This window comes from Ostrinia furnacalis, unplaced genomic scaffold (genome assembly GCF_004193835.3).
Source record: "Ostrinia furnacalis isolate ACB-3 unplaced genomic scaffold, ASM419383v2 OfSCF5989, whole genome shotgun sequence".
Lineage (NCBI taxonomy): Eukaryota > Metazoa > Arthropoda > Insecta > Lepidoptera > Crambidae > Ostrinia > Ostrinia furnacalis.
Genome location: NW_021136228.1, coordinates 323,802 through 447,009, shown reverse-complemented (window position 1 = coordinate 447,009; position 123,208 = coordinate 323,802). Strand labels below are relative to the sequence as shown.

At 37.5% G+C, this 123,208-nt stretch overlaps 1 protein-coding gene across 1 annotated transcript; it reads right to left on the bottom strand.

The window, feature by feature from the left end:
• Positions 1 to 1,546: 1,546 nt before the first annotated feature.
• Positions 1,547 to 70,211, bottom strand: LOC114361746 (uncharacterized). The gene is made up of 9 exons (XM_028316893.1): positions 69,765 to 70,211; positions 69,567 to 69,676; positions 69,385 to 69,484; positions 8,385 to 8,592; positions 4,392 to 4,588; positions 3,632 to 3,793; positions 3,360 to 3,494; positions 2,616 to 2,829; positions 1,547 to 2,497 (listed from the first exon to the last, which is right to left on the bottom strand). Exons 1-9 carry the CDS (start codon positions 69,831 to 69,833, stop codon positions 2,349 to 2,351), a joined length of 1,344 nt encoding a protein of 447 aa, XP_028172694.1. The 5' UTR covers positions 69,834 to 70,211; the 3' UTR covers positions 1,547 to 2,348.
• Positions 70,212 to 123,208: the final 52,997 nt, after the last annotated feature.

Sequence of the window (123,208 nt, the reverse complement as noted above, 5' to 3'; positions counted from 1 at the left end):
AACCTAACCCAAGCGCGAGCGCGTGCGGAGCACGCGCGAGCGTTTGGGCGACAGAGTGATTTCTAGCTAGGCAGGCCGCGCCCCGCCCCGCACCCGCACGTGCGCGCACTGGCGGTTCTCGTTTGTCACTGGTCCGGTATGATATCCTTCAAAGCATGTAATTTTGTTTGAGTTTATCTATTAAAATTGTGTCTCAATATGGTTAAATTGGATATTCTTAACTAACAAAATGTATATTTTCTTGTAAATAAATATGTTGATTTAAAGTTTAAATTTTTAAGTAGCTTTTAAAGAATTGTATACTTATCTATAAAATTCTCAAAATTTATTTATTTAAACAAATACATACAGTAACACTATAAAAATAATAACAGATTCTACTTATATTATAAATGCGAATGTTTAAATTAATGCTAACGTCATGTTTGTTCTCTATCATGTTAAAACGACTGAACTGATTTTGATGCAACTTTACAATATTATTGTTTTTACATCAGAATAACATTTAATTTATTTATTATTTATAGTGATTATGTGAGAAAAATATTTATACGCTGGTAATATTCACTATAGGCCGTGGTAATTTTATGATTCAGAAAAGATATAAAGAAAGGGAAGATTGCTGCATTCTACAACTACAAACAAAAACAGCGCACTCACCCGTTCTGCAATCCACCAGCACCAGCAGTTTCAGGGGCGTGAACCGCGGTTCCCAAATCTTGTCTGACCTCGAAGATGGAATATAATGAAGGACATTATTATTATAAAGCGCACTTCACAAAATACACTCCACAAATATTTCAGTTCTCAGCGTTGGCTGAACAGTTCAGGCCTCCAAGCCCAAGCCACTGCACTTGGCGTGGACTTCGAGAGAAGGTTCCAGAAAAAAGAGGCCGTGACTTGTGCCGTGACTCCGATGCAGCGCGACGGCGTCCGGAGTGAGCCACGTCAGTTCGTAGACTATGAGAAGCAGCGAATAATACCGGGTAAAATTATTTAGACAGAAGCGGGTAGGTGAGAAAAAAGGAAAAATACGAATGCCCACATTGGCATGATATAAACTTCATACAAAGATTATAATTTTTAAACCAATTGATTAATTTTTAAGCCGGGTAGTTTTTAAAAGAAATATTAAATAATTTGTTGGTCTCTCGCGCTGTGTACCGAACATCGTGACCCGGCTCCAATTAAACTGGTTTTGTTTCAAACACACAGTACTCAGGACAAAAGGCGAAGTTATGCGTAGTGATGGGGTAAGTGCCGTAAGTACCTATCGATATAAGATAAATCTTTTATTTTATTTAGTTACTTATTATTTTATATCTTGATTGAAAATAAACAGATGCTAGAACAAATTACCGTATTTCTGTTTTGAAGGATAATTAATTAATGAAAAGAATTTTGATTAGGTAGTTGCGTTACTTACATACACAGTTTTAAGATTATTAAACAACGTTTTTGGTGATATTTATAATAGTACTTATTTGACAAGCACTTTAGGTGAAAATTGCATTTATACTCGTTGCACACGAATAAAACACGCTAATTAATTCGAATTGTTTTGTATTTTATTTGTGGAAGTCATGAGGGACAGGAGTCATTAACAAGAAACACAAGCGCGCTCGTCGACCGTGCCACGTCTCAGATTCTTTCGTATCATTTTAATATTGCTTTAGGGTACGAATACAAAAATCAAATTATACCACTGATCAATATTAATTAAATAAGAGGCAGCTTGTAGTCAGCTGTAGTTAAGTACAGTTCGCGAGGCGTAAGCTGAGCTTAGAGCTCGGTCGGCTGAGCTGGGACACAGGCGGCGGGCGCGCAACCTCGACTTAAAGAAGTTATTATTTACACAACATACGATCGATGACAATGGTTTGTGATTCCTTAATGTAAAACCTTTATAATTATTTATAAATGTTTCAATAGATTTGTCGATAATTAACTCACGAATATTTACACAAACGTTATAACGTCTCTCCACCAGACCCCGTTTCGTTACAGTAAGAATACGTATGTACAGACAATTTACATCCATGCAAATTACAGGCAATGGACTGAAGATTTAAATTTTGTGTAATTTTATAACAGTAACGAGAAAATAAACAACAATAATGCGTTATTTTGTTATTATCAAGGTAAATAAAAATGTATTTTCAGTAAATTCGATGTGTTGCGTTATTTACTTGAAAATATAATTGAAATTTCTGATAAATAAATAATAAACTGATCAAATATCTATTTCAAACAACCGCTTATTATTGAGCACGATCATGGTGTGTGCTCCGTAAACAATCACTAGCATCGCCACTAAGCGTCCGTTTTCGTCGCAGCTGTGTCCACGCTCAGAGCCCTAGCGGCGGGAGCGCGCAGGCACCGCGAGCGTGCATTCGCGCGGCAGCGGCGAGCACGAGCGCGGCGGCGAGCGGCAGCGCGGTGGCCAGCGCCCGCTCCCCGCTCCTGTTGCGGCTCAGCGTGGCTGCCATTTTGTCACCTGTTGGTATTACACATCATCTATTAGATGTTGTTACTGTCTTTTAAATCAGATCATCATTTCAAAGGTACGGTGGAGTTCAGAGCGGGAAGTGGCGGTAAAGAAGCGCGATACTGACTGCCCTCGGAGACGTAGACGTAGATGTGCGCGGGCTCGGTGTTGGCGGCGCAGCAGGTGTAGTTCCCGGAGTGGCGCGGCGCGGCGGCGCGGATGGCCAGCGTGGACTGCGTCTTGGGCCCCGGCTCCGTCACCACCGTCACGCCGCGCGCCGCGTCGTAGTTGATCATGCGCGAGTTGTGGTACCAGAACACGTACTGCGGCGGCACCGGGCTCTGCGGGGAACAGCGCCTTCGTTAGTGGTAGCACTAGGGCACCATTAGCACACAGTCTGTAGGTCAATGTCCCATATGTCATGTAGTGCTTTGCGAAACATGATGGGCCACGCGCCAAATTAACTGTTAAGAATCATACTAAACAACCCATTATAGGTAGCTGACAACACTCATGCTACGATCATCATCATCATCATCATGTCAGCCATAGGACGTCCACTGCTGAACATAGGCCTCCCCTAATGCTTTCCATGTTGATCGATTGGTAGCGACCTGCGTCCAGCGTTTCCCTGCTACCTTTACGATGTCGTCGGTCCACCTTGTAGGTGGACGTCACACGCTGCGCCTTCCGGTACGCGGCCTCCATTCCAGAACCTTGCTGCCCCATCGGCCGTCAGTTCTGCGTACCTACTATGTGCCCTGCCCATTGCCACTTCAGCTTGCTAATCCGTCGGGCTATGTCAGCGACTTTAGTTCGTTTACGGATTTCCTCATTTCTGATTCGATCAATACGCTGAACTGATGATCACCTTTTCGATGATGCAGACGAGGTTGATGGTGGAGCCGGCGTCCACGTGGTGCTCGTCGGCGCCCAGGATGAAGGCCTCGGGCACGGCGATGTGCAGGTGCACGAGCCGCGACAGCGTGCCCGACGCCGTGGACACCTGAAAACACAACAACACGCTACGTCAGACATTGTTAGCCCAATTCACTCTACTCATGACGTATTATTCTTTTGGCCATATTCAAAATGAGTTCAATGTGAAACAGTAATGTAATATCGTAATCATTAAGCAGTTACCTGACATTCGTAGGTGCCGTTGTCGCGCTTCTGCACGTACTTGATCTGCAGGATCCAGTCGTCGGAGCCCTCGCTGTGCAGCACCTGGAAGCGCTCGTCGTTGGTGTACATGAGCACGCCCGAGCTGATGATGTGCCAGTCCCGCCTCCGCACCCATGACACCTGGAAACGGAAACATAAGAAAAATTTGTGAAATTCCGATAGTAGGTAGTTTATTTATACATTTATTTGTTTATTTGTAAGGCACAGCTAACTTATAGATAACAAACTAAATAAAAATAGGTTTGACACAAAACGTACTCTCTTAACTTCAATACGCTGTACTGGATTTTGTAAAAAAATATCTTGAGTTTTATCTTATCAGTTATACACTAATAGATTTGCATGGCAAACTAAGTACGAGACATGTAAATCAATAAAAACATGCATGAAGGCTTTTTATTTATACGCACCCTCTGGGATCAATCACAGCCTCACATTTTTTATGTATGAAATTAAAATAGGTGTTACTCCTACGTTACGAGTCGAGCAATAGACAAGCGTGGTGAGATATTGCGGTTAAAATTCCTGAAGGAGTTGAAATCTGAAGAAACCAATTTTATTTCTGGTCATGGATTGAAATCATTATTGGCATTCTTTTCTTTCCCCCTTTTCCTTAAATAAAATCAAAGACGTAGTTAAAAAATCATAATTTCATACCTATTGCACGTCTGTTTAACCACAAAATGATGTTTAAAAATGAAGTAGAATGGACACGTACCCCCCGCTCGCCGAGGTTGCGCACGGGGCAGTGCAGGAAGGCCACGGCGCCGAGCTGCGCCAGCACGTCCTCCTGCGTGTTGTTGATGCTGGGCTCGCGCAGCAGGCGCAGCGCGTCCAGCGAGCCGTACCACAGCTCGCGCCACGCCGGCACCTCCGCCATCTCCGGCAGCTCCGCCAGGTCCAGCGGGTGCACGTCTGCGCGCCGACACATTACTTTTACAACTCACACATCATCGTCATCACTATACGAGTGCCTAAAAAGTGTAAGGTAGGCTATTCCATGCAACACGTTAACGGTATAACGAAGACATAGTCCGTGGTTATCTACCTGAATTGATAATGACCTTCCGAATAGAATTATTGTAATGTTTGTGGTAATATTTAATTATTATTAATATTATACACGCTTAATAATAATTTATCAAATCAAAATAAATTTACTTAAATATCTATTAAAGCATGGTTCCATAGGTAAACTACTCGTACCTAGCTACTCACGATAAAGTTCGAATCACAGTTACTACTTAAACTACTACGTAGATGAGCACACGAGAAGAGAAAAATATCGAAAGAGGTTCAGAAAAATAGTTAATTAAATACGCGAGCTCAATTAATTACGATACCTTATAATTAAATTATATTAAACTGCTCCTACGCAGCTGGTCGAGCCATAAACCAGTGTGTTGTGATATTGCAGATAAATTCTTGAAGGCGCTGAAGTCCGCATATGGTTTAATCATCATTTTCAGCTTATTTAGACTAATGTAGGATTAAAATCCTCTCTAATTTATAAGAAGGAACCCATCATGGACTGGCCCTAAGTTACCAGGCTCTCCACGCACTGACCAGACAGCTTGTGGAGGTTTGATTTTCGTCTTTCACGACATCCAAGGGATGAATCAAAGTATTCAACTCAGCCGGAGTCACATGCTCATTTCACATTGTTATGTAGTAAATTATNAACACCTGTGTCAGTGGGCACCGGGCCCTCCACCTCGATGACGGAGCGCGGCGCGCGGGCGGCACGACGCTCGGCGCGGGGCTCGGCGCGATGGTCGGCGCGGGGCGCGGCGGCGAGCGCGGCGAGCAGCGCCACGGTGAGCGCGGGCGCCGCGCGCCTCATGCCGCCTACTGCCGCCGGCGGCGCCCGCGCCGAACTACGCTCCTGCAACCACAAATTATTTCATCATAAAACTAGCAAAGAAATCTCCTTGTTACAATCTGTTGCCGCATTACGCACCCGATTATTAATAATACCGATAGTCGGGACCCCGAATTACCCTATTAGCGCAAGTAGGTACAATGCGGAAAATTGGACAAAACGTACATATTAGTGTAAACACCATATCGGTTACTTTCTCCTTCCCCCACCCGTGCGTTGCCCATACCTCGGTGTGCGATAATATCTAGCTCTTCGTCTCAGTCATTTTTCCACATAGTGTACCTACTTACTTGCGCAATTCAATTTCAAAAGAACGTTATTCTGACTGAAAACGATTTTAATTGTAACATTATAGAATGACTGTAGCCCGAACCGCTGTAAGCAGAACGAATTTTTGCCTGTCATATTTTCAGCCTTGAATCACAGCTTACCTTATACCTTATAGTGATACCGACTTCATTTTTAACACCTGTAATATGTTATTTACCTATGTTCCACAAATAAACGAATTTGATTTGATTTGATTTGATTTGATACCTAGTAGGTAGGTACCTAGTTACTAACCATCTTGAACATCTATTTTCCAATTTACAGAAACAAATTACTTTGTTCGAGCCTTGCAGACGCGATGGAATTTTATAATAATTAAACTCGGATTACTCGGAAACTGCGTATTTTGTTGTATTCTTGAGACGTTACAATTTTGATGTAGTTCGATCGGAATCCAAAAGAGAAGTGAATTTATACAGTGGTTATCTAAATTAATTGACTGACAAAAGTTATGTGGAAATTACAGTAGAGGTAAATTTTGCTATTAGAATATAAATAGGCGTGAGTAGGGCCGCCGCAACATGCATAATGGTTTTGATTTTCACAGAGTGTAGGTAGGTACCTACTTACTCAAGTCAAGTAATTATTTGAACAATAATAAGACTAGTTATAATTTCTAACTCGAAAAGATCTCGGCACTATCAGAGGTGTTTGTTCGCGCGTCAAGATGGAAGGGTTGGAGCGCGGCGGCGCGGGCGGATGAGGGGCGGGGGGCGCGGGGCCGGTGATTGATCACCGCTCGCGCCGAGATTGATGTGTTTTTTACGAGCCCGTGCCAGTACAGTCAGGTGCGCAGTACGAAAACACTTTTTGACCTTACCCCGATGGAATAAGGACGGAAACTGTAACACATTACTGAGGCCGGGCCGCTCGCTGTTTTGTGGATTTCTCTAAAAGATGTCATAATTTTGAATGATCTGAAGAGCCCCTCTAACGTGCGTAGACATTTTTCATGTGTCAAATCACGGAAAGTTTATAGGCTTAGCCTAGAGTACTGATGCTAGTGAATTTTATCGTTTCATCGAGGCTCGGTACTATCCGTTCGCGCTAAGTTTGCCGCTGGCGGTATGACGTCACTGGAAGGGTAGCTATCTATAACTACAACAAACTATATTTAAAATTTGTTTTATTTATTATTTACAAAAATTGTGTAAAATAAGGCACATTAATTGCGTTTAATTACTAACTAATTGCGTTAAATCGCGGTTGGAGGAGGGGACGCGCATTCCACGGACCAGCAAACTTTTGAGAAAAATACAGGTTGAGCGTGATCTTCTACTCAATGATGAATTTAATAATGAAAAGTTTATAATTAAAAGAGGAGGTAAGATACCCAGTTCTTCTGTGGTTGAGGTTCCGAGTGATGTAACCTTCGTCATGATTTCCACCAAGTGATATTCCCCGTAAAGAGCTTAATGCTGGTAATGCCCTTTTGAATTTTAACATCAGATTGAAATTCTGCTTTAACAAATATTAATTACGATTACGTCCGAACAATTGGTTACCGACTGTACATTTGTTGATTATTTATGTAGTGCGGGTAGACTGAGATTTTTGTCGCGCCAGCCGGGGCGACGCGGCGCGTCTGTGCCGTACGTTCAGTCTTTTCCCGCGCGTTTACAATGCGCCCGCGCCGCGTCGTGTCAATAACTTTCATGCTTTAATTATGTTCTTATAATAATTTCAAGTGCAGTATTAAATAGTGATAAGTACAAGTAGTATTTGTGGAGTGGAGAGTGTAGCGCAGCGTTGTGAAGCTGAAATAAATCGAGAATAAGCCAGAGCAGACATTCGTGATGCCAGGTATGTTTGCATGTTTTATTATCGTTTTATGTAGGTATTCTACCATTATTATACCATTTTACTTCTACAATACCGATTGTATACTATGAAAGGATCGTATTATAACTAGTGGTATGGTACAAAGGTCATGTTAATTATCTGTAATGTATCTGCTATTGATTGAAATAACGTAATGACCGTAATCAACGATAATTATTATTAATTAATAGTTACCTACTACGAGTACAGGCAATTTTAAACTGTAAAACAATTGATCATTTCGAAAATCCGATTCAGAAATTTTTCCTTTCTACACGTACGAGTGCGTACGAGTATAATACGTTATTGCATCTACTTTAGTTTGATGTCTTGAAATGAACAACGGATTTTAACATTTATGTTAATAATAATTAACCCTCCTTTTGGCGCAGTCGGGTAACAACAAACTTACCTACCTATTGTTTTTTTTTAAATGCTATGTAAAGTAACACAGTCATAATATGAACACTAGCTTTCCGCCCGCGGCTTCGCCCGCGTGGAATTTGGTCTGTTACAGAAAAACTTTATCGCGCGCGTCCAAACCGGGATAAAAACTATCCTATGTCCTTTCCCGGGACTCAAACTATCTCTATGCCATTTCATCAAAATCGGTTCAGTGGTTTAGGCGTGAAAATAAGACAGACAGACAGAGNATTATATTAGGATAGTTTGACTCACCTATAACACCTGTGTCAGTGGGCACCGGGCCCTCCACCTCGATGACGGAGCGCGGCGCGCGGGCGGCGCGACGCTCGGCGCGGGGCTCGGCGCGATGGTCGGCGCGGGGCGCGGCGGCGAGCGCGGCGAGCAGCGCCACGGTGAGCGCGGGCGCCGCGCGCCTCATGCCGCCTACTGCCGCCGGCGGCGCCCGCGCCGAACTACGCTCCTGCAACCAAAACAGGGACGCGCGCGATAAAGTTTTTCTGTGACAGACAAAATTCCACGCGGGCGAAGCCGCGGGCGGAAAGCTAGTAATTTATAAAACTGATAATTTATTATAATAATGCATCAGATCGTGAGGCCGCAGAGTTCCCTTTTCGGATGAGATAAAAACTGCACATTTTATAATTATCCCAACTAATATTATAAATGCGAAAGTAACTCTGTCTGTCTGTCTGTCTGTTACGCTTTCCCGCTTAAACCTCGCAACCGATTTTGATGAAATTTGGCATAGAGATAGTTTGAGTCCCGGGAAAGAACATAGGATAGTTTTTATCCCGGTTTTTGAAACAGGGACGCGCGCGATAAAGTTTTTCTGTGACAGACAAAATTCCACGCGGGCGAAGCCGCGGGCGGAAAGCTAGTTTATTATATATTCAACCAACGCCCCTGTTAGGAATAGTACCGGAGAATAAGAACTATTTCTTCATAAATAATATTGCAGTCGCAAACCGTGTCTCTCAATGATAATATACGTTTTCGGTCTTGAGGTAGGTAAATAAAAATTACATAAAGAAATTTTTGTACACACGTAGAAACAGAAAGTTAATAAAATTATGTCACTGTAAAAATCATTTTTTACTATCTAAAGGCACAAGAACTGTTAAAATTCTATTGTAATAATTATGTGTAAACCACTTAGGTATACCATGATTATAATTATAACTTATAAGAAATTTGGGGAAAGGGAAGATCGAAACCTCGTAATATTAAGTCTACCCATACTTATTCATTGTTTCACTTAGGCCCGGTTTTTTGATTCGTAGTTAAAATAACCAATAGTCAAATTTGACAGATGTCAAATGACAAGTGGTTAAATATCAGAAAAAAATGTTTTTCGAACAATGGTTAGCTTGACTTTTAGTACATTTTTTAACTATTTGTTAACATTTTGTTAATATTTAACCATTAGTAGCAAAATTTAACAATTTGTTATTTTAACTATGAATCAAAAAACTGGGCCTTAGGCCCAGTTTTTTGATTCATAGTTAATTTTTGATTCAACGGCCAAGTCACACAACATTAACTATATATAAAAATGAAACCCGTTTCGCGTTGTCACGGCATCACGTGTGAACGGCTGAACCGATTTCGATAATTCTTTTTTTTAAATGTTTGTGGAAGTCCAAGGATGGTTCTTACGGAAAAAAATATTAAGAAAATCTCTACGCTAAGGCGGTACGAAGTTCGCCGGGTCAGCTAGTTAACTATAATAATAAAGAAATCGCAGTAAGGAACCATAGACTTGGCACGACTTTGTCTAGATTTCATTACTTTTTAGAGATAAACAAGCAGCTCCATCGAGACTTGGCTAGTTTTTTACAGAATGTTTTTGGTGGGATTTGTTTTACACGATTCATGTATCATAATACTCAATACTCAATACGTTTATTGCTTCCAAAATAGTAATAAAGGTGTTACAATGTGATTAATAATTAATACCTACATAATATTTTTATTTAACGATGACCTTTTAACATTTGCCGCAACACAGTTGTATTACTAGCGCGGAGGGTAGTTGTCACTCTCATCTACCAATGCACTAAATTAATTTATAACCTACCTACCTACTTACTTTAACATCACTATTGTTTGGATAAAGTTATTATTTATTATTCGTTTCATAAACGCCGAATCGATAGAATTAGAATTTTCTCACACCTTTACGCATAATAAGCGATCGAGGGCTGCTCATAAAACACCCTAACGCCAAAATATTTTATCTCAAACATTTCGTTGGGTGTAAGGTAATTTAAATAATCGCATCCCCAAAACGCCCGTGAACCATTTTTTTATCCATGTTCCGGGCTGCAGTGCCGCAATAAATTTCTAATCCCGGTTTTTCCGGGAACGAAAAATCGTAATCTTGTTGAATTCCGGTCGGTACTTGCAGGCTTTGCCGCGGCGCTCCCGGGCTTCAACTTTTGGAATAATTATAGTCGCGCACAAGAACCAACGCTTTTACTAAATTAGGCTTAATGTAGATAGAAATAACTGTGTTTATTTAGAATAGCAATCAAGCTACGCGGAGGCTTCGAGAGAAACACACGTTTAGGTTTACCATGCTTAAAATAATATACCTAATTAACAGATAAGAAAAAAATAAATTACTATTACGAGTAATATTAAAGACTAACTTTTGCCCATGGCTTCGTCCGCGTGAAATTCAGTTTGTAATAGTTCCGTTATAATACCGTTGTTTCATCTAAATCCGTTCAGTACTTTTTGCGTGAAACAGAAAGTACTGAACGATTTTGATGAAACTTTTAAGTAACAAACATAAATCATCTTCACTTTTCGCATTTGTAATAGTGGTAGGATTGGGAAACCTAGAGTAACATTCGGATACCTAATTCACGTATTTAGACAGTCAAGATCTCGCTGATGTTCAGAAGACGTCGCATTGAAAAACAGTTCTAAATCCGTATTCACAAGGGTCATTTCGATTGAACGATTTATCGATAGGATCGCAACTCAAGAGATTTGTTGTCGTTGAAGTTTTGTTACGTGAATAAGGCTACTGGTCTCAACGCGACATTTCTAATGCACTACAAGTCATGTAACGCTGTCTTGGTACAGCCGTGGTCACAAGCACAGTTTAATTGCAATAAAACGCAAAAGCGTGTTAAATACGTGCGTATTGGTAGTTTTAAAATGTCTGCCATGTCGTCCAAACCGTGAGCAAGTGGATAGTTAAACCGACTTCCCGACAACACGGAAAGCGCATTCTTAACCCGTCGCACTGGACCGCGAGCCGGGGCCTGGCGTGTCGGGGCCATCGCTTTTGGACGCTCTTCCGTGTCCAGCATTCAATTGACATGAGACGTGAGATCGTATTCAATATAATCGCTCTATAGAGCTCAAGGGAAAATCTAGTCCATTTATCTAAAAATAAATGTCGTTTGGTGTAGTAGTTCAGAAAGGACAACTATGCCGAGAGGTCCCGGGGTCGATTCCCGGTCAGGCAGAAATTGAAATGATGAATTTTAATTTCTGTGACTGGTCTGGGTGTTACTATGTACCTAGGTATAGGTAATTTGTATGTATTTACAAAAAAAAAGTATTTAAGTATGTTTATATTCGCTGTCTAGTACTTACCCATAGTCCTACAAGCTTTGCTTAGTTTGGGACTAAATGTTACGGCTCCTGCACACATACGTCACTCGCCATACTCATTTATGAAACATTGCCTTAGTAAAATTGTAGGCGTTTAGCCAGTTACTGTTAGGCTGAGTTGCACCACCTAACTTTGACCGTAACTATAATGTTATCTGGTGTTTTTTGTATGTAGTTTGACAGATTTTTAACACAGGCAATGTCAAGACGTGTCAATACATTGCCTGCGTTTAGGCAAACCTAAAGGGAAGTTCCTACCACTAACTATCTTTATACATAGACTAAGTTACGAAAATAAATTTATTATTTATTTATTTGCCTTCCGATCGTCGCGAACGCGATACGCACATCATTTTGTAATACCAATTTTCTATTAAACTTGAAGCCAAATAAAACTCGGTTTTTTTCAGATTTTTATCCCAAAATACCAGTTTTATTTGGCTTCAAGTGTCAAGCGAAAACGGCTAATAATTTATATTCATATTGTTTTGTGTAGAAAATAATCTAGTGCTGCCAAATTATTAAAACTAAGTAAACATTATGTTTCGTCCGTGGTTTCGTATATGACTACTTACCTCTATACAATCTGAAGCTAAATTGAAGTTAATTCAGCGTAGGTACTACATCAATAATTTTGAAGGTTAGGTTAAGCTGGTATTTACTTAGGTACTAATTTACCTATTCCAAAAAATGTATTAAGTCAATGCTGTTACTTTTAAAATACATAAAAATCTACAAGAAAAGTAATGCATTTATAACCGTAGATAGTGTAGTTCTCATTTTGTTCCACGAAACATAACGTTTTCGTTCGGTAAAATCTATTATTTTGCTTATTATTTAGTGAATACCTATACTTACCTACCAATATTTAAATGAGAACTGAATGTTGTAGCTAACTGAGAACAGAAAGTTACAAAAATACAATTATTACGGCTACCACTACTCCAATATTAGTCATATCCGTTATTTGCTCTTAATCTGTTAATGTCAAATAGAGCATTATTTAACCGTAATGCAGTAGTAGTTTATTTCCATTTTTCCTTAGTTTACGCGTTCGCCCCTTGTAGACGCGATGGAATTTTATAAAGCATTATTTCGTTGTATTCTTGAGACGTTAAAATTTTGATGTTTTTCCATCGGATTTCAAAAGACAAGTGAATTTACACAGTGGTTAACTCGTAGATAGATAGAGGGCTCAATATAAAGTACTAGCTTTCCGCCCGCGGCTTCGCCCGCGTGGAATTTTGTCTGTCACAGAAAAACTTTATCGCGCGCGTCCCTGTTTCAAAAACCGGGATAAAAACTATCCTATGTTCTTTCCCGGGACTCAAACTATCTCTATGCCAAATTTCATCAAAATCGGTTGCGAGGTTTAAGCGGGAAAGCGTAACAGACAGACAGACAGACAGAGTTACTTTCGCATTTATAATATTAGTTGGGATTGACTGACAAAAGTTATGTGGCAATTACAGCAGAGGTAGATTTTGCTATGAGAATATCAGTAGGCGCGAGCAGGGCCGCAACATTACGTAAATACCAATCCACATGCTTCGACAAATCTCACCAATATGAACAAGCATTTGAGCAATTACACCATATTATAATAATTATTGACAGTTTTTATTTATTTATGCTATAATGCCAAAATTTTAACATTAGGCGAACATTTAACCACTAATTAACTCCTGATTGCTGTTGCTTTAGTCCCTAATGTATTATGTATGTTGTTTTCACCTTTAATTAAGTTTGCATTTAACAAGTTCGTTTTTGTAAGTTTTTCTTATTAATTTTACAATGTAACCTTGTTGGTGATCAAAATTAATAAAAATAGTTTTTTATTAAAAATATTTTATTTACTAATGTTACTGTTTTTCTACGCCAGATTTCCTTAATAATCTTTTTGTCATCAATAAGACTAACTAAAATCATACTCGTACTGCTAATGAAAGTAACAATTAATGACATAAAAAAACATTCAAGATTTTTTCTTGATTAAAATAAAGGCTGGTGCGGTTTGGGCGGGCGGCCAACGCAACTCGCCCCAGCCCGCCCTAGTGCGTCATCGCCGCCCGCCGCGAAGGGATTATGTTGCATTAACTCGCACGATTATAATTCGTTGTGATGTGGATTACGTCGGGAGATCCTTGCCGATGCTGGATTGGAAGGAATAGGCGGTTTATAATCGATTTTACAAACCAAAAATTATGAGACTGTTTGCAGGGTTCTTTTTCAAATGGATTTGATTTCAAATTGATTAAATTAGGTATGTCCATGTCTTGTTCACGCTTCTTCTCAGCACTTGCCAAATGTTTGTCTCGAAGCGTTGGTATGACAAAAAAAGAATGAGACATTTATAGGCTCCTTAAGAGCATTTAATTTTGACGATTTGTAAGTACTAATTTAATTAGTCTAAACAAATAAAGATAATTTTGATTTTGAAATTTTTTGGAAAGGCTTGTTGTATTCTTGTAGCATAGAACTTCATTGCTTTTGTAGCAACCACCAAAGTCAAGCAGAGCACGCTGCAGAGCGACCACATTTGGCAGCATTGTTAAAAGTTCTCCTTGTTTTCTTTGTCATCGCGTTATTGTTGTCGGATTTCGGCATGTCGCGTGAGCATGATCATCACGAAGTATAAAAGACGTAGGACGTTCACTTGTAAAGTTATATTTATTTTTAAGCATCAAATATGTACTTTATAATTGCGAGTTCGAACAAATTAAATGACTCCGAAAAGGTAGCAATACTTATTTGTAGCATATAATGCAGCAAATAAAGTCATTGTTTCGTAGAACATGGTGCCATTTAATTAAAACACTTTCTTTTACGGTTTTACAAATATATTGAAACCATGACAGTTCAGTACAGGCAATAGCAAGAGAGAAAAACAAAAGAAGTCCTAAACTAATTAAAAATAAAACGCCGCGCCGCACATAGATTAAAGAAAGGAGGCTGAACGCCGNTTTTCGTGAATTGCTCTATATTTTTGCGGACATACGAGTATAAAACGTTTTCATAAATGAACTGTGAAGCTACTGTCAGTATGTTACAATGTAACCTTGTTGGTGATCAAAATTAATAAAAATAGTTTTTTATATATTTTATTTATTAATGTTACTGTTAATTCTGTTTCTACGCCAGATTTCCTTATTAATCTTTATGTCATCAATAATTTAATTTGCTTCGATCATACAATTAAATGATGAGTATAAGTTGCTGAGAAAGACTAACTAAAATCATACTCGTACCACAGCTCGTACTGCTAATGAAAGTAACAAATAATGACATAAAAGAACATTGAAGATTTTTTTCTCGATTAAAATAAAGGCTGGTGCGGTTTGGGAGGGCGGCCAACGCAACTCGCCCCAGACCGCCCTAGTGCGTCATCGCCGCCCGCCGCGAAGGGATTATGTTGCATTAACTCGCACGATTATAAATAATTCGTTGTGATGTGGATTACGTCGAGAGATCCTTGCCGATGCTGGATTGAAGGGAATAGGCGGTTCATAATCGATTTTACATACCAAAAATAATGAGCCTGTTGCAGTGTTCTTTTTCAAATGGATTTGATTTCAAATTGATTAAATCAGGTATGTCCATGTCTTGAATTTTTTTGGAAAGGCTTGTTGTATTCTTGTAGCATAGAACTGCATTGCTTTTGTCCACCAAAATCAAGCAGAGCACGCTGCAGAGCGACCACATTTGGTGGCATTGTTAAAAGTTCTCTTGTTTTCTTTGTCATCGCGTTGTCGCTGTCGGATTTCGGCATGTCGCGTGAGCATGATCATCACGAAGTATAAAAGACGTAGGACGTTCACTTGTAAAGTTATATTTATTTTTAAGCACATGTACTTTATAATTGCGAGTTCAAACAAATTAAATGACTCCGAAAAGGTAGCAATACTTATTTGTAGCATATTATGCAGCAAATAAAGTCATAGATAGGTTCGCTACTTTATAACACAACAACAGCTTTTTACAAGCTAGCTTTTTCCCGCGGTTTTGTAAGCGTAATATTAAGTTTGTCTTGAAAATTATCGTTGCAATTTCGCCTAGAGTTGCTAAAGAGTAACAAACAACCATCTATCCACCTATCCTAGATTTATAATAATATTAGAAAGGATAAGGTAGTTATGATGTCATGTAATTTTTATAGAATCCAATAAGAGTGCGACAAAAGCCTCGTCAATCGAAGGCACCGTAGTCTTTGGCTAAAGTAGTTCCACAATCACATAGACTGACACAAGTATATGGCGGCTATTAATAACCGAAGTAAATCGCCGGAATAATAACAAACTTTGGATGGAAAAAAGTTTTTCAATTGGATCGCTATCACGTTGATGCTAATGCAGAGTATGTTCCTTTTTACGAAATCATGTTGTAGTCAATATGGTGCCCCGAGGCGACGTCGCGCGGAGGCGCATGACCTTGCATTTTTATTAGATCCGTTCAGCGATAGGGCGGGCTGAGTCGCGTTCCCTAATTTGATTTATTCAGCGAGCCCGAAAGATTAAAAGTTTGCAGCGAAGATGCGGGCGGCGTCGCGCGCGCCATTAGGCGAGCGATCCATCAGCGCGGCGCGATAACAACGACGTCGGATGTCCTGTTCGATTTAACTTAGACGATTTTGCATTATGAAACTCCAACATTTTTCTGAAAAGAAGTGCACTTCCCAGAAAAGTAGCCTTTACAATTTTATTCATTTATACGTTGCTGGTCAAAATAGTAAAAATAACGTTAATAGCCCAGCGGTGACAGTGTCGGACTGCCGATTCAAGGGTAGGTAGTTCGAATTCAGTCGCCACTAGACTATTGTGGCGAGCGAAAGCTTAGCTGAAGGGAATAACGAGACTAATAATAAATATTAAATTTGTTGAATATAAACTAATACTTTAACACAGATATTCAATGACCTTCAATATTTTCTCAACTAGGTACTACAAAGTGATGAAAATGTGTTCAAAATGTCAAGCAGTTTAAGCGCGGTGAAGTTTGAGCTAGAAAGTTCAGACAGCATTACAGGAAGGGTAATATTAGAATTGAGCACAGTCAATAATTATAAGCGCCTGGCCAAAATCACGCGCCGGCCGCGCTCCTCAGCGCAATGGAATATCGCCCCCTAGAAACACTAAAATTACCGGAATGCATATCCCAAAGGAACGGCCTGTAGGTATTGCACGTCTTAATCATAATCATAATATCTTTATTGCTTCATGTGGTACAAACAAGGTATTAAAAATAAAATATTAATCATTGGAATTCAATTAGTTGTGTGAGATTGTTGGATGACTATTTAAGTTTACTCTTAGGTAAAATTTAAGATGGATACAAAGCATTAACTTATACAATGTGTCCGGGCATGTGATCAAACTTTAAGGGCGTAATCTATGGATAATTTTATCGATGAAAATACTTCTGGGGCTTGACCCATTTCTCGCAAAATTACGAGGATTTAAGTTTTTAATTTTTAGGTTTCTTCAAAACAAGTAAAAGCGTGGGTAATTTAACACTACAAAGCAAAGATTTTATATCATGCGATAGCCAATAAAGTTATAGTCATGTAGTCGGAATAGGTTGTGTGATACTTTCGGCCTAAAACCATTTAATAATAATAATANTTAACTTAGACGATTTTGCATTATGAAACTCCAATATTTTTCTGAAAAGATGGTGCACTTCCCAGAAAAGTAGCCTTTACAATGTTATCCATTTATAACGTTGTTGGTCAAAATAGTGAAAATAACGGTACCTAATATAGCCCAAAGTTGACAGTATCGGACTGCCGATTCAAGGGTAGGTAGTTCGAATCCAGTCACCACTAGACTATTGTGGCGAGCGAAAGCTTATAAAGCTGAAGGAAATAACGAGACTAATAATAATAAAATATTAATTTGTCCAATATAACAATCCTTTTTATTTAAACAACACATTGGTATTTCTTGATAGGTAATCACACTTTGTTATGGTTATCAACCAAAGTGATGATAACATTTCTGGTGTGTTTCTGTTCAAACGAGTGCAAGAGTGATATTCTAAATGTCAAGCAGTTTAAGCGCGCTACAGGACGGGTAATATTAGAATTGAGCACTGTCAATAATTATAAGCGCCTGGCCAGAATTACGCGCCGGCCGCGCTCGTCAGCGCAATGGAATATCGCCCCCTAGAAACACTATTACCGGAATGCATATCCCAAAGGAACGGCCTGTAGGTATTGCACGTCTTAATAATTGGAATTTAATTAGTTGTGTGAGATTGTTGGATGACTATTTAAGTTTACTCTCAGGTAAAAATGTTGATGTAAGATGGATACAAAGCATTAACTTATACAGCACAAACTTATAGGTTAAAGGCCTAAAACCATTTTCATTTAACGGGTACGTTATTATGAATAGTTTAATTGTTGCATTTTAATAAGTTTTGTTGCCGTCATTTTCCCGTTGCATTGCGACCACATGACAAACAAGGTTGCATGTAAGTTGAGTTACTTTACGGCATCCGAGATGCGTTTTCGTGCAGCCAATTTCTGGAAGTTCGCGTGACTAGTCGGCGGGCTTATTCGTCAGCTTTGCTTAACACACTTTATCGTAAAAACTTAAATGTTTTCTGAACTAAAAAAGGGTTGTGGGTATAAAATACTTAATGATTTAATATTTGATTAGCCATACCTACGAAAAATATTGCGATTTAATGAACAAGGTACGGTTTGAAATTTTCTCGTTATTAGATAGGAACTTGTGATAAAGTGTGATCGACCCAAGTTCTCGTTCTCGTCATTCATTGCATTCATTAGCGTTGATAGTATTCAGAAAATAAAAAATTTGAACTCGGTAACTTGCAGCATTTCTTATTTAGTTAGTTTTCTTTAGCCATACGATGTGATCACCTGCACCCAGCTGGGCTATGAGGGCAAAATGCGCCAGTAGTAAAGCACAAGTCGTCGTAAAAAGATACACATACACCCAGTGCTTCACATCGTGTACGATCGTGGTATATTTAATTGTATCACGTTTATCTATCAATTGACAACGAGGAAGAAAATTAATTTATTCACTCAAAACTAACTCTAATAAATACACAAAACTCAAAATGAACAACAAGTTATTTGCCGGTTGGCAACAATCATGGAAGTTTAATTCAAATACAAGAAGTTCGTATAACTCGTGTTAAAGTTGACTTAATGAATAGACCTCAGGACTGCCCTTATTTTACGCACAATTTAATTACTGGGAATATCAATAATGTCGTTTAGAACTGAGCTCTTTTTATTACTAAGATTAAACCTTCTCGTTATCCACCGTATATTATGTATATGCATGTATTTATGTAGGTATATATGTTACGGTCAAAGTGATAAATGTGAAAATTATGAATAATCGCCGGTTATTATGAATAATTACCGCATGATTTGGTAAATGTGATTAATATGAGGTCATTTATGTGTGTATAANTAATTTAATTTAATTTATCGGGCACTATATTATAAATAGTTTAATTGTAGCAATTTAATAAGTCTTGTTGCCGTCATTTTCCCGTTGCATTGCGACCACATGACAAACAAGGTTGCATGTAAGTTGAGTTACTTTACGGCATCCAAGATGCGTTTTCGTGCAGCCAAATTCTGGAAGTTCGCGTGACTAGTCGGCGGGCTTATTCGTCAGCTTTGTTTAACACACTTTATCGTAAAAACTTAAGTGTTTTCTGAACTAAAAGAGGGTTGTGGGTATAAAATACTTAATGATTTAATATTTGATTAGCCATGCAAAAATATAGCGATTTTAAAAACAAGATATGGTTTGAAATTGTCTCGTTATTAGATAGGAACTTGTGATAAAGTGTGATGGACCCAAGTTCTCGTTCTCGTCATTCATTTCATTCATTAGCGTTGATAGTATTCAGAAAATAATAAATTTTAACTCGGTAACTTGCAGCATTTCTTATTTAGTTAGTTTTCTTTAGCCATATGATGTGATCACCTGCACCCAGCTGGGCTATGAGGGCAAAATGCGCCAGTAGTAAAGCACAAGTCGTCGTAAAAAGATACACATACGCCCAGTGCTTCACATCGTGTACGATCGTGGTATATTTAATTGTATCACGTTTATCTATCAATTGACAACGAGGAAGAAAATTAATTTATTCACTCAAAACTAACTCTAATAAACACACAAAAGTCAAAATTAACAACAAGTTATTTGCCGGTTGGCAACAATCATGGAAGTTTCATTCAAATACAAGAAGTTCGTATAACTCGTGTTAAAGTTGACTTAATGAATAGACCTCAGGACTGCCCTTATTTTACGCACAATTTAATTACTGGGAATATCAATAATGTCGTTCAGAACTGAGCTCTTTTTAACACTAAGATATAAATACTTTACAAATAACTTACGAATCCTCTATTATAATCTCGAACATAGACTCCCAAAGATTTCAATCCAAAACATGGCACAGTTTGTTAGAAAACAATTGTATAACGCACATGGTACACAAGTGGAAGTGGTCACAGCGCATACAAATCACGGGATATCACATGACTGTCACTGGGTCACTGTCACGGCGCCGGGCGTGCGGCGGGCGGCGGGCGGCGAGCTAGGGCGGGCGGCGCGTCTGCGGGCTGGGGCGGGCGGCCGGCGACTGGCGGCGAGCGGAGCGCGCCGAGCGGCCCAGTCCTTGGCTTAGGGGCCCTGTGCGCAAAACATACCCTTCCAAACATTCGTTTATGAATTTTACACCAATCAAGTTGCAATTAAACGCTTAATAATTACTAAAGCAAATATTTCCTTCAGCAGGCAATGAAAAAACAATGTTGCAACCTGCTTATCATTAATGAGGTGTCAAGGACACCAATACATACCTACCAGGTATCTACCAGATGACTTTAAGGAAATTGAGGTACCTATGACACTAACTTTTATTTTTTGATAATTGAAAATAATCCTTATATTATAATTTAACATTTATAATATATTTTTAAACATTTCAAACCACCTCCTTTTTTGAAGTCGGTTAAAACACGGGGAACATAAAAAAGGTCTACAAGTTGGCTGATTAATGGCTGATTAATTAATTTTAAGTCATAATCACTTATCACTGTGAAATCGAATACTGTTAATAATTTCGCCTTTTTCCATCTTACGTTTTGCTAACCTAGATTTTCGAATAGGAAGTTCCTTCTGAACCGTCTTCACAGGCATTGGATTGTAATGGGCACCCAGCTCCCGGCCTATTATAGCGCCCTTATCGACTGTGTGCGGAGGGCGGGCGGCGCGGCGGCTCCGGGCAGGGCGGGCGCGCGGCGCGTGACGTCACGCAGCTCCGCGCGGCATTCGGCGAGCGGGCGCTGGAGCCGTCGCACGCTTCGTTGGTAATATTACCGAATAAAAACGAAATTGTAGTTTAATGTCTCACTAACGACCCGCCTCCGCTTCGCACGGATGTAATGACATGAACATTTTCAACGAAAGCTCCCAAACCACTTGCTTTTTCTGACCTTCGCCATATTTCAACGAATTTACACAAACCCTAACGAATTATAATATCAGCCCTAAGGCTATGAGCATCAGTTCTGTGACGCTGTCATGTAGAGTGGCTTTCCGGGGAACTTTTCACTCGGCTACATGGGACTTTGAAGTTAACTCAAGTCGAGGAGATTTAGCAGTATTAAAAGATCTGCCACACGAATTCACGAGCTTTTTTAACTATTGTATCATAAATTATATGCGTATTCATAAAAATAAGCTAATTGTTTTTGTAATAAAAATAATAATTATTAGTTCAATACTAGGTTAGCAAATAAAACTCAAGTAGGAAAATTCATCGTTTAAATTGAATTACTATCAACCATCATTATTTTAACCCTACGCCTAAGCTTCCACGCTCGTTGGCGATAAATGTACAATTAAAAGCCTTGCAATAAGCGCGGGGGAGGTAAGAGGTGTCGATTTGAAATATAATTACCAGCCGCAACTGTATTGAAGTACACCATTTGAATTGCTGATAATGAAAGCTTCGATTCCCACCGCTATTGTAATAAATTCCGTGGCTATTTAATATAGTCTTTTCGTTTATCACCGCCCCGCTCCGGCGCGCACATTGTGCGTACGTGCGCGATAAAAGGCGATGTATTTTACACCTGTACTTAACATACGAACTCCATGATATCAATGTGATACTCCTTCAACGATATAGAAACTCTATACTGTAATGATGTCAAATAAAAAAAGAATAACTTGCTTAACTTTATCAATAACCTATTTCGTTATGGAAATGTCAGAGCCAGTAATCGGAACGCCCTATGAATAAGCCTATGAAGTATGAACACCTAGAATTAAAGCACCAATGACTTACGAATAAAAACGATTTAAATTAAACGAAACTTTATAAATACTCGTCTAAATAACCAGTATATAAACGGGGTTTTCGGAGCAACATTTGAAAGAAAGAAATAACATTTATGTTAACATTCCGGTTTGCAAATTGCAGAGCCGTCAAAAAGACCAAACTCATTCAAATTCAAAGCCCGCATAAGACAAGTGAGAACAGTGTCCAACTGTGTGCCTACCATGAGTTTACGTTAGGTGTGTTCGCTAGCGACTGCGTAAAAAAATGACATTTAAATGTATGACATATTGTGCAGCGCCCCTAGTGGCTACTTTCAAGAAATAAGATCTTCATAGAATTTTTTGACGTATTCGCTAGCGAGCTCACCTAACGTAAACTCATGGTAGGCACACAGAAAATAGTTGTGTGAAAGGCGCGGTGACGCGGCTGCGAGCTCGACTGTAACGTGCGCTGCAGTTTTCACGAACTTCCCCGTCACGTCCGCTTTTGTCTCGTGCGGAGAGCACACACTCCGCGCGAGCATGATAAAACTTGGAACTAAATGTTAAGTTGACATTATTAAGCACACTGACGGAGCGCTAAGGTGTGCCGTGTGTGCTGCTGCCGCGCTAAGAGCGCGAGGGAGTACATTTCTGGAGCTCAACCACAGCTGCGAATAAAAGCAAATGGACAAAATGTATCGATATACGAAAAACATTTTTCTTTCTTTTACGCTGATTTAAACTCGTCAAAATACTACAATTATTTATACATACTAGATAATAATAGGACGTATGCTTGTCTTCATCTAGACTACATCAGGTGTGATTGTTTTGAAATATGCAAGTACCTACATTAGCCATAAGAAATAATAACATTTACATTAAACATTAAATGCCTCTCAATTACAAAAATGTCTGCCTGAGTACATTTCTTTTTAAAATTGTATTATGAAATAAATAATTGATTTATTTATTGCACGAGTAAGTTCTATAAGAGTTTCAAATGTAAAAGTATTAAAGAGTTTCGTCGATGAAGTACTTTTCATTCAATTACAGTAAATCAGAGCAGTCTTGACAATGATGAATTGTGTCGTTCCCTTTTGTGTTTTATTTTACGTTTTCCTGGTTGCTCATTACTTTGGGAGTCGGCAATACAGTAATCTTTATTTCTAACTCAATTTTGCGTTACCTGAGTGAACTCGGCGTTTTGTTAATTCATTGAATTTGATTGGATGGATTAAATTATTTTTTAATCGTATCACCGCGGCACCGGTTAAACGTATCTTTGTTAATAAAAATCCCTTTATTTTAATTTTTCAATAATGGTTTACTTCGTAACAATTAATTTCATACAGTTCAATCAGTTTCATCATCATCATTTTCAGCCATAGGATGTCCACTGTTGAACATAGGCCTCCCCCAATGATTTCCACAGTTCATTCAGTTCAGTCAATAAATATAAAGGTGTCTTAACTAGCAATAACCTCGGCCAAGTCGTCTATATTCCGAGTAAAGTGGCCAGTTCCGGGTGTCAAAGCGCTGAGTGAACAATGCGCTAACGGTCGGTCCAAGCGCAGCACTCCGCCTCGGAACTAGTTTGGAAGATGCACATTAAAAATTATCGGAGACAGGTACATTTCCTACCTGTGCTAATAGGGTGATCATTTTCTCCCCGGTTTATAGTTTCCATACGTTTGTCGTTTACCTTAAATGTCTTTACAGCTTACTGATGATTGGATCTAATGAGAAATAATTACCAATCAGTCGAATATGAAATACATATCATGAATCGCTTACAAAACAGGTGATAAATGCATCCCTTATGGCTGATTTATACGAATTGAGTTACAGGCAATTTGATCACTTAAAATTAATTTAAATTAGCTACTTAACTACCTAATACATGCAAATATGTGGATACTCAATAACTGCCTAGTTTGCACAAGTGATCGTGGGATTACTTGTGCAAAATAGGCAGTTATTGAATTTAGATACACCGAGTGTTATCTGATTGTATAATGGGGTCGTTTGACTCCAGAATATTAGTCGAAAAAAAATAAACCACTATTAAATGAGATTGGCTTCTACAAGTAACCCGGAATTAACTTCCCATTCAAAATGATTCTGGGCTCTGACTGCAGGTAGCTTGCAGTGCGAGCCCGCGAAGCAGCCGCCGCGCCGCGCTCCGGCACACAGTAACGACGTTACAGCACGTCCTGTTTCCCTTCTGAACTTATTTGTCATAGAGCTCATTCGAAATGTACGCCGGAACAACAAACGATTTTCCTTTTAAATTACGTTTCCTCGTGTTTCCCTAGAGAACGCCCCGCATAAGTAATCTGACAACAAATGATTGACGACCTCTAAATAGGTATACTAATATGTGTGCTTTGTAAAAGAAAAGCGCTTCAAAATAATTGTTCCCGCGAAACGCTTGCCATAACTCTTATCTAAACAGAAATGGTTTATTTAACTGCGCAATAGTCGAGTGAGTTGTAAAAACATCGGTTGCGGCGATATTGTAGGCGGTAATAGCATCCTTTCGGCCAAATTATGGTTATTATTACCGGCCGGTGACTAAACGGTTCCGCGCGGGCGGCGACAAAGCGGCCGGCACAAAGCGCGCTTTGATCTCGCCGCTTGACTTGCCGGAACATTCTGCGCTGGGTTCCTTCGGATCAATAAGAATGTTATTCGTTTGCGGATTACGTGGAAAGGCAATTCGGGCTCACGTGCACCCAAATAGTTTCGTCGTAGAGTTGAGAAGCCGTGAGTGTGTGGGGAGCGGCGAGGTGGCAGCGGGAGGCACGCGTTGCGGGCGCGTCACGCGGACGACTCGTGCGCGTTGCGTAAGAAGCGCTTCTCGCGACTCCGCGCCTTTGAGATGCAATCTGCATTATTTAACATTCAGGCGATTCGTAACACCTAAATGTACTATTAAGGAAGCAATAAACTTATTGAGTATTGACGTATGTCCTCCTTATCTACCTGATCTTAGGCATTGATTAAACAAACTGAATTTGTGTTAAATGTTCTCAACATCGAACACCGTAACCGGTAGACGGCTGTGCATTGTTGATAAATTGTTAGATATCCACGTTGTTCCTGTTACTTTGTATTCAGTGAGAATCTATCATTTTATCACAAAACACGATAGGATAGAGGGCTTAAATTTGTGATTGTTTGCTTATAGGCTGCGCAGTTTCGTCAAAATATCGGGTTCAAAGGGTATCCGACGTTCCCGCAAGTGATTAACTGTAGCTTTAAATAATGTATTAGCACTGCTCCCGCCCGCGCCGGAGTTGTAATCTCCGCTGAAGGTTCTTAAGCCGAAGCCCTGGCTGTAAAGGCTAACAAAAACAAACATTACCCTAAAAACTATTAAAATTATTTTCAAACACAATATTGACTCTCCCGAAATCCGTGTCAATCACAAAATTCAAAATATTTTATTCAGCTTAGACCAATATTTTGGCACTTACGATTTGTTATACATTACATTTACATTTGTATAAAGTTACTTATTCATTGAATAAATGAGACTCATATTGTATGATTAATTCTAATTTTTTTTTTGGAATAATTAAAGTCGTCATCTTTGTATCCTATGAATTCGCAAGTTTAATCCTGTCAGTGAATTCGTGCCGCGGCCTACGACACTACGACATTACAGCGTTACGACATTATGGCGCTACGACGCTATGGCGTTACGACGCTATGGTGCTACGGCGCTATGACGCTACGGCGCTTCGGCGCTCCGGCGCTACGGCGCTACGGCGCTCCGGCGCTACGGCGCTCCGGCGCTACGGCGCTCCGGCGCTGCGGCGCTACGAAGCCACGTGCCGCGCGGCGCCTCTTACTTAACTTTGCATAACAATTACGCGTGCAACTCTTGACTCATCGTAATATGGAAATAGCTTGCAGTTCCACAAGCCTTCCATAACGACACAAGTCGCAACTTGGCTGCCGAGTTTACTTTTGAGTTGTTGAATATTCCATATCTATTTACTGTACGATGTTTTATTGTGTATTAGCTGTACCCAGCGGTGTTACCCGCGGCAAAACGTAGTCTTTGTGTTAATCCAGGGTGTCAGCTAACTCCATAAAAAATTTTATTACAATGGCTCCAGCCGTTTAGACGTGGAGAAGTAACAAACATACACACTCTCAAACTTTCGCCTTAGTTATAATATTAGTGTGATTATCTTTGTGACCATGACATCCATAAAAAATACTTTAAAAACTCGTACACGTTTTTAGTCTTAATAATAAAAGTATAAAGTGAATCAGTATTTCAAATTCCATGGCTATAATGGATGTTACCTGCGTCTAGTTTACTTTATTATGTAAATTCTTGTATTATAAGATTATGTAGTAAAACGTGACTTTGAAGAAATTAAGACTGTATCAAAATAGATAATGGGCCGAAAAATTTAGGATATGGATGGGAAGATATGAAATTCGCCATGGTATATTTACACTAACCTATTTGCAATAGAAATAGTCAACGAAGAAAACTTCAGTAATAAAGGAGTAGCCAGTAACAGCCATAATTGACACCTCGGGTCCGACGCGACAGGCGCACGCCTTTATTAATCACCACCCAGACTCGCACGGGAGCAAAGTGAACCGTTATTAACAAACTTCTGTTTGCAGGAAGTTTAACGTATGGCCATTTCTACACTTGATAGTTTCCCACAGCGTGAAATAACATCTGTATTATTTTTTATTGGCAAATGTTGCCCTAAATCGAGGCAAGTCGAGCGCGGTCTGTCACGCTCTATTTGCTCGCGAGTGCTCGGCAAACGCCGCGACCTTCCCTTGCGGAGGGGGCGCCTCCTCACAAACTTATTTTGAACATTTTTGGTACTAAGAACAATATTTAATTTCAAGTTCTTGTATTCGGGTGTATTAATTTATGTATGTATGTATAAATTATATTTCAACAATTTAAAATGAAGTGATTGCTTGCTACGTATAGGTTTCTTCCTATAAAACATTTTTCTATTGTAAGTATTGTGTGCTGAAGCAGCTTTATTAGTATTCCTCTTGGTAAGAGAACCAAGAATCTTCAGCTGTAAGTTTGTATCTCAAACCACTAAGCACGAATGTGTATAGCGCTGGAACAACTTTTATAATTAAGTCCCACTCATGTTGAAATACTCCAACTCAACGGCAGGTGGGCCATGGGTCCGGAGTGCCGGGTATATTAGGCCGGCATGGGGTTTGCATAATTTTACCTTAACTTTCATGTACCCTCTTCACTCAAGGCAACATTAAAATTAACAGCTTAAATACGACAGGAAACCATGTGCGTGGAAGGTATCCACTTAGTACAATTACAATTTATTATGACGTGGTCAAAAGTTGCTTGTTTATTCGTACTGGCAATATGATTTAAAAGCAATAGTAATTTATAAATATGAAAGAGAAAAAGACGTTGATTTTTTATTATTTACCCGACTGCGCCAGAAGGAGGGTTATGGTTTTTACTACAAGTCTTATATATTTTAAGCCTGCATTCTTAACTTTCTGGTCTGATTAGATTTTTTTCTCTTTCTTACATCTATTGCCCTATAGCTACTATTGTCCTTTGTTGTCACTAGTTCTTACGAACTATTCACATAAAAGTTCCACAAAGAAATGCTTTCACTAAGCGCGTGTTCCCAGTTCGACGGCATTAACGAGCTTTTTGAAGAGAGAGATAGAAATATAATACAAATATTTGCTTTATTCAATGTATTAGGTAAGATAAAAATTTTACTTGTACAAGGCAAGCGGTAGGTACAGTAAGAAAGACATTATGGTAAAATATTGTATCAAATTCTCAAAATAAATATAAACTTTCATTTCCTACATCACCCACTTCAGGTTTTATTTTGCGACAGAAAGCTTTGTGTCAATCTTCGAATTCTAACAGACAAGCAAAGTACCTATATCTACATTTATAACAATGTATACTACCTGTGCTTGTGACTTCGTAGGTACACGTGAAAACCCTTATCACCAAGAGGTATAAAATAGTTTACGTTCTATTCTCAGAGTGAAAATACACATCACCAAGAATATTATTAAAATATCATTGCATTTTAATACCAAATACGTAGTGTAGGCAAATGCCCGTCACTGTACATAGTAAACGCACAATGTGTATTCGATAGTCGCTTCCGTCGGAGCGGCAAACAAAAAACAGGAAACTATAATTTAGCGAGCGAAGGACACAATAGAGCCTTGGATGAAGGGATTCGAGACCACATTCTGCAATACTATTTCAATACAATAAAACTATGTTTTGGTCCATATAGGATCCACTTACCTATAGCTACCTACATTAAGTGGATGTTTTTATTTTTAATGTAGAGCAAGCAAACTAAGAAAAAGGCTATGGTTTAGTTTGGCACCCTGGTATTTTGGGCAATACTTTAAAAACGAAATACTGATAAAACAGTTATTTCATATTATTTTTTAGATTTTTGTCTAATACTCATATAGGTACATAAGTGAAAGAAACAGTAACTAAATCAACGTATATTCTCCAATACAAATATCCGATGAACCCAGATGAACAGTACAAAACATGGAGGCATCAGTAACAAAAAATGAGAAGTTTTACACGAATTATTCACGTGTTTGTAATTTTTTGTGTTGATATTTTAAGTAAAACATGATTTTGTATTAATTATATTCTCATGTATTAAGCAAAATAATAAAACGATAACTTAATATATCCCTGAAAGCCAGAAAAAGAATTGACTAATTACCAGTGTAGCTTTTCTAAGAACGTGTTTTTATGTTGTTCGATTATGGAATATTGTATGTAAATAAAAGCAATGGCTACGCGTAGATTCCTACTGTCAAACTCGTATTGCTTGGAATATATTTTGTGACGAGAAGGTACACTTAGACGATCGAATGATCATGCTATGTGCACAACTTCATGTAAATCGTGCATGTAAAACACGTCACATCTCCACCCTCAGCTACCGTAGCGTATTATTTTATCAAAATGCACTTCGCATTTCAGACGTCAGGTGGCGCGGCTCTAACTTTTCACATCTGAACAGTTTTCAAAAGTTATTACTTTATGCTCAATCTGATTTAGTTTTCATCGTGAGTCGAATGTGATGTGAAAATAAATTCCATGCACCTCCGTTTCCTGAAGCTGCGATATCGATTGATTACGTGAGACACGGGGCTGTGACGGGGCTGGTGGCGTTGAGGGCGTGCCTAATCTCTGCTGCGTGGAGCCGCACTCATTTATATTCCAAATTTATTATGAGTCGGCAAATAAAAATCACGATGATGTTTTACGAGCCCAGCCGGTGTCCCGCCACATTTTATCCTTTCGGGCGGATTGGATTCCTTCGTGAAGACGCCCTCAAATTTCGCACGTTACCTGAGCGAGGTCGAATTCTGCCGAAATATATTTTGCAGGAATGTTGCACAGGTGCTCTTAATAGATCCGGTTACAGTTCAAATAGAATATCATATAGCGATTTATTTCATTTCGTTTGTACCTACCAGCTATTAAAAGAAAAGTATTATTACGACAGTAAAGTATTCAGTCTTTGTTTAACTTAATTATTTATGATTGTAGGTAAGTTGTAGAAAATGTTGGCTTAAACCCTATAAGTGAGAAAAAAGATGGTTGTGTGACACTTCTAGTGTGTGACGTTTTTTGGGCTTAGCTAGTTTCACGTTATATATTTTACCTGAAATCGGTCCGGTACAATCACGAATTCGTTGACGCACATTGCGGCTTATAAATTCTGACCTCAAACGATAGCTTTGTTAGATAGATAAGAAAAGAGTCAACCATCCGAAGCTTTCGTTATTTCTGGGATGAAAAGTTAATTTCGAAATGTAAATAAAATCCAAAGACAAAATGTACATGCGTTTTGTACATTTATTTTCGTGACAGATCGCTGGCTACAAATGTCCGTTTTTACAACTTTAGTAGCGCAGTAAAGTGACCTCACAGACATTAAATGTGGCTGCTATTCAAATATATGGAAATTTTTATTTGCAAAGCTCTCGAAACCTCTGAGTTAGCGCGTATGATTTACAATGCACTCATGTCCCGGGCTAGCATATGCCTGTACCTACTTTAGGAAATTACTAACCCACGTTTTATTTTGCAATTTGCGGTGATGTGCTATTTTTGGAAGTAGAATAATTGTTGTTAGTTAAGCAGCCACAGTTCAGAATATCATTTGTTAAGGTGTGCCGGTGTTCTGCTAAAAATGTACAGTAGCGCCGTTGTGTGCCTTTTGTGTCGCATCTTGTTCATATTAGTGGATTAGAAGGAGCGCTTAAATAAGTCCAAGTTTATATTTGCTGACGCGCGTCACGTTTTGTTTGTAAGTGCAACAATTTAACCGTGAGCTTTATTTATACAAATGTCAATTACGGAAAGATATTGTGTTGTAAAATATTGTTCTAACCGGAGTTAAGCCGCGGTTGTTATTGCGCGGCAAACACGCCGCGACATAATAGTGTTTGCGCGGCGACACACGCGCGGCAAGTCGCAGTCGCGCGCGCGACTTTGTTGTTGCAATAAACCAATTCATAAACTGGTACCAAAATCTGTAGAATATAAAAGCTCTGCATGTTTTTGTGATATACTAAAGCTTGAGAAGGGTTTTATTTCTCTTGACCCCTCAACCCTGGCAGAATGTTTCTATGTACCGGTTTTTCTCGGTTTTATACAGTTGACGAGTTCTTATATTTTACTATATTCGTAACGTAGTATATATTATTATATATCAGATAAATTAACTCACAAGCTGCAGATTCGGGAGACGTTTCGCCAAGCCAAGATATCGGGCGTGTGCGGGCCGCGTCGCCGGCGGCGTCTTTGTCGCGTAAATGCCGCGGGCGGGTTTAATTAACTGTTTGTATTTATGAAACATCTTCAGCGCTAATAGTGAATGTTTCCTCCTAATGAATAGTGATTGCCGCACAATGTTGTTCTATGCCAGCGGGAATTGCGTAAGACATAATAACTGTTATGAAAACGGAATTATTAATGCCAACGTGAGCGGTGTTCGTGGTTAACAAATTAAGTGTAAAATATTGAAGCTCAAAAACATATTATTCGTAGGGTCTCATCATTCGTCTTGGATTGAGAGATGTTTATTTCTGGTCTAAGGTTTTGGTACCATACATCAGAAAATCAATACATTGTATTGGTTTGGATAACCGCGGCTCTTTTGGTAACTCTTTGCATAATTTAAATTGTAGTTCGCACAAATTGTTAAGAATAAAATAAATATTTTATGTTCGGCAAGAAGTCGATTCGATACAAATTGACATTATGGACAAACTTATCATATTTTAGCTGTTACCTTGCCCTAAAGTATCATTGGAGTTAGACCTTAGCTTCACACCCACTTGGCTTCGTAATACGTAGAAAAGAACATCATGCTAAATTAAAAGCTACTCAATGGGGGCAGCTCTTGGGCTTAGCGTGTAACGGTATAAATTAAGTGGAGCTCAGTCGATCGCGTGATTGATCGCGCCGGGCGTAATGGACGAGCGCTTACACGCGACAGCGGCTAATTACGTCGTCGACGCAAAGCTGCGAATTAAAATCTCCGATGTTCGAGCACGCGCCGCCGCGAACAGCTCGGATATTTGATGCGAACCGCGTGATGAAAAAGCTAAGATCCTGACTACATTATTAGAATACCCAACATGTTTCCTCAAATCTTGATTAAATAGTGACAAAGTGAATTAGCTACTCATCACAGACATACATTAGGAGCTCATAATGTATCAAATGTACGAGAAGGAAATTACATGCCTTCTAANCGCCTTCAGTAGGTGTTTTGTTGTAGATCAAAGAGAATTTTAATATTATAACACTGGTTGATAAACTCGTACATTTGTGTCTGGAATTTTGAACATCTATTTACTCGTGTGTATTGCTCAACCCTGTATCCAAAATTACATTAATGCATCGGATTGGAACGTCGGTATTCGACACGACATCTTCATCACATACATGATTATTTTTGCCACGAGTACAGTCTACCGCCCCGCGCCATGCAACATCTCATTCGTACGCCATGCTCAAGATCGGCGCCATGTCTGGGTGGGGGTTGTGTGTGAAGCTGACTTCCACCAGCGTGCACCTATTAATACATTTTGTAGCGAATTACGGATAAAACAAACTTGTCGAGCGTAATCAATCGAGTGTTGCGAGCGCTACCCGAGCGTGATTGATTCGTAATAAGTGTTCGCGCTCAGCGTGGCTCAATCCCGCGCACAGTACACGGGTACATGGCGCACCTCCGCCGTAAAATGAGCACCAACATATTATGAGATATCCAGCGATTACATTCAGTCGATGACTTCACTGTAGAATAATTTGCGTATTGTGGATATGGGATGCAAATGAAATAATTAAAAGTTTAAACTATGAATGTTTAATATGACATAGAACGCCCTACAAGAATATGATACGACTGGCTTCAGACACGTCAGTGACTGGTTGCCCTGGTTCTCGGAACGCCCGTTACAGGCACAGGGAATATGATATTACAGCGATTGAATTGCCATTTACTTTCTTAGTTACAAGCCATCATTTCCAAATATCTTACCCACATGTCATTATTCTGCAATTTTTGTAAATGTTTAGCTGCGTTTTGTTAATAGTTGAACCTGTGTGCTTACCATGAGTTTACGTTAGGTGTGCTCGTTAGCGACTGCGTAAAAATATGACATTAAATGTATGACATATTGTGCAGCGCCCCTAGCGGCTACTTTCGAGAAATAAAATCATCATAGATTTTATTGACATATTCGCTAGCGAGCTCACCTAACGTAAACTCATGGTAAGCACACTGTTTTTTTTTCAGTCCATTTGATCGATCACGTTACACGCAAAATAAATAATTGAAGTCAAAATTGGAGATATTTACGTTCAGTTTATTGCATCTATGTTCAGATTGTTCAGCCAGGGAAATACATTTTAATAGCTTCACAATTTCAATATTTGCTTAAAAGTAATATCGCACAGATATTGAAACGGATTGTTAAATAAACTAAACCTGCGAGGGTCCGCGTTCGTTAGCGCTCTTTGACGACGGAATACTAATGAGCTTTATTATGTCGGCAATTTAATACAAGCTGTTTCAGTTCAGGCTTAGTTCATCTAGGCATCTCTGCAAAAAATTAATACTTATTCATATAATGCCTTTAGAAATTTTAATAAAGAAAGATTTAGGTCGGCAGGCAAGATAACTGCTAAGGATTAATAAATGATGTTGCTATTGATGTATAGTTTTTATCATTGACAAAACATGTTAAATGTACCTAATAGGTATTTGTGTTATAATACACCGCACCGAAAAACTGGATGTCAAAATTGACAATCGTCATGTTATACGAGTACATTTAATTACTAATTATATTTCATATTGAACATTTAAATTGAAGTTTCTTGATCTATGTCAAAAAAGATATGTTTGCTATTGTTATTATGCTAAAATATGTTATACCTAATGTTAAATATTTATGTATGCATTTCACTCCAAAACGATAGATACATATCAAAGTACGAACACAATAAACAGCAGATGCAGATAAATTCAACGATGACACATACCTACTCGTAGTGTACGTAACAATAAATTACTCGAGTTGTCTCTCACAATCTTAAAATACAATTTCTATGAGTGACACTCAATTTCTTCTTTATCAAAATGCAGCAGAATTTAAAGTGAAAACTTGCTACTATGAATTCCATTTTATAATCAAGTCCGTCCCTTTTATTGTTTGTTCATTTTTCTCCTCAGTTTGCGACATAAAAGAAGAGCTACAAAATGTAATGCGTAGGAAATATAAGGACGTTTTAGTTAATAGTCAGGGCAATATATTGATTATTGAGTTAGTAGCTTAGAAGGTAAAGCTACACAAACGCTTAGTTCTATTCAAAACCAAAACCGATTGTGTGGAGTTTAATACAACCAAGTCAGTCTGTACCGCTTTAGTCTATCCAGTCATGACTCCATCGCAGTTGAGGACGAGTTTCCGAATAACCTTGCTGCAAACATCCTAAGTTAATCCGTCCACTGTCCGCAAACCCCGGTACAATAGTCAAGCAATGGCTGTAGAATATGTGCCGCCTCCAACTAGTCGTGTGAAACTACTAAATTCCACAAGATTTATATGGAACTAACTTTATGGAAACACTAAGGCTTTATAATTCACATTGACACCTGAATCTTTGAATATTAAACAATATTACACAGTAGTAACGTAAAGATTGACTGTCTGTTCATGTGAAGTCTTCACATGAACAGACAGTCAGTGGTTAGAAAAACAGGGTTTTTTTTTTATTTAGATAGGTAATGCGAGCCTGTAAGTTTGTATGTTACAAAATGTTCTGTCTATCGCCTATAAAGGTCATTAAATCTATAGATCCAAGGCATTTATAATTCGACGAATAATACGAGTAGTAATAGTAGGTAGTTGTAATTGAATCCTCAGACGATATACTCGTACGTACTTTACAATTTCAAAAGGATTATTTCGCTCCGCTCGCGGACACAAAGCGAGCAGACACCATTGACATGGGTCGTCCTTAACACATCACTTCGAGCTGACCTGACGCAGATACTATTCAATACCGGACAATGAACACTAGATTTAATTTAAACGTATAGTATATTGAGTATGTACATGTTACGGTCAAAGTGATAAATGTGAAAATTATGAATAATCGCCGGTTATTATGAATAATAACCGNACAGTACATGGGTACATGGCGCACCTCCACCGTAAAATGAGCACCAACGTATTATGAGACATCCAGCGATTAAATTCATTCGATGACTTCACTGTAGGTAGAATAATTTGCGTATTGTGGATATGGGATGCAAAATAAAATAATTAAAAGTTTAAACTAAGACAGTTTAATATGACATTGAACGCCCTACAAGAATATGATACGACTGGCTTCAGACACGTCAGTGACTGGTTGCCCTGGTTCTCGGAACGCCCGTTATTACAGGCACAGGGTTATGATATCTCAGCGATTGAATTGCCATTTACCTTCTTGGTTACAAGCCTTCATTTCCAAAGATCTTACCCACATGTCATTATTCTGCTATTTTTGTAAAAGTTTAGCTGCGTTTTGTTAAAATCAAAAATAATAATCAAAAATATTTATTCAGTTTAGACCACAAGTGGCACTTATGAACGTCAAAATGTAGTAAAAAATAGAAAAGAAAGGTAGCCCTTATAGGGCACTTTACATGTCTCCTTATCTTTTGGGCCCTACCAGCTTATTAGCTTAATAGTTGAACCTGTTTTCTTTCAGTCCATATGATCGATCACGTTACACGCAAAATAAATAATTGAAGTCAAAATTGGAGATATTTATTAATACCAATATTTGTTCAGCTCATTGCATCTATGTTCAGCCAGGGAAATACATTTGAATAGCTTCACAATTTCAATATTTGCTTAAAAGTAATATCGCAGAGATATTGAAGCGGATTGTTAAATAAACTAAACCTGCGAGGGTCCGCGTTCGTTAGCGCTCTTTGACGACGGAATACTAATGAGCTTTATTATGTCGGAAATTTAATACAAGCTGTTTCAGTTCAGGCTTAGGTAGTTCATCTAGGCATCTCTCTGCGTAGCGGTAAAAAATTAATACTTATTCAGTTAATACCATTAGAAATTTTAATAAAGAATCTAGGTCGGCAGGCAAAATAACTGCTATGATTTTGCTATTGATGTCAAGTTTTTATCATTGACAAAACATGTTAAATGTACCTAATAGGTATTTGTGTTATAATAATAAACAACGCACCGACAATCGACATGTTATACGATCAAATCACATTAATTATATGATCAAACGAACTTACCAAGTGAAGTTCGATCTGAATTATCCTGTTTTCGCCGAAGAGATTTATTTTACCGTGTAGTACCCCTGTACGACAAGCCAATCCGCACACAAGTACCCCTGTACGACAAGCCAATCCGCACACAATATTCAGCGTAGTAGTAGTAAAAAACAAAAGAGCGGGCAACCCCACCCCTACCACGCTGTGGGCTCGGTGTCCGAGCGGTCTCATTATATTTAGAGAAGAGATGACATTGACGTTTACCTCTAGGGAAGAAGATATAGAAATCTTCGGGTTGGGAGGGACCTTAAATCTCTTCGGCGAAAACAGGATAATTCAGATCGAACTNCCGTAACATACATACTAACAATGGTTTATATTGAAACATTCGAAGCACAAACTGTATTGCAAATTTTGGTATCGATTCTAGTTACCAAGTGAGGCTTTGATAGGTAAACCTTACTTACTTGCATCTCATTTACTTTGATCAAGTCCACGGTTAAATATTATCTACAGTAAATGACTAGTTATGCTGAGTTCCACACCACCATATTTTAACCGTAACTATAACCATAACCGGTGTTTTTTGTATGGAGTTTGACAAACTTTTGACTTTTGTTGAAGTTAAAGTAAGATGGTGCAACCCAGCTTTAGCGTTTTGCTTAGCCTATAACAATATCCCAAGGGAACTTTTTTTTTCTTCAATTCATCCAGACTCATTTCCAATAAAATTTTGTCATTTTTTTGGTATCATTCAGCACTCTACACACACCCACACAATTAATAAGTATCTAATCTTAAAGCGGAGTTAAAGCTGAAAGGAGAACTTTTTAAGACATCTATTGAAACGACGAAGACAATACGTCTGTTGCCGATCCTTGAAATTTGAATAATTTAATTGTTGAAAGATTCTGAAATACCTTTTTGTCTGGTTAATTACCTCGTGATTTTGTTCAAAGAGCAATGGTCTGGAAATGCTCACTAATTGTTCGGTTTTGTCTGAGATAAGCTGTTTGAATCGAATTAGTATCAGTTAGCCCTGCTGAGGCCATTGCCCTAAAAGTCTCGCTTAAAACGATATCTCATATTTCAAGGCAAACTGACGATCTGCTACTGTTAAAACTTTAAAATTATTTTAACTCGAGCACTGCTAATCATACTTAACTTTAATAAGTGTAGTAGTGGGTAGTGGCTAGCGTATTACACATCTTATACCTATTCTTGGAAGAAGTAATTTTAGCTAACAACAATCGTCCCTTAAATAAATGTATTTTCTGTGTAAATACACCAAAATACAATTTATAGGATGTAATCTTGGATTACAAACAAGAAACTAGCGGGTATTCTATTTGTCCACTGCTTATTAGCGGCGTTAGGCGTACTGCCCTTAGCGATAATGGCAGGGACGGGGCAGGTACATGTAATGACGGGGCCGGCGGGACGCCACTGGACCACACAATACACGCAACAGCGTGTTGTGTAATGAATAGCTTCTTAATTACAAATATATCATTATTTTATTATGTTAAAGTATCGATGACATATTTTCATTATCTCATACCAGAAAAAGCGAATGCTCCGTCACTATATACTTCTACTATCTTACTCGTAGAAATCGGGTGACCTAACTCTTAAACCAGTTCACTATAGAAACGTTAACCAATAAATTGATGTAGGTACCTAACTAAGTACATTTGATTCATCAACGGAATTGCTACAATTCTACGTGCTACATTGTTTCGTAGCATCTCGTAGTCGTAATCTTGTAACGTTTGACTCGACTACGGAATTGCTACAGTTCTACGAATCTACGATTGTTTCCTACCGCCAAGCCAAAGCAGTACTATTATTATTCTGTGGTACAACTCAAAGATATTTAATCTTATAATTGCGAATTGTAGGGAGGTACGTGGTGTGATTGGAATTTGTCATACGGGTAACAGTATAAATGAAGGTCGATTTTATAATCTTAAATACTATTATGATATATTATTGTGTAAATAAAATTGTTATCTACGAGTGAAGTAATATTGACTGATAGATTTTTTCTTCAGATAGGTTATGAATTAATATGACCAACTTTCACTATAAATATTTGACACATTCATAGATTTTGTATAAAACTAATTCAGTTTCATTTGTGTCTTTGATGCAAACAATTTTTTTATTTTAAGTAAAGCAACCAACTTGTAAGTAGTAATTTCTATTATGTAAGACTAGCGGCCGCCCACGACTACGCACGCGTGGTTCCCATTTTACTCCCTTCATCTATCTTACGCGGTTTAGATTTTTTCATACAAATGTTTTTTTCCGCTAACTCATGTTCCTGTGGGAATTTTGCAATATCCTGTTGTAACTTAGCTTTAAGTTTACTAAAGTACCTGCATGCCAAATTTCAAGCGTCTAACTTAAGCGGTTTAGATTTTTTATACAAAAGGATTTTCCCACTAATTCCCGTGCCTGTGGGAATTTCGGGAATTTCTTTCTTAGTGCACCTCTTCGGTACCTAAGCTACGTCCCTTCTAAATGTCAAGTGCCTACGTTTAGCCGTTTAGGCTGTGCGTTGATATGTCAGTGAGTCAGTTTCTCCTTTTCCTATATTTAGATATCACTTTAAATAGAGCAAATTGTAAGTAGTTTTATTTGATTCACTGGTGGGGGCATTATTGTCAGAATAGCTACAGTTGTGTTTTACCCTGCGCTTCAACTAAGTCAGCAGGTAAACTGCGTCCAGTCAATTCGCACGCACTCGCGTCACTCCATAACGTCGGCGCCACACGGCGACGAAACACTCACGTTACAGATGCGGAATACATCGCCTCAACAGGTGCCGGGAATGCTCCTGTAAACTTTCTTAGCGAATGCAGGAGGTGTTTTGGGCAATTCGCCGTGAGATATGGCTTTCCTGGCAGGAATTTCTATTGCCAACGTTCAGAATTGCTGGTTTCGAGAAGGAAAGCTACGTGAATTGCAATAGATTACTGTCTAGAATTGTGACCGTGTCTTTAAATATGTTTTAAGATTTTAAATAATTAAATTGTTTTGTAACACGTTAACGAAATCAATATGATTAGGTACTACCTACATCGCATGAAGCTTTCAATATACATATCCAAAAATGTTTTAAAAATAAAAATATGCACATCATTGTAAGTATATTTTGTATTAATGAAATAAGATACAAAGCTTGATTCTTTCATATCCTATGTGTTACCATTTTAAACCATAACTTTATGGACCTCATTACTAAACGCCATACCAATATCTCTCAATCATCATCAATGTAACTCACCAACAAACTTGCACAATCGTAGCTGCACTGTGTCTGAGGTGGAAAATAAATATTTAATCCACTTGGCGAAGAGTTCTGTTTTCTCTCACTTAATCTTTACTTGAACTAACAAGTCGTTCCTCTCCGTCCGGCCGCAAATTAACGAAGCTATTACTCACACACAAACAACCCCACAGTGGGGAAAAGGCAAAGTCATCTTTCCTCTATTATTCACTTTAAATCAATACTATTAATATTATAAATGCGAAAGTAACTCTGTTTGTCTGTCTGTCTTGCTTTCACGCTTCAAACACTGAACCGATTTTGATGAAATTTGGCATAGAGATAGTTTGCCCTAGTAGCGCTGGTAGGGCCCAAAAGAGAAGGAGACATGTAAAGTGCCCCATAAGGGCTACCTTTTCTTTTTTATGTAAATAACATTTTGACGTTCATAAGTGCCACTTGTGATTTAAATTGAATAAATATTTTTGATTTTGATTTGAGTCCCAGAAAAGGACATAGGATAGTTTTTATCCCGGTATTTGAAAAAGGGACGCGCGCAATAAAGTTTTTCTGTGACAAAATTCCACGCAGGTGAAGCCGCGGGTGGAAAGCTAGTTATTTTATAAATTATAGCATAACTACGAGCTGACAAAACATTAGTCCAAACAGTCCTTAGATCTCACAAAATAAGATGACCAAATTATGTAGAGTTGCTGTCTTCTTCTTCTATCGTGCGGGTTGTAACGGACACACTGAGCCACAGAGGCGTAGGGTCTGTAATGGAGTCGGGGTGTTTTGCTGTCTACGTAATTAAATAGTTCAATCAATATTATGGTCGAGAAAAAAATTTCACCGTTTCTACTTCAGTTTGATCACTGGGTATATCACAACGCGATGATGTAGGTTTTTCCTTAGAGATTACTTTTCGTAAAGTTTGTAAATAGATGTCTCTATACGAGTACATAATTTATCTATTTATGTTTGTAAGACCAAAGCTTCGAAACAGACATTTGACAAAAGCACCATTAGTCAGTCAGACGGGACCTACCTTATTTACCCCAGCTGTGTCTTGACCCCCGCTCACAAGCTTACATACCTACGAACCAATTTATGTGCACATAGTAACTAAGCTTTCAATGTCTAGTCCAGAGCTTAGTACATAAAACGAACAACCTTTGAACAGCAATAAAATAGAAACATACTATTACCCTGCCACATACAAACGTACTTAATTTATTTCTAATGTATCGTGACCACACAAGTTCTTTGTTATTTGGTGTCAAACTGTCACATTCGCGAAAGCTCGAGGGATTATGAATGAAGTCCAATTAGGTAGTACCTAACCGTCTAGTTAGCGTATTAAATTTTCAAATACATTGTAATGTGTCTACCTACTAGAATGTAAGGAACATAAGGTGACCTTTTTTAATAACATTGTAATCATTAATTCCTTATCTTTATTAATTATCAGTTTAAACAATAGAATAGGTAAACCAAAGTAAATAAAACTAGAGTAATAATAATATTCGTCAAGCAACTTCGTTTTGATAGAACAAAACAGAGCACCTCGTAATATTTGTAAAGAACTTTGTTCGTGACAATGATGATAGGCGATTCCAACGGGACCCAAGAGTCCTGTGGTTGATTCATCCAAAGGCATTAGATAAACACAGGCTCTATAGATATTAGTGAGTACTAACTACTATAATCAGAGCTCCAAAAATGTATTTAGGTAGTAGCGAAATTGCGCGTATTCGTTGTAGAGCTGCGTCGAGGGACCGGGCCGGCGCGGGCGCTCGCACATCTGACAGTAATGAGCTCTTTTCAGAGGACATTTTCTATTTCATATTCGTGACATTCATTTCACGTTTGAGTTCATATTTCTAGTCACATAACGAAAGCAATTATTTGCGTTAGACCGTTTCGGCGCAAATGAGGAGTTTTGCGCACCAGCAAAAATTATAATGAAAGCATGTCAGCGCTATGAAGTTACTTTCACGAGTGAAGGATTTTCAAAAAGATTAATTATTGTGCTTGATTTAAATTAATTCCTCTTTTGTATGAAAATAATTAGGTAACTTTTATAAAATGACTGAAATAACAGTAAATATTTATTTATTTATTTAAAATCTTTATTGCACACATAAAAATACAGTGGTACAACAGGCGAGCTTAATGCCATGTGGCATTCTCTTCCAGCTAACCAGAAAATTAAACAAAACAGAGAATTTAAGTAGGCGGTGCAAAATAGTACAAATACAAAAAAAAATGCATAAAGATACCAAAAATAATGTTATCTGTTTTTAATTGTATTTATGATTCCTTGAAACTTATAACGCTTTTAAACTCAAATTGTATATCTTCACAAAAACAAAATCGAAGCTTTTAACTGTGTTAATGGCTGCAAAAATAATTAAAAGTAAGTTGTTCTTGCGAAATGAGCAGTTTTCAAAGTGGAAAGTCAAACAGCTAACCGAGACTGGATTGCGCGAGCATCCGCGGCTCGGGGGCGGCTCCTCCGCAAATCGATGCGCTCAACTTTTAATTATCTATTAACGTTCATTTCATTGTATAATTGAAGAAGAATTCAGCGTAAGGTTTCACCGAGGATAATTACAATTTTAATTAGTAAATGAATTCGTATTTTATTGACGCAGCGTAGAAGAATAGACGACTAAACAAAGGGCACCTTAGACAGTCGCTGTTGAATTACGGGTATAAACGATCCNAGTATATTGAATTCAGATAGAATGTTTGGTAATTCTTCAATAAATACCTACTATAGATGGTAATGTAATAATAATATGACGTAAATCAAAACGCAAATAAAGTGAATTTGTTCAGTATTCAGGTTCATATCCAGTGAAGCCGGCGGGAATATCGAGCGCGGCCAGTGCGCGGCGACTGTTAACGAGCGCCACAAGATTCGCTTTATTCATGTAGGCATTACGCATTCCAACATCTTGGGCATAAACAGGACGCTGTATGAATTATGTTAATGTTAAAAAGCTTTCTGTGACTCCAGTACGTGAAGATATTACTTATTTTTGATATAACATTTTTAAGATTAGCATCTCGTGGCTTGCTCTGAATTAAAGGTTGCGGCCTTTACATAATAATCGGATCCGAGAACATAAAAGCTAAAGCCTGAGTTAAGTTAGTAAATCTTCTAAACTGCAATTCTCTCTTTACTTAAGTGAATTAAAGCCTCTGCTTTAAAGCAGATCTATTGTGGTGACTATTTAATTAACCATATCTTACTCCGTGGCAATGTAGCAATAATTGTGGTTTGGGTCATACGTATTTTAGTGATGACTAGCACGCCTTACGCAGATTTTGTAAATTAAATATTGGAAAGTTTCAAGTTCAATATAGGTACTATCATTATAACACACGTACTTCCACTGCACATAACATAGCTTTACGAATATCGGAACATCGTATTCACAATGTAAACAAACTTGCGAAGCTTTCGTGAATCAAGAATGTGATACCGCACATAGGTCGTTTCGGCACGGCCAAGTGATTCATGTCCAGTTCAAAGGGCTTCCGCTCGGCTGGAGGAGCTCAGTGGCGGCAGCCGAGGCGGGCGCGCGGGAGCGAGCACCTGCGGACGCGGTGGTTGACGGGAGAGCCGACAATACGTGGAGAACGGGTTATCGTACTTTACGAAGTTTTGTACAAAACCGTTTATTTACTTACTTGTTTACCTTCAAAACTTTCTGTTAATTTACGAAATATTATGTAGGTAACTAGTTGCAATGATAAATATTCATCCATTTTTTAAAACTTAAACACTCATACACTGCTGGGAGGATCTCTAAGATCTCTGATAGGCACATACCTACATCATTATTGTAAAATAAAAAAATGGTAGGTACAATAATTGGTAAGGTAACGATGTTCTTCGACAAATATGTTACGCAACCCTAAATTGTGACATTTAATTTTATGCGACCCAATTTGGTTCGGATTTCAGGCAGTCATTGAAGTATTCAATCGAGTCGTGAAAGTCCTGTGAAACGGAACGTTAATCACGAGTCACCGGGGCCAGGCGGGCGCTGGTGCCGCAAACTACTCGAGCCACCGTAATTAGCAAATCAGTGGGGAGGGGCGACCAACCCCTGGAGCAGTGATGTATGGAGCTGCTGTCCGGTAGGACAGTAAAGGGAAATATCCGTTTCTCAATTTTGCAGAAAAACTAACTTAGCGACTTGACTTGGTAATTTGAAAGCTGTCCGTTCGAACGTCTGGTACTGATATGTCAAAATGCATCTGGAAGCTCTAATTACTCAAGTTAGAGCGATTCGCGCTCATTGCTTTATCATGTGATGAATGTGTATTTTAATTTTGCAAAACCTTAACGATACCGACTTAGCAAACATAAATATCGGCTTTAAATAATATTACTGTTCCTTAATCTCTTCTTTATCTATTTATCATAATAGGTAGGTAGGTACTTGCTAACAAAATCAAAGTTAATTTAAGCATCAAAATGAGATAGAAAGTTGAAAGAAACAATGTCGGCTTTCTGAAATGAGATCTTATTGATATTTCATTAGAGTACATTCGGTTTCCGATCGAGATTAGATTCTGATTTGGCTATCACGAGGAAATGAGATTAAACTTGAAATTAAGTAATAAGGATTAAAGTACCGTTTGATTCAATCCGCAAGCCAATATCGATTCGAATTTACAATTAGATTAGCCTGCTCATATTTGCCCCAAATCTGGGCTAAGAGGTCTTTCAATTCGAGCCTGGAGCGAATTATAAGGTAAACGGATTAAAATATCTAAGCGTTAATGGTCAGACCGCAGTTTGAAAGTAGGTATAATTGTTATATCAACATTTAACAATAGATTTACTTAAGTTTCGTATGTTTCCCGGTTGGGTCGGGCCCTCCCTCCGGTCGCGGCTGCAATCGCAGCAGCGGCCTGTATACACTCGTCTCCACTAATTAACGCGTGCACCGATACTGACGACATGTGCCCGTTTGTTTTAGTACCGCTTGACCTTTCGGACCAACCAGATGACAACTTATGACTCACACCTTGCAATCTTTTGACGACGAGTGCTATGACACGTTTTAAAAATTATATTCTTTACTAAAGAGTTTGTTAAACTACTTCTTTCAATGTAAAAATGTAGAGTCCCGTCTTTTTTAGTCACTCACTGGTCCATTCCCCCACTCCCCTCCACCTGAATCTATGTGGCTAGTTGCGATTGAATTCACAGTAAACACAAGAGCCCCCGGGACACGGCGTGGTTTAGATTGATCATTATGTCGGTAAACAGGTTATCTATTTTTGTATCTCGTTCTTGATATTATTGCCTTTCCGTCACTAGTTACTTATTTGACCTGATTTATTGACTAACTTGTCTCAAATTTCACCCCATAATGGTAGATTACAATAACTTGAAGATAGACAGAGAGAGGGAGAAAGAAGAGAAAGTTAAATGAAAAAGAAAACTTGTATTAAGTTAACATGAAACTAATTAAGCTGATCATGATCAAACGTTGATTTATATTTATTTTATGTGTAAATTGTAGTTAAAAGCTAGCAGTAATTATTACTAAAGACTGAACAAGTAAAATCTAAACTTCGGCGAATGTCAAAAAGTTAATTTATCGAATTGATAAATTGACATTAAATTATAAGCAAGTCTACAAAGACTAAGTTGTTTCTCTGTTATAAAATATAACTTTTAAATTACTTTCGGTACTTTCGTAATTCAGTGAAAACTGCCTCGCAAAAAGTGTTAACTTTCAACAGCCATTCAACTTTAAAAATTCATAAAAGCCTCCAGCAAAGTTTTAATACAATAAAGGGACCCCCGAATAACGTATTTATGAGAGCCTGTAATAATGTCTTGAACTAGGATCGCCAGATTGTTGTAGTTGCGAAGTTTTCTCGGGTGGATTTGGTAGTTTCGTGAAAGGGCCAGGCGGCGGTCGGGCGGGCGACCTGCGAGCAGCACGCGGGCGCGAGCCGCTCAGACCTGAACTATTTACTGCTCCACTTCAAATAAACTCCGACGCCAAATTGCGATTCTGGTATATTCAGCGAAGCCATTATGTAATCCTTGGAGATTGCTTTTACAAGATCACGCACAGTTTCAGTTTCTTAAAACATTGTTATGTCTATTATAATTACCTACAATGCAGAGAACCACACCTTTCGGCGTATTAAAATTTTTTGAATGCTTCGTTGTTTTATAATCCACTGCTGTGAGTAGTCTTAATACATATTATTCTGTGTTATTACTGCCATACAACATACAATGCATGCTATAAATATCTGTGTTCATCTAAGTTTTGTTCGCCGCGGAGAGCTCACACGTGTACCGTGGCGGCGGCTCCGCCATCCCGCGGCTCCGCACATTAGTATGGAGGCTTTGAAGGCTGCTAACGGCTCAACTTCTTATCGCCCCGAGCGACTTACCAAATTGATGAACTAACTTCACGTAGGCTTGGCTGTGTGCGAATTAATTACACTTAGTAATTACTAGCACGCCATTGTGATACACGACAAAGGCGTATGTACATTAAGAAATTAGTTGAACGGTTTGTAAGGTTCTCTGTAAACACAATTTGTTAGGGAAACAATGTTAGTTAATAATTACTTCGTGGATTGTTTAAAATGGAAACATGTTATGAAAAGGGATATTACGAACTTATTTACGCTTCTGTTCCTTTTAGGTTCCAATTTTCCTGTCTTCACACAAGTTCTTGCCAATCATGTTAAAAGCTTTTTAAATTGTAGGAATAATTTTGTTCTTGTTGTTGATAAATATATTATAGTATTTAATCAAACCTGGCGTAACTATTATACTTAGGTATTAGTGTGTTTGTAACACACAAGAATAATTTTAAATTAAAGATACAATATTTATTTCTTTTTACAACGACAAAAGGTTCTATTAAGTGATACTGATAAAATATCTCTTGAATTCTTTCATTAATTCTTCGCGGAGTAAACATGGAGACAGTATAATGGGTATATGCATGGAAACTTATCAGTTTCAGTAAAACTGAGAATACAATGAAGCCGGTTGTATAACCAGAGCACAAACTGGGTGAGAAAAACATTTCCCAAAGCGCTCTCCGTAAAGTCGGTTGTCAGGTATTTAGCACGGGCTCGCCCTCGTTGTTATTCGGCGCCCGCTCTAACTTACAACTTGCTCGAGGAGCAGGATACAGCCGCAGCTTAGCCACACCCAAAGTGGGGCAGCATAGTAGATCACATCTGTGCCCGAGCATGGAGCTGATGTCTCGCAAAAGACGTGACTGACACATCAAGGCAGCCACAATTTCCTAATCACGCAAGTTGCTTGCACAGGGTAGTAGTCCTGTAGGATGTGAGTCACGATTAAGAGTGTCACTGCCGTTGTCCAAGCAACAACAGTATTATGACTCTGAATGTTGTAATAATGTAATGATAGCTGTTGTAACGTGAATCAAAGTACTTATTTGAGATACTCGTACTAACCTCAAATATAAAGATTTTGATTGCGATTCTCATGATACTTACTTATTTCTTTTACTGTGGCTTAATGGAATTGGCCGGTATTGTAAAATATCCTTGGTGATATTTAACTACTTAAAACAGGGGTATTCACCTAAAAAGAGCACACCTTTTCTCGAATTTTCGGGTCCAGTTTAATGGGGCGTTATCCCAGGCTTAGCATGGACGATAACTTTCGGAACTTTGTTACTAGATAGTGCAGTAACTATGTAGTTAGACAAAATATGAAATCGTATCTCGACTGGGTTTAGATATTAAATCTAGCTTAATGTTCTAAAATAATAGTATCCGTATTCAGACGAAAGTACTCGAAGCAGTGTAGTTATAAAACAAATAAATATATGTACTCGTACGTATCTTAAGTAATCATAATAATTCAATTGAAATTTATTCAAAAATCGGACTCAAGTTTGCAAACACTAATTTAGAGTTTCAAAAGCGTTCACCACTAGTCCATAATACTCACTAACCACAAGTGCGAGTCAAATAAAAGTTTAATTCACCGACGTCATACACTGCATTAAAGCTTCTCGCTTAACCTTAATTATGAAGTAAGCTATAAACATAAAATAGTTCTAGCCATTTCCCTGTATTTGGGTCTCGTAGACTAAAGCTTAGGCCGAGGGACTATCATAATCCCGATAATAAAGTAGTGTAAAGTAACCTTTTTCACTGGAAAATATGGTAGTGTTTAAATGAGAAATTTCGGGATTTCTTTCAGTGATTCCCAGAGATTTGTTACAAACAATCATAATAATATTATTTAATAATATTTTAATATAAGCTTTTACTCCTTTGATAAAAAGTTACACGTGTTTTGAACACTACAGGCTGAATGATATTTTTATACAAAGTATAAATATAAAAAGGCGTTTAACGCTCGTGTAACTTTATTAGAAAAAGGGCTAGTCAACTTCCAATCTCCTGGGTACTAATTAAAAGTCACCAGGTAACTAAAAAAGCTCGTCAATAAGCTTCACAATGGCCGACAAAATCATAGTGATACCTACTGAGTTAATATTATTATTATAGTTACTGCTGACGGTCAAAGTAAAAGTCAAAATTTCTTTATTTGTATGGACTTAATAGTCTATTTAATGATAGTTCTTACAAATCGTCAAATATTTTGTTCTTAAGGAGCCTCTAACTGAGTGACTGAGTTTGTTGCGGCGCTTCTTCTCAGCACTTGCCAAATGTTGGTCTCGAAGCGCTGGTAGGGTAAAAAGATTATGAGACATGTAGAGGCTCCTTAAGAGCAAAATGACGATTTGTAAGAACTATTTATTAGTCTAAACAAATAAAGATATTTTGACTTTGACTTTTGACTTTGACTTTGACTCTACATGTCTCATAATCTTTTTACCCTACCAGCGCTTCGAGACCAACATTTGGCGGTAAAGTAACCGTAACTGAGTTACAGTCAGCCCTGAGATTTTCTAACATGTACATTAGCGTTGGTATTAAGTAATATTAAGGGAAATAAAATATAATAACTTAAAAGGTTGCGACAAAAAAGGCGAGGGAGTGCCTCGAGCAAGGAGTGACACAGAATTTAATTAGCGCCGGAACACGCGCCACTCCGCAGCGATCGGCCCTTTCAAGGGCGGCTACATTGGACGCGAGAAATATTTGTCATGCTCGAAGTATTGACTCCTCCAACAGTTGAAGAGTATCAACCGTCTTAGCGCTAAGTAATTTATAGGTTCGAGATAAGAATGGCATAAGTAGAAAGACGGTAAACCAGACGGTAACCAGGGGTCTTCATTTTGGGTGAACTTTCATTTTCGGCATTTCTGGCAGGCAGGGTGCGCCTTATTATCCCTTATTTTGAGAACATTGATAATTTATTAGTTGCTCTTGTTGGTTGTCCTAATAAATAACAAAACAAAAGCTGTTTCCTAGTAATTCTTTGTCCAGTATAAACGCATCTTCCTCATCATTATCAGACAGCAGACCCCTCTGCATAATAGCTGCGTTAACCACACGCTTTGTTTAGAACGCATTCACTAACAAAAGAGGCACGATGACAATCAACTTTATGTGCAGAAAGAGCGTCTGCTTTCATAATATACATTAGTATTTACTTACTAGTTCTATCTACATTATGTATTTCGCCAAGACGTTAATCTTTTTCAACGAATATAGCACCTGTATTCTGTAAAAACGCTCATTTCAAGCATCCTTGAAATTTCATCCAATCACAGGCCAGTTTGCTTGTAAAATACTTATTCAATTTCGTAAATCGGTTCACTGACTCCTAATAACTGATTATCAACTATCATATTTAATTAAGACAGCTGCTATTAACGTTAAAACGTGATTCATAGAAATTAATAAGGATCCATTTGTTGATGAATTTCCAAGAACTGTTAAATACTCGTGTAGTGTTCGATCTCATTCCAGCGTGTAAAGTTTAATAAACACTCGTAATTGTGGAGACTATTCGTGGAAAATAATGAGTAATGAGAAAAAATTCTACTACCTACCCGTTATAGAGTTTCCAGAAAATATTCCAGAATGATTACCTCTTGCACAATGCATCCGTGGAAAAGTTAATCATTTCAGGCCATTGAAGTGCGGAGATATAAATCAGCGCGGCCATTAGGCCGCCGGACGAGTCGCGCCTTTGTGGCGGACGCGAGCCATTTATTATTATAGAAATTCTACATTCAATTGTGTTTGCTATTCACGAATGTATAAAAATGTAACCTGTTATTTTTCTCAAGGGTTTCTATATTCCTGAAAACTCTGGGTTCATAGCAGGTTATACGTGTAGCTCTATAGAAGGTACGTGAATGTCACCAAAAACAGCAGATCTCATGGAAAAGTGATTCCCATCGAGCGTGTAGCGGTTGCGTTGACTACGAGCCGCCATAAAGCGGCGGCTCGTTCGGTTCGCGGAAGGCCCGGAATGCGTACTTTTATTTTATCTTCTTACTTGATTTTCGCTCGGAACTATCAACTCCGTGGAAGTTTTCCTTAAGCTTCCATCTCTAAAAATACGAACCGTTGGTAAAGAATTCGAGAGCTATTAGAACATAAGTACCTACTTGTTTCTTTTTGAAGTTCTTTAGTGGCCTCGTTGATTTTTAGTTAGCTATTATCGTATTTTTTCACCCATTTTATAATAGTTGATAGAAATATTTAATAAAAAATATATTTATAAAAACTTGGGTACCAGAGGTCTTAAACATGGCACCATAATATACAGTACAGATATTAAAATGTTCTTATACCTATATTAAACTCGTACACAGCACTCTCTTTCCTGTGGTTGGCTGAATAGAGCGGCAAAACGGCAAATCAGAATCATTTATTCTAAGGAATTTCAGAAAAGAACGGACGTTCAGTTTTCCATAAAATAACCGTAATTTTCAAACGCACAAAAGATTGAGACGTACCCAGTCATAAAGACGACAAAGCTTTCACGTCGTTAGCTTCAACGGAGTTATAACACTCCAGCGTTTAATGCGCTGCTTGCGGGGAATAGCCGCTGGAATGGATCCGCGATGCTCGGGCTCGAGGACGACAAAAACTGAAGCTGCGCCAGCGGTTGAGCATCGGCTGTCTGTCTGCTCACAGCGAAGCGTTTGCATTTATCTCGAGTTTCAAATCGTCAGCGTATTTCTTTATGGACACAGTTACTGATACTAAACTATGACTTCAATCTTTAAAAGCTTTCGTTTGTAATTAAATCAAATTACCAATCTATTTTTGGAATGAAATAAATCATTTGAAATGTGTTTGTTCAACTGTAAGCGCGTTTAATTGATAGGAAGCTTAGGGATAAAATTAATTTTACCCTGAATCGTGCCTACATTAACGAACCACATGACTCCCACAAGCGCCAGCTGCCGGTATTTGTATAGCAGCCGTAATAATGCGCTGACCTTTTACCGCTGCGAATAGCCTGATGTAATTAAAATTAAGCCGCGGTGCTGTATCCTATACTGCGCAATATCTATAGCAATTACTCGTATTACTAGCTAGTCGATGATGATTGAAATCACACTCCACTTCCATTGATTCCACTTCACGAATTGTGAAAAATACAACTATGTACGCTTAGCCTAATTTACGCAATTATAGGACAGTTATTTTCAATTTAAAGAATTGTGTGATATTTATTAGATAAATATTTAAGTCACTCTACTCTACACTGTGTCTGAGGCGGAGCCGCGAAATAATGTCTAGGCCGTTTAGCTCGGACAATAACTATGTGTATAACAAAAGTGACATTATTCGTAAGTTAACATAAAAGAGAACAGGAAAAACACTAATGAATTTAAAAACGATTAATTTCAACTAACACGTAAATAGATTTAATAACACAATATTAATTATTACAATAAAAAGCTTTTCGTGTTTTATGTCTAAATAGAAGTCCACCGTTTTGATACAAGTAATTCATTTATTAATAGGTACCTACAAGAACTTAGTCACAAAAAACGCTTTTTAAAAGGCTCTGATAGTATAATTGTTTCTGCGAATGTGCTATTAATTTTGATTGGGCTAAGCTCTGCCCACGGCTACCGCTAAAAGAAAGTGTGATGTGTAACTTTCGGGCCTTCATTAAGAATGTATGCACAAGGGCTGTCGCGTTAGCTTGTCACGCTATGACGTAAGAGGCGTACTATACGACGAGCATTATATCAATATACTGTTGATTTCCTGTAAATGATTAACTTCTTATTTCATGTTGCAACAAACATTCTTTTATTTTTGTTTTGACTACATATCAGTGTAATTTGTATATGTATAAATATCGATTTCCGTTTTTCACAACTCTTTACAACGGTACCATGAGTTGAATTGGACTGGAACTGGAACTCAATGGGAACCCTTCCGTGTGATTGATTCGTTGCGACTTGTTACGATGCCGTCACGTATCAGACTGTTGTGTAGTTCTTGATTTATAGAGCTACAGATAAGAAAGGGGCTCATTACTTACAAGTTGGATAAAAATATTGTAACTCGTGTGGAGCTGTGAATAAACATCGCCCAAGTTTCCCTTCGAATAACTCGCACTGGTACTACTGGTCCCAAAAACATTTCGCAATAAAATTTCGATTGCAGTTGGAGTGCAGAAGTTGTCCTCAGAAAGTTTACACACATTTTTGTGCGAGCTGTAGCGGTGGCACTCCGGCGCCTCAAAGGGGCGAAAATAGTATTTGTAATTCCACAATTTCGGCTCAAACTCCGTCGGCCAAAGTTGGGCGCTCCCGCGTGCCGCGCACAATATTATACCAATTTGTGATGAAACACAATTTCTGCGGCAAAAATGGAAGTTGTATCCGCGTCATTATCATTTGGTAGTTGGCGTAGTCGGAGTTCGTCCCTAACGAAGTAAGGCGCTCGGCGCGACTCCTTGCGGCCGGTTAAATTGTCACTGCTTTCTGAAACTTTGACTGTTAAGGGCGTAGGTGTTTACTGTATGCAAGAAAATAGTACACTGCTAATGTTTTTAAACGCTAACGGTTTTAAAGTTTTCCCTACATGCCTAAACGATAATAAATAACACTAATGTTAAGCAATTTATTTATTTATTTATTTATTTATTTATTTATTTATTTATTTATTTATTTATTTATTTATTTATTTATTTATTTATTTATTTATTTATTTATTTAAGGATAGTACACAGCACAATATCAATCTGTGATAACAATGTTTTTTAGTAGATTTGGAGTTAAAATCATCCATTTTTTACGTTTTATTTTGCGAATTTTGTAAAGTGCCAGTAAACTGAGTTAAGTACCTAATTAGATTTTTAAACGAAGTGCCTCTATTATTAACATAAATAATTATACCTAAAAGGTACGAATAATTAAATTGATACACATGGTATTGTTTCTATTCAAACATAAGTTAGGTAGATATTACTATTGTTAGATGACAATGATATTAATTATTTCTTGTAGGTACATAATATTCACCTTTGTGTTTTGTATTATTATTTCTCATCTCATTGCGCAAATCCATTTGCCGCACATTAGTTCATGCTAAAGGATCGAGGGCGGCCATTTTTCCCGGGGAATGTTCTCGATCTGTCAGGAGATCCATACAAAGCAGCCATGAGACAATTAAACGGTCCTACGCACACGCGAGAGATGACGTCGAGAACAATCTCCTGAAGTACGGCTAAGGGCGAGGCCACACCGTGGGGAGCAGACGTTAATAACTGAATCAGCCTTCGATGAGTGGCAAAAAGGTGTGGTAATTGGTCCTCAACTCATAAAAACTGAAGTTTTTTATATGGGGACAAAATAAGAAAAATAAACTTTAGAACAGATCTTTGAAAAAAAGTGTTCCATAACTTTTCAATGGTGAAAATGATTTGCTTTTGGTAGCAGGGTACCAATAACGAACGAAAGATAATCTCTATTATTATGAATTCTATATTAATATGTACTCGTATATGTGGGCGGGGCACATAGCTCGTAGAGACGATGGCCGTTGGGGCAGGAAAGTTCTCAAGTGGCGACCACGGGCTGGAAGACGTAGCGTGGGCAGGCCTCCTACTAGGTGGACTGACGATCTGGTAAAGGTCGCGGGAAGAGCCTGGATGCGGGCAGCGCAGGACCGTTCATTGTGGAAAACCTTGGTGGAGGCCTTTGTCCAGCAGTGGACGTCATTTGGCCGAAACGACGACTAATATTAATACAATAAACTCCTGGAAAAAGAAAAATGCCTACTTCCCCGTGTTGGTTATGAACAGGCCCCAATGAGCTCTATCCCGCGCCGGAAAGCGACGACGACCTCGCTGAGAGCTAAGAAATTTCATTTAGTTCTTCTTTAAGGCCACTTACGGGGCTATATTTCATTAAATGAATGAGTTTTGCTTGGAAGTTACTACGCTCTGAGCTGTTACGAACTGATGTGTGATGTAATTTAGTGAGTACAATGTACACTTGTTAAATTTCTGAGGCAATTAATTATGGTAATTTCTGTAGTTTAATATTCTTCAAATACGAGTAAGTACGAGTATAATTATGTGTTTTTATCAATTCTAAAAAACTTTATCAATTCTAAAAAACTTTAGTCTCTTACTGCCACATTAATTAACTGAAGACGATATATATTTTGAAGATAAGTTCTGCGTAATTGGATTTAATTTAACTGTTTAATGCGTACTTATACCTACCCAGCAGATCATGATATGAACGTAGAGTCGTCAGCAACGCGAACGTTTCAAATATGGCCGCCACGACTGAAATGGCACAATCATCGCACCGCGACCGCGTGCACTTAGAGCCACAACGACTGCGGTCAGCGTTTATACATAAGTGCGATGCATTGAATTTAATACGTGTACAATTACTGATACAATCGAGTTGAACAATATGTTCGTGATATACGAGTAGTATGGATGGCTGAATCGTGTAAACAAAGCCGCTTAAACTCGTTACATGTGTTTTTAAAATTTGCAAATCTGAAATCTTTCAGCTAAAGCGTATATAAATCAGCGCAGTGGCAAAAAGCACTTTCAGTTCTTTAAATAGCTTGAAAGGGGATTTACAGCTTTTGTTTTACTTGTTTCACTTAAAAGGAACGGTTTGAGCGCATAAATCTTAGTCGAGTGTAGTCCTGACTGACGCGAGTCGCTCTTTATCTGCGGAATTGAAACTCGGAACAAATACACTGCGGCGCTCTCCGTAGTAAAGTTACCTCTCTGCTCTCAGATACTGAACGTTGCTTTAGAACTGAAATTTAAGACAGACTGCTTGTTTATCTGACAATATCTAAATTAATATCTTAAAGTGATAGATTTAGATGTGTTATTGATCGTACCTTTGTAGCTATTCTTTGGAGCTCGGATCGGAACTGATACCGGAAAATCTTTCGACAATAAAAGCTCAGAATTTCCAAGTATCCAAACACTATTTCCGTTTCCTAAGGGATTCGATATAATTCCACGCAAGATGGAGACAGAAAACGCTAGTTGTCAAAGCAGTTTGGTTGCTATCACATCTCATGTAAATAAAAACTGAATTGATAAATACTACTTATTTTTGATTGTTTAATATTTAAATGATTGTTTAATACTGTATCTCATGTTGATAGCCCAATAAAATAAATAAATAAATAAAACTTTTAACTATACCGGCACAATAATTATAATTAACGAATTGTGCGCATCCGGCTCTATCCTGCGTATGAAAAGTTAAATTAAGCGAGTGACATCGACGAGAGAACTCAACCCGTTATCATCAGGCCATCGATTTGATTACAAGCTGAGAGTGAGGTCGAAGTAATTAAATGTATCGAACACTACAGCTCACGTACACAATTGCTGTCAATATTGTCATCAAAGTGGGTTAATTAAACTACGATCAGCGAACACACCGCTAATGGAGAAGTTACTACTCGTGTGAGCTGAAGCCTAGACGTGCAATATTCATAAATCAGCGCTGATTACGGAGATTGTGATGAGGTGGGGCGGTCAGATCGAGCTCGGGCGGGCGGGGCAGCGGAGTATTACGCGACTGGCATAAGTTTGATTCACTTAAAGATAATTGTACAATTATACTATACTAATTCTATGAACGTGAAAGTTACTGTCTGTTAAAATTTCACACTAAACTGCAGAACTAGTTTGATGAAAATTATAAATAACTTGAAAAAATCGAACTGCCTAAGGCGGGAATTGAACCCACGACCTTTCGCTTGCCGGGCGACTGCTCTTCCATTAAATTAGTTTGAGATGCGACTCTTAACGCTAAAAATTAAATAACTATAGTTTGATGAATATAGGAATATAGTTTTTGGGTCAATAGTACTGAGAAGAACATACATTGTTAACTTAGGATAGGATTGTGATCTGAATAGGGTCCCTAATTGTCCTTGGATACTCCGCCCGTTGGCTGCGTGCGTGTGGCGCCGCGCTCGGGCGACGCTGTGGGTGGCGATTGTTTCCCGATTTAGTTACACAACGACCTAATCAATCAAGTATCTACTAACCACATTCCTCGAGTACAACAGCAATCCATTTTATAAACTCTTTTGACCCTGACAGAAAAACATTTTCTAACACGCATTCACGCCTTGAGCGATTATGCGTAAAAATACTCGTATGTGAAAAATATCTCTCTGAAATGGTATTCCTTATAACAATAACAATTCTCTAAACATATTTGTTTACCGTCAGCAAAAATACGACGTACCTAATAAAACTGTATTCCCAAATTGGCTGACAATATCCCCAATACGGAATACGCTCGGCTCTATCGGGGGATATTTACGGCGCCGCGCGATAAAGATTGGAGCTCGCGACCGAGCGGGCCGCATTGCGCTCGCGAGCCCGCTGGGAACATGACAAAAGGAGTGCACTTCTTTCAGAATTAAATTTAACTTTTAACATATTTTTCTTTTATTAAAAACTAGCAGTGCCCGCGACTTCGTACGCATGAAAATCATTTTTGCTCAGCACCTATTACTCGAAGCGTAGGTTTATAGCCTTCCTCGATAAATGGGCTATCTAACACTGAAAGAATTTTTCAAACCGGACCGGTAGTTTCTGAGATTAGCGCGTTCAAGTAAACAAAGTCTTCAGCTTTATAGATAACTAGCTTTCCGCCCACGGCTTCGCGCGCGTTGACTACATTATCTACATATTTTACGGAACCCAATTTTTTTCCCTAATAAAATGTAGCCTATGTTACTCGTGGATAATGTAGCTTTCGAATGGTGAAAGAATTTTTAAAAACGATCCAGCAGTTTTTGAGCCTATTCATTACAACCAAACAAACAAACTAGAGATGAAACGGATAGTTGTTTGGCCGGATACCGGATACCGGATATCCGGCCAACTGCTAGGCCGGATAGCCGGATATCCGGCGGCCGGATAGTTGGCCAATTGTCTCGTTGCATGTCGTGACGAGTTTAGCTCCGCACAGGTGCTTCGAATGCGATCAGTGGGTCTATTAGTAGACTAGACTAGTCACACTTTTCGAAAATCGAATCAGTCCGAATAGAATGTCAGATTTTGCCACTTGTCTAGGGGCAGATCAATTCGGGCGANCAAAAACCACATTTTCATAGGATTCGATGCAATGCGGAGACGCGGTTGGGGTGAGTGTAACTTAATGATTGTTTCAAAATCAAAAATCAAAAAATCAAAATCAAAAATATTTATTCAGTTTAGACCACAAGTGGCACTTATGAACGTCAATAGAAAATAATAAAAAAAAGAAAAAGGTAGCCCTTATGGGGCACTTTACATGTCTCCTTATCTTTTGGGCCCTACCAGCGCTTCGAGACAAACATATGGCAAGTGCTGAGAAGAAACGCCGGAACAAACTCACTCTCGTTTGTATTGAACATAATAATACATAATATGATGCTAATACCCAGTTTCTGGCCTGGGGGGGGGGGGATAAGTCANCCGGATATCCGGCCTACCGGATAGTTACCGGATATCCGTTTCATCTCTAAAACAAACAAAGTTATCCTCTTTATAATATTATATAGTGTAGATACAATGAAATATTTAAGGTTACATAATACGTTCGTTCATACAGGAGTTACTCATGCATGAAGTATAAATCAGAATAATTATATTACAAGGAGAAAAAAGCTCGGCCGGTTATGCTAAGGTAGTAATAACTCTATGCTATTTTATTACGTTCTTGAATTGCCTGATGTTAATCTCCTGCTTGTGGTTGTTGAAGCGCAATAGTTCTTTTTGACACGTCTGGGATTAAAAGCTAATAATAAGTATTAAAGTAAAACAATACGAATAACCTTATTGTGTCCTTGTTTAGGTACTTGTACCTAATTGTACCATTGTTTCTAAGTCAGTATACGTCATCACTATCTAAACTTAACATCTACATCGCCTTTAGCCAATCAGTACCGCCATGAGTCTAAGTATTGCAGTAACGGCTAACACGTCGTAAGCAAATTTTAGTTGTGCTATTACTCCTGCAGCTTAATTGATGGGTCCATACAATACATACACGTTTAGCATAATATTATTATGTAGNCTCTCCCCTAAGTACGTGAAATACAATCTACTCGTACTGTAAAGACGCAAAAAAACGGTGTTTATGAGTTATGTGTGTGAAATAGCTCAGTCATTTTTCAACACCCTTATGTAATTTTCTTAATCTTTGAGTGTGCTGTCTAGCCAACGATTCCAGAACTTAGTACTAACATTTGGTTGCAGCAACCACCAACCAGCCCAATCTCGGCAATCAGCCGCGACGAGTCCATTGCGGCCGCCGTTAGCGCGTCGTCAGCAAACTGTTAGTGGTCTATTACCGCTGTATGGTTAATTGATTCGCCGATGTGCGATCCGCACAGTATTAATAATCATAGTACACTGAATGCAGCCAGCCCTTCTGTTACGGTAATGCTATATCATTAACAGTTTTATATAATGTAGAAACAGTATAGTATTATTACGGAATGATCGCCTGGAAAATAAAGTATTGAACAAGTCCAATCTAAACATGAAAGTAATACGAGCATGATTCAATTAATCTACATTATTTTTACTTTGAGTTAACTTACTTATCATAAAATTACTTTGTACATTTTTTTATGTTAATTATAAATTAATTGAGTGGCGACCACGAGCTGGAAGACGTAGCGTGGGCAGGCCTCCCACTAGGTGGACCGACGATCTGGTGAAGGTCGCGGGAGGTACCTGGATGCAAGCGGCGCAGGACCGGTCTTTGTGGAAATCCTTGGGGGAGGCCTTTGTCCAGCAGTGGACGTCTTTCGGCTGAAACGAACGAACGAACGAACAATTATTTGTACAAAAATGCCTTGGTTGGTCTTAATTTGCTGTTTTGTGAGAAGTCTGTGTCATAGAGCTTAGCAAGTAGAGCTGACGTCACGATTGCAATTCTGAAACAGGATCAATGCATACAAAATAGAGAGCTTAGATTGTATTTCTCAAAGATATTGCGTAGATATGGAGTAGGTACATGAGTATTTGTTGACGATATAACGACGTTGGAAAATTACAAAGCAGCGTTTTGTGTGCTGCAATGTCTAAACACGATATGGTTGACCAATTTTGGCATAAGATCACTACCACATAATACTTTGCTCGATTAGGGGTATCCATTTTATTTCGGTAAAAAAAACGGTTAAGAGAATCAAATCAAGGCATAAGCCATTGTATAGTAATAAGTAATTTACCTATTAAAAGTATTGTTTAAAAAGTGTATTTTAAAATACATACACTTTATACCAGGATTAAAGTATTTTGGTCGAACATCACTGTATCAACGCAGCAGCAAATTCAGAGTACTTTGCAGCATCATCATTTGTTTCAGCGAAAAATTTCACGCAGTAAATTGGTACGGAGTTGTGGAGTCGCTTCAATCAAGACTCTGAGGCCATAAAGTACCTACGCATATTTTTGCGTTGTTTGCAGCGGAATTACCCAGTAATGGGTGAATTTATTTTTTGTACATTGTGTGCTTCAGTTCAAATTCAGTCTGCTGGAACCAATACCTAGCTGGTTTCGACTTAACTAACTAAGGGGTTCAAACATTTTCTATTGAAGCTGGCATATCCACGTGCCGTCATTTAGGTTTTTTTCTTAAAGATTCCGCGCAAGATAACCATAATTTAACAAATAAAAAATGACAAGTATCTACCTAATAAAGTAAAGTATTTAATAAGTGTATATTAAAACCGGCTACTTATGGATTCCCCGCTCGCTCCGCGGCCACGCCGCTAATTTGTGCCATTAGGCTGAAATATCGTTTAATTATTTATATTAATTTGTGCGTCTCTAAACATCCAACGTTTTAACCTAATTGTTCCATTATGTCTGCTCTCCGCTCAGAAGATGGCCGCCGCGCCGGAGTGGGAAATACATAAATTATTTATATTAAGTACCTACTTAGCCTTTTTTACTGAATTACAGTAAGGCAAAAAGGACCGAGACAAGTAAATCGAATTAAAAGTTAAAATATCCTTAGAAGAACAGCTGAGAGCTGAGATAGTCGAAATAGCTAAGCAAATGTGAACCTAAATAGACAGTGACAGGGCTCGTAGAAAAAGAAACAAAAGGTGATAGAGAATATTTTAGTGAAAAATACTTCCGACGAACTACTACTATCGACGAACGAAAGATTAAAGTTAGTTTTCGGGTTTTAATGTAACTTATTGATACCGATATGTTTTTATGACTCAGTAACTATGTTAGCATTATCAATTCTATTGAAAACAATGTCAACTCTAATATAATATTTGTCGTAAATTACAGTGTTGTGCAATCCTGGCGTTGACCTAATACAGGTATAAATTTATTAAAGCTATATCTAAATAGTCAAACGGATTTTTAAAATGGCGCTAGGGTGTAATCACCAAAGATGCTGAAGCGTGTTGCCAAATATGATAGAGTCATTTTGTATGCAATAGATTTCAGACATATTTGTTGTGATTTGTTATTATTGTGTGGGTAGTAAATGGTTCACATGATACATACCCCCATTAATCGAGTCAGGAGCTCAGCAGCGATCACGCAGCAAGCTGCCCCGGCGCATCGATAAACAAGGACCGCCGCGACCTCTATAATTCTTATTGTTCCCGAAGGCTGATTTATGCGGCGAACGGAATTAGGCACAATATCTGCCTCCCTGGCTGCGATAGAGACGCTCGCCTCTATATTATTGTGTGGGTCAGACTTCGATTGACTATATGATTCTGTTTTTGTTGGTTACTCATTTTTCATTTGTGGCGAGCGACTTCCTTATCCACTATATCAAATCTACAATAACTCGAAACGATCCAACGATTATGGTACATGTTACACAATTTCTTCCTCGCTGTCATCATTGGGCTATAGTAAAAGTTGTTTTGAATCAAATGCCCTCATTGAAAAGGCAACTGTTTTAATATGGTTCTGTATACATATACAATGAATTCTAGATTAAGACAGTATTCAAAAATTTGTACTGGAAAATGAGCATAACATAATAAAATTTTTATTTAAACAAGCTAAAATTATTTTTCTAATATTATGCTTTGTAGTAATTTTACAGTTTACGTAATTAAGTAACTTTCAGTCTCGGAAGGAAGGTTGCTGGGAGTTACCAAAGAAGCCGTAATAAAAAACTTGATTCAAATTCAAATCAAGCGGCGCCGCAGGAGGAACTAATCCTCTTTCTTTGAAAATATAATTGAATTTTTCCAATTAAGGTATTAATGCCGGGAGAAAGCGAACTTAGGCGCAGCCTGAGAGTAAACAGCTTGTCAGGTTTTATACGATTTACGAAATTATCTAAATAATGAAGAGCTAGCATATTATAGTAGGTATGTATGAACTAAAGAAGCACTAAACAACTGTCACTTCATAGTAAATAGAGTGCTTTCAGTAATTTCAGTTGTGCACTTATGAAGATTTGTAAGTTGAAAATACAATACAGCACCTAACGCTGAATAATTTGACGGCTTTAGTCGCACCTAAACTGAAAATGCGATTCGGTTCATTAAAATTTGAAATCTAGTTCTTCCTATTACAAACTTTTTTGTTATTTTCATGCGGTAGGTACTATAAAAAAAATCCACAAATAATACATGTGGGTGCTGAAAATGGAAATTTCACTTTTGCATATTGTACTTACCTACTGGATGTGGCGGCACATGACTTGGCCTTTGTAATCCAGCTGTGCTCTAGTGAATTGTATCGCTTAATCAGCGTAATACAATTAGCGAGTCCAGCTCCGATTAATTAAGCTAATGAAGGGAATTCTGCCAATTTTATATCGATAATAATATTCAATTGTTTCGAGGAGTTTTTATGATACCGCGGTTTAGTAAAAACGAATTTAAGGTTTTTCTTTGAAGAGATCGTTTTATAATTAAATCAAATGGGAATGCAGGAAAAATATGTCGATGAAAAATAATAAGGTGGAGTTTCAGATTTTGTAAGTACGTTGTTTTTCAAATTATTTTTATTTAACTCATTTGTATTTTAAAAACTATTGTTACTTTGGTTTTCCTGCGAAAATATAATAAGTAGGTACTAAACTTTTTATCGGCCATTTTAGTTCGGAATACGATTCACCAAACACTCATTATACATAATAACAACATGTAGATCGGAATGAACAAATAATGGCTTACCTATTGTAACCCAATTTCACCAAAATGTTGCTAGAACTTATTTTCCTTTTACGAATGCTTTGATGATAATTCGAAACCTTTTTATCCATTTAATTCTATTATCAAGAATTAGGAATCCGGATAAGTGACCTCATATCAAATACCATTGTACGCTGTGTACAAAAGTCTCGGATGTAGCTAATCTGATTACTAGTAATCAGACGTACCTATACGTCTCTAGAGTGGAGGTGGATCGGATATTCGGCGAAGGAAGGCGGCGCAGGTCTTTGTCAATTACCTATGACTTGAGATGTGAAAACTATAAGCCTTTAGAACACGTGACACGTCCTGCCAACGCACAAGGTCGTTCGCTAGATGATCAAGAAAACTTTGTATTTTTTTAAATGAATTGTTCCAGTGAAACTTGCATAGTGTATTTATTTCTTCAAGACTATAATACAGCATAAACTTATATTTATACTTTCTAAGATTCCATCCATTAACAAGAAGGTACGACTTCAAAATTTTGTTCAGAAGCCATCATAATAAATCACAATTTAGTATTCTAAGAATAACAGTCGGATTTGTAAATTCAAAGCCCTTTTACTCGTAGATTTAATATTGTCAATCCTGTCCTCAAGTGACATCCAAGTTCAGATTGACAGCTAAAAATACCTTTCAGCTCTCAAAGGGTGCGCACTTCTGTTTGGGAATCACTTAATTTGGGCATTAAGGTCTAATTGGAGTTGAGTCGGCTTCGAATATTTGGAACAAACCCGATTATCCTGAAACTTTACGCCTGTTATCTCTTCGGGACCTAATTTTGAGGATTTGGAGTAATTGACCGATTTTTGTTAGAGCGGAGGTGTTGAGGCCGCGTTTGATTAGAGGGCGCGGCTGGCTGGCTCGCAGTGCGTTAAATTCCCGATTTCCCTAGGAATACGAATAATTTTGGCATTTACCACCTACTTTTTTCTATTTTTGTTTTGTTGATAAACAAAATTAAATTATAGTCTTTTTAAAAGATATATGTTCCAAAAGGGGCTTTTCTTTGCAGTTTCAAACAAGCTTTACTAATTTTACTGATAGTAAATATTGACTGAGTGTTTGGCCCTTTTCTTAGCGCTAGTTCATATTTCATGATGACAAGGCAACCTATGAAGTAAGACTTACAATCAGAGATTGGTTTGACTCAAAATTTTATGAAGCTTAATATAACTGGCGCTTAGTCGGCAAGAACTCAGTTCAAACTCACTCAGATCAGCTGAATCTGAGTTGTGATCTAATTCTGATTATTCCTCATATCGGCCTAAAATTTATAGCTCAGCATCCGCCCAAACATGGCAGCCATGTTGGCCGCTGCAACTAAACTAGTTACAGATTGACCAACTTCGAGATAATCGCGAGACAGTAACGCGCAAGATACGGCCAAGTTTAATGTTATGATGCGCCGGCGATAGGTAGTGATGTGGCGTTTCTGAAATCTATATTTCAGTACCGCATATAAGTAGGACACTCATGTCTGAATTGTTAATGCAATAATATTGCATGCGCGTTGGAAATTATTAGATAGCGGCACACTTTACTCAGAGTGAACAATACATAAATGTAGTACCTACTTAGTTATAATGTAAAAAATAATGGGTTATCAACATGAGTTACAGTAGCAAACACAATAAAAAATTAAACAAAAGTGCTTCAAGCTAACTAATTACACAAAAACGATAACCACGGCACGGAGCTAATAAAGCCTTTCTGAAATAGTACGAATCTGAAATTTTCCTTTCCTCTAATATAAACTCACAACTTTGCCACTTTATTAAAATTACAAATCTTGTTGTTTGCGAAAACGGTGCTAGATCACAATAATTCTTTGACAGTAAATATCAGATTCGGCACATCTCTACGCTTTACTGTAGGAAATTCAATCACGAACGGGTGCTTATGGTTAACTGGGGTACTGCGATCTATGAGTTTCAATTAGGAAAACTTGGCTCAACTTAGTACACACAGCGCGTTGTTTGTAGAGTCTCTGGTAAGGCCGTGGCTAAGTCAATTTTAACATCGCAATATCTATTCTCTAGGCGAGATAGAGGTGGAAATGGTCCCGTTACTGAAAATATTATTTACTTTTTTTATTGCCTATTCTCATTATTTTATCCGTTAACTTTCTTTATTCTTGGGTTAAACGTTATCTACTAAAACTGAGAATGTATGCACAACGATCTACCCTTAACTAAGCTTCACTTTTCCGTGCCAATCAGTGTAACCGGCTTTGAGGCATGGTTTATCCTAGCGACATTTTCAAAAATCTAATTTTCAATCCCACTACAACGTACCGAGTGCCCCGAGCAGCCGGCCGGTGATGCACGACCTTTCGCCTCGCCGGCTCCTAATTTTAAAGCGGCGGCCATTTTGTTTCGACCTCCAACATATTTCGAAAGGGCTAAAGTCCGGATTTCTGGGAAGGATTAAGTAGGTGAATATTAAACACATTCAAATTGATTAATGGTAGTTTGGATAAAATCATTTATGTTCAAACTTTAAGCTATTCCAATAAGTGCCGAATTAAAGTGAAAATATATTATAGGCACCGTTCACATTAGAATTTCAAAGTAATAAAGCATTATTAATAACTTTTACAAACTCATTTGTTTTGTTAATAATTTACGAATTGAGGTATTTAATTTTATTCGTAGTTAACATCACGGCCTAGAGGCCTTCCCCAGTCCAGTCTACTAAGGCACTTCAGCTATTCTAGGTATTTCATCGCTTCATCTTACTATCTACCTACATTAGGTAAGTATTTTATTTCCAGATACGCTTCATCTGGAGTATAGAGTTTTCAGTAACAATTTAACCATCATCATTTCTGCCACGCCTTTCGGTTGACTGCTAATAAAGGTCTTTTATAAAATATTTTGGTGCTTTGGTAAATAAATTTAGTCCTGAATATACCAAAAGAAATGAATTTGAATTTAAGAATTCCCTACAATATTGTGATGATTTTCGCAGCCTAACAAAGTTAAAATACATTCCTAAAGATATCAAAATAGGTACTCGAAAAATATTTATTTTATACGAAATGTAAATAACGTAGCTCTCGCAATCAAAATACAGATAAGCACGTGTAATAATGCTCTATGATGCTTCAAATATTTTGTTTGCTCGTTGGAAATAAGCCGGATTCATTACATTTATTCGTAACATGCTTTGATAATTTTGAATAGTTGAAATATACAGTTATTTTTAAGCCTTATTCAAAAATATTTTGATGTTTCCCTAAATACATACATCGAATAAGCTTATGTTGCTATTGTGTGAATTTATTGATCTGTTATTTCTGTATTAATTTATACGGTAGGTACTCAGTATGTTAACAATAATTTAAGGCAACGGCCAAATCAAATCGAGTGGTTTTGATGGCTGACAATTGAAAAAAAATCGAACGAATAAAATGGAATAATCTTTTCATTGGGACAAAATATAACAATTATACACAGAATTAGATAAGACAGTTTTCTTAATCGTCTTGAATGGGAACCTGTGACCCTTACACCGAGCCACTGCGCCTCCGCTCCCGCCCAGCTCACCTGTCAACTGCACGACAGCTAATTACTGGATGATAAGCAACTAATCGCAAACTAATTACATTTGCGTCATTCGGTTTGACGGGAGGTGAACGACAGCTGAAACCTATTTGAGCACTTGTACACTAGGCCCGCTCCCTGTCTTCACTCGGTTGTTAAACTTCGACATTTCTGTGGGTAATCTTCTAAGTTTTCATAAACTTTTCGATATCGTGCAAGCAGTTACTAAATATATTTTCATTAGCTTCTAAACTCCGTGACACCCTGAATGTTTTATTAGATGTTTTAAAGTTTGATAATGTCAACCTCGAATCTTGAACTCGTGAGACGTGAGTTCAATTTGTGAGCTTTAATTAACCAGGAGTAGACAGACGTTAGTGTTCCAACGCTAAATCTGAATAAAGCTTGTACAAATAACGGCTCATTTTCTTCGTTAATGAGGCTCGGGCCTGCTGAAGCGGCTCGTATGCTCGCCCCCGGTAGCTTGCTATCGGCCGGCGCACACGAGTGCGAGCACAAGCAGATGATTAGGAGTGTTCTCTGTTATCGAGCGGCCGCAGAGTTCGCAGTTAATTACGATATCGACACGACCCTCCATGTTCCGTGTGTGGATCATTTGCAGTAGGGCTAGCACGCCACAGTCATATTCATTACAATACTGCTTGAAAAGACGTACATTTTCTGGCTTCAAGGACCTTTCATGTTTCTTCTTCAACGACCTCCTAGGTATAGGGTGTATCAAGTAGATTATTTATTGACATCAATATAACAACATAGACAATAAAGTATCTAACAAAAAAAATAGAGCAATTCGAATAAGCCTGTTAATCTGGGTATTAACATAATAAATTAGGTAGGTACTTCAATTTACTTTATCGCCCGCAGCCCTACAGTATACAATCTGTTTCAATGCGGCGTTTGGAATGCTCTCATCTGGCGGTAACTAGAGTTTAACATAGCATATCTGTTACTGGGGTAATTGCGATGTTTGCGAGGACACCTGAAGCTATAATGTATTTCCTACTAATTGTAAGTACCCGATCAAGAGATCTACTTGTAAGTTAGGCGACACGCCCGAGCTTTGGCCGAGAGCTAAATGCAGGACGTGAGCTCGTGTCTGTGAGCACCTTGTATTTACGAGTATGCATATAGGCGCACGTGAGATCAGTATGCCTCTGATATAGATACAAGACTGATATTAATACATATTTTATATGATATATCTACGTCAGTAAACTCGTTAGTTATCTTAAAAGCATCAAAAGCGTACGAGTTAGGTTTTACAGTTTCATGATTATTGAAATGTCTCTGATTGGGGCGATGCCAACCTGGTCCAATTTAACGCGTCAAAAACACAGGCGTGTCTGTTCTCCGCAAAACAAAATCCATTTCTTATGGCTCCAAAATTCCGAGGTGTGCCTATCAAAATCACCGAGCGACTGCAACTCTTGTCCAGCAAGCTGAACTTTGGCGAGTACATCGAATCCATAGCGAAAACTGCTGCCAAAAAACTTGGTATCCTCTCGAGGGCAAGGCAGTACTTCTCCAAGAAGCAAAGGCTGCAGCTTTATAAAGCACAGATCCGACCTTGCATGGAATACTGCTGCCACCTCTGGGACGGCTCTGCCAAGAAACATTTGGCTGCTTTGGATTCGGTGGAAAGGCGTGCCAGAAGACTTATCGACAGCCCCACCCTTGTAGAAGCGGCGCTCCAGGAACTTGACCATCGCCGTAAGGTAGCATCCCTATCGGTTTTCTACAGGCTACACTTCGGAGAATGTGCGAAAGAATTACATGAATTAATTCCACCAGCCCCCTTCCATCATCGGGGAACCAGACGCAGGTTAGCGTACCATCACTATATTGTTGACATTCCACCAGCTCGCACTAAGCGTTTCGATGACTCTTTTATAATGCGAACTGCTAGGGACTGGAATTCGTTGCCTGCTGCTGTCTTTCCCGAAAACTATAACCCGGGCCTCTTCAAGGCGAGAGTGAATAAGCACTTACAGGGCAGATATGTACCATCCTAGACTGCATCTCACTTAACATCAGGTGCGATTGTGGTCAAATACCTGCCTTGTTATGCATAAAAAAAAATATTATTGCCTCAAATGATGTCGACATCAGCCCTAGAGGCATAAATACGCTAATTTTAACGTTTTTAACGTACTTATGTACCAGCAAATGCTTTTGTCTGATAGGGCGTAACGGTAACCACTGGCCACGAGGGGCCACTGAAATTGGGAGGTAATCAAATGTGAAAAAACTATTTTAAATTAAAAATACTTGGTCTTAAGATCACAGTTTGGATTACAGTTCACAACCTCAGACATCTATTGTAATCTTCAAAACATAACGATTCGAATAAAACCAATAAGCCAACCATAAAACAATGTTAAATACCTTTTAACTACATTTTCGGAACAAAGTTAAACAAAAGGTGTTTTTATCAGGAAGTTGTCATATAATAGTAATAAAAGACTTCCTTATGTACTCAGCAGCAACCAATTTAATTGTAAAATTATAAACTCAAATACCTACCCGTTTAAGTACGTACCCACCTCAAATCCACATTTTGTAGCCATGTTTTATCAAAGCCATTATTGTTCTTTATTCTCGCCTAAAACAAAGGATTTGGTGGCTGTAATGAAACGTGTAGGGACGAGTACAGTCAGAACAAAACCTCTTTTGTATCTAAGTAAACAACTTATTTTTGTTATGAACTACGCGTAAGCCTATTAAGTTAACTTACTAAAAATGTTATGCTGTCTCAAGCTTCTGCTATGCAAGCCGCGTGAATGCGATGCGGTTTCTACAAGTTTTCCTAAATCTTTATGCATATAAAGCGCTTACGCTAAGAGGCTTTGCAGGCCCCGATAGGTCTGTTTAATATTAAGCTCTTTCATTGAAAAGTTATGTAAAAATTGGCGCCATTGTCACACGAAAAAATCGCAGACTTGGGTAATTGACACGTGAGCACGTAGTATCAGCGGGATAAATACTAACGGTCTTATTCATAATAAAATGCTAATATAGGTTTAAAACCTACATTAGCTAAAACGTTTGATAGGCTTAAAACACTCTTATAAACCTCTGATAAAAAACGTTATTCATAATCGTTTACAAACCTTTGATAGCTAAAACAGAGTTTAATATTTTCTTTCCACAGACTATACAAAAAGAATGAACGAAAACAGCTTTTTTGGTGATTTAACTTGGTGGACCATGTAAAATCATAGACAAATCGCAGAAAAAAAAAACAAAAAATTGGCAGCTGTGACGTTTTACTTACTGACATTGACATTTGGCACGAAAATTTAATAAAGTTTTCGGTTTTTTCGATCAACTCCCAAGTTTTATCAAACTTTTATAAAACTTGGGATTGTATGTTCTGGATTCTGTACCTCTTACCCTGTACTCTGCAATAAGCTCTTACGACGACCCGGCTAGTTACATCGGATACTAATTATGTCCATGACGAAGGAGAACAGACCGCCTANTGTGTGTGTGTGTGTGTGTGTGCGCGTGCGTGCGTGCGTGCGTGCGTGCGTGTATGTGTGTGTGTGTGTGTGAAAAAATCGCAGACATGGGTAATTGACACGTGAGCACGTAGTATCAGCGGGATAAATACTAAGGGTTCTCGTTCACCATCTCTGAGTAGCAATTTCACCATCTCTGAATAATACTAAAATCCCATCAAAAACAATACTTGTCAAAAAAACCAAGTCTCGCAACTCAGTTGTTCTACGGTAAAAAGTTGTGAGATCCATGTAATACCAAGTCCAGGCCAGGAAATCTTTAACGTTTTACATAAATTATTGACTTGGCCATCGCACTAAATAATTTAATTTACACGTGTTTTCATGCGATGGCCAAGTCAATATATTTATGTAAAACGTTAAAGATTTCCTGGCCTGGACTTGGTATTACATGGATCTCACAACTTTTTACCGTAGAACAACTGAGTTGCGAGACTTGGTTTTTTTGACAATTCTTCGCACTGATTTTTATGAGGCTCCATTGCGATTTTAACTGGGTAATGGAGCGGTTCATACCAGCGCACATTGAATTAAACCTGAAAAAGAAATGACAGGATTTTGAATTACAGGTAAAGGCAAAATTTTATATTGAAGGCAGAAATCAAAAGATGTACCAACGTTGTTTGTAAATCAGCCCAAGCCGCAACCTTCCGTTTATTCGTGTTAGTGTCTGTATTTTTATTTTCGATTGCATTTACTCTTTCTTTCACCAACTCTTTCAGCAAATACTGAAAAGCAAACACTAGGCGTCAAACATAAATAAAACCATGCTACAAAAATTAGTAGGCACTTTATCAGGCTAAAAATAAGTACTACCTTATCTTCCTCCAACCAGTTTTCTGATCGTTGCCTTTTAGGCGGTCTGTTCTCCTTCGTCATGGACATAATTAGTATCCGATGTAACTAGCCGGGTCGTCGTAAGAGCTTATTGCAGAGTACAGGGTAAGAGGTACAGAATCCAGAACATACAATCCCAAGTTTTATAAAAGTTTGATAAAACTTGGGAGTTGATCGAAAAAACCGAAAACTTTATTAAATTTTCGTGCCAAATGTCAATGTCAGTAAGTAAAACGTCACAGCTGCCAATTTTTTGTTTTTTTTTTTCTGCGATTTGTCTATGATTTTACATGGTCCACCAAGTTAAATCACCAAAAAAGCTGTTTTCGTTCATTCTTTTTGTATAGTCTGTGGAAAGAAAATATTAAACTCTGTTTTAGCTATCAAAGGTTTATAAACGATTATGAATAACGTTTTTTATCAGAGGTTTATAAGAGTGTTTTAAGCCTATCAAACGTTTTAGCTAATGTAGGTTTTAAACCTATATTAGCATTTTATTATGAATAAGACCGTAAGGGTTCTCGTTCACCATCTCTGAGTAGCAATCGCCCATCTCTGAATAATACTAAAATACTTCTTAATTTACTTGCTAAGTAGTGATAATCAGGAAGTAACTAATTGGAACTTCACTCGGAGATTGTGAAAGATTGTGTTAATTTGTATCAATCTTGGAAATTGCTTGATATTTCTGTTCGATAAATTAAATTATTTTAGGTAACTAACCCTTTTGTCTCCAACTGTACCGGTGAAGTGAAATGAAACATTTGTATTGTACAGGCGCGGACACAATCCGCAAACAAAAGGCCGTTAAAATTTTATAAATTTACCGCCCGACAGTCTCCGGTTTGTTCTGATGGAAATCCGTTGTTCGCGCGAATCGCTTTTGCTGCGCCGTGTGAGCGATTGTGGCGCAGGATTGGAAAACCGCTTTTGTCCCAGTTCAGTATCTAAACAATGATGAAAAACATGCCACCATCCGAAAATTACCAGCGATCACAGAAAAATGTAGAATCGTAATTAAACTGCTCCGGCATTCGCAGTTTTATTGAGAATTTCAGGAATCTCCTACATTACTACACTCATATTCCAATTTCCAAATAAATTTCAAATAAATGAATCGGTAAAAATTTCGCACATACGAAAGTGCGCTGTCTTTATATGAATACGATATATCACTCTTACGTCGTTCATATTATAACAGTTCTGGGAATCGAAGTCGTGGACGAGTGCTCAGTCGAACTGAAGGGGCCACTCGCGTCCGGGCCGCTGTTGGCTGACGATATTGGAATATTTATTATTACTCCACGTCGCGGAAACTGGTTTTTGATGTGAGAAATATATCACAGTGGATATCGATTTATCACTGTGCTCTTATTAACTCGTCTGTAGAATGAACATTACATGAAATTACATACAATTAAGTAGCAAAAACTGCTAGAAACTGCTTAAGACAAGTACAATTACCCGTACTATGTACATGACTGCTAGAGTAATAAGCTTTGCACAATGATTAATAACTAAAGTTGTTGTCTGTGATGAAATGAAGTAGTTAATATCATCCATTTAGGGCTCAGTGGGGCAAAGTTTCAGTATTAATAATACATCGCGAGGAAATCTAAAAGTTGGGCTCTGCTAAGGAGCGTCAGAGTTGTTTATTCGCTGCACCGCATGCGGCCGCGTATTTACGAAGTATTTATGTACTTTTATGATATGCACTAATGATAAATGGACCCTATTCCTACAAACAGGGTAAATGTAGCTCTTTGAGTGTGGTGTTTTTACACCTACTAAGTTTTGCTATGCAGTTTTATTCCAAAGATGCACAAAATGGGAAACTTCGTAGTTTTCTAACATTGCCATTGGACACCTGCTGAAATCTTTTGTAACCACACCTGGAAGAGGTTGAAATTTTTAATAAGAAATCAAATAAGCGATGAAATGTGCTGAATATTTGGCAAATACGCGATCCAAAGTAAGATATTGCATATCTGCACCTGCCATCGCACCTGGCTTTTACAGCTTGCACCAGCGGCGGGTCGCGGCAACTAAATTGCACCGGCGAAGTCGAATATTTAATTAATTGTACGTATTATTGAAGCAATTACAACATTTGTGGACGTCTTCTTACTTCGAGGTAATTATTGGCTTTGTTATTAAAGTTTGGAAATCTAGCCAAGCCTGTAGTGTAGATTAAATCGGTATTCCAACAAATTCATAAACATAGCTCTACTTTGTAAAATGTGTATATAAATAAGAATCTCTATTGTATATGTATTTATTTTCAGACATGTATTTTTAATTTTTATTCGACCTTAAAGCTCAGAGTAAGCTAAAGATAAAAACACAATTTGATAAAATAGAAAAGCTCTTTCAGATTACAATATTTTCGGCGCTTTTTGGCAAACGAGCTTACAACCGCGCTACATTTCGGGATTTTCTCGAAGCGTCGTCGTAGATGGCTCACGTAATGTGAGCTTATTAGAAGAAGAACGGGGAACACGTGCTAAGGATTGAACTAATACGAGCCAAAAATGATTATTTAATTAATGATTAATTAATTATATTCATATTTTGGGTCAGATTATATTAGTTGCTTATTTCAATAGGTATAATTATTGTGTTTTACAATTTACCTGGAATATTGAATTGAACCAATATAAATCCCTTGGTGTAAAGTGTGTATTACGAAGTAGGTAACATCAGCGCTTCCGCTGAGAGGATCAGATTAAAATGGACGTAGTTACGTCATTGTTTGCGAGTTAGTAATATCGGAGGCATCTTTCTTTGTCGCCCGCGAAATGAACTCCGCTCGTCACCTGAGAACTCAGGGTTGCTAGTCTGCTTAAATAAAATATTATGTACTTGAGATTTACTTGTACACCCTATTTACCTATTTAGGTCTAAGAGACCATAACATAGTATAAAAATCGACGCGTGAGTTAATATTAGAGCAAAGTGAGTTTTCTCTTTCTCTCTCTCTATACATCTTTTTCATTATTGTTTTTAAAGTGATACCTTTTTTTACTTAATTTCATGCAATTGTTTTGTCGGCCGTTTGGTGTAGTGGTTCGGAACGGACTACTATGCCGAAAGGTCCCGAGTTCGATTCCCGGCTGGGCAGAAATTGAAATGATGAATTTTAATTTCTGTGACGGGTCTGGGTGTTCTACTATGTATATTTTGTATGTATTTAAAAAAAGCATTTAAGTATGTATATCCGTTGTCTAGTACCCATAGTACAAGATTTGCTTAGTTTGGGACTAGAAGCGTAGTGTAAAATGTCCAAAGATATTTATTTTTATTGTTGTATGTGATTATTACCGGCTACCCAGCTGGTAGTCAGTCGTCACCCCTGCGTTTAATCCGTCGCCCTGCCAGCGGCGCCGAGACGCGCCCAATATTGATAAACTTTCGCTCGCACGCCCCTTTCATATCCCGTATAATGCACGCTTGTACGCTCCCACTTTCGGCTTTATGTAGCACACAAATTGGTTTTAACCTTAATCTTTTTTAATTACGAGTATTTATTCCGCGTCGTTTCTTTTCGACGTAATTTATTCAGAATACCACCAGCAACATGGTACATATGTTACAGGAAATGTATGAATTCTAGGAATTGTATACTATTCCTAGGAAATGTATAAAATATTGCTTCAGAGATTTTTTAATACGCACATATCCTAGGACTACTTTTCCTAGGAATTTTATAGAATTCCAATATTGTATTAGGAAATGTATAAAACTAAGCGGCACAAGCGAGGTCGTGTGATCGGGTGCCCCACAGTACGCCTAAAATTTCATTTAGCCAAACCACATTGGCGATAGGTACTTTTAACTCACAACTATTATTGTTCAGCCTGAAAGTTGTTTTCACACTATTATACTTTGGCTGAAAAAAATATTTGCCTATTGGCATACCTTTCTTTTGGCATCACGCATATTACGCTGAAGTATTGGAAAACCCTAATTTTAACATCTCTTTTATTAAACTATTATTGGCATGAAGTAATGTACCTACCTGGCTAATGTACCTACTACTACTATTTCTATTTATTTATATTAACCGGCAGACAGTGGTGACTGAGTTTGTTGCGGCGCTTCTTCTCAGCACTTGCCAAATGTTGGTCTCGAAGCGCTGGTAGGGTAAAAAGATTATGAGACATGTAGAGGCTCCTTAAGAGCAAAATGACGATTTGTAAGAACTATTTATTAGTCCAAACAAATAAAGAAATTTTGACTTTGACTTTGACTTTGAAGGTTTTCACTTTTGATACTCCTGTAGCTGGATAACAAAGTCTCAGTTAGGTTAGGTTAGACTTGCGACCTTACACATACACAGCGGCCGCGGCGCGGTAGCGCCATTTAAGTTTCGGAGAAAAAAAAGAAATCTTAATTACATTTCCGATTGCTGTTTAGGAAATGTGTCTAATATAATTTACATCACACATTTCCGGGTGATTTTAGGACTTATACACAAATCCTAGGAATTGTATACAATGACGGATTTCATACATTTCCTGTAACACATACATACTTGCAGGTCTTACCTCAAATAGATGGGAGTTAGATACCGTGGTTTCAACTTCTTATTGAGATCTTACATGTATCAGTGTTAATGCTTGAGCGTTATCATTGCTAAGATCTCAATAATTGTAATAACAAAAGATAATGAAAGTTTTTTCTAGAGATGTAAAAAAGAGGCCAGAAACAACAACCTGCAGTGGAAACATTACAGACTGAATGACGGTTCCGCCTTATATGCGTAATTTGACTTGAAAGCTCAAAATACACGGAATCTTAATCCAAATCTAGCCCGCATAGTGTCGGCGGAAAGCACGGCGATTAAGAAAGCTTCCGTTTTTGTTTTTCTCTAATTATGACGTAAAGAAGCAATGATCGCGCCGTAAAAGCCAGCGACAGCAGAATCGCATTAGCCGTAATGACTTCGTCCTTTAATTAGGCAGTGGAATAACGCCGCTGCTCCGTTTACAGCCGCTGCCGCAGGCTGGGCAGAAACAGATTCCTCACTTTCCAAAAGAATCCCATAGCGAATCGAATATATCGTGGTCGGCAGGTGCCCCAACAATAACACCTGTGTTTTTCGTTTCAGCCAAATGGCATCCACTGCTGGACAAAGACCTCTCACCACGGATTCTTCGCATCGACCGGTCCTGCGCTGCCCGCATTCAGGTCTGTGTTTTTATTTTATTTTATTATTTGAATAATTAATCAAATCAAATCAAATCAAATCAAATCAAATCAAATCAAATCAAATCAAATCAAATCAAATCAAATCAAATCAAATCAAATCAAATCAAATCAAATCAAATCAAATCAAATCAAATCAAATCAAATCAAATCAAATCAAATCAAATCAAATCAAATCAAATCAAATCAAATCAAATCAAATCAAATCAAATCAAATCAAATCATTTATTTGTAAAACAGGTGAATGTGGAATTCATGTGGTACATAATATAATGGGTAGAGCTCTATGTTTGGCCTATTTTCATACACCTACTAGATAGCAATAGCTTGATTACAAAATTAAATGATAGTAAAAAACAAATCGTCGGTTTATTCGTCTCTCAGCAAATATGTTTTCAATGCGATGGCTGTGTTTCTTCTGCTGTGCCTGGGTATGGTCGTTAGTTTTTACTATTCGCCCGCACGACTCGCGCTTGTCCATAATTAGCGGCGCTGACCTTAATATTGTTCGGTGATGTAAGCCGCGGGCGTGTTGCCTGCACTGAGTGTGCTTTTATTGCATAATATTTGCAAAATACGTCACGATTGAACATTTATTTTTATAAGTTGAACTTACTCTATTTAAAAAGATACTTTTTCGATTAAAAATGTCATTGAAATAGCTATACTTAGGTACACTTCGTTATTTTCTAAGTTGAAAGCAACTGATCGTAGAATAGGTATTTTGTTTGTTTTATGAATCTTTATTATAGCCCTGNTAGCCCTGCTTTGCATTTTTTTCTTTCATATTATTTCATCCCTAGGCGTGCACCACGTTCGCGTTTAAATTAGTACGGCATGAGGCAACTAGAATATTTTTTATTATATATGTCGCCGCCGGCAGCTTATTATTTTTCGAATTCCAGTTACCTAGTTAGCGTCGAGTTTGTAACCTGATTAAAAACTGAGGGCTGTCGCAGTGGGCGACGAACAGGGCCGCTGTCGACGACAAGGGCCCTGCAGCCTGCAACAGGCTTTGAAGGCACTTACAATGTACCGAAAGTAGATTACTCATTTAATTTTGATACCATCGATGGATGGAGACCACCATCGTTCAGCAAATATCCTTTAGCAAACTATAGGTTATTATTTTGACAAACTCCATTCTTGTTTTCGTTATTTTATCGTAGACTATCTTTATAATCTTGTAATACTTGGTTTAGGAACTTATTATGGTGTCCAATATAAAATAATCTCAACACGTGCCCTAAATCCGTCTCTGCTTAAACACACTCCCGCAGCAACTAACTACTTGCATTCAATATTTTAATGATCGTATTTTTACTAGCTACAGCTATTGATTTAGATCTTTATTACATCAAGGCGAGCGCATTTTTAGCGTGAAATATCATTTTCATTTTGCTCTCATTCTTTTATAGAAAACTTTATTAGAAATAAGGTATTTCAGTTCAATTTTCCAGTGTCGCTGTCAAAGCTGAGGCTAAAAAAACGTCTGCTATAAAAAACCTTTATCACCGGGTGGACTACGTTCGCTCGCATTTTTTAAATGTAATTAATACACATGTCATGTGCTACTACATATTGCATATTAATGTAGAATTAACGAGTTTTGTGTGTAACGGAATAGTAGAATGATTGGTCTATGGAGGAAACGGAAGAGTTCAATGAGGAACGTGGATTTAGAGTGAGAATAGTAGTTTAAAAGAGGAGTTATGCTGGGAGTGTGTTGTGGAAGACGGATGACGGACGAGTTGTGTAATTATTATAGTAAAAGACGTGTAAGCTGTAATAGTTGTGTAACGAACAAAAAAAACGACGTTGGTAAACACCCAGAACTCCCACTTCCCACATTAATAGTATTCTACGTGAATAAATATGTTAAATAAAGCATAACGAAAAGAGGACATTCGAAATTGAGAATTGTATTGGAACTCGCCCTGTTTATTTTGAAAACATATTAAAAGGATACCAGTCTTATTTATTTGTAAAATAACAAGCAAGTAGCAAAAAACTTTGTCTTGGAGGAAAAACCTGCCTGAAAGTGAAATCAGGATGTGGCTCAAGAGCCACTTGAATCCATACGTTTAAGCACACGGAGCTTCCAGCCTGCGCCATGAATACAAAAAGCTCCTCTTGTTTATATAACTTGTTGTGTACAGTCAGTAACATGTTTATTTTTTCTTCGCTTCATTGAATATTTTCGTGATAGTGAAATGAGATTGAATATTCATGTAATCTAAAATCATACAAAATTAAAGCTCTATCGAAAAGAATCAAAGAATCAAAAGTTCCAACCCAAAAATATGTTTTGTTAGTAATTCAAACTAATTTTTTAATTATAGGTGGGTAATCTAAGAGCGGGAAGAGCCTGGATGCGGGTTGTGCAGGACCGGTCGCTATGGAAATCCTTGGGGGAGGCCTTTGTCCAACAGTGGACGTCATTCAAAATCAAAATCAAAATTTTCTTTATTTGTTTAGACTAATTAAATTAGTACTTGCAAATCGTCAAATGCTCTTAAGGAGCCTATACATGTCTCATTCTTTTTTTGCCCTACCAGCGCTTCGAGACAAACATTTGGCAAGTGCTGAGAAGAAGCGCCGCAACAAACTCAGTCACCATTGTCTGCCGGTTTAAAAATATAAAAAAGTAGGAAGTTACAATACATTCAGAAGCAAGTTACTTACCACGCGCTCCCGACGCCCATCTAGCACGAGACCGCGTGGCAGTTTTGAATATATTTATTTAGTGCCGTGCTAATTTCTAGGTTAATTGTTGCGTTTTGATACATTTATATTTTATGTCAGGTATATCTTTCCTTGACCAGTCCCCGAAGGCAGCGCCTGTTCACAGACATGACGTGTGAACCAGCCATCGCTTCACTCGACCATATTGTAGGGAATGTAGCGACCCGCCTCACACGCCACTACCCCAAAGACATTTTAGTGAGCATGACAATTCGGCTGAAACGATACGATACGAATCTAAGAGTTACCTACCTAATTTCCATTAAAAATTTACCTATTGCTCCCAAGCTCTGTAAATAAAAATCATGCCATATTAAGAGGGCATGTCAACAGTTTTACGCCAGCATTTCAACCGGACTTTTAAAAGGAGACAGGAATCTGTAAATAAACTGGCAACTCACTGTACACGTTTTGGTCGGAGCGATCGTCGCGCCCCGGGCGCTGCCGGCTCGAGATAAACATGTTTAAACTCAAAGTAAACAGGAGCCTTCATACACGCAAATGACATGCCATTTCAGTGGCAAGTCAATATTTTGCAAGAGTAGGTACGCGACGATTTGTGTGCTACTCATTTGAAGAAATGCCACCAGATGTAGGTATTTGGATACTTCAAACAATTTTGGCCAAATAGGCGAAATGTAAACTGCCTGTATGTGTGTGTGTGTAAATGCCTCTTTGCATGCTGCTCTCGTCATGTAATGATGTATTATTTTTTATAAAAATAGGTCGGTAGATAAAAATACATAAAAGGAAAGGAAAGGTTTCTAGTGTTGTTTTATGTTGCTCCTTTTTCAGTACCTATGTTTTTTCGTCGCGTACGTGCACACATAAAGTTTGCTCAGTTGACCAAGATGAGATTCTCTTCCCTAGAAAAAGAATTTCATAACCAGTGCCAGTACTGTACCGATTGACTTTTTTGTTACTTTTATAAATTGGCCTACATTTTATAAATACACATTAAAAATGCGCAAATCACGTACATACATGAAAGTTGAACATATTAGATGTACTCCAGAAGTTCATGTGAAGTGATTGATTGAAGCGGGCTAAAGCAGCTGAACCTACTTACGCGTCGGATTTGGTTCGGATCCGGCGGCGGCCATCAATCTTCTTTTATTGCATGAATAAAATGTAACTTTGCACGAGATGAGCCTAAAAAGGTCGGATAATTTTATTGTAGCTTCAGGTGCGTCATGTTTACGGTATAATTTCATCGATGTTAAAAAAAAGCTGTTTCCAATATTGTAAATCTACATATTAACAGACATTTAGCCCCAACTTAACATTCAGCAGTAGTTCCCTGTTGACTTGTTCCGCTTAAAACTAAGGGATTGTCAGGCAAAAATGTATCTTTGTTAACAGCGAGTTTCCTGAACATCAGGAATCTCTTTCGGTTGTAAATCATACGCAGACGTATTCCTGGCTCTTCCATTTCGTGAAATATAAGTCCGATCCTCTTTAAGTACGTTAAAATTGGACAAAATACACAGAAATAGAAAGAAGCCGACAATATCGGGCCATCAATTCCGAGATGCCGCGTGCAAGCGGACGCCGGTCGTTTCGCTCGCGCCGCTTATTCCGCTCTTTGCTTTCGCTCCGCTCCTCCGCTCGCTCGACCGCTTAAAGACCAATAAGTCAGCCCGCTTGCAGTGTTTTGAGAGTGTCCTAAATATATTGAAATAAATGGAGCTTTGGCAGAAACGCTTTTTGGCAAATGCGGACGCTCCGGGCTAAAATGTACTGTTTTACGATTAATTTGCGTACACAGCCTTGAATGTAAATTGGCGCTGTTTTGTGCTGCGTGGGAGGTAGTTAATCTGCTAAATAATGAGTTATAAAGATTTACTGCTCCGAGTCAAAGAGCAAACTTCGGTACCTATTTGTACCGAAAACAGTTTTTAATTGTCCATTAAACAAAAGTTCCGAGCTGTGGTAACGTTACGGTTATCTGTTGTTGGTGGTTGGAGATTTAACGCGAAAACTTGTTTCTTATGACTTGTAAAATGTAGTTTTATGTGGGTATAGACATAAAACTATGACGAAACTGTGGCTACGTTAGAAATAATGATTGAGTACTTAGTGCAAATGCATTGATTTTGTTATTTTACAAGGTAGGATAGAATTTGGTAGGAAATGTATTTGAAATGTGAATCAGGTAATTTATAAAGGATTATTGTGTTAAAATATTTTTATATTTTGACTTCTTGATTTTGTGAGTTGTGATTTTACAATTTTTTTCTGAACTAAAGTCGACAAAATAAGACATAATTTTGCCCCCAAAAACTTTATTATTCAAGTCTTTAATGAAACTTTAATGAGTTTACGTGTCACTGTAAGTTTTTATCATTAACGCGCGTCTCGCAAAGTTGCCTAAGCTTCCGCGGAAACAGCCCTCTCCTAAGTGGGACTTAATTTTGGCGGCTCTTTGCAGAGCAAAGGACGCGTTATGCTAATCGGATGGGCGCGCGTTGTCCCATCACATTACGATGAGGTGACCATGAGAGTTAGCATTTACGCAGGACGGCTTGTTTAGTGAAAAAATGAATACTTACTGCAATACCAGAATTCCCAAAAACCTTATTTACTTTCATTAGTGTTGTAGAGGGGCATGAAACTGAACTGAAAAAGACACTTAATATAAATGAAGAATATGTACACTTAAAGGGATGACCTAGTGTATAAAAAATCATAAAGCACTATTCGTATAGTTCAATAAAATAGAAAGATTGTTATTTTGAAATGAAATTGGAAACTAACCCCTATCGAAATTTCTATTTAGTCAGAAATTTTGGTCACCCGACAGTATATGCAAGGCGCAGCACTTGATTGGCTGGATAAATATTCCGTGCACATGACCGATATATCTCGAGACAACAAAGAAAATAGCAATTTCTGAGGTTTGCGAAATATCTCGAGTAATCTCGCTGCGTGGACCTGTTTGTGCAAGTCTTTTTGCTCAGCATGTTTATCTTACAAAGATATCACTTTATTTGTTTTGTACATTCAAAAAGGGTGCCTTTCTTTAGAAAACCTTGAGCCTTTTTTGAGCATTATGAAACTGTAACGAAGCTGGTCTCCAATTTAAACTCATAAAACTCATTTTACTGCTTACGCTTTATGAATGCTTATTTATTAAATTAAATCCTAGAACAGTTTTTCTTTACAGTATTATCATTTCCCTCAGCAGGGAATTTATTTGAATAGTTGTCGCGCTTTCAAACGGACAAAAGCGGTAGAAAGGAGCCGCGGCTCCGGCGAACTTCCTGACCGCATTCTTGGATGCATTTAATGCCTTTTTATCCATTTCAAGCGTCTTCTCTAATTTATTAGTACTTTTTATCTTATGTATTACCATTTTCGGAACACCCAAATGAAAAGTTCTCTCAGCTTTTGTAGAAAGTTCAATTAGTATGTAAATTGGTGATAGATATTGTAACAATGAGGGCTATCGTTTTTATACTTAACAGTTGGCACCCCTGGCGATTGACAGGACCTTACTCNCCTTACTCTACAGTGGCGCCATCTTGATGAGTGCAAATGCGATAGTCCTCCTACCACTTTAGCGCTCACCAGTTGGTGCCACTGTCTTCGCTACTAGCAAGTGACAGGAGCTTACTCTACAGTGGCGCTAACTGTGTGCCTACCATGAGTTTACGTTAGGTGAGCTCGCTAGCGAATACGTCAAAAAATTCTATGAAGATTTTATTTCTTGAAAGTAGCCGCTAGGGGCGCTGCACAATATGTCATACATTTAAATGTCATTTTTTACGCAGTCGCTAGCGAGCACACCTAACGTAAACTCATGGTAGGCACACTGGTGAGCGCTAAAACGATAGCCCTCATTGGCACAGAATAATAATTTATTTACTTTCGTGTGATGTTGATTAAATACCTAAATTGTACTGTAACTCAAACTATGTTGATAACTGATATAGTTCGCGGCTATTATTGCCAGAGGCACTTGCGTCCAGGCAATATTAAGCTCGGTTGTTCCAAACTAACTCGCTGCTGATGTTTACACATCATTGACAATACCGCTTGAACCAAGTAGTAATATCTGGTTAAAACAGGAATAATTAAATTAACCTATATTCCGAGATGTCCTAAATACTTAGTAGATTATGAAAACCAACTTTCATACTCATAAATTTAAAGTAGAACATTTTCATAGGCTTTTAGAAAGTACTTACAATAATAGTAGGATTCTCTTGGGTGCCATTAAATCTACGATAAAGTTACTCGTAAAATTATTTAGGATTTCACTGAAGACCCTTTTAACACTTAGATATAATATAAAACGTAAACTAATTTAGCAGCTTTTAGGCCAGTTGCTTATTACCCAACTTTATTCTAATTAACTTAAAAACAGTTTCATTCCTTTAAAACTATTAACACCTTCATTTAAAGTTAATCTAAGGGTGGATTCGACTAAACAAGAGTAAATATTAATCTCAGAATAAATTATTGTCAGTTATTCGATATTTTGACATATTTCCTATACTGAAACTGTGAATGTGCCAGTTATANAAAGTGCGTTTTGTCTAGGGGGCCAGGAGTTATTCTAGGATAAAAGTTTGGTCGAATCGAGCCCAAGCAGTGTTGTCTGAGTAACGATAACGCGCAGTATAGGTATGTGTGTGTACCTATGTATGTACACTGATAAAATAGGTGCGTTTTCACTATTTAGTTTAAATCAATTCATATTTGATTATCGTCAGACACGTATCGGTGTTCTGTAAACAAGTTTACTTACTGGTTAGTTCAACCAAACGAATAACATCCATCGCCGTAATGAACCGCCGATAACAAAGCTCATCAGCGCTGTTTGCCGACTGTCTGCGCCTGAACCAACACGTCGTCCTCAATTACAGATGGGCCTTATTCCTAGAATTAAATACACTTGAAATCTTTCTTTACATTTATTAAACAGCACTTAGAATACTTTCTAAGAACTTGTAAACTTCAATTAAACGATCACAGTTCGTTGACTCGACCCAAGTCCATGAATTGCGTGCCTTTTATTTACAGCTTCGTGGCCCGTTCATGCGACATTTTTATGAGACACAACAAAGAATTTTCTATGTATAATAACTAGACAAAGTCTTTAGAACAAAAATTGTGTCGCAGCACGAGCGTGCGCTGACAGTACCTACAATAAAAAATGCACCCCTAAATTACTTGGTAGGTACCACGTTTTATCAGTTATCTTAAGTGATATGAGAAAGTGTAAACTACCTACATCCTTTGTGGTACATATCCTTATCACACTCGTGATCGTCTAAAGCCTTTGATAAATGTCTTTAACTTAATGAGCAACTCTTTTTTTCCTTGGTATCGTACAACTTTTACACGCCACGTGTTAATTTGAATGCTGTGCTGCATTGCTTACGTTTAACAAAGGCCGGGGTGAGAAAGTGCATTTTCCATTGAGAGGTTTGTTCCCGACCCTCCGCCGTCGCGAGTGGAGAGGCATCGAGGAAGGGCCCTCACGCGGAGGGCGGCGAATGATTCAGACATAGAGCAAGGCAACTATGCTCAGGCTAAATTTAATGTCGTTTCATAGCAAGGTCGTTTGAATTCAGAATTGATTCGTTATTTATTTATCTTATCGCTATTTTACACGTTTTACAAATCATTAATCAAGCCCCGTATCCCACCTTTTTACAAATTTAGTTGGGTTAGATTTTCAGCTGGCTATTAAGTACATTTTTGCATGCAAAGTGGCAAATTGACTTAAATATTCGTTTGAGGTGTTTTGACGTCTGTATGACTTTAGTAGCTCGTCATTATAATAAAAACACAACTGAGCCACTACTTTAAAACCGCCAAACTTAATAATCTACTTACTGTATGCTGAAAGTGTAGGATAGTGATGTGTTCGTTGCTCGTTATTCAATTTTCAAAGCTTTCTGGAAACTACTTTAACCTATTCTTACTGTAAAACAACAGCCACTTTCGCAAAATTTTCGCTTCGCAGTTTATTCGTACACAGATTTCCTCTTTTCCCAACAATACATTTACTTTGCTCTTACATATCCAGTGCTACTCGTACACTGAAATCGAGTGCTAAGTTCTCCACGCTTTGTTTAAAGCGAATATCTTTCTTTATACAATATTCTAATTCTGTAGTGAAATCTGGGGGCACGGCAGTGCCCCCACCAAGTCGAGCAAAAAAGCGGCACGGCCGTACCATCCTTTTCTCGAAGCAATTCAGGCCATTTTCGACTGCCTGTAACTTCGTTGTGGATAAAACTAGAAGGCTGAATTTTCATTAGCTATGCAGGCATTGTAAAGACACGGTATATTTAAAATTTCATTCAATTTGAACCAGTAGTTTAAGAATTATAACGGGTCAAAGTTACTTAATTTTGTCACTCACTGACTCACTGACTGACTCACCGATCATCAAAACTCTAAGGCACTTCTAGCAGACCTAGAAGCTTCAAATTTGGAATATAAGTAGTGTTTGGTGTATGAATCAAGGAAAAACTAAAATATTTGGGGGCACGGTAGTGCAACCGCCAAGTCGAGTAAAATTTTTCAATTTCGGTCCAGTTTTCTAGATACATAACTGCTGTCTACAAAATACAAAAAGAAATGAGATCCCATCAAAAACAATACTTGTCAAAAAAACCAAGTCTCGCAACTCAGTTGTTCTACGGTAAAAAGTTGTGAGATCCATGTAATACCAAGTCCAGGCCAGGAAATCTTTAACGTTTTACATAAATATATTGACTTGGCCATCGCATGAAAACACGTGTAAATTAAATTATTTAGTGCGATGGCCAAGTCAATAATTTATGTAAAACGTTAAAGATTTCCTGGCCTGGACTTGGTATTACATGGATCTCACAACTTTTTACCGTAGAACAACTGAGTTGCGAGACTTGGTTTTTTTGACAAGTATTGTTTTTGATGGGTAGATTTATTTTGTACCAATAGCGTTAGGTACTTACGAATACCACCATATTCATAATTCATTTTGGGCCCATGTGAGCCGTATCAAATTATTGTTGTCACGCCCTTTCGATGAAACAAATATGAGAGTAATTTAATAATAAAGTTATTCACACTGGAATGTGGCAGTTCCCTTATTTTCTATATAATATTTGCGTTAATTTTCCGGTCAGTTACACTTTACTAAGATTATCTCTTGGCCATGCTACAGCTCAAATAGGTCGGCCAGCCAAGTTAATAAATAAAAAAATGTATTTTGAATGAAGCCCACACTCGGGCTTCTGTACTCGCCCTCTGCCCGGTGAAAAAGCTCTTAAGGCTACCAGCGCGCGTCCCTTAAAAAAAGGGAAATGAAGAATAAGAATATTTATTTATTTAAATAAATAAATAAATATGAATACTTATTTAATATTTATTTAAATAAATAAATATGAATACTTTAAAATATACAACATATAACATTAACCTAGAAGCTATGCTGAAGAGGCGTCCGCTCAGCAATATTCGCGATATAACAATTTAAGCGCCATGTCGAACTGGTTTTCAGCGGGAACCAAAAAATTTACAACAGAAGGCCATTTAAGATTCAATAGAGTTAGCAAAGGTTTAAAGCTACAGGCTTTAATCATTTTTAAGTGGGAGTTGAAATGGCTGTTCTCCGTGGGCACCCGCGAGGCACGCGGCGCTCTCCGCCATGGCAACGGCCGGTCTCGGGGGCCACAGTTGGGCTCCTCATTTTCACTTAATTAATTCGCGGGTATCTCTCCTGGAATTTTGATGGCCATTGTTACGACAGGAGTTTCGAATTCGTGTCCGTTTGCATACAGACGGCAACTGAAGTATTACTAAAGAAACTCTTAAATTACACCCAATAGAGCTCCAAATAGATTATAATCAGTGAGCGATTGTACGCTTAAGAGGTATTCCCAGTAATTTAAAGATAACTTCGGGTTGATGACGGTTTCAGCTGACGGCCTGGACGTGGACGCCGAAACCCGATATTAATGGATCTTAAGTTTATTGTAATTTCCATTATTAGGTTGATTATTATTTTCTTGGAAAAGGATTGTGATCCGGGATCCGAATCAGCTATAGAAATAGCTATGACTTGGATGGAGTTTTCAAAGCAAGGTTGATTAACTTACCTGAAGCTGTTGAAATAAATTGTTAAAATAATTTCATGGGCCGAAACGTCTTCAATATTTCCTTGTTTCTTCCTTTTATAAAACAACGAGCGCGCTGACTCCATTCTGCCGCAGTCGGCGCTCGCAGGTGGCCATTACGCTGATTTATTCCGCGCATTTATAACGATGATTTACATGCGAGAATAGTAATGCTTATTAGGTTATAAGTGGGTACAATAATAACATACCTTAATACAGAAAAATACGGCAACGTGGACGTAATATACAAAATTGCTACGAAAATGTATCATTTAACAATAAACCATTGAAGGTCCAAGACCAAACTAAGGTGTCTCTTAAGGCACTATTTGTGTGTGTTTTAGTGCTTGTGCGTTTTCCACGAAACGCAGCGTCGGACGTCCATCCACAAGGTAGACCGACGACCTAATAAAGGTAGCAGGAAGGCGCTGGAGGCAGGCCGCTACCAACTGGCCGATATGGAAGTCATTGGGGGAGACCTATGTTCAGCAGTAACCATCGTTTGGCTGAAATAATGATAATGATGATGATGATGAGTGCCTGGCCCTGGGCAGCTTACAAAGTTTCGTAGGTACAATTGGCGACTGGTAATGAGAAAGGGCAAGATATAAAAGGCTTAAAATTTCCTAATTATCCGATAAGAGCGACAATTACCTACGTCGGAGGATCGTTAAGCGTCGGTCCGGTAGCCTTGTAATCGTAGGATTAGAACTCATTAAAATGTTTTGTCTCATTTTTGTACAAAACGAAGCTGGCCGAAGTAAGAAAGAGGATAGTAGGTGTACTATTTAGTAAGAAAGGAGGATAGGTAAATTAAAAATAGAAATAAGTATCCCACGCTGTTTCTATTTTTATGGATGGATGTAAAAAAAAATATATTTTTTGAGGAAGTTCTGACAAATTAAAATTAAAGGCGTCAAGCAATTGTAACTTTCTTGATTACGTTAAATTCTACTTTTATAGTCTAGAATGCTGATGCTGATCCTTTTGATGACCAATTTTCCTTACGTTAACTATATAGAATTTTCCCAAGAACAACCTCTAGTTACGTGTAGATATAGTGGAAAATGATAATAGTTGTCGAGAGCTGTTCACGGAAGTCATGAATATTGGCTCTTGAAGCTCTGGGGTCTTGGAATTGTTAATAACCATTGAATTCGAATGACTTCGTCATAAGGGAACTCGATTAATATTGGATCGCGAGTATAAATATGGTAGGTCAATTCAATGGTAGTTCGTTCATTTGCTTTGTCTCGATGAAAATTATTAACTCTGTTATAAAAGTAAGCTTTTGTGATAAGGCTTTTAGAAAGCTTATGGAATAATTAGGCTGGGTTGCACCATCTTACTTTGACTTTAACAAACGTCAAAAATCTGTCAAACTCCATACAAAAAACGCCGGTTATCGTCATAGTTACGGGCAAAGTTAGGTGGTGCAACTCAGCCTAAGAGTATCTATTTGGCAAAGCATAACTCAATCAAATACTTAAATGTGTCATCTAAATTCGACCAAATAAAACGCACACTAGATTTCTTGATTTCAACGAGAAACAAGTCCCACCAGATTTTCTATCAAGTTTATGAAAAAATTATAAAATAAAAACATACCACGTTGATAAAAAAGACTACCTCGCGGGCAGAGGGCATGAAAATGATTGACGTTTGTATTGCTTTTCCTTTTCCTTAGCGACCTCACCGGTGCCAAGAAATCTTCTTTTGTCATAACCAAGTCCATAAATACATTCTGAAAAATGATTTACGATGTAATAAATATTATTATTAAATCACAATCTTTTAACTGAGACTGACATTTACGGTGATCTTAGTACATAGTTACATACCTAACTTCTTGTCTTATCAGAGCATACCAGCGTCTAAACTCCAACATTATGGCATGAGCACGCTAACCGAGCTTATGGCATTTTGCATCCCATTGCAGCTCTATGCGGTATCTGCAACACTCAATAAAACCTGTAGATGTGCTTACATTACAAAGTTGGCACGCGCGCGGCTGGCGGGGTCCGCTTCCGACACTAAATCATAGCACAAAGGATATACTATTTACAACACAATATATGCATTGTGATGCTGCCCAAACTTACTGCAAACCGTTTGGGAAAAGTTAGTCATGCTGCGCATTGTATCCAACTTAATATAATAAAAAACTACTCTCGGCATTACTTTCCTGTTCCGAACCGCCTTTACAATCCATTTTGTTCTAACAATAATAAAACTAAGTCCGGCTGTGCAGTTTATTTGCCCGCGTGGCAAAATAACTGAGCGTTCGAAGAGCCACTGGGGTTTTATTTAGGCCATCAATTTAAGCAGGAATGCACTATCGGACGCTGCACATGTTGGGAATTTCAACCATTGACATTTTTATTGGTTTTTGCAATTACTAACTTTGATGCTAGAAAGATTTTTCATTTAAAGCGTGCAATGAAAAAGCTTATGAAAAACTGAAATCTTTTTGGTAATTGAATTCATGCTCATTCTTTTCATAATAATTGACTTTTTATATGGGTTAGGAGGCAAACGAGTAATTGGAACAAGTAGCAACTTTTAATAGGAACGAGGCAGAGTTGTCGAGTCCTTAAGCTCACAAAATCTCCCATAGGAAAATGTGGAATGGATCGATTAGAGAAGCTAACGACAAAATTGTTTCCGACAGCGTTATTGGGCCTTGGATTGAATTTCAACTTATTACATCGGAAGCTTCATAAATTTAAATTTATTTACAACAACGAGTCTATGGTACTCTTGAGTATAAAGGTGGTTCAGACTCGGTTATTTATATTAGGTTCATTAGTATGCACACTTTAAAAGACATAATATATTGTGATGCGAAATTATGAAAATTACATACCTATAGGAAAAATGACGGGACAGAAATTAGAATTAAGTACTCGTACATTACAACACCTACCACAATAATACAAAACATTGATGTTTAAGCTGGAAGTAATTACTATAAGCATTGTTAAACCATGTAACCGCGATAATAACAACTAAGCACACGCGCACATTTCACTTAAACTTTAATCTTCGGAATACACGGCACTAAAGGAGGATGATTTGTGTGCACTATTCAAAATAGGCTCTTATTCACAAACCACTCGGCAATAGTGGAATTGTAACAAAGGTACTAAAATTCTAAAAAAGCCGCAACTATTCTATTTGCTTAAAACCTTTTAGTTTTCTGAAAATGCACTTTCCTTCATTGCTGATACTTACGTAATCCAGACTAATGTAGATATCCTAGTATACCCTTTTAAAATAATGGAATATATCTACACGTATAATAATCAAGGCCATTTTAAAATTATATTGCAAGAGAGATGTACCTACCACCGACATATTAAGTACTTAGTCAAATTAATAATTATGTGAGTAGTTATTCAATAATCTCATTTTACTGCAAAATCATCTAATTTAACATGAATTCTCGACCACAGGTAAACACAAAGCTCACGTGGAATTGTGTAAATCGAGTGGTGCTGAGTGCCGCAATAGTGGCAATATCGTGTGTAAAGCGCGTTGAGCGTTGCTCGCGGCATTATCGGGGGCTGGCGGCGGGAGAGCGATTCCACTGATGTATGATTTGTATGCGCGGCTGAAACCCGGCCCGAAACACCAACTACTCGAAAATATGTCGAATACCTACCCAGTCCGTGAAATACAATATTGTGAAGTAAATAACCGTTCAATTTCATTGTTTATTTGCAAAAAATAGTTGTTTGGAACTTGATTTTTAATTTATTGATGCAATTCACGTTTTAGGAGGCAATTAATTACTAGTATCTTACTCTACATAATTTATTTGTTTGTTTGTAAGATACGATTCCACTGATCAAACTTGTAACACTTCAATTTTTTGCGTCGGGGGCCAAAAATTAAGAAGATGATAAGACTAAGCTCATAGGTACATGGGACTAAGTAGATGGCGCAGTGTAAAATGTCCAATTAATATATTTATTTCAAACAATTCAAAATTATCTCCTGACTCATGCATCGGCCCCTTAGTAATGCACACGCAAGCGCGTCTCTGCGCGACGTGCGCGCATTATTTACGATCGCTAATGTAATGCCTGTGACGTCACTACACGGGTTCACGAGCGAATATCAGGGCTCACTTTACACTGAGCTGTCGTCAAATGACGGTCCTAACAATTGAATTTAACTAATTCGCGGAAATGTGATTCAGTGATGCATACTTGTTGATTGAAACTAAACAATATTGAGACAGTGCGAATTCCATACTCATATGAAACAGATAAATGTGGAGTGTGTACACGGTTAATTTAGAAAAGAGGAAGCTGTCTCGTATATTTTTTTTTATATAAAAAATAATAAATGTCTTTCACGTGTGAATAGTATGAAACACATAATCCAGTAACAGTAGCACCATTTCGTTCTTTTAATTGCAACATTATAAATTAATATGGGCGGTGAAAGATCAAACAGATTAAACCACTGCAATCGAAAGCAATGTTTTTGCATTTCCGAAACATGGTCCTCTGTCTGTTAATTTCCGGCATTTTCATACCTGACAGACTTTAAGCCGAGATTCATTACATCGAATCCAGCTCTCGATTAATCACGGGTTTATTCGGTTCCCGAAGGCATAAACAGCTGGAAGAGGATCATTAAATTATATTCATATTTCTTCACTAAGCGCCGGCGACGCCTAGGAACAATGGCGATTACTTACAATAAAACTGGATTTAGAACGAGCCGCTTTGTGAACTCACAGTTCGGGAAGCTACAGTGACCTCACTGCATATTCAATTACGTGCCAACTAAATTTTTCTAAGATCTCAGAAATAAATAACTTTTTCTTTATGAAAGTTCTGTAACTCTGCAGTCCTAAAAATCCCCTTTGTTTTTAACAGCTTTTTGTTTTTTTAATACATATTGAAATGACAAAACACGAAACAAGACGATTTTCGCGAGTGTTTTATACAAGTTCACAATAAAAAGTAGCTGAAAGTACAAAATACATTATTATTATCAATAACTTGACCGATATTATTATTTAAGTCAGCATTCCCAGGTGCGAGGCATTCTGCTCGGCGCGCCACTGTGCCCCGTAGCGCCCGCAAATTCTTCCACCCTGAAACAAAAGGAACAGCTTAATATCATTTGAATGGCCGCGATACCGAAGCGAACAATGTCCAAAATAATTATATTACAGAAATAAAATTGTGAACAATAAAGATATTGTAATATTGGATCAAGTTGGTTTTGATGTCGGCCTCATTCGAGAGCAGAAATAAAAGCCTTAACGATAAGTGCCTATTGATTTGTGGTTGGAAGGTCGTAGACCGGGCATCGGGTTCATGGGACATAATTTAAATATTACATAGGTATATTGATTTCAAATTTAGTTTGAAATTGATAAATGTAATTATTTTCACATTACTAAATTAAATCTTAAATATTTAGCCATTAAGAAAAAATAACACAAATAAAATTTAATGCGTAAAATTCGCTGTCTTTTGTTGATGATTTAGTATTTTCGGAGGAACCTCAAGTACGAAGATAGCACTGATATGACCACAATGCAGAAGCACTGAATGATCGAAGGCAGCGCCCCCTGGGAAATAACGCCGTCGGCACGACGCTCCGGGGTGAAGACAATCAGTTACTGCAGCCAACGGCTCAAGTAGCATTCAGCTGAGATGAGAATTGTGAGAAGTAGTTAAAATTTAAGAAAGTAATTTATAGCTTCGCAGTGATAGAGCACAGCGCCAGAGTGCAGCGGCCCGTCAGCATATTCTCTCTAATTTATATTCTCTAGGGATTCATTTTTTAAAAATCTTATTGTTTTAGCTTTAGTTTCTGTTAAGAAATAACGCGCCGCTTTGTTTTAGACTTTTTGTCAACGCAGAGGTGAATAACATTTTAAGCACTTTAAATAGAAGACACTTTTTTCGGAATAGACTATCGGGACTAAAATTCTAACCAAATAAGTACCACTGTTCTGAAAGTTTTTACCAATCGGATCCCTCTTGGAAATATAATCTCTCGATTAAAAGAATTCATTTTCTAGTTACAATCCACAGAGGCTTCCTAGTGAGTGGTAATGTTGTAAAATTGCATTTGAATAATAAAAGCAGCAATTTGCAGTTCTGACAATGATCGAGCGCCCGCGGGGACTGACGCCCGCTCGTTACACGATCAAGGAATCACTTTACTGCAGCTCATTGCGCTTCACTTGCAAAGGGTGTGCGTTCAGGCTTGTACAAACATAAGCGGCGAATTTACGCCAGATCCCTGCTTCCAAAAAAATATTTACTTAATATTATCGTAGAGCTTCCGTCTGCAGTTCCACCCATGTGGATTTCAGATGTAAAGTTACAAGAATGCTAGGTTTCATTAAAATTTATTCAGTAGTTTTAAGTATAAAGGAATAACCAACATCCATACATGTTGACAAATATTTTTTGATAACTGTCCTTGTTGGGTTTCCAAATAAGTAAATTATATGGAAACACATGTTAAATGTACGTTGTATTTGGTAATATAAACTTATTTATTAATTAAACCTGAAGAAGTATAATTGCATAGCTCATTACCATTACAATGTTGCCTCGACTTGGTTTTCATAAAACATAACTTGGTCCAAGTACCAAACATGAAACGTGATTTGGACTCATTCCGCTTCATTAATTGGAAGTGTCCCACAAAGCACGTCCCGCTAATTTCACGTGCGACGTCGTCGCTGTCGCGCCCGACAGCCTCATTGTCCCGCTTCATTTCCGCGCTACAAACAAAAACGGGACACCCTCGCACTCTACAGCTCGGAGAGAACAGCCAACTAGAGGAATTGGATAAAAATAGCATAGAATAGTATAGCAATAGTATACTAGCTGAATATCAGTCACAGAAATTCGAAAAACACGACACAGGTAACCTATAAGCAAGTCAGCATTCTGTTCAAAAAATTCTATGACTTTTTGCATTTTGTAAGAACTCAAGAGTGTTGCTTCAGATAATCCTTTGAGACTTCATGAACTTTTTTTTTAAACATACTTAGTTAAGGACTCAAACTTTACTATGAAAACTACTAATAGAATAAAAACAAGTTGATTTAAACCAAATATGATTTACCTATTTTGATTATCGTTAAAGATGTAACACTCGCATTATCAAATTTCAAAGAAGCCATAGACTTTTAATTAACGCACATTACTATACTGTGGCTTGGCTGTTGTATGCCTGCTGCCTGTATCTCGCACAGCCTCGCATAAAGCGGCGTATACACACGACCTACTTAGCGCGTGTTTAATACGCGCCGCGCGTGCTGCGCCGTGCTGCGGCGCCGTCGCACTACGCACGCTAAATACGTATTCGGGAATATTATAGTAGGTACCATGTAATATAAACTTAGGTGCAAATATTTTTCGTTTTTCTGTGTAAAAGCAACGATTTTTATACTAAATGTAAGTAAGATGAAAATTACACTAGGAGTTGAATGATGACTGTTTGATGATGGTTATCACTCGAGAAGGTACGTTGAAATGTTTAATGTTGGATAGTCATAATTGGCCTACAAAATCTACTAAAAAACATTGTTATCACAGATTGATATTGTGCTGTGTACTATCCTTAAATAAATAAATAAATAAATAAATAAATTTACTACCATGGTACTCGTAGGTCTCAGATATTTAAAGTAAGTACCTACATAATTTGATCAAAAAGCGCGAAGTACAAAACATTTCCATTTCCGTTCAGTTTAGTTCAGTGAACTCCACTTAACCTCAATTTGGCACAACCAATTTTGTTGGAAAAATATCTTATTTACCGTTACTCATCACTTTCTTTCCTCTGCCACTAAACCCTGTACTTAATCTCAGATATTTCAGTTTACTTTGTGATCACATCCAATTACTACATACTTCAGTAGATTAATCTTTAGTCCACTCATATTTCGGTTGGAGTATCAAACAGTGCGTTCTAGGTTACGTCTAATAGCAAAGTAAAACGAAACTACTAGTTTTCTCGACAGCATCGCGACATATTAATTACACTGCATAAGCGAGTAAAAATTTCAACCTGTGAGCTGGAAAGCTTTGTACAGCGCATTATTGCTGCATCGGTAGTGCCCACCCGACTGCAGTAAACAAGTGGAATTAAATATTCTCTAACACATCCCGGCCCCCTGAGGATGGTACAGCGTAATTTGTACGTACGGAACCTTTAGATACAAGACAACAACGTCAGCCAGCTCCCTTTGTATGTAAAACAAAATGTTAAGAAGTAAAGTTTCCAAATCGCATAAAAATATTAGCTGAAATTCACGATCAGATTTAGAGAGAGCTAATAAGATTCAAGATCAAAATAAATAATAGATAAAGCTAATGATTAGGATTGCGACATTGATAGACATTTCATCGCAGAAAGAGGACACTATATTGATCAAAAGTGATTGAAATAAAAGGTAAAAGTAATATTTTTTTTATAAAAGGCACTGATTAGGATGAAATTTCATACTTGATTCTTATTAGATAGATATTATTAGATAGTAGCTTTGCTAAATAAGTAGCGTTTTTTTTAATGCATAACAAGGCAGTTATTTAAATTTATTTTATTTTNTTATTTTAGAATTTATTTAGAGTTGCTGGCACTAGGGATATTCCGATACTAATAAATACGAGTAGGTACTCGATACTTTTGATTCGATACCAAGTATTTATTGTATCGAATCAATTTTGCGATACATAATCGGCATCGAAACAAAAATACTTGGTATCGAATCGAATCAGCAAAACAACCAAAAACAATAAAAAAAACCGAGAACGCATCATACAGAATTGAGAGAGCAAAAACAGTCAGCTAATCAGCTTTAATCGGTTACCGAGTTACCGGTATTCGTCGCGTGGCGGCGTGAGTGACGCGTTGTCTCGCGCTGGGCCAGCCGAATTCGTCCGACTTCAGCCGAGCCCGAGCCGAAAGAGAGAGAAGGAGACACCCGCACCCGCCCGCAAATCATCTCGCCATTCCGCCATTGTGAAAGTGTTAAGTGATTGTTTACAAGTAATTTATAATACATAAATAGTTGTTTTCTTCTCAATTTTGTTTAAATTATTGTCCTTCAACGTTCATTGATAGCACCCTCAAAACAATAAAACAAAATAAAAGTTCCAAAAAGTATCGATATCAGTAACTATCGATACTTTAGGAGTACTTATTTAAGTAGTATCGAAAAAAGATTTGAGTATTATCGAAATGAGTAGGTATCGATACTTAGGTGGTATCGGAACATCCCTAGCTGGCACATCAATCTACCATAATTTGTATTTTTTCGTCAATTGATTTTGAACTCTATGTGTGAGACATAAGGTTGAAAATAGCTTAAATACATTTTAATATTGAAAATATCATAAGAAGAAAGCACTATATTATAAAGAACTTTAATTTGTATAAACGTCTTAATGATTATTATTATTTTAATTAACACTTTTATTTCTACATACAATTGTACCAGTGATTTAACGGAAAGGTAAGTGTGAGGAAAATGAGGTTTCACAATCATAGTACAGGAATATTTTTAGCACAAAGGTTACGGCTGTGACCTTTTTAGTTGTTTTTTTCAGATAGCACCAGCTTCTGCACTAGTCTACTTCTTGCACTTACATCTCACCATTTCCAGGCAAGCCTCGGCAGCTACGGGAAAACCGGTCCATGTAGGCTCCATCTTGCTATCGGCTCTGGTCCACCCCCAACCAGTCGGGTAAAGGGAAGACTGAGTCGGTTGCTTGCAACTAATCCTATACGCGAACCCCTTGGATTGATCTAATAAGTAAGTGGATAGATCTTGAACAAGGGACGACTAAAAAGAGGACCAAAATCCCAACAGAACAGCCTAATCTGGTTTACTGATAGCTCAAAGTCACGAAGACAAAATGTATCATGCATGATTGAAAATTCTTAGCTTTCTCCAGTAATACTGATATTATTATACTGTGACTCGCCACCCGCCAGACAGAGGCGATTTTGTCAAAAATATTGACAAATCGCGAACTGTCACAGGAATAAAACTGACACGCGTCCGTCCTCCGTAAGCGCCACCGCGCGACTGATTGAGATTGTTCAAGCCGTCATGGCCGATTTTTTCACATTTTTTCATCATAGTAACTAAATAAGACGCAATAACAAAATTTTGAAAAGTTGTCGACCTAGAAAATACAAAGTCCTATCTATTAGTATATATTTTAAGTGTAAAATGTTAAAAATGAATATATGAGAGTAAAACAAAAAAGCCGTCGACGTACTTCTTTGGAATTTTTTTTTATCGGACAAACTATGCAATATCGTGTTTTGGAAAAGTTGTCGCCCTAGTTAAAGACATTAACTTACTCCTACAATTTTTTGTTTGCTAAAATATCTTTTCATTTAGAAACTATCTGCAAACAAAATCGGTCAAATATCGACAATTTGGGAAATCATGGCCTTAATATTATCGTAGAGCTTCCGTCTGCAGTTCCACCCATGTGGATTTCAGATGTAAAGTTACAAGAATGCTAGGTTTCATTAAAATTTATTCAGTAGTTTTAAGTATAAAGGAATAACCAACATCCATACATGTTGACAAATATTTTTTGAAAACTGTCCTTGTTGGTTTTCCAAATAAGTAAATTCCTATATGGAAACACATGTTAAAGGTACGTTGTAATTGGTAATATGAACTTATTAACTAAGCCAGAAGAAGTTAAATTGCATAACTCATCACCATGACATTATTGCTTTGACTTGGTTTTCATAAAACATAACTTGGTCCAAGTACCAAACATGAAATGTGAATGATTCCGCTTCATTAATTGAAAGTGTCCCACAAAGCACGTCCCGCTAATTTCACGTGCGACGTCGTCGCTGTCGCGCCCGACAGCCTCATTGTCGCGCTTCATTTCCGCGCTACAAACAAAAACGGGACACCCTCGCGCTCTACAGCTCGGAGAAAACAGCCAACTAGAAATATTGGATAAAAATAGCATAGAATAGTATAGCAATAATAAGAAGGCTGAATATTAGTCACAGAAATTCGAAAAACACGACACAGGTAACCTATAAGCAAGTCAGCATTCTGTTCAAAAAATTCTATGAGATTTTGCATTTTGTAAGAACTCAAGAGTGTTGCTTCAGATAATCCTTTGAGACTTTATGAACTTTTTTTTAAACATACTTAGTTAAGGACTCAAACTTTACTATGAAAACTACTAATAGAATAAAAACAAGTTGATTTAAACCAAATATGATTTACCTATTTTGATTATCGTTAAAGATGTAACACTCGCATTATCAAATTTCAAACAAGCCAAAGACTTTTAACTAGCGCACATACTCGTACTATAATGTGGCTTGGCTGTTGTATGCTTGCTGCCTGTATCTCGCACAGCCTCGCATAAAGCGGCGTATACACACGACCTACTTAGCGCGTGTTTAATACGCGCCGCGCGTGCTGCGCCGTGCTGCGGCGCCGTCGCACTACGCACGCTAAATACGTATTCGGGAATATTAGAGTAGGTATCATGTAATATAAACTTAGGTGCAAATATTTTTCGTTTTTCTGTGTAAAAGCAACGATTTTTATTTTACTAAATGTAAGTACGATGAAAATTACACTAGGAGTTGAATGATGACTGTTTGTAATTTACTACCATGGTAGGTCTCAGATATTAAAAAAAAACTAAGTACATAATTTGATCAAAAAGCGCGAAGTACAAAACAAATCTAGCATCCGTTTATTTATCAATGAGTTCCATTTCCGTTCAGTTTAGTTCAGTGAACTCCACTTAACCTAAATTTGGCACAACCAATTTTGTTGGAAAAATATCTTATTTACCGTTACTCATCACTTTCTTTCCTCTGCCACTAAACCCTGTACTTAATCTCAGATATTGCAGTTTACTTTGTGATCACATCCAATTACTACATACTTCAGTAGATTAACCTTTAGTCCACTCATATTTCGGTTAGAGTATCAAACAGTGCGTTGTAGGTTACGTCTAATAGCAAAGTAAAACAAAACTACCAGTTTCCTCGACAGCATCGCGACCATAATAATCATAATCATAATTTTATTGTCAAAACTGTGTACAAAAGGTGGTAACAATAATTTAGTGGCTTCAACAGTTATCCATTTCGGATGTACAATATGTTAATAGAAAATTTAAAATAATAATAAAAATCAAATGTCAATAAATAATATTATGTCAAAAGTTATTAAAATATTCATCTAGGTTATAAAAACATTTCTGCAACAACCATTCTTTCATTTTCTGTTTGAATTGCGGGTTTTCTAGTGCTTTTATACAGTTAGGCAAATGGTTAAACACTCGAGTTCCTGTAATCAAGGTACTCTTGCTATAAATATAACTTGACGATTTCAAAATACAAATGTTATAAGCATGTTGAGATCTAAGATTCTTTTTAATTTAACATATTAATTACATTGCTTGCGAGTAAAAACTTCAACCTGTAGTGAGCTGGAAAGCTTTGTACAGCACATTATTGCTGCGTCGGTAGTGCCCCCCACTGGAGTAAACAAGTGGAATTAAATATTCTCTAACACATCCCGGTCCCCTGAGGATGGTACAGCGTAATTTGTACGTACGGAACCTTTAGATACAAGACAGCAACATCAGCCAGCTCTCTTGGTATGTAAAACAAAATGTTAAGAAGTAAAGTTTCCAAGTCGCATAAAAATTTTAGCTGAAATTCACGATCAGATTTAGAGAGAGCTAATAAGATTCAAGATCAAAATAAATAATAGATAAAGCTAATGATTAGGATTAAGATATTGATAGACATTTTATCGGAGAAAGAGGACACAATTTTTCTCAAAAGTTATTAAAATAAAAGGTAAAAGTACGTTTTTTTTTCTGCTAAAAAGTCACGTACCTATTTGAATGAATTTTCATACATCAAAGAGTTAAATAAGTAGTATCGGACGAAGCGTTTAAATTATTATTAAAATGGCGTAATTCACATAATTCTCCTATAACCTGTTATTTAGATACCCTCCACCCACTACGGATCTATTTGCGCTGGCACCCAGGGCCACTCGAGACGTTGTTGCGGACGTACATTAATGCTATTTACATTCATACTGCTACGAGCTCGTAGCGCTGCTACGCCGTAGCGCCCCGCGAATGTGCTACGAGATAAGCTACGGAAGTGGATAATGGTGTTTTCAAGATATTAGATTAGGTATGAAGTTCAAGTAAACGTAAAAATGTACTTACATAATATATTTTTATCACAAGTTATAAACTTTAAGACATATTTATTATACCTACCTACACATAACGGAATAAAAGAAGAAAATCAAATTATAATTTATTTCTCCTTTTATATATTTAGACTAGCTTTCCGCCTGCGGCTTCGCGCGCTTGGACTACATTATCTACATATTTTACGGAACCATATTTTTTTCTAAAATAAAATGTAGCCTATGTCACTCGTGGATAATGTAGCTTTCGAATGGTGAAAGAATTTTTAAAAACGGTCCAGTAGTTTTTGAGCCTATTCATTACAACCAAACAGACAAACAAAGTTTTCCTCTTTATAATATTAGTGTAGATTGACTTTGTTGAATAATACCAAACTACGAATACTGAGCCCTTCTGCCTTCATTATATTTGTAAATAAATATGACGAATAATACTAAAATGCTTGAAATGTTTCAAATGTAAAGTTATTATTTCCAGCCATAGGTATTAATTTATGTCAACGATTAATACAGCATTAAGGGTAATTAGCCTATTGTGGTGGAAATGTTTACGAGCCAGTAATTCGCACCCGCGTGTTTAGCACATAGTAATTGAATTGAATACAAACATAATCGAAATATTTCATTGGGTTTTTTTATTGTATGTTGTTTGTCCTTTAATTGATATGTTTTGATATTTCTCAATTAATAAAATCATATTATTTTTTTATCCTCAGTTCAGATTACAAACATTGATTATTATTTGTAATATCCTAACAAAAGTGGGAATATCACACAAATTCACTTAGCAGATTTTCAAGTTATTATAAGGAAGCAAAACCTGATCAAAAGTCGCTTACTTCAAGACTTAATAAGCGACTTAATATTCAATTTATTCAGTATAACTTTGGCATAATACCTATCAATGAAACTTTGAGTTTTTACGGTGTGAACACAATTTATCTTTTTAATGAGATAATCGATTTAACGTTTAAAACATTTTCAATAAATGTTTCGTCCTCCAGACGTCTTTTACTGTGATTTATATAAATTGTTTCTTCGCTCTTAATTAATTGAATACTCATTAAAGATCGTCAAACAAATAATGATAATGTGTTCTTGGTTAGAGAGTTGTTCTCACAGAAAATTAATTAATTATTAAGTTTATTGTAACAAACAACAGTGATTCAATTTACTCGTAATATATTAAAATAGATAAAATCAATGCTTTTTAGGATAATAAATCTACTTGACGTGAGCCTGAAATTCAGGTACTTACATGAAATGTCAATGTCAATCGTCGAATCCAAATCGGCTGGGCCAAACAATCAGTGGAAGTCATTGGGGGAGGCCTATGTTCATCAGTGGACGTCCTGTAGCTGAAATGATGATTAATTTGGTTTGGACGTTTAATTTGGAGAATTCATTGAGACATTATGGAGTTGCTTTTCCTATAATCACTCAAGCCGAGTGTAACTCAACCTACGTACACCTCCTACTCGTAATGACTACGTAATAAAGGCACTCGAGCGTGAGTTGTCTCGAGTGCGACACAATCAGGGTGCGACTAATTTTGATCGGGAGTGTGCGTGAAGTACCTAATTGTATACATCTTGGAATGTTTCAGACGCACACTTTTGACTGTGTCTTATAACTTGCGCAAAATGACTCGTTGTAGTATTGCAACAGACTTCTTACTTTTATTTCAACTAAGGTCTAACAATCTCACAGTCATCGCTACAAGTATGGTATACTAAATCGCAAGATTTTGATATTAACTATAATCAAACGCAGAGAATTGCCATACATAATAATTACCTAAGAGTCAAAGCACACGATGCGATGGGGCGCCACACCGCAAAGATTTCGATTCTATGTAAGACGATGCAGCGATACTGGTCCGATGTCACACCACCGCCGCAACGCATCGAATGCTTTGGCTCTAACACATATCAAATTGCTTATCAGCAGGCGAATTTAAGCTAAAGGGAATACCCTACATGTGTCATATTAAGGGTGGATTCGACCAAATAACAGTAAATATTAATCTTAGAATAAATCGTCAGTTATTCGACATTTTGACATATTTCCCATACTGAAACTGTCAATGTGCCAGTTATACCAGGAGTTATTCTCGGATAAAAGTTTGGTCGAATCGGGCCTACTGTTTCAGCCAAACCATCGCGATCAATGCTTTTAAGTCTGATCGCCTCGCTGCACGCCGGCTGATCACTTTGGTTTGGCTGAACCTTAAGTCGTAAACAGAATTAAGCCGTCGTCTATGATATGACGGTAAGGCCCGAGTGTGCGGCCACTCCCGGCGCCTCGCGACACCGCCACGTCGTCGCGAGCACGTGACCGTTCCCACGGGTAAGCTGATTACGATCGGGCGCTTAGCACGACTCGCCGCCTCTCGGATCCGCTGTGAACGCGTCCTAAGCAATGTGTGACGTTACAGCAGTCGTACGGTAAAGTGTTAATTTGATTTCATTTAATTTCCTTAATGTACAGTGCTCGATTTATTGAGATATCTATTATTCGCATCTAATATCGAGTGCAAGCTCCAAATTAAAAACATTTCCATTTTTCTTAAGAAAAACTTAATCTATTAAAAGCTACATCAACTCCTGTGTAGCCATGATCTACTCTACAGACGACGGTAATCATTAACCATCAGGTCAAAAAAAACATGACCTCAAATACAAAACCCAAACAGTGAAGGTCAAGTTTGTCTCGGATTACATTTATTAGGACGGTTGCGGCTATTTGCTTATTTATTTATTTTTATTTAAGGCATAGCTACAGAAAACAAACAATAACAATAATAATACAATTAACACAACAACATAGCACAATATTAAGTCTATCTATTTAATCTATGTACTACTACATAGATGCGTTGTCTAGGTTGACCTAGTACCTCAATAAACTTTTCCTAAGATACACCTGGCTACAAGCGAAGGCACGGCATTTGTATTCGCACCGCGCCGCATCGTAAGCAGACCATCTCGGTAACAAATGCGGGTGCAACAGGGTGGAATAGAGACAGCGAGGGAACGGCTACTAATAGAAAGGTGAAGAAGTTTCCAGCCAGTTTACTGAACAGGGAATAGGAAACTAGGTACACTTATTGCGACACTTTGATAAAAACAAGAGATTTGGCGAAATGTTGCTGAAAAAGGTGCGTTTTCTATATATCACGTGGGCTACGTGACAAATGTATTGCCAAACTATGTCATCAAGTACCTATCGTCATGGCCTTCTCAAACCATCACGTGCCTACTGAGGGTTGTTGGTTCTACACAGTTTTTTTGCCAAAGCATACTCATAAATATACAAAGAATAGTGCCATATTATAATATGCAGTCAAAATTAATGTTTTATGTCTGCCCCACTAACCATTTACTTCCCGTTGGGAAATAGTCACTTTGCGGTACGCATTTGCAACCAGATCCCAGATATTTAGACGGTAATGGTAGAAAGGGGGGTTAAGGGGGTGGGTAATGGGAAAAGGAGGGCGGTGCATTCTTTGTGTCGCCAGATGTGCAGTTTCGGCGTTATAAAGTAAATGTTATGAAATAGCACGGGGATTTATTTTGCCATTTTCGAGTTGAATTTTATGAAAGTATTTTTAAAAGGGATATAGAGTTCTTATCCGTTGCTTTTAGGATTATGTAGCAAGTATGTACTAGAATGAGATCAACATTTGTGAGAAAACGTTACTGTGCAAAGTATTTCCTTTAAAGTTAAATTATAAATACCTAAAGTTGTCATTAAAATTAAAGTATATAGTTCTCGCAAAACCCCTTTTTTCATAAATTTTGTGTTAATTACTATTTGCCATTCAAATTTTACTGGGACAGCATGTTATTACAGTATGGACCTTAAATTAGGCTTAACAGTATTTATTTACATACTAAACAGGCTGTGGTTTCCATTAAATACTCTGTATTTAAGTTGACATTGAAAAAGGTTAATCGAGCGAACGTTGGGTGTGTTAGGAACAGATTTCGTAGTGAAAAAGTACCCCTCACTGTAAAGTGAAAGGATGAATAATTACATACATATCAGGTGTGAAAGAAATACATTTCCCTTTCATAAGTCTGCCATCCTTCACTGTGTCGGCATTGAGTAGGTATTGAGACGCACTCGAGCCCGTGAATCCTATCTCACCGCGCGACACGGCGCTGAAGCGACGGCTGATCTCATTCCGTCGCTCGCTTCATCGAGCATTTACAGTAACATCATACAAACTACATAGATATCGCAACCTAGTTCTGATCCTTCACATTGCTAAGTCTAGCTAAATTAATGATGTCTTTTCAATTCGTGTGACGATGACGTTTTAATAATTTATGGCGTTACCTAATACCTACACAGCTTACGTTACCTAACAGCTTATCTTATCAGTGAGTACTTCATTGAAACCAAATAAAGACGTCATTCGGTGAAAAAATACTCGTCATTTGAATATCAGAAACAGGGGACCAATTAACGACGTAAAAAATAGAAGCAGTACAAGAGCGTAGCTACGAACAAGAAATTGATAAAATTATTCTCAAATAGCTTATACTACTCGAGTCACAATGTTAATATTTTATTCAAGATGGGTATTTATTTATATAGACAAGAGTACATACTTTGTTTAATTGGCCCGAATAGCACGTTCGATTGCAATCATTAGAGGAGACAACAGCGCGCCAGGTAGCGGTAATCACCACTTCACAAACCACTCGCGCCGTAAGGGGGCGCGCTCACTGCTCCCTTCTGATCATTCAATTATGATTTCATTAACAACTATTCCATTTGACAAGGAAGCAGCTATTAAAAGTATAGCTCCACAGTGCCTAGTTAAATGTTTTTTTTTTAAGAAATCCTTCACAATTTTTAACGCAATTTTATTACGTTGCCAAATTCGCAATTAAATTATAAGATATTTTTTGTGGAATCCAGATTTCGAGTACAATAGGTTATTGAAAGATTGTTTACCTTGTAACTTGAAATAGATGTTTTTATGTTCTACCTACATAATAATATTATGGCATTTAAGATAAATTATTTAAATTTCTTTAAATATCGGTGCGGAAATTGAGAAATATTAATAAGATAAACCAAACACAAAAACATAAATCTCTGTTCTGTCTATTTGGTATCTTCTTAATCCTATTCCGTCACACCCTGTTTATAAAATTAGGCAAATGGATTGAAATTAAGGCAGATTTAGTAGATTAGAGAGCGGAGTATAAGCAAGGCGGTAATTACCATACGATACGAGAGTTAACCTATTTGCCATTTTAATACATTAATAAATTATGTAGATGTGCTCAGATAATAATTTGAGCAGTATACGTACACTTTTGACTCCGATTGTGTTAATTTACACGAGCTCTGATTAAAGTCTTAATTTAGCTACGCTTACCGCTATTTCGTGTATTTCCGTAAAATATAATTTGCAATCACATTGTGAAATTTATTCTCATTGGAACGAACACATTAAAGGCCAAGTGACAGTCAATGATTGTTTCAACCGACTGCCACTTAACCCTCCACAAACGGTGGACCCGAATGTGGCGAAACAACCAAATAGTGTTGTGTACCACGCCTAACCCAGGACAAACAAACAGCTGCCTCCAGCAATTACCGCCGAAGCCGCGCGAGTGCCTTATTACAATATTGGCCCTCTCCTCCGCAAACAAACTCAAATTACTGATTGAATCAATCAGGCTCAGTGTTTCACGGTATACTATTTATTATGCAAAATGTATACCTCTACGTATTTAGAGTATAAATGTTACGTATTAATTTTATTGACTACAAGAAATATTGGTAAAACACCTACACACATTAAAATGTTCAGTAGTAACAAGCAATTAATTATTACATTTATTTTACTTTGTTTTGCTTGTTATAAAGAAACTAATATGAAAATCTTAGGCAACAAACTCTTTTATGGCTCTATAGGAACCAACCAACCGGGTAAAATAAATAAGATGAAATATTATAAAAATAAATAAATGGACAAAGCTCGTGAGTGAGGTCTACTTAGTACTTAGCAAATAATGGTGTCTAATGCGACTCATACTGCCTCCAACAAACTCAATGGCGCTAATACAATCAAGTAGAAGGCAAGTAAAATGAGTTCTAATGTGATAAAAGAGGGAGTGCCGACAAGCTCCGGCGGGTTAATTAGAACAAACTATTCAGCCTGTGGCCGCAGTCCGCTCACGCGCCGCCCGTCATTTCATTTGGCACTCACCCGCTGCGGGGTCACCATGCTTGTTTTTTTTTGTAAATATTTAAATAATTTTATAGTTCGTTCGTTTCAGTCGAAAGACGTCCAGTGCTGGACAAAGGCCTCCCCCAAGATTTTCCACAAAGACCGGTCCTGCGCCGCCCGCATCCAGACGCAAATAATTTCATATGTTAATGTTATTCTTTTAAATATTCTAGCTCTGACAAAGAGATACAAGAAAATTTAAAAGACTTTAAATATGTTTCTGACAAAATAGAATAGAAATTATAAGTAGAAATAAAAACAAATACCTACAGACTGACAACGGCCCACATTTTGTTTAAAATTAATACCAGTAATTATCAAATTATAGAGGGCACTTTTACATTCACTATGTAATTCTGTTCGATTTTTTGTGTGAGTAAAATAAAGATTTATTATTTATTATTTACTTTGTGCTTTGGTAACAAACATAAAACCAAGAAGATGTTTCATAGTTCTACTTATTTTCCACGAGCATTAAAATTACTAATGCTTTATGTTTTGCCCCAAACTGTCAAAGGCTTTTTTGTCTTCCGTTGCAAAAAGTACATACAACAACAGCATCAGTTTTTTTAGATTTACGCAATCAAAGCTATCCTAAATCCTCCACATGCATGGCCACTCTACCCTCGCAGGTCGGACACGCTGGAACATAAAAATTCACACCTCACACGTTCCCAATATGGATTTGCCGGCGAAATGCCCCGCTGATTGAAGGCTCGTCGGGAGCTCTCGTCGGGAGAGTATACACACGTTTGTGTTGTTTATTTACGCCCATCTTAGTTAAGGTGAACTTGCTCTGATACAGTTTTCACCGACCTTCTTTTCACGCCAGAAAATATACGCAATAAATCATATATTTAGTCTGCTCCTGAATTTGCTACTTCGCAAGTTTTCATACCAGATAACTTTGATCGTAGAAACCTTATGAAAAAAGTTTTCTGGTGGAAATAAGCATACGTGGAAGTTCGAAGTCTAATCGAGCTATTTCTTAGTCATCAAAGCTGACAATAATAAACTTAACTGAACTTCCTATAACCGCCTTCTGTCTTATTTTGTGTTGTTGCCGAGATTCGATTTCACCTTAAAACTTCTGGTTGTACTCGTAGGTATGAAATTTTGTTTTATCTGTTTAATATTATTTCTAATAATTTATGGCTTGCCGACATAATAGGAAGGTTTTATTATAATCTTTGCGGTTGCTCTCGGTATTGTTGTGTGCAGGCATTGTTTCAGTGGCCCGGCCTTGGCCACATCGCCGCCATTTACGCACAATTTTAAGATTCCGCTATTACTGGTATCTTCATAAATCGCTTATAAATGGCTACTCGAATAATTAAACATTTTTTAATAATAGCTTTCCGCTCGCGGCATCGCCCGCGTGGAATTTTGTCTGCCACAAAAAAACTTTATCGCGCGCGTCCCTGTTTCAAAAACCGGGAGAAAAACTATCCTATGTCCTTTCCCGGGACTCAAACTATCTCTATGCCAAATTTCATCAAAATCGGTTCAGTGGTTTAGGCGTGAAAGCAAGACAGATAGAGTTACTTTCGCATTTATAATATTAAGTATAGATAGATTTGCTGCTAGCTTTTGTGCCTATTAACTTGGCAAATAAATTGTACAAGTAAAATAATACATGATTATTAAAGATTTCCTTCTATATTAATGTGCATTTAGAAACAGAAGCTTTAGCGATCCGTATTACTAACAACATAATGTTTTCGATGACTCAAATCTTTGTGTCTCGTTTACTCACGCTAAATAGTGGGGTATGAAATATGAATGAAAAGAGGCAAAAAGATAGTCGTTATTATTATGAAATAAAATAGTGCGGAGTAGACCCCTCGCTATTTATAATAAAACCCCACAGGCCTATTATTTGGAACAATATGAGCCAACATAATGATATTAACAATATTTGTTATATGATATACGTTTTATTGGCTAAATATCGTCTTTGTGAGAAAGAAAAACAACGAATAAAATAATTCTGTATTATTGCAACGAGGGTCGGTTCACCTTCAACCTTAGATCGCCGAATACACAATAACTACAATTTGTTTCAATAAAAGTAATACTTAGGTTTGTGTATTTATAACATATTGTATCTATAATTTGTTGATATTTAACTCTTTATTGATCGAGAGATATAATGTCTGCAAGTATAGTTAGTCTTAAACAATTATCAGGCAGTTAGAAATTAGTGAATAGCGCACAATGTCTAATGTTTTATAATCACCAATAACCAAAATGGCACTAATTATACATTAGCCGGTTAGGTACTAATTTAATATGGAACGAGCTCAAGTTACTTCATATTATGTCAGGTAACTTTTGACTTTGTACACTATAAAGTTTGGGATGTGGTTCGAATACACATTATGTCCTTTACATACGGCGACTTATTGCGCTTTAAATTAGTCACTATGCAGAGGCTATTTTAAATTAGTACAAAGACTACCGCCGTTTGTTTGGGAAGGTAAATTTTTTTTCGGGCTGCCTTTGCTCTCATGGGCAGTGATACACTCGCGATACAGATGCTGCCAGTAATCGCATTTGTAACAAACATGGCCGCTGTATTGGCACAACCGCGACAGTGCAATCAGGTATCAATGCTAAATCCAAACAGCGAAAAATCAAAACGTTTGGATTTTTGTTCAATGTGCTTCCCATGAGTTTAGTGATATATCCCATAGTCAATGACGTAAGGCGTGCTCGCTAGCAAGTGCGTCAAAAATCTATGAAGATTTTAGTTCTTGAAAGTAGCCACTAGGGGCGCTGGACAATCTATCACACAATGCCATTTTTTACGCACTCGCTAGCAAGCACACCCAACGTAAACTCATGGTAAACCACACAGTTACTCAGCAGCATTTGTTAGTATCTCGTAATTTCTAAAGTCGCAAAGAAGTCGTAGTGTGCAAGCAGCTTAAGCGTGTTCCTAGACAAACTTGCTAATAAGATTACCTCCATTCAAAGTAACAGCATTGTCGGCTAGTACTGGTCGGTAATACCGTTGTACGGGGCTTGCGGTGAGCACCAACAAAAAGCTTATAAGAAAAACTAGAATTTATCTCTCGACGCTTCATCTAAATATATAAAAGGAGAAACTGACTGACTGACTGACAGATCAACGCACAGCCTAAACGGCTAAACGTAGGCACTTGAAATTTGGAAGGGACGTAGCTTAGGTACCGTAGAGGTGCACTAAGAAAGGAATTCCCGAAATTCCCACGGGAACGGGAATTAGCGGGAAAAACGGGATTCACGCGTACGAAGTCGCGGGCGGCCGCTAGTCATAAATAGGAATATAAATATTTAGAAATTAAAAAGCAATGAATGAATAATATTTAGGAGATAAATATAGGTATTTTAAACTATTGCAACTACTAAAATATTTATTTGCAAGTTAAAAACCCTTTTTTAATTTTTAAAGTTAGTCCTTAAATAAAAACTTGAAGAATATTCTGTCGCGGCGTAGGTATGTTAAGAAAATTTATAACACTACCGTTCAATAGCGGCTACCTGATGCTGATGCTACTTTTAATCCGGAAATAAAGTTATTTAACTACAGGATAAAAGTAAGAAAAGGTTTCAAAGAAAAAAGTAACGTAACTCCATTCACAATAAATTCAACATCCAATTTATAAACAGGAATTCACTGAATGTTTCTGATTGCATGGACGTAATTACGAGTGCTGTTTTTAACGGATATAAATTGGTATAAAAATAACTGGTGGTGGCAAAAAAGACCTCTAAGTCTAAGTATAGAATAAATGAGTGAGTCTACTTGCACTCGACTGTACAAACAAATAGAGCAGACCAAAAACATCTGACGCCGCTGGCTCACACAAAGTAGGTAGATCTGTTCTTTAATAGTGGTGTAAAACTTTTACAGCTTGCAACAGAATATTAGCAGGAACAAAATCATTTTATGACTAATCGTTACATAGTTTGTTTGTCCGTACTAAGACTTTGAGCAAATATAGAGAAAACACCGTTATCTTTATGTTGGCTACTAGAATAATGATCATCTTTTAACTTCTAGAAATTTGAACCTACAAGTAATCACGGGGTGATAATAACAACAAAATAGAAATTGTGTAATAACATTGATCTCGGAATGGTAATGATTTGAAAATCTTTGTATTTATCCAATGTTATTACAAAGTAGTAGCTTTTACCCACGACTCTGGCCGCGTGAAATTATAGCCAATATGTTATTCTGATGTATAAAAAATACTACTCCCGGTAGTTGAATATATAGTATAGTAGTAGACAGTTTTTTTTTTCAAATAACTTAAATGGGTACCTAATTCATAGTTGTCCTTGAGTTTAACTTATATCCGAAAAGAGTGTTAGATGTGCCTTTTCAACTCTTGGGGGCAGAATATACTGTAAAGTTTCATCAAAATCCGTTTAGTAGTTTTTGCGTGAAAGAGTAACAGTCATCCATCCATACATCCTTACAAACTTTCGCATTTATAATAATAGGCCAGTAGAATTAAACACAAAAATTTATTAAATCGGAAATAATTCCTACAAAAGATTTTTTTGCTTTAATGGCTTCATTAGTTGCCCATTAAGACTCTCCTAAGTTTTCGACTTCGACGGAGTTGTGCTTAAGTGGTGGGGGCCCCCTAAAGGGGCGTTTTTTCGGTNAAGCAGCGAAAAAACAACACGAATACGACATGTCTTGTGTGATGAAATTGTGTAAAAACCGTTCTGTTCGAACAAACAAAAATTAAGGAATCACATTTCACAGGTAAAATAATAATCCAATCACTTATTTCCCGACATTAAAATATTGAAATTAATTGAAATCAAACGTCATTCACTCGAAAAAATAATACGTCAAAGACCAGTGTTCTCAGTTATTTACGTGGGAAAATTACCCGAAATATGGGAAATTAATAATAATTTTAGGACTTTTTAGTTATTTATTACGCATACTATGGAAATAAAAAACTACTATGGAAATTTGATCCTTCCCAAAAATGTGGAACTGCGAAATACAAATTTTCTTACATTGATTGCAAGTCAATGTCAGGTTGTATGTTAAAAAAAATCTATCAGAGATAAAATAAATTAATAATATATTGATGATGCATAAGATTATGATTATAATGTACACAAGATTCGTAATTTGTAACTGCGTGAATCATTTTTGATCAACATTATGTACATACCCTGACACACTGACTTGCAAACAATGTAAGAAAATTNGAGCACAGCAGGCGCGCGATGTGCTCGGGCGCCCAGCGGTACTCGGGCGCGCACAGCACGGCGTGCAGCGTGAGCGCGCCGCCCAGCGTCAGCGACAGTGCACTCCACGCGCTGGTCAACGTACTCTGCAAACCAAATACAGTACTAACTGTAAAACACATACACAACACAATACCGAAAGTGATCTCCTGCACTACTCCCAAACACAGTATAAAAGGAAACTATACTCCTTTGTGACGTCTCAACTGTTTGTGTCAGATTGAGCTATGGTAACCGTTTTTTCTTTTAGTAAATGAAACATAATTTGCATTTGTAGTAAGTAGGTACCTACTTATAAGATAAGTCATGTTTTAATCAAAATTCTACTATTATTGATATGATTAAATGTCTTTTAAGTGTGCATGGAACGGTTCGGAACAAACTGCATTGAATCTATATTGCATGTTGTGTCAGCCTATAATTGTTGTTGCATTGTAACCTTGTTCATAATTGTTATTTTTAAGTGTACATGTTGTTATGTAACAATGTTGGTAGACGTAATAAATAAATACATAAATAAAACATAAGTTTCTAAAAAACCTCAGCCTAAGAAACTTTTCTCTTTTCAACTCGAGTGAAACTTAAAATGCCAACCTAGTTTTGCAACAACCGCAAGTTTCAACTTAAGTATTTCTTTTTATATGTATAGATTCTTCGTAATATACCGTCGCTTGCCTCTCTAACTGTTTGTTTGTAATTCCTAAAAATAAATAAATAACTGACGTAACTGACATTTTACAAAATTTTCAGGCGATTGGACAGATCGATTCGTCTTGCGAAACTGATTAAGAGCGTTTACGTCTAGCGTGGCATGTCAAGTTTAGGTAATTTCGATGCTATTTTTATTCACACTAAAATAATTGTGACTGTGTGCGTGTTCTCACGCTCTATAGTCAAACCAAAATACTTTGATCCACCATCGTAAAAGTGTGCCAGGCTGTCAAGTGACAGCTCAAGGAAACTATAAAATCTTCAAATCTTCCAACACCGACTCCATAATTATAAATCATGGTAGACATTAGTCCTAATCAATAATAAATACATAAATTCTTTATCAAATAGTAAATTGTCAAGGGTTTTTTACTATTTTGAGAATATTTTATACAGCCTATGTTCAGCAGAAAAAAATTTGAATTTTAATGGTGAGAGATTTTTTCAAATCGGTTCTATTCAAAACAAACTTTTCCTGTTAACTATTCTTTTTTTATCCGGAAAATGCATAACATTTCATACCCACCAGCTGCAGGGGCAGCTAGTGGGTTATGTGGGGTTCTTCCAACCAGAAAAGGTGGGTAGCCCCTACACCCACTAAAAACCTGACTGTTTCTGCCATGCAGCAACCGCAGTTAAGGAACGGCTGGGACGAACAAGGATAGGCGCATCAAGCTGGTAAGCCTTGATAGGGTTACACTGGTTGAGGTGGCCCTTTTCAAGACTTGGAAGCCTGTGGGTAACAAACCATTGGACGTGGAGAGGGTCATTAATTATACGTATATTTTCTACTTTGCCGAATATTAGCTCGAGAACGGTTTGTCCAAAACATATGAATTTGGTCTTATTCAATGCAGGATTAAGTGCCCTTCAACCGTCATGAAGACCACTTTTTGATAGAGTAAGTCCTTTACGCGGTATAACCGGAAAACCGAAAATATGCCTCTTTCGGGGGCCCCCACCACTTAAGCACAACTCCGTCGAAGTCGAAAACTTAGGAGAGTCTTAATGGGCAACCAATGAAGCCATTAAAACAATAAAATCTTTTGTAGGAATTATTTCCGATTTAAAAGCTAATTCTACTGGACTATTTATAACTTTTTCTTTTTTTCTTTATTCCTGTGTGCCCATTCACATATGTAAGTAATTTATTTTTAGTGTAGCATAAAAAAAATCATTTTCATTTTCATTTCTAATGTATAAACAATACTACTCCCGATAGTTGAATATAGTATTGTAGTAGACAGTTTTTTTTTTTTCGAATAACTTAAATGGGTAATTCTTAGTTGTTTTTGAGTTTAACTTATATCCGAAAAGAGTGTTAGATGTGCCTTTTCAACTATTGGGGGCAGAATATACTGTAAAGTTTCATCAAAATCCGTTTAGTAGTTTTTGCGTGAAAGAGTAACAGTCATCCATCCATACATCCTTACAAACTTTTGCATTTATAATAATGTTAGTAGGACAAGTTGACAGCCCTAGCGCCAAGTTCCGTTATCTAATTTGTTGTTGCGCCTCCAACAAAGTTTCCAACTCGCTGTTTGCGATATTCCACTAAAAATAACGCCGAGCTTTGGGCGTAACGATAAATGAAATACACTCAAATAAACTTCCAGTGGCACCCCTGACGAGTTTGCGACTTTGACACTTATCGCAAAGTTTTGAACGAGAATTGAAAAGAGTATTTATTTTGAAGTCTCGTAGTATTTATCAAACTTTTTTTAACAGCTATGATTGAGTAGGTAACTTTGACAACAGTAATTTTTTATTAATATTTATTTTCCAATTCGTCATATCAATTAAACAAAGCCAAACTAACAAGTTCTAGTAGGTACAGTACCTACTAACTTACTAGTTAGCGTTTATTAGCAATCTACCCGTAAAAACAACAGCTCTGTGGAGTGTCCTGTCAACTTATATGGCTGAGTTGCACCACCTAATTTTAACGGTAACTATGACGATAACCGGTGCTTTTTTTTTATGGAGTTAGACAGATTTTTTACTTTTGTCAATGTTAAAGTAAGATCGTGCAACCCAGCCTTAATGTGCAAAGTAGCAGTTAATGAGGGCTATCGTTTTTATACTTAACAGTTGGCACCCCTGGCGATTGACAGGATCTCACTCTACAGTGGCGCCATCTTGATGAGTGCAAATACGATAGTCCTCCTACCACTTTAGCGCTCACAAGTTGGCGCCACTGTCTTCGCTACTAGCAAGTGACAGGACCTTACTCTACAGTGGCGCTAACTGGTGAGCGCTAAAACGATAGCCCTCATTGACGTAATGCGCCGGAGCGGCCCGCCGGGACATCCGTCGCAGCGCGATCGAAGCAGACACACATCTCTCCTTTAAATATTTACGTCACGCCCACGCCTTGCTTCTTTAATCTCCTGTTTCCCACCTCAGCGGATTGGTGAAAATACAAAATACGAGTCTTTTTTCTCAAAATAACTTTAGCCTTGTCGTAATATCCGTTCTTAGCTGACGTCTCCTATAAATTACCTTCACAATTGCTGAAAACATACACTTAACATCAGGTGCGATTGTGGTCAAATACCTGCCTTGTTATGCATAAAAAAAAAAAAAAAAAAAAAACTTCTAAATTACAGCTTCATGGGTCAGTTAGTTTTCCTAATTTTGCAAATGTAATAAAAACAACTATGTGATAAGATTCGGTCATTTTATTATCTTGCAAAGTAGCAGCTAATTGACGTAATGCTGTTAGCGAGATTCTGCGGGACGCTGGACACAGCCAGTTCAAAACAACCAAGTCATTTATGTATGTAACAATAGTGATCTTACATAAAAACAAAAACGACTTGCCTACTTTGCGTATTATAAGAGGTCATCTGTTACTTTGACGAGCATTTATTCCCGGGCATGAACGACCGTTACCACGAGTGATGGAGTTTGTGTAATGTATGGGAAACGTAACATGGAGGTAAATATGTAGGAACTTGTTTAGACGTACTAGGTACGATTTTACAAGTCATATGATGTGCTATCGACTGTACCTACGTGACTACGTGTCCTCCTGCATTCAGTCGCATTGTGAATTGAATATAACTAAAAAAAATTACTGTGGCCACATCTCCAACAACTCATTAATTGTAAATCAACTTATTTACGTAATAGTTAATAGTATCACCACGTGGTCCCACGAGACAGTCAAACCGCAAATAGTTGTGGCAAATGGTGACCTTTACAATTTTGCTTAAAAATGTGTATCATCCCGGTCAAAATGACACGGTAAGGATTAAACAGTCAAGAAAGAACCGAGAGAATAACAGTTTGTTTAGGGCATTGAACACGTAGCTTTACAAAGTAGGAGGTAACAATAATGGTGGAATTACACCCCGAGGAGCAAACAAAATTTATAAAGAAACGTTGGACTTTCATTTCCGGGGAAAGACTAACGATGTCGAGTTCAGAACAGTAATCTGCCGAGTTTATTGTTGAAGTTTTATCAATCTGTCCTTTACAACTTCTTTTACGGGTGGAATGGTTATATGACTTAAAACTATTTTATTAAATATGCTTTTGTAAAATTTGCTCGCACACTGTCTGTTATTGCAAAAGTTTTTTATTGCAGCTTATTATTACACAAGTTTATAAATGTAAATAATTTGCAAAATGTTATATCTTCGATAGTTTGTTGCATGTCATATGAAGCTTTTAATCGCATTATTGGCTGTAAGAACAAAACTACCTGTTTGTATTATTATTATAAAGAGCTGTAGTTTTCTGAATAAAGAAAAATACAAATAAAATTTGTTTAAGGTTAATTATTCTAGGTAAATTAATAAATATTGTTGGGGGTTTTAAAATAAAAAAAAATAACAGAAAGGATGCCATTACCGTAATAAATAAATAAAAACACAACAACCCTGTAAAGCCGCAGCGCGTTAAGTCAATTATGCGCTAAGTAACAGGTAATTCGAGCACCTAAATGCTGTTAGCGGGATCCGCTGGGATACTGGACGTAGCGCCGGTACAACAGCTAGTACAATCAAATTATTCATTGTTTTAGTGTCTACAAAAATGGTTTTTAAGCTCCACAAAGTTTTGATGCTTAGAAGGTGTCTGTTTAAACTAAAATGTTGCCGTGACAAAAACAATAGATGAAGATCGGACTTTACTAGCACTCACTTTTCCAGCTCGGAAGTTCTATTCTATCAATTGGTTTGGAGTCGTTCTCACTTCCACATCATGTACGGGAGAAAGAGTCGGAAATAGTTCACCAAATAGTTAGAAATCCCCCAGTTAACGACAAAGGCTAGTTTAATGCATACGAGAGAAGGTCGCAAGTTTATGAGCCAAGTCACGAGACGGTTGGTTACCAGACCACTATCTTGGCCGACTATCGCTATACTAAACAAGTCCATAGAATGGCCATTATCGACGAAAGTATTCAGTTTTTTTGTTGTATTTTCGATTTCGGTCACTCACATTGAAGTGAATACAATTTTTAGGATACAGAAAAGGCGAGTAAAATGGTAGGTATTTGTAATAAGGTGTTCTTTGCAATGAAAATATTAGTCTTATGTACAAACGACAGCATATCAGACTATGCATTTTTGTTGAAAATCCGCCCCTATTTATTTATTACTTAAGAGACTGCAATGTTTAGTTTGATTGCTGACGTCTGTACATATTAATACCACTATTACTAGACCCATAAGGCATTATGCACATCTCTCAAAACCTTCAAGTTCAAGATAAGGGCTAGTGCACACTTAACCCTCGAGCCAGGGCAAAGGTCGGCAAAGTTTAGTACTACAGCGTTGGAGCACTCACAGAAGGCCACGGTCGGCTGCACCCGCGCGGTGCATTAATAGTCGCGCTGCATACCCTTTCAAAGTCAAAGTCAAAAGTTTTATGATCAGGTAAAGTGGGCAAATGCTAGACAAGTGCGCAATTTGCCTGCGTATGTAATGGCGCATTTAGTTGTACCTTTTACAGACAATCACATTTACAAGTCATTTTCTAGTGTTGTTATCAGAACTTTCAAAATAACGAGACTCCATGGGCATCTAGTGTCAATCATGTTCGTTATTATTAAAATAGCTCCAAGTAGGTACTCGAAATTGCATGACCTCTATACCTACGACTTCTTTCATGGATTAATTGGTGACACCGCTTACCACAAATTGAGAAAATAAAGCAAATGAAAGATAGCTAAACGTATTAGCTTTTACTTATTACATAATTGCACAGCATTAGGTACAGTTTATTACCAAAACGTTTACAGAACTACTCTACATTTCATGTTCACTAAAAAAACTACAACTACAAACTAAAGCTACGGCAGCTTTTTACGGTATATTTTTAAATATTGTTTCCATCCACTTCATTTTCTATGCGAATAGTTAGAAAAACAAAAGACAACGCGCTGGTGGCAGACTGTCGCCGCATTACGCGCGTCAAACATTTTTAACAGCTCATCAAGCAATGCTGAGAGAGTGACTGAGATGTTAACTGCTTTAACAAGCCATTAATTTTCGTCGTCTGCTCAGCAGACGGAGATAAGACAGCAATAAAAGTATCTTTACCGTCTTTTAAACTATACTAGGCTTTACCCGAGGCGTCGAACGCGTAAAGTTTGTCATAAGGCATTGCTCTATACATTATTAGCGAAATATTGACTTAGTACTTATAATGAAAGCTTTAAACCACTCAACTGTGACCATAGTCGCCTGAAAGAAACATTCACCGTGAACTAAGTTCACCGATACTAAACTGGAAGAGAGCTAAAGGTTAAATGAAGAATATATTTATTTGCAAAGTTCAGTTGTTTCATGTGGGTCTGACTCACCGCCTGCGAACTAGACGGAGTCCGCTCAATCTATTTAACATATGCAGGGGGACTATTCTGTTACGACACACTATAGATTTATTGGGGGAAAATACTGTGTGTATTTACAAATTAAAAAATCTTACTTTATTATGTATGCACCTTAAATCTCTTTTAAATACTTTTCTTATAAAATTTCATACGTCGCCAAAAAATACTGTGTAGCACACAATCATATTGATTAAAATGTACTAACTGGGAACAATTTTCAAAAAGTAATAAGAAGAAAAGTATCAATCTTTGTTTTTCTGCCGTTGTTTGTTTCAAAAATTGGATACCCATGAGTTAAAATTGCCGGAAAATGTTAAACAATGTTTCAAATTATCCCAGGGTTTGTTTAATGGCGCAAAGGTTTCGATTTTGAATTAATATTGTATCGGGATTTTATGTGACCTCATTTATATGTTAATCTTCTTTAAGGGAGAAAATTGTTATTAAAATTTGTTTTAAAATCGGTTGTTGTTGAAAATCGGGGATATTTTGTGATGCGAGTAAATAATATTTATAGATAAAACTCTAATCGGCTCTACCAATAACTTATTACGATAATGAGTTAGTTACAGACGGAAGTTAACTAAGTATAAATATTATCGAATCTTTTTTTCTAGAATAGATACCTAGAACGCGGCCGTGTGCTCCGCATTCCCCTTTGCCACCGTCCCCTTTGCCCCGGCCACCGTCCCGGCCCCGTCCTTGGACAATCCGCTCATTCTTGCCACTCGGGCGCTGATTCGCTTCGTTTAACTTCCTGAAACCGAATCTATTTAGCGTCGTTCCGCAATGCATTGCGGATGCGGGCTCTTTCCTTAATAGGGGACATTCGCTCCGTTTTTGAATGCAGGATACAATTTTCAATGAAGCTCAGTTTAAGTTGAGTTAGCGCTAACGAGTCTCACTAGTGGCTACACTGTCATGCGCAGTTTATTCATTAATTTCTGTAATCCTCGGAAATGACTTACAATAATATTTGACAAACTGCCTGCCACTGGTAACAAATATAAGCGTTAGGAACAGGTCATAATGACGCTGGTTTATACTTCTAGATAATTTTCATCTTCCTACCTTAAACTGCCTCACAAAGAAATCAAACCTAGGACCTCCGAATCTAACACCCGTATTCACAAACATTACTATGAGGCGTCTCATAGTGCGCGTGGACGCACAGGGTGACACACGAACCAATCACAGAGTTCTATTCCACGGTGTGCGTTCGATTTGCAAGCATCGTTTGTGAATACGGGCGTTAGTCTAAATCTAACTACTAGACCAGTGTTTTTCAACCTGTGGGTCGCGACTCTATAGGGGGGTCGCGAGAGGTCGTAAAAACTACCTCAGTAAAAAAAACAGTAAAGTTATAAAGACAGATTTATCCGAAATCTAATTATGCAAATGCATAAGTAAATGTTGTACTTATGGATTGAAATATTCGGTTCCTACAACATCTTTGTAACATTATAAAATGCATGAAAAAAAAAGCTAGCGGACCCCCCTTATGAAAAAATATTTGGCGACCCCCAGCCCAATATTTTTTCATAAGGGGGGTCGTGTCATGAAAAAGGTTGAAAAACACTGCACTAGACTATCAGAGCCTGACCCTCCTCCGGCGCCTCTGGGTCACCCGCCGCAATCAAATACAAAGTAAACACTTAAGCAGCGGCCGCGCCACTTAACTGGAAATGCTTTTAACGGCCATTCTCAGATGAGCAAGTTTTTACGTGTCCGGGCTGTTAAATCGTTAAAAATGACAAATTAGAGACATGCAAGTATTTTTATATGTTACTTAGCAACCCTATCCAGTTGTGCATTAAATCATAGGCCTCTATTTTAAGTATTTGTGTCTAAATTAATTTCATGAAACCCTGTTCTCTAATTACCGTTACGCGTCCGCACACCGACTTAATGTTAAAAGTTGGCTGTAATTTTTATGTCGTAAAGATTTGGTTTACTCCATTCAACATTTTAAAGAGTATAAAAGATTGTCTTATGCATGGCAAAATATCTATTCAATAGAACCATTCTGTAAATAATTAGAATTAAAAAACTGCTTGTCCGAGCGAAAATCCTAATTCCCGTGACGTTTTTTGTTTTTAGGCACACAAGCCTAAATAATAATATTTGACACATCATTTACGCACGCGGCGCGAGCCCTTAGTTAGTTCTACGACCTGTAAGCAAGTAGACGTCTAATGCGTTGGCGTACCGTCGATGAATTGCGTAAGAGTATAATTACCATATCTTTGGTTTTCAATTTTTCTATTTACCATATCCTTATTTTTAAACTAGATTTTTGAAGGTAGTGACAGACGGACAGACGGACAGACGGACAGACGGACAGACGGACATGACGAAACTATAAGGGTTCCGTTTTTGCCATTTTGGCTACGGAACCCTAAAAACGCGATAAAACGAATATCTACTTACACGAATCTTTATAAGTGACATTTGCGCAATCATTGGGCCATTATGGACTTAAGCATTTTATTTTTAGAAGACTAATTATTATGAGTATTATTCCATATATACTATACTCATTAAATATATATATATATTTAATGAGTATAGTATATATGGAATAATTCTTTTCAAAAGCACTCATTTTACACAATGGACAGTAGATCAAGTTCATAACTTTTTTGCCAACCCCTACGCTTCACAATTAAAATCTCACGAATTCACTAATGACGGGCATATTTCTGCAGAATTTTAGAATCAAATTACAACTACAGTTTACGAAAACTTTTCATCTATGAAATAACAATTTGTTATATCTGTTACTGTAAAAGCTCGAACTACGGTTAATCTTAAGATTTAAGTGTAAGTCTTAGGATTTACCGACATGAGTTGGTAAATGTAAGTATTTCTGAAAATACGACGATTTTTTCGAGCTTTTACCATTCGAATTCAGTATATGCTAGGTTTTACCTCTGTCAGCTGGTAGATGTTGGTTTTAGGAGTAAAACAATGACTAATTCTTTATGGGGAATTATAACACGATCGACTAAAAAATAATTTAGCGACTGATGATGGCATACTTACTGTTTTAATAACTTGAGCGGTATGAATTTGAGTAACCGAAAAATTAACTTAACTAACGACGAATATTGATTAATATAATCAAATGCAGAACGAGCTTACAAAAAGTGGGTTATGTTTAATCCATTTTAGATATTAAAATTCTGTCCGTGCGACTACATTACTAAGTAAGTGAGCAACTAGAAATACAAAGAGGGCAACTTCATTATTAAGATAGATCCGATTTTTTCCAATTGAAGTAATTTCTGATGATGATGATGATGATGAGATGCGCTGAGCACGTTATGACATGTTTTGTTTTTCAACATTTACCGTGCCATTTATGTAAATCCTAAGAATTACCAACGAAATGGTGGTAAGAGTTCGAATCGCATTCAGATTCTGATTCAGCTAAATGCTCTCATTTTAAATGTGACACATAGCCCCTTCTTGCTGAAACTAAGTGTTCCTGTTATAGCCTCGATTCTTGCAGTATACTGAAAATATAAAATGATACAATAAATAATAGAAATTAGTGTTCTTCTTTTTGCAAAGGGCTATTAAGAGTACCTACAGCTTTTTATATGACGCTATTATTTGTGTACAAATTTATCAATGCCTGATGTTGTTTTTTTTGCTATTTTACATATATTTTCTAATTACCGTTAGATTAAGTATTAGCCTTATCTAATTACCGTGACCATAAAATTTTTGGATCTGATTTACGCGAAAACCGCTTTGAATAATTTGACGCCTTTACGATTGTTAAATTCGTACTTTTCATGTGTTTTATATTTAAATGCGTTTAAGTCAATTAAGCCAAATTTCAAAAATAATATGGTAATTAGGCTGAGAACGCCTAATCGTGAGAATGGCCGTTAACCGTTTACTCTAAAGGCCCTTTACTTACTACTTTTCTATGACTTTTAAATCGTGTGTAAAAGTAAAACGCCATTCTGACTAATGAACGTTAAACATTTACTATATTCGGACTAGCGAGTAATTGTGGCTTAGCGTCATATGAATTTACATAGGTATACAGACACGGTTCAATTGGGTTAATTGATTTAGAGATTATTGCCTTTAAATGTTTATAAGTTGCTATGAAGAAAGAAGGATTTTAGCATACTTGCTTAGAATATTAATTTGCCGAGATTTACCTACAAATGTAACTTGTAAAATTTTCTTAATTGTCATCTATGTCCACTGATTTCTGTACGAATTATTGAATAAGTAAATTATGAAAATCGTTGAAGTAGGTTCGCGAGGAGCACCCCACTCCAACTTAACAAAGCTAACAAAACGAACGGCTGGAGTCCTCAGATTTAGCGCGATTCGTGTCAACAGACCCTCTTTACAGCGAGCCGCCACTCTAGCGAGGAATAATAAAAACATTTGCTCCTCGTAATCATGTTTTCAATTGGAAGATCAATTGGGTCGATTATTTGAAGAGAAAAATACGTTACACGACATCGAGTTTTATTGAATTTTAAGTACTTAAGCACAAGATTTCCTTCACATTATTAGGTGCTATAGATCTAAGATAGCTCAAAGGAAGGCCGACAAATCTAGCTTCCAAAACATGATTGCCTCAATAACCAGAAAACGATAAAACGAATACTTACACTAATCTTTATAAGTGACATTTGCGCAATCATTGGGTCATTATGGACTTAAACATTTTATTTTTTGGAAGACTTTATGAGTATAGTTTTAGAATAAGGCTTTTAAAAAGCACTCATTTTACACAATGGGCAGTAGATCAAGTTCATAAATTTTTTGCCAACCAGTCCCCTACGCTCCACAATTAAAATCTCACGAATGACGGGCATATTTCTGCAGAATTTTAGAATCAAATTACAACTACAATTTACGAAAACGTTCATCTATGAAATAAAAATCTTAGTTATATCGATTAGATTAGGTAAGCTACATGGACATCACTGTCGCATGTGGCCAACTATTAGGCATTATACGAAATAATACGATCACATATCTAATTCTTTCTGTTGTCGAGATATTTTGCATCGGAACAATTTACCCCCGGCACTTTCAGCCCCGGTCTCCCCTAGTGCACGCACAGGACACATCATTCGTGGCACGCTCGTGCGCCACCGTATACCTATCCCGGCTACGACCGCGGCACAGCGTGTGAGTTAGCGTTTTGTGCAGCGTGCCGGAAAACGGTGACGTCACTGCTGCACCAATAGGCCTGATATTCACAGATGAGACCAAACGGCATATAATATATTAGATCACAAGAACTTTCTTTTTTCGTTGAGCGGCTATTCTGGTTCTATGAAGTCCCAGTATCACTACGACCGGTACCGATCTAATGTGATCGCCACTTATTGCATTTTAAGTACTTAAGTACAAGATATACGTTCATATAATTTATACACTGTCTTGAAATAAACTCTAACTGTAATACCCTGCCTTCATTTTTGCAACATGGCATGGCGCAACGTAGGACACCATTGAAATGATGACACGCATAATTGAATAGAATAGCCCTAAGAAAAAATAAATAATCAGACACTACTTTAGTTCAAGCCATTTCATTAACAGACTGATTAATCTTGTTGGCTGCGACATAACAAATAAAAAGTTGGAGTTGTTCAATAAACAGAATCATAAATTACTTTGTTGGCTGTCAGCTAGTAAAAGACAAGGGACGGACAAGACAAGTAAAAGAACGTTTTATGAGTTTTTTATAATCGTACCAGTAACTAACGTCAATCAAGAGAGTTGGCACATTATTAGCACGAAATGCTAGGGTCTGCAAAGGTGAATTCTAATTTTGAGAAATAAAGTGTTTTTACGCTCCTAAAGGTCTTGCTTAGGTTGGGGATTCAATACGTGATCAAACTGTAGGTATTGGCTAAAAACAAAAGCTAATGCTAACTACGAGTATTGGCAAAATGATCATTTTAAATACGGCCCTATTACAGTGGTACGCTTTTCCGCAGTGCCAGCAATCGGTGCAGTCTGCGAGGCGGCGCATTGTGCATCGCG

Coding starts and splice junctions, on each gene's coding strand:
- LOC114361746 (XM_028316893.1), bottom strand. CDS start 69,833: ATGTCCATGACGAAGGAGAACAGACCGCCTAAAAGGCAACGATCAGAA. Junction 3,794..4,391: donor GCAACCTCGGCGAGCGGGGG/GTACGTGTCCAT, acceptor TTCCGTTTCCAG/GTGTCATGGGTGCGGAGGCG. Junction 2,830..3,359: donor TCGTCTGCATCATCGAAAAG/GTGATCATCAGT, acceptor TGTTCCCCGCAG/AGCCCGGTGCCGCCGCAGTA.